At 39.1% G+C, this 125,149-nt stretch overlaps 10 protein-coding genes and 1 non-coding gene across 18 annotated transcripts; 4 read left to right on the top strand and 7 right to left on the bottom strand.

Moving 5' to 3' along the window:
• The first annotated feature begins 5,832 nt into the window (after positions 1-5,832).
• On the top strand, positions 5,833-9,056 carry ckap4 (cytoskeleton associated protein 4). Its single transcript, XM_058417266.1, has 2 exons — positions 5,833-6,255; positions 7,590-9,056. The coding sequence occupies exons 1-2, from the start codon at positions 5,956-5,958 to the stop codon at positions 8,823-8,825; spliced, it is 1,536 nt and encodes a 511-aa protein (XP_058273249.1). The 5' UTR covers positions 5,833-5,955; the 3' UTR covers positions 8,826-9,056.
• Positions 9,057-9,729: 673 nt separating this feature from the next.
• Positions 9,730-16,529, bottom strand: ikbip (IKBKB interacting protein). Of its 2 annotated transcripts, none has more exons than XM_058417268.1 (3): positions 16,106-16,529; positions 14,573-14,690; positions 9,730-11,547 (listed from the first exon to the last, which is right to left on the bottom strand). In XM_058417268.1, exons 1-3 carry the CDS (start codon positions 16,306-16,308, stop codon positions 10,750-10,752), a joined length of 1,119 nt encoding a protein of 372 aa, XP_058273251.1. In that variant the 5' UTR covers positions 16,309-16,529; the 3' UTR covers positions 9,730-10,749. The 2 variants fall into 2 exon arrangements, with proteins under 2 accessions (XP_058273251.1, XP_058273250.1); XM_058417267.1 differs by lacking the exon at positions 9,730-11,547 and adding an exon at positions 11,659-14,183.
• Positions 16,530-18,108: 1,579 nt separating this feature from the next.
• Positions 18,109-29,678, bottom strand: arfgap3 (ADP-ribosylation factor GTPase activating protein 3). Its single transcript, XM_058417561.1, has 16 exons — positions 29,509-29,678; positions 27,627-27,745; positions 27,459-27,531; positions 26,709-26,840; positions 26,463-26,543; positions 25,539-25,611; positions 25,376-25,432; positions 25,250-25,293; positions 25,019-25,158; positions 23,817-23,948; positions 22,075-22,206; positions 21,433-21,573; positions 21,226-21,349; positions 21,033-21,120; positions 20,423-20,547; positions 18,109-19,752 (listed from the first exon to the last, which is right to left on the bottom strand). The coding sequence occupies exons 1-16, from the start codon at positions 29,575-29,577 to the stop codon at positions 19,735-19,737; spliced, it is 1,548 nt and encodes a 515-aa protein (XP_058273544.1). The 5' UTR covers positions 29,578-29,678; the 3' UTR covers positions 18,109-19,734.
• Positions 27,271-27,352, bottom strand: trnas-aga (transfer RNA serine (anticodon AGA)). Its single transcript has one exon. It is a non-coding gene; the product is annotated as a tRNA-Ser (tRNA).
• Positions 29,679-33,034: 3,356 nt separating the features above from the next.
• pacsin2 (protein kinase C and casein kinase substrate in neurons 2) lies at positions 33,035-56,938 on the bottom strand. Of its 3 annotated transcripts, XM_058416779.1 has the most exons (12): positions 56,786-56,883; positions 52,547-52,915; positions 45,084-45,156; positions 44,839-44,995; positions 44,275-44,510; positions 43,148-43,300; positions 42,312-42,487; positions 41,123-41,243; positions 38,946-39,064; positions 37,082-37,216; positions 35,625-35,809; positions 33,035-34,904 (listed from the first exon to the last, which is right to left on the bottom strand). In XM_058416779.1, the coding sequence occupies exons 3-12, from the start codon at positions 45,135-45,137 to the stop codon at positions 34,792-34,794; spliced, it is 1,449 nt and encodes a 482-aa protein (XP_058272762.1). In that variant the 5' UTR covers positions 45,138-45,156; positions 52,547-52,915; positions 56,786-56,883; the 3' UTR covers positions 33,035-34,791. The 3 variants fall into 3 exon arrangements, with proteins under 3 accessions (XP_058272762.1, XP_058272761.1, XP_058272763.1); XM_058416778.1 differs by lacking the exon at positions 52,547-52,915 and having other exon boundaries at positions 56,786-56,938; XM_058416780.1 differs by lacking the exons at positions 37,082-37,216; positions 52,547-52,915 and having other exon boundaries at positions 56,786-56,938.
• Positions 56,939-58,679: 1,741 nt separating this feature from the next.
• Positions 58,680-70,824, bottom strand: ttll1 (tubulin tyrosine ligase-like family, member 1). The gene is made up of 10 exons (XM_058416544.1): positions 70,575-70,824; positions 70,288-70,485; positions 69,051-69,259; positions 68,775-68,955; positions 66,652-66,789; positions 66,442-66,550; positions 64,950-65,093; positions 62,076-62,162; positions 60,136-60,299; positions 58,680-59,445 (listed from the first exon to the last, which is right to left on the bottom strand). Exons 2-10 carry the CDS (start codon positions 70,398-70,400, stop codon positions 59,319-59,321), a joined length of 1,272 nt encoding a protein of 423 aa, XP_058272527.1. The 5' UTR covers positions 70,401-70,485; positions 70,575-70,824; the 3' UTR covers positions 58,680-59,318.
• A 2,243-nt stretch (positions 70,825-73,067) lies between these two features.
• Positions 73,068-85,435, bottom strand: LOC131370150 (zinc finger protein 493-like). 3 transcript variants are annotated; one of them, XM_058417269.1, is made up of 11 exons: positions 85,325-85,435; positions 81,492-81,677; positions 81,202-81,395; positions 80,163-80,267; positions 79,828-79,923; positions 79,553-79,663; positions 78,575-78,695; positions 77,743-78,394; positions 77,257-77,268; positions 76,655-76,710; positions 73,068-75,919 (listed from the first exon to the last, which is right to left on the bottom strand). In XM_058417269.1, the coding sequence occupies exons 2-11, from the start codon at positions 81,508-81,510 to the stop codon at positions 73,908-73,910; spliced, it is 3,378 nt and encodes a 1,125-aa protein (XP_058273252.1). In that variant the 5' UTR covers positions 81,511-81,677; positions 85,325-85,435; the 3' UTR covers positions 73,068-73,907. The 3 variants fall into 3 exon arrangements, with proteins under 3 accessions (XP_058273252.1, XP_058273253.1, XP_058273254.1); XM_058417270.1 differs by lacking the exon at positions 77,257-77,268 and having other exon boundaries at positions 73,069-75,919; XM_058417271.1 differs by lacking the exons at positions 81,202-81,395; positions 81,492-81,677; positions 85,325-85,435 and having other exon boundaries at positions 73,069-75,919; positions 79,828-79,919; positions 80,163-80,245.
• Positions 84,541-92,105, top strand: LOC131370151 (zinc finger protein 23-like). 2 transcript variants are annotated; one of them, XM_058417273.1, is made up of 9 exons: positions 84,541-84,698; positions 86,589-86,791; positions 87,669-87,761; positions 87,890-87,985; positions 88,901-89,011; positions 89,109-89,229; positions 89,329-89,872; positions 89,974-90,002; positions 90,425-92,104. In XM_058417273.1, exons 1-9 carry the CDS (start codon positions 84,692-84,694, stop codon positions 91,657-91,659), a joined length of 2,439 nt encoding a protein of 812 aa, XP_058273256.1. In that variant the 5' UTR covers positions 84,541-84,691; the 3' UTR covers positions 91,660-92,104. The 2 variants fall into 2 exon arrangements, with proteins under 2 accessions (XP_058273256.1, XP_058273255.1); XM_058417272.1 differs by lacking the exon at positions 84,541-84,698 and adding an exon at positions 85,436-85,584 and having other exon boundaries at positions 90,425-92,105.
• A 1,742-nt stretch (positions 92,106-93,847) lies between these two features.
• On the top strand, positions 93,848-101,738 carry LOC131370329 (zinc finger protein 37-like). Its single transcript, XM_058417595.1, has 9 exons — positions 93,848-93,949; positions 95,545-95,744; positions 96,161-96,253; positions 96,560-96,655; positions 97,758-97,868; positions 98,583-98,703; positions 99,038-99,605; positions 99,716-99,765; positions 100,553-101,738. The coding sequence occupies exons 1-9, from the start codon at positions 93,946-93,948 to the stop codon at positions 101,593-101,595; spliced, it is 2,286 nt and encodes a 761-aa protein (XP_058273578.1). The 5' UTR covers positions 93,848-93,945; the 3' UTR covers positions 101,596-101,738.
• Positions 101,739-104,342: 2,604 nt separating this feature from the next.
• slc37a3 (solute carrier family 37 member 3) lies at positions 104,343-117,814 on the top strand. Of its 2 annotated transcripts, none has more exons than XM_058416928.1 (15): positions 104,343-104,429; positions 105,078-105,276; positions 105,659-105,773; positions 106,922-107,014; positions 108,108-108,191; positions 108,333-108,478; positions 109,866-109,962; positions 111,174-111,258; positions 111,821-112,029; positions 112,563-112,704; positions 113,810-113,911; positions 114,022-114,069; positions 114,614-114,765; positions 115,061-115,126; positions 115,213-117,814. In XM_058416928.1, the coding sequence occupies exons 2-15, from the start codon at positions 105,203-105,205 to the stop codon at positions 115,303-115,305; spliced, it is 1,506 nt and encodes a 501-aa protein (XP_058272911.1). In that variant the 5' UTR covers positions 104,343-104,429; positions 105,078-105,202; the 3' UTR covers positions 115,306-117,814. The 2 variants fall into 2 exon arrangements, with proteins under 2 accessions (XP_058272911.1, XP_058272912.1); XM_058416929.1 differs by having other exon boundaries at positions 104,350-104,429; positions 105,094-105,276.
• A 1,190-nt stretch (positions 117,815-119,004) lies between these two features.
• On the bottom strand, positions 119,005-123,850 carry cdkn1d (cyclin-dependent kinase inhibitor 1D). Its single transcript, XM_058416930.1, has 3 exons — positions 123,674-123,850; positions 121,479-121,873; positions 119,005-121,157 (listed from the first exon to the last, which is right to left on the bottom strand). Exons 2-3 carry the CDS (start codon positions 121,867-121,869, stop codon positions 121,072-121,074), a joined length of 477 nt encoding a protein of 158 aa, XP_058272913.1. The 5' UTR covers positions 121,870-121,873; positions 123,674-123,850; the 3' UTR covers positions 119,005-121,071.
• Positions 123,851-125,149: the final 1,299 nt, after the last annotated feature.

Raw genomic sequence — 125,149 nt, 5'->3', positions numbered from 1 at the left:
GATCTGCCAGACCTTCACTTCTGCCCCAACCTCATCTACATTACACAGTCATGACTCCTCTACTCCTTCATTGAAGCATCTCTCAACCATAGCAGCTGAAGAGGTTTTGCAAGTCACACAGTCCTGCCAGTGGTGGGCCGTCAGGGCCAGCAAGGCCTTCTCTGCTGGCCTAAACAGCACTGATCTGAATCACTGACTTGCATTTTAATATATTTAATATATTTTTCCATGAATGTGTATTAAATTATTCCCAATAGTCTATTCTCTACATTTCATAGCTTTCCTCTTGGTTGCGCTGCTTACAGTAGTGTATATTTATGATAAGAGTATTTATCCAATCATATTTCAGCCAGTGGATGACATCATGTGTTGCCAGGGTGAAAGAAATCTTATGCATTAAGGCCTTCAGAATCAATAGTGCAGACGCCCGTAGCTTAAAATAAGTGGCAATGAAATTGTTACATTAACCAATCAGATTTCGAGTTGGCGTCACTGGGGCCATCTAGCAGGCATATGATTACGTCAGCAATTTCCCGTCCTTTGATTGGATAATTAGAGTAGTCGGAGGCAGCGAATCGAACAAACTAAATAAAATATATATATTTTAACTCACAATGGCTGACAGAGGAGAATAAATCGATTTGGTCACGGACATCCTTACAAATGCATTTTCAAGGAGGACTGTAATAAAATTGACTATCCCTTGTGAGGTGTGAAATACTGTAGACTAATTTCTTTTTTACTTTGCTATTTAACGGTTGATTAGTATCTATTGCCGTGGCATCATAATGATGGTATAGAGGTGGATTAATTCAGGAAGGACACCAGTGAAGCCCTAGGTGTGAAATGCACGGCCCGCCACTGAGTCCTGCAATCCTATCACCTGCCCACTGGATCCAATCCCTTTCATTATGCTCCAGACCATCCTGCCTTTCATCACTACAGTCATTAATGGATCCATAACATCTTATTTTCAACCTGCCTACGTTCTCCCACACCACCCCAATGCTGCGTTTCCTCCACTGGCTCCCAGTAGCTGCACGCATCAGATTCAAAACACAGACGCTTGCCTACAAAGCCAAGAATGGACCAGCACCATCTTACCTCAAAGCTCTTAATGCTCCTCACACTGCACCTCGCTCCCTCAGATCTACTAGGACTGCTCGACTGGTCCCACCATCTCTCAGGGTAAGAGGTAGGTTACATCTAGACTCTTCTCTGTTCTGGCACTGAGGTGGTGCAATGAACTTCCTATAGATGTCCGAACAGCCGAGTCACTGACCATCTTCAAAGGACGAATGAAGACCTACCTCTTCCTGAAACACTTAAACTAGCTCTTATCTTTCCCTGTTTTTATGTATTGTTGTATGATGTATGTACATATTAGAGAACAGAAAAACAAAAAAACACTCCAACTCTATATTAGGCTAAGTTTGTAAGCTACTAACCCAGTGTTAATATATTCATTGATAGAGATTTAAGAGCATCTGCCAAATGCCAGAAATGTAAATGTATTATTATTATTATTATTATTATTATTATTATTATTATTATTATACTATTTAATGATTTTATTATTTGTTTCAGTAGCCTGAGTCTTCAACTCTTTAACCCATGTCAGTACTGTAAATATTTTCTTCATTTAATTTTATAGTCTTAAACTCACAGCAGTGCTTCGTAGTCTCTATCAAAAATACATCCTCATGCTAGTTCACTAGGTCAGAGACTCAGAAGCATCAGTCTAAAAAACTTTGTTAGGGGGTTAAAAAGAGGGAGAAGGGGGCTAGTATAGAGTTAAAAAAAACACAAGACAATTGTTAATATAAGTGCTTGGTGAAGATTTAGATCTTTAGTCTCTAGTTGGAAGACAGTCATTGACACCACTGTTCAGACATTAGGGGAAGTTTATTACATCACCTGGGGGCAGGAACTAACAAGAACTTTGATGCATGTCTTCCATGTACCCTGAGGGCTGGTGGGTCTGATCAAGCCACACACTAGACACTCACAGGAGCAGAGTGGGTTGTGATAAGTGCTTTAATTGAGCTGGTATCAGTCTGGTTTTGGGTTTGCAGGAAGGCATTAAAGTTTTACATCTGAAGCAGTCTGCTATGGGAAGTCAAGAGTGAACAAATCGATGAAGTTGTGTGGAGGAATATAAACTTAAACACAAGCAACAAGTCTAATAAATATAGTAACTAGTAATTTTACACTATATGGCAAAAAGTTTGTCTAAAGTTGACAACTTCCCATATGTATTTGTAAAAGATCTCTTTCAAGAATCAGTCCCTCTTCTGGTTCTAATAACTCCCACATCAGTGGAAAAGCTTTTCACTGGAATTTCAAGTGAGGCTGTGTGGATGTGTTCATTCAGCCACAAGAGCATTAGTGAGCTCAGGCGTCAGTGTTCAGTCAGGAGGCCTGGAATGTAGTTGGTGTTCCAGTTCATCTGAAAGGTGTTCAGTGGGGATGAGGTTAGGGCTCAGGGCTGCAGGAAACTTCATTTCTAATACTCCCTTAACAAACTTCCTGCTTTGAGCACAGGGGTATGGAATTGTTATATGGTCATTGTATTGTGTGTACTGTAGGTGTCAGCAAATTGTCTTTACAGTTCTTTACAAAATTACCATAAAAAAATTGAAATAGCCTTTATTTGTCACATATACATTAAACACTCATTGAAAAATTGCAATGTTACAGCAGCATTATAGTGAAATATAACACATGAAGGAGAGATAAATAAGAGCAATTTATTAGGAACACCTGTACACCTACTTATTCATGCAACTTAAACTATATTGCCAAAAGTTTTGGGACACCCCTCCAAATCATTGAATTCAGGTGTTGTTTTTCATGGGTTGGGCTCGGCCCCTTAGTTCCAGTGAAAGGAACTCTTAATTGTCTTTGACAATTTCACACTCCCAACTTTGTGGGAACAGTTTGGTGATGACCCCTTCCTGTTCCAACATGACTGCACACCAGTGTACAAAGCAAGGTCCATAAAGACATGGATGAGTGAGTTTGGTGTGGAGGAACATCACTGGTCCTGACCTCAACCTGATAGAACACCTTTGGGATGAATTAGAGCGGAGACTGCAAGCCAGACCTTTTCGTCCAACATCAGTGCCTGACCTCACAAATGCGCTTCTAGAGGAATGGTCAAAAATTCTCATAAACACACTCCTAAACCTTGTGGAAAGCCTTCCCAGAAGAGTTGAAGCTGTTATAGCTGCAAAGGGTGGGCCAACTCCATATTACATTCATATGCATGTAAAGGCAGATGTCCCAAAACTTTTGGCAATATAGTGTATTTAATCAGCCAAATGTGTGGCAGCATGTTGCAATGCAAAGAAATCATGCAGATACGGAATGTTCAGGTAATGTTCGCATCAACCATCATAATGGGCAGAAAATGTGATCTTGACCATGGCATGATTGTTGGCGCCAGACGGGCTGTTGTGAATATTCCTGTAACTGCAGACCTCCTGGGATTTTCACACACAACATTCTCTAGAGTTTACTCAGAATGGAGCAATAAAGAAAATCCTTCACTGGGCATATCTGTGTGTATTTGTTTCTATTGTCTGAGCTGCTGCACATCTTCATGCTTTCAGAGCTCTTTGTGAGGAGTCGTGCAGCGTTCAATGGAGCCGCAGTGTGAAATGTTGTTAGTGATCTCTCTTTAAGAAGATGATGGTGCAGGATTTCGCCACGTCAGAGGGGTGGCACAACCAGACGAGCCAAACTGGGGCTTGTTCTCAGCCAACATCCTACACAAAAGCTTATTCATTACAGCCATACCACTACCTGATTCTTACAAGAGGTTTCATATGTTATGCTGACAAATATATATATAATATGCTATTCATAATCATTCCATCGATTCTGTCTATCTAACTATCTGTCTAGTTTTGTCTTAATTCCTATATCTCTTATAAATATTATAACACTATAAATAATTGTTTTAATTACTCTAATCCTAACCTCTCCTCTTTCTTTGTCATCTTAGATTCACTGTGATTTACATAATCTATTTTAGACCATCTTAAATACTCTCAGTGAACAACAAAACAATAGGTTCATGGATATATTTTATTTCAGCTCCCTTCTGAAGATTGGATCCACACTTTATGAAAGAGATGTGCTTAAATATTTATTCGGAGATAATTTGATCTCTCACTGCAGTTTTTTCACTTGGTTGAAAAAGTTTGCAGCTGCTTGTGTAAAGAGAACGCCCTGTTTCATCACTGGTGTTGCCAGATTGCGCCGTTTCAAGCATAGCAGGATATAGTTGACTATATAACGGGTGGATGGTACAACTCCCTACATAAACTCTTTTGGGGTGATATATACAAAAGCTTTTGAATTTTTTAGCATTTCTATTGTCATAGTGGTTAAATGTATTTATCTTTCTCATATATTCTGTTTCCACAATGCAGACATCCCTAAGTTTTCTCTAGCAACTGACAAAACAACAGGTGATCATTCATTTTTTTCATTTTCTGTGTGTGCAAAAGAGATATTTGCACAACTGCATGCAATGTAGGTATGACATGGGCACAAGCAACAAATCCAAAAGGAAACACTGGTCTAATCTTTTAACGTGTTCAGTCTGACGTTTCTTCAACTCCTCACTAACAACTTTATTTTTTACCAATTAGTTTTCTACCAGTTTGATTACTGAAACTCAAAGATTTATGAAAAAACTCTAACTGTGATTTCATTTCACACTTTCATGTACTACTCTTTATTAAATGTGTACAAAGAAATTACTGAGAAAAATTAAGCTTGTCAAGGACTAGGAAGATCATTGATGCTTCTGGTGAGTGTATTGTGCATAAAGTGCCAATAAAGTAAGTAAGAAGACTAGAACATAACATGTACTTTAAATGTGAACAAAAATGATGTGAAATGCCGGGCTGTATGTGTTACATTTTGGCTACTGCAGTTTCTCATTGGAACAGTTTTGGCCACTACACAACTGCAAGAGATAAAATACAAGCGGTGAGAGAGGACGGTCACTTGCTAGTGTGAACGTAGGGTTATAGGGAGTAACACTTTTTAAACTGTATTATTATGGAATACATACTAACAGATCAAAACGTCTTGTATAATTATTAAAAGTAAATTACTGGATCTTAATTAATGAATAATACATTCAAAACAAATCCACTATATTACCAAAAGTTTTGGGACATCTGCCTTTACATGCACATGAACGTAATATAGTGTTGGCCCGCCCTTAGCAGGTATAACAGCTTCAACTCTTCTGGGAACGTTTTGCACACGGTGTGTTAATGGGAATTTTTGACCATTCCTCTAGAAGCGCATTTGTGAGGTCAGGCACTGATGTTGGGCGAGAAAGTCTGGGTCACAGTCTCCGCTCAAATTCATCCCAAAGGTGTTCTATCAGGTTGAGGTCAGGACCAGTCAAGTTCCTCTACACCAAACTCACTCATCCATGTCTTTATGGACCTGTTTCCACAGACTTGGGAGCATGAAATTGTCCAAAATGGCTTGGTGTGCTGAAGCATTAAGAGTTCCTAAATTCCACTGGAACTAAGGGGCATAGTCCAACCCTTGGAAAACAACACCTGAATTCAGTGATTTGTAGGGGGGTCCCAAAACCTTAGGCAATATAGTGTAAATACCGATATGTAGATAATTATGTGTAAATTCACACTTCAGTACCTTAGGATGTATCATATTGAATAAAAAAGGTTTTTTTTCTTCAGTAATGTTTTATTTGCTTTATTAAAAAAAAAAAAAGCACTGAACGTGCTTTAAACCTGCACTGCTGTGTGAACTTTGTTGACAATCTGGCAACCCGGATTGTGTGCCACGGCTGCAGTAGCGGCCACGACGCGCTCCGTGATACGCTGCATCCACTCCATATAGACCCCGTGTAACAAAACCCGCACAATCCTCTAGTCTGCAGAGCAAACCGGACAAGACATGCCCTCCAAGAACAAAAACAAGAGCGACAAGCCCGCTGTTAACCCTCAGGATGACACGGCGAAGAAAATCCCCAAAGTCAGTAAAGCAGACAGTTCTGCAAACTCCAGATCTGGCTCAGGAAAGCTGACCAAACTTCTGTCTGCAGTGTCTTACTTGGTTTTAGTATCCGGAGCCGCTTTCGCCTCTTTCTACCTGCAAAGAGTGCTGACTGAAGTCAACCAGATCCGCTCAGAAAGTGAAGAAGCCCTGCAGAAAAACTCCGAGGTGCTGCAGAAAGTAGAAAATGCGCTCCAACAGGTAGAGTAAACCTTTGCTTTTTATTTCTTTTGATAAGAAGTTAAAAAGTAGCTCAGGAAATGGAGAAAGATCAAACACCCCCTCCTCCTCCTCCTCCTCCTCCATTTGGTCCCTGATGAGCTGGCAGCAAAAGTTATATTTAGGGCAAAAGTGAAGACAAAAAGTCATTATTAAAACACCTTTTTTTTAATAGCACACAAAAAAGAAATCCTTTTCAAGATGCTCAAGACTAAGATTGAACCAGAAATGTGGAAATGCCTAAGCTCATTCCCCCGACCAGGCCAGTAAAAACACCTCAGACCAGTTTACACTGGAGTAGACATTAGAAATACTCCCCCCTTCCTTCTCTGAGTGCTGGTCACTGCCACATCAACAATGTGTAATAATCAGTCGTTGGCTGTTTTGTGTCCAGTTTAAACAGTGGTTTAGACACAAAATTACACAGTTTGCACAGTTTCCCCCTCCTTACTTCAAATGCCGGCGTCCAGTTTAACCAGTCTGAACTTCTGCGTCTTCGTTTAAAGACCATGTCATATGTTGAGGTCATATTTTCGGGTCAGTATGATGAACAGAAAATGGTTTTCACTATATACTGGCACACTTTATGGTCAGCTGAAGAGACGAAGCCAAATGATGTAAAAGTGGAGTGTAATTATTTAGGCATGCTGTTTAGGATTTGACTTTTTGTTTGTTAATAACCGTATGTTCGACAATCTATAGTGCGAGAAATGTCAACACAAATCCAAAATTAATAGATATCAGCCTTGTTGATGCTATACACAGATCAGGCATAACATTATGAGCAGTGAGAGGAGAGGTGAATAAGATTGATTATCTCCTCATCATGGAACCTGTTAGTGGGTGGGATATATTATAGGCAGCAAGTGAACATTTTGCCTTCAAAGCTGATGTGTTAGAAGCAGGAAAAATGGGCAAGCGTAAGGATTTGAGCGAGTTTGACAAGGGACAAATTGTGATGGCTCGATTCTTTTGGCTTGTTCCTGGTCTGCAGTGGTCAGTATCTATCAAAAGTTTCTTTTAAGTCTTGTAAGCATCCACAAGACTTTGAGTCCTGTAGGTATTCTTTATGTTTTTTAAGTTGGCCCCACCTAACAACTTACAGGACTTAAAGGATCTGCTGCTAACATCTTGGTGCCAGATACCACAGCACAGCTTCAGGGATCTAGTGGAGTCCATGCCTCGCCAGGTCAGGGCTGTTTTGGCAGCAAAAGTGGGGCCAACACAATATTAGGCAGATGGCCATAATGTTATGCCTGATTGGTGTATGTATGATAAATTTAAATGTGATATGTAACCTGTATCCCTCTTTTCAGGTGAATTCTATGAAGCTTTCTCTGGGGGGTCTGGAGGCTGCAGTGGGACGTACTCAGGCGGAACTAGAAGGCACTAATCGAGCCATAATAAAGGGAGAAACAGAAACACGACGGGTTGAGGAAGTGCTCCAGAAACTCCAGAATGAAATCCTTCGTGACCTCTCTGAGGGCATCCGGGAAGTGAAACAGGCACGGGAGCATGATTTCTCCTCCCTGGAGAAAACCCTGGAGGTGCGCCTGGCTGAACTAAGCCGCTCTATCGCTGACAGTGTAGCCGAGTTCACTGGCGCTCAGGAAGAAGCTCAAGCACAGCTCAGTAAACTAAAAATCAAACTGGAAGAACACAATGAACCTGGTAATCTCAAAGATGAGCTTTTGTCCATTACCACTGCTGTGGCTGGCCTCCACACTGCAAACGAGGTGGCAGAGGGCAACATTGGTGTTCTCAGAGAACAGATTGTGTCAGTCAGTTCAGAGCTGCAGACGAGGAACAAGGAGGTGGCCTCCTTGTCTGAGGAAATTGAGTCACTTAGGTCTCTAGTTCAGACCACTGCTGGGTCATTGAGGAAGGAGGTTTCAGAATCACAGCCCATTGTGCAGGTCATGTCTGACCAGATCCAGAGTGCAGTGGATGAGCAGCTTCGCACCAACCAGGCCCTGCAGAGCCTCCAGACAGACCTGAGAGGAGAACTGTCTAAAACAGAGACAAGGGCAGATGACATGGAGGCCAGGCTGAAGGCCACAGAAGAAAGTTTAGAAGCATTGGCAAACTCCGCCACAGAGCAGGCAAGCCGACTTGCGGCTTTTCTCTCCAAATATGATTCTCATGAGAGCTCATTAGCTGCCCAGAGCCAGGTAGCCGAGAAGACGAGGCAGGCATTCAAAGAAGAGCTGGGGGGATTAAGAAGTAGCCTTGGGGAGCTCCAGGCCAGCATAGAAGCTTTGGCTGACACTAATACCAGGCTAGAAGAAAGGATAGATGAAGTTGTAGAAGAGAAAACAGCAGAAGAGGTAGCCATGGAAGAAACAGTCACAGAGGAGGCAGTGGAGGAGGTAGTTGAGGAAGAGGAAGCAGCTGAGGAGGTAGTTGAGGAAGAGGCAACAGCAGAGGCGGTAGTTGAGGAAGAGGCAACAGCAGAGGAGGTAGTTGAGGAAGACTCACTAACAGAAGAGATATCTCAGGAGAATATTGGAGATGAGGAAGTGCCACTTGAGGAGAAGGAAAACATGCAGTGAGTAATGCAATCTATAGTCGAAACCTGTAGGGGGTAAAATAAGATATAGGAAAAGGACAGTCGATGACTGTAATTCTGTGAATCTGAAAAATATACTTCCTGCACTGTTGTTCTTCTTGTATTTTTTTCCACGAACTTATTTTCATACGGACGTCTTCCAATCCCAGCTGCTCTGAATGTTTTGAATGTGTCATGAGTGTTCAGTTTTCCAGTAAAATATTTAAAACCTAAATACATTGTGAAGATATCTGTTGCCCCTTCGAACCCATGAATGATGCATTTATGTATACAGTTCCTGTATTTTTTTTTACCTTTGTCATCAGTAATATTTTTTAGTGATCTCAGAGGCCATACATTTCACAGTGCATGAACACAGTGTTGGATAATACCCTCTATCTGGGAAAGCAAGTTGTCACAGAACAATGTGCAGTATCTGCAGCACTAAGCCTTTCATCAACAGATGCTTTAGAGATGGAATGCAATGTCACTTGCCATTGGTTTGCAGCTTTTCATGTGTCCTGGTGGCTTGTAATGATTGGCTGGTAGGGGGACGCTGCAAATATAACTCCCTCCATTTCCTTTGTCTCCGGCTACTCAGTACACAGAAAAAATACTAAACGGTTTGACCTCACTGTAAAAAAATCTTTGGAAAAACCCTGGCTTTATCTGGTTCCAGTTATTAAAACACTTACACACCCAAATGTCTTTAAAAGAAGGGGTCAGAATGAGACCGTATCAGTTTTGCTGAATTATTTGAGAGTAGAGCATAGAGAAAAATCAGTATTGGTTATGTCACAGACTAGTGATGCTACATCATAATATATTCTGGTCTATGATATTACATCATGCAAATGTAGCACAGGAACATTAAAATGTATAAAGTCTTGTTATTGCACAGGGGATGAGGTTTGACAGAGAAAGGAATGAGGACAATTTTTATCATAAGCATTTCCCTAGAAGTGTAAGTCATGGATGTATTTAAAATGACCAATTGCATAATAAAAATTTATCATGCAGTTTATTACAGTTTATTAATTATACCTGATCTTGTCCACCACCTGAAGAATATCTGATCAGCAATTAATCTATTTTGACTGGGAACATGAAGACAGATTGTCTACATCTGTTTCTGGGTATGAAGTATACCTTTACTTAGTTTATTGACTTGCAATGTAGACTAAAGAATGACTACATCTGATGTATAAATATAAGTTTTGTAAAGCAAGATTGTAGCTCGAAAGTACAGGATCTTAAGAAAATATTGACCTTCCACAGAGCGAGAGGGAACAGACTGGAAATATGACTATTAAAGCATTCAATCAGACATAAAATCACTTCAAAAAGTTGAAGGAAAACACTTGCAAAAAATTCCACAGCTTGAGTCCACCTTTATATTGCAGTCAAAAATACTATTTTGATCATTTTGCTGATGCAGAAGGTAACTCCAGAAACTTTGATCCTGGTTATATCATGAGTTGAACAAACTTTAGTTGCCCCTAGATGTTAATAAAGGTGTGTGTGTGTATGTGCACATAATGGGCTGGCATGTCCTCCAGTGTTTATTCTTGCCTTAAAGCCAGAAGCTTTAGGATTCGCCGTGATAAAGCAGATCAAGATGAAATAGTAAAGATGAATGATTTTCTTCATCATCACTGACTATCCTAACACACCTTTTGACTATTTTATAGCTTGTGATAATGAAAGAACATTACTGAAATCAAACCTTAGAAATATATTATCTGAAAAGTATATTTGAAAAGTATGTGGGGAAAAAGGCAAATTAATGGAGATAAAATGATGGTAGCAACCCAGTGTATGTACAAAGACATTTTCATACCAAGCCCCTGTTAAAATCCACTTTAATCCCAAACATCAGAGTATTTCAAATAAACAATTTTAAAATGAAGTTCATTCTACAGTGTAGGTTACAGTTCTGTATGATTCATTGTTGGACTGAGGTCATTCTGGTGTGGAACATCAGTAGTTACTTCCACGGTCAAGTCTTCTTCAACCTGTTTAAGTTCCTTCTTGACAGCTGCGAAGTTTGCTAAACTCTCCTTGATCTGCGTAATGTCTTCCTCCCTTTTCATGACTTCTTCAGCCAAGTTTCCAATCCTCAGAGTCAGATCAGCCAGCTGTGGCTCCAGCATAGCAAAGTCCCTCTTGATGGTGGACACTTTGGGCCGGAGGTCACTTGCGAACATCACCGTCCTCGCCAGCTTGGCTCGGCCGCTCTCCAGACCCAGGATGTGCTCTGCAAGCTTCGTGTCAGCGACAGAGAGCTCTGGAATGCGTTTGCGCATTTGTTCTAGACCCTTAGTGTTCTTCTCCATGGAGCTCCTCAGGCCTGCGACACGACTAATGCTGCCTGCTAGCACCTCACCGATGCGTTTGGCCATAAGCTTCTCAGCTTGAACGACCTTCTCCTCAAGCTCATTGGTCTGGGTAAGGAGAGCTTCCACATCACCCTCCAGGCCTCCCATGCGCCTTACATCTGTTCGGACTGAGGCTACTTTGGCGGTCACATCACTGGAGATAGCAGTAGTGCGGTTCTCTATGCGCTCCACAGCCTGTGTAAGGTGGGCCAGGTTTGCGTGCAGCTGCTGTCGTCGTTCAGCGAGGCCTGAAGACCATTCCTTCAGCTGGACCACTTCCTGTTTTAAGCTGCTCAGCTGGGACAGGGGCACTTCCTGGTTGTCCAGTTGCACCTGGACATCTTCACACTATAATTGGAGAGACGGTATAGACAGAGACTGAGACACATTCACTTCTATTAAGATTTAGCAGTCTGTGACCAATACAAATTTCCTTCAGGATAATAAAGTTTATCTTATCTAATCTTGTGTGTTTTCTGTCTGAGATTAATCTGATATGGAGTTTTAATCTAACACTAAAATAAAAAAAGGAGTGAAGAAATGCTGCATTAAAAACAATATGTTCATATCATACACACTTATCACCATCACTTGTATAACTGTTACAGTAATGACAATTCAGTAAACTTCTTTCTTATTCTTTTTTTAATTGAAGTGTGAAATCTTCTGTACATCATTTATATGCATTGTACATTACAACATCAATACAAATATTTGAAACGGTGAACATAGTAAAGTGGAACATTCGCAAACACCAGAGGCTGATGCGTGTTAATTCTCCATCATGCCTCATCACTAGGTAACAAATTTAGTTGACAATTTATTAGCTGCATCTACCTTATCTCTACATCCACTGGTCATTTTATTAGGTACACATGGTAAACAATGTATACACACACACTGACCACATTTTTAGACACACCTATTTCACTGATCTATCACCTAGGTTTGTAGTTTGAGATTAGAACTCTGAGATTTTCCTTTTTCTTATCTGTGTCAATTCCTAACCACTGGACCACCATGGAGAATAAATCCACCACCCAAGCTGATCCCTTTCCATTGTTGAATGAGGTAGAGAGGGTCTGAAAAATTGTGAAGAGTGACTTATGGACGATATTCAGTGATGATATACCTATACAGTGCCCCTGTACTGCAGGTGTACCTAATAAACTGGTATTTCCTCACTGTAAAATTGCTATACAGTTTTATAAAATGTTTTGAATATTAAAATAGAAACATTTAACACATTTTGTATGCATTCTTGGGTATTTATGTCTTTTATCTATGAGCCATTATGAGAACATAATATGAAGAATGATTTGTTATAGTCTGTTCTCCAGCTAGAATGAACACTACAGATAAAACATGGTGTCCAATCTGCACCAGAGTTTACCAGGAGGAGCCTGTAGTAATTAGTGGAGCAAAAATAGCACTGTAAATAAAATGGACCATTAAAAAAAATCACATGCAAAGTGAACACTGCAGTTATATTCAAAGAGCATTATGGCAAGTGACTTACAACAAACATAGTGAGGTTCTGGCTTAACCTGAAATTTATTACTGTGGTGTAATGGCTGCTCAATACTTTACCTCAATACTTTAGCTTATGTGAAAGCTTTTTCAATAGAAGCATTCATTGCCATACAGTTTGGTTAAGCTTGCATCTGGCTACACAATCTAATTATTAAAGACAAAATGAAATGGACATCGTAACTTATTTATGTTCTGTAATGTGACATATTTTCAAGTGACACTGATCAGTGCTGTCACTTGATGATGGGGAAAGGAGAAGTGAAACATGACCTAATAATCATTAACCAAATGCATTAAGTAGTATTATGTTTAGAACTGGGCATTTTGAGGTAAAAATCCAAAAGTAAAAGTATTTTGTCTTTATTTACCTAAAAAAACAATTATTTGGTGTGACCGACATCTTAGTGAAGTACATGAACAAACACACTAAAGAAAAATGTCAGTTTGATTTCAGGCAGTTGTGTCTATTTTTTATTAAAACAAAATCAGTGTAGTTCATTTAACTCAGTCAACGGGATCTCCTCAGCTCTTTCACTCGTACCGTGTCCTTCTGTTGATTCTGGAAAACTTTCCATTTCCAAACTGTTTATATCATCATTTACTTGCTTGATATTCAATGTCTCATCGTTCTTCCCCTCATCATGTTCAGGCTCCTCTCTTCCAAAATTCAGCTCTTCTTCTCTACGCACCCGCTTAAGCTCCTTCATGGCGTCCATGACAACTCCAAGCTCATTCCTCACCTTCATCACGCTGTTGTCCACCTGCAGATCATCAAGGGTCTGCTGGAGCTGAAGAATCTCAGTCAGTACCTTGAGCAAGCTATCCTCAGAGCCCACCACTTGTAGAGTGAGATCCTCAAGCCTCCTCTCAGCCCCACTTAGGTCAGCTCCTAACCTCAGGATGGACCTGACTGCATCCTCAACGGCAGGAAGATGTGCTTCACATTCTTTGGCCTGTGGCTCCATTACCACCAGTTTTTCCTCAAGCTCCTTGTCTCTTTTGGAGAGCAACATAAGCTGCTCCTGAAACCTTGCAACCTGCTTGGTGTTCCAGTCTAGCTGATTTTGGATGCTCTTGGTATCTTCCTCCTCTGTGCGCTCCAGCACGCGCCCGTTCCTCTTTGTGCTGTCTTCTAGCTCTTCCAGACGTTTGGCCAGAGCACGCAGGCGCTCCTCAGCTTCGTTAACGCGCTCTGTTACACGACCGTGAACTGAGCGTGACTCGGACCTCAGCGTCGTCAGGTCCTCGGTCACGGTGGCCAGTCCTCCCTGCCACTTCTCAGTCACATTCAAAAACCGATTGTTCACACTTTGGAGGCGAAGTGATGATGCATGTTGGTCCTCTTGCATAGCTGTAACAATGCCATTGAGGGAGTTGACTTCCTGTTGCAACTCAGTTAGCGTAGTGAGAGAAGAGACTGACCCCTTCAGATGGTCTTCGGAGGCCTCCAACTGCACCCACAACACAAGACAGGGTGTTTTGGCTACGGTTCTGCTGTGTGTCACATTCACACTCACAGCACTATGCATGCCAAACCACCACCTCTGAACCTAACTGCTGTGTCTAGTGATTAATAACAAGATTCATACTAATCTGACACACACACAGGAAAGAAACACTGCAGGGGTGGGGTTACATAAACGAATAAACAGAATTTTTTTGTCATTTTTACAATATTTTTTCTTTGCAGCAAAACTATATGCAATGTCTAGTGAGATGCAAATATTAAAGTATTATGTAGTGTAGATAATTAGGGTTCTAGCGCTACATTATCTATTAGATAAATGTGTAGAAGATTATATCCTGTATAAGTAGACTCTACATAAAATCAGATACCAACCTTTTTCGAAGCTGCACTGAATTTCTGCTCCAGTGCTAGTAGATCATCTGCTTTTTCATACAAATGATTGTATTTTTCCTCAACTTCATTAAACCTTGCATTCTGCTGAAGCATGGCCCTGAGAGAGAAAAAAAAACAGAAATGTCACATATTATAATTAAAACATATTTTCCACTATATGTTGGTATATGCTTTCTTGCTTTTAAATATTAAAACATATTTTTATGATAAGTGGTACAGAAATTGATGGATGATTAGGTATGTGTGCATGCCATTTTATTTAGGGACTGTTCCCAGGATAGACACCAGATCCTCCATGAGCATGATCAGGATAAAGCAGTGTGGATGGATGGATTATGTGAATGCCATGACTCAGGTAGCAAACTGACAAACTGGTGCTTCATCTATTTTGGGTGGCTATGTTGACCTTCAATATACACTATATTGCCAAAGGTTTTGGGACACCCCTCCAAATCATTGAATTCAGGTGTTGGTTTTCAGGGGTTAGGCTTGGCCCCTTAGTTCCAGTGAGAGGAACTCTTAATGCTTCAGCATACCAAGACATTTTGGACAACTTCATGCTCCTAACTTTGTTGGAACAGTTTGGTGATGACCCCTTCCTGTTCCAACATGACTGCACACCAGTGCACAAAGCAAGGTCCAAGGTCATGGATGAGCGAGTTTGGTGTGGAGGAACTTGACTGGAGTCCTGACCTCAACTCTTTTGGGATGAATTAGAGTGGAGACTGTGAGCCAGGCCTTCTCGTCCAGCATCAGTGCCTGACCTCACAAATGCGCTTCTAGAGGAATGGTCAAAAACTCCCATAAACATACTCCTAAGCCTTGTGGAAAGCCTTCCCAGAAGAGTTGAAGCTGTTATAGCTGCAAAGGGTGGGCCAACTCCATATTACATTCATGTGCACGCAGGGGCAGACATCACAGTTTTGGTCTGGCTCGCAGTCTCTGCTCTAATTCATCCCAAAGGTGTTCCATCAGGTTGAGGTCAGGACTCAGGAAGTTCCTCCACACCAAACTCTCTCATCCATGTCTTTATGGACCTTGCTTTGTGCACTGGTGTACAGTCATGTTGGAACAGGAAGGGGTCATCCCCAAACTGTTCCCACAAAGTTAGGAGAATGAAATTGTCCATAATTTCTTGGTATTAACATTAAGAGTTCCTTTCACTGGAACTAAGGGACCAACCCCGACCCCTGAATTCAATTATTTGGAGGGGTGTCCCAAAACGTTTGCAAATATAGTGTATGACATTGTTCCAACATATTGAGCACATTTCAGATCAGCCTGCACAACACCGGCTCAGTGTTTAGAAAGGCACAACAACACTGCCCTACTGAAAAACAACGTCTATTAAAAGTTTCACTAAAACTCTCTGGAGCATTACCGAGTGTTTGGATATAGGGATGTATCTTTATACTTTCATATCTTCCTGCATCTTTACTCTATCTATACTGCAGTAACTATGTGTATACAAACAGTGTACTGTGAGTCACTCACATTTCAGCTTGAACTTACCAGGCGAGAAGAAAGCAGGCACTCAGAGACAGCAAACTCACTACAGTCCTGACATCTACTGCAGAACACCGAGACGTTTTTCCAGATGTATCTCCATTGTTCTTGTCTTCATCTCCTCCACACGGTTGCACGGTGTCTGCAGAGTCTCCGTTAAGAGCAGCGGCTGCTTTCCCTTTCCTCCGCTTCAATCCGTCGCTCGACATTTTGCTGAAGAGTTTATACAAAAAGTTGTGAAAAGTGAAATTCACTTCTCTAAAAGTTTATTTAAAAGAAAAGGGGCAAAGAAGCTGTAATTCTGACTGGGAAGGAGAGTTTAACGTCCTTTTTTTTAGGACGTTTTCATAGTCACTCGCTAAGTTTGGATGTGAGACACAGCCGCCATACAGCCACGTAGCAGCCTTTTCCAGCTGCTCGCGGGGACGCGCACGGCTCCTCGCGTGCACGCGCATCGTTAATAGTGACGTAAACGCCCCCTATTAAAATCCTTTGCACAGGTAAAGTGATGTATTTGTGCCTTCGCCATCAGTTAGAGTTTAATAACAATAGGAGGTGGAGGCATGCGTGGGTCCATGCAATGTTGTACATCAGGAGGGTTTAGATGTTTGGAGGATTCCAGTGTAACCGACAGATGAACTGATTAGATGTGGAAATTGAGCCAAACAGAGTCAATTCCCCAGCAAAGTCAAATAGTTAGCACTCAATAGCTTCCTTACTGTCTGAAGTATATTTCCAGAGGTTTTTTCTGACAAACCCTCCCATTTTGAGTTTTTTTTAATCTATCCCAAACAATGCTTTTAATTATTTATTTATTTATTTTTAAAGCTTGAACATTTTTATCTATTAAGGCTTTTTATCTATGGACCAGCTCCAGATTTTCGGACATTCGAAGAGAAGATATGGATTTTGAGGACAATAACCTCCTAAACAGTTCCTGCGTGGGTTTATTCCGGGTACTCCGGTTTCTTCCTACAGTCCAAAAACATGTACATTAGGTTGATTGGTAATTCTAAATTGCCCATAGGAGTGAGTGTGAGTGTGTGTGGTTGTCTGTCTATATGTGGCCCTGCAATGGACTGGAGACTTGTCCAGGGTGTACCCCTGCCTTTTGCCTTATGTGCACTGGGATAGGCTCCAGCAGACCCCCATGACCCTAATTAGGAATAAGCAGGTATAGACAATGGATGGATGGATGGATATGCTATATCTGCATCACACAACTCCAACTGACCGTAGAAAGGACATTGTTCATAATTACCCTCTCTGCTGTTTATAATCATTTATGGGTTCCCTTTTGAGTCTGGTTCCTCTCAAGGTTTCTTCCTCTTACCATCTTTTTCTATGCCACAGTCACCTCAGGCTTGCTCATTAGGGCTTAGGGATTATACAAATAAATTTAAATCTAATATTAAAGTCTAATATTAATCCTGAACTTTTTGTCTAACATTAATCTTGCACTTTTTGTTTCTCATGTTCTGTAAAGCTGCAATGTCCATTGTTAAAAGCACTATAGAAATAAAATTGAATTGAGTTGAGACAAGACACCAAAAGCAGGATTGGTAAAAAATGTTTGTTTGACAAACTGTGGTCATGTTCCATTACATTTGAATCATAAATAAAATCAGTTTCACCTTACAAGGTGTGTGGCATGCCTTTAAAGCAGGAGTGCTCAAACTTTATTCAGTCAGCGATTGTTCAGATTTATTGGAACTGTAGAGCTTTATATTAAATAAAAAATATCATCCTAGCTATGCTTCATAGACCCCTTTTTAAGAAGCAGTGCTTTGTAGTACACCTTTTCTTTAACACGAACAAGATCAAAACTGCAATGCGGAAAATTGCATATTATTGCATTTGCACAGAGCACAAATCTCAGAGCTCATAAGGCATTATTAAACATGTTATTAAACATTATTAAAATGTTTCTAGCCTGTGTAAAGCCTGCTTATGTGAAGCTGACTCCTCTCCTTCCCCTATAATTCCCACAAACTACACCCCAAGCAGAATTTGCACAAAAATGAAAGTTTTATTGATGAAAGCACAATTCGAATATTCAATTATTATAATTGCAATGGCATGAATAGTCTTTGCACTCTATAAAGTTCTCCCTATGTAGTGCAAATGCTGTTTACCAGCTTACTTTGGCTAAAGCATAAAGCTACAAACTGCTTCTAAATGATACCTTCCACACATCTGCTAGTCTTTCTTCTTAGAAGAAATTGTGTGTATGGCAGCAGTCACTGGATTTAGGAATTCTTCAGCATAATGTGTACACAATTTAGCCTTTTACCTTTTTTTTTTTAAATATTGTAGTGCAAAAAGTAGCTTACAAATGAAGCAAAAAAAAAAAAAATGCCCATGCAAACTAATGACTTACTCTATCGGTATAAACAAATGATGAACATCAACGGAAGCATTCTAAACTTTAAAAAATAATGGCATAAACAATAATAGAGCCAATTTACACTTGGATTTTTTCACACATATGAAGTATCAGAATTATTGTTTCTGATTTATTTAATGTGCCTAAGATGCATTGAGATCTGTTTTCTCAAACTGCTTCTAGAAGTCTGAGATTTTAGAAAAATTATTTTCTGAAAATTTTATCTAATATAACACAAGTGACCAATAACCAGCAATTGTGGGGCTGAAAAAAATTTATGCAAGACTATGATTTTTCAAACAGCAGGTATCGGACACATGAAGCTGGAGGTCCAGTGTAACTGGCCTGAGATACCATTGCATGACATTGCAAACTGTAAATCTGGCAATGAATATTATAATCCAAATACAAAATGCAAGAAAGAACCAGGTGTAAATAGACTCTCATGATAATTTGTGTTATCTTCATCAACATTAATCCATACAAAGATCTCTGGTCCAGCATGTCTGATCTTAGTGGATTTGGTTTTTCAGTTCAGGACCATGGCAGAGTTCAGAAGGTGCATCAGAGTAAGCAAATCACCAAACTGGTGACCACAGACATGCAGCACCACAGATGGACAACTCGGTCTCTCACCCATAAATAGACATTAATTATTGGAACACAAGCTACTTATTAACTCAATTTTCTGTAATTATATGGTATAAACCCCATAGTGCCAACTAACAGAAGGTACATACAGTATATCCAATCATATTTAGCACTGTGTTTTTCCCTATGATCCACAGATAGAAGAACACCTACAAAAATAAAGCTGTTTAATTGCACTAGAAATCCATTCTGATCAGCTTTCTTTTTTATAAATGACGAATCTGGCATAATCCATGTGTAACAGTTTCAAAAACAAATATGTAAACAATACACAGATTATTTACAAAAAGCAAAAATTATTTTGGCTTTTTATCATTTAACAAAAAAGTGCCCGAAAAACCAATCCCAATTTTGTTAAAAAAAAAAAACCCTGAAGCTCTTCGAGTTCCCCTTCATTTTAGTTCCCAATAGAGCTGAACATTTAACTCTATGTATAATTGGCCACCTGCATATCTACTCAATGAAGCTACATACAATATATGCATTATATCTGATTGTAATGCATTTGGGGCCTACACATGGGCATACTCTTGCAATCCTTTATGCTGAGAGGCTGTCTTAAGATGTCCTTCTTCCTCCTTCCCTATACTCTATATGCTCATGTGCTGTAGCGATCCTGCAACAGAGAACATGAACACCATTTTGATCAGTACAAAATAAATGATAGATACATAAATGATCAAAAATGTTAGTGGTTACTAAGTGATTGATGCTGTGTTCGTATGACACCACTCTCGATTGTGTGATAAGTCAACATTGGTACTCAGAACAGGAAATAAAATCACACTAAAAGAGTTCGTAGAATTTACTTAAGATCAATCAACAGATATATTAGTTGGTTAAATCTGTGTTGGGAAAGTCAGTACATAATAAATAGCTGGTCAGCATGTTGCTAACAATACACATGCTTTCATGGAAACATCCATGGTTAATCCCCAGTTTTTAGCTTGAAAATGACAGAATGCTAATTTCAGATTTCCTACATCCGAGTTAAATTGAACACAGCATAATGTTCTGTGCTAGAAGGTTGTGAGAATAAAAAACCCAGCACTAACAGAAAGCCATTTGCAGACCTAACTGCTTAATTCGGAGTTAAGGAAAGCATTTAGCAAAACAGATTATTGCTAAACGGTCGAGTGCAGATTACATTAAACACTCCCTCTATTCATTTAGCAAAGATCTTTGGACAATGATGCTTTGAGGAAACTCTGCATTAAGCAATTTTGACCTGGCAGAGACTCACTGGTAGTCCTGGGATTAATAAGTGTAATTAGAAGGGAACAGACCTGTATAGTTGAAACCACTCCACTGGCCATGACGGACAGTTTGCCAGCCACAGAGCGGACACCCATCTTTAGCTGGGTCATATCCGGAGCACTGGGCAGCACGTTGCTCAGGCTGTATGAGCTACCTGCAAAATGACAAAGAAAGCAAGTCTTCAGGGTTTAAGCTTTTATGGTAACACCACAATTTAAGCTCATGTGTAATACTCTCAAAAGCTGTTTTACAGAAGTATTGAAAGTCTGTTAATTTACAGCAGTGCTAAATTTCTTTAAATGCAGTTTGATATTTTCAATTGCCACCCACTAACTAAGTCTCCTCTATCATACAGGAAAAGCATGAACCAAACTCTATATTTTCTAGAAATTGTTGCTCATGCTGCCTCACAGGACGGTATAACACACACTTGGAGGAAAGTGCAGTGTGTCCTCACCATACATGAGTGGACTAGTGTTGCTCTGAATGTCAGGGTAGAGAGAGTAATGCCAGCCCTTCCATCCTGACAGCATGCCAATTTTGCTCTCTTGACTTTCTGTGGCATAACTGGAATTCTAATAGGCTCAGGAATATCTGCTAATTATAAATATATTCTGTTGTGTCTGTTACTCCACTCACTAGTTTGTTTCTTCTGCTCGTCAAACAAATCTGCTGAACTAATAGCTGAGTTGTTTGAGAGACGCTCCAGTCGAGTCCTTGCTTCATACTGGGCAAAACAGGAAGTTAATTATTAATACATAACATTGCAGCAACTTTCCATTGAGCCACTGTAACAAACGCACAGAGGGACTACTGTGTAATTTGATGTTACCTCAGTGTTGTCCTCTTTACCAAAATACATGTCAGAGGAGATGGCTTTTGCACCACCGAATTTCTTTTGGGCGTCATCAGAGACAGGTAACGGTCCTGGCTCCGCTTTTCTCCTGGCTGTAGTCCTGGGGGGGAAAAAAGGCACACATGATGATTTCACTAAAGTCTGAAAAGCCCTTACAGTGGCCGTACTGAAGAAAGAGCTAACCTGTCTTCGAATGATGATGTCTTGGAGCTCAAATAAATATCAGGCTCTGGTTTCTTGACTTCTTTCTTCTTGATGTCCTCCCACTGGGAGAAGAACTGGTCAGATGACTGGGGCTCAACATTAGTATACTTGGAGGAGGTTCTACAGTGGAGAAAAGATCATCACAGTTACAAATGCTAATGTAATAAGTAATGTATCTGTAGCATCAAACCATCTTGCAAACAACTTGCACATAATGGTGTTTCTCCTTCATTAAATAGGAGAATAATCCAGTTACTTTTATTGGACAGATTATACATGTTGCTTAATTAGATTATTCAGACTGGACTCTTCTTAATTACAAATAAAGGTTTGCTGACTGAGCCATCATTCTGAGTATAGGATTATCACAAGCTAGATATCTAAAAATCTCTTATACAAAGCTTAGATCCTAAACTGTCAATCAAATCACAAAGCTCCAAGTAAAAGCATATAAATAGCCAACATTACTGCACAGTTATTCTCAATGAAATCCTGCCATGAATCATAATTTTGTCACGTTGTGAGTCAACCACAAATATGCTGTAGAAAATATGTTCACGGGACTTTTTTTTCAGTTGAGTAAAATATATATGCAAAATTCATGAGTGACTCAAATCTCACCGAATGAAGAAGTATCCCTCTTCCTCATCATCATCCTCACTGTACTTCCTGGAACGGGTGGAGGATTGGGCCATAGTGGGAGTCTCCTGCTGAATTGTCTGCATGTCCGCAAGAACAGAGTGAGACACTCCACTGGAAAGAGGAAAGAAATTCAGACATCTAAATAACAAGGTATTGCTGTTCAACTTCTAGTTAAGTGATCCTGAAACAACTCGATTTTCATACCTATATACAGTTTAGATAACTACTTGTGTATGAAGTATTTAGTATACTGTATTTGAATAATATGCTTTAGATCAACAACCCTTCTATACACTATATTAATTAATAATCAGTCTAATAACTAATTGTCGACACATCCACAGACGTGTATCTTTCTATGATGTGCTTTGAGTATACACAAGCAGGATTTTGATAACATGAAAGAAAAACTCTGTGATAGTCTACTATCTTTCTATAATATCATAATCACTCTGTGATAGTCTACTATCTTTCTATAATATCAATCACTCTGTGATAGTCTACTATCTTTCTATATCATAATCACTCTGTGATAGTCTACTATCTTTCTATAATATCATAATCACTCTGTGATAGTCTACTATCTTTCTATAATATCAATCACTCTGTGATAGTCTACTATCTTTCTATAATATCATAATCACTCTGTGATAGTCTACTATCTTTCTATAATATCATAATCACTCTGTGATAGTCTACTATCTTTCTATATCATAATCACTCTGTGATAGTCTACTATCTTTCTATAATATCATAATCACTCTGTGATAGTCTACTATCTTTCTATAATATCAATCACTCTGTGATAGTCTACTATCTTTCTATAATATCATAATCACTCTGTGATAGTCTACTATCTTTCTATAATATCAATCACTCTGTGATAGTCTACTATCTTTCTATAATATCATAATCACTCTGTGATAGTCTACTATCTTTCTATAATATCATAATCACTCTGTGATAGTCTACTATCTTTCTATAATATCATAATCACTCTGTGATAGTCTACTATCTTTCTATAATATCAATCACTCTGTGATAGTCTACTATCTTTCTATAATATCAATCACTCTGTGATAGTCTACTATCTTTCTATAATATCATAATCACTCTGTGATAATCTACTATCTTTCTATATCAATCACTCTGTGATAGTCTACTATCTTTCTATAATATCATAATCACTCTGTGATAGTCTACTATCTTTCTATAATATCAATCACTCTGTGATAGTCTACTATCTTTCTATAATATCAATCACTCTGTGATAGTCTACTATCTTTCTATAATATCAATCACTCTGTGATAGTCTACTATCTTTCTATAATATCAATCACTCTGTGATAGTCTACTATCTTTCTATAATATCAATCACTCTGTGATAGTCTACTATCTTTCTATAATATCAATCACTCTGTGATAGTCTACTATCTTTCTATGTCATGGCACTGTTGAATTCTGAAATCTGACCGGTCAGAAAGAAACAAGTAAATCATCTACTGTTAACAGTATTATGGAGAAACAATGCATAGGCTAGAGGGTGACTAATTTCTATGGTTTGATGATTGTAGTCTGCAATAAAAAAAAATTGATGCAAAAAAACCCCAGCAGTACAATATTCAAACAGTAAAACAAAAAATAAACAATAAAAACACACCTCTGTTGCATGAAAATCTACACCAAATTTGAGAATAACTGCTTGAATTAAAATCCCTGACCTCCTGTTGGAGAACCCCATTCCAAGCCTCTCTGCCTGCTCCTTCTTCTTGCCCTCAAGCCCTCGCATCTTCTCCTCATCCTTCTTTCTCTGGAGCTCCAGATCCTGATAGGCCAGCCTCAGAGATGCCACACTAAAAATTTTCACACCAGACAAAGAGACAAGATATTAGAACCCAAAGCACACTTACTACAAAACTATTAATCTTCAGTATATTGGTGGTACCACTGGTGTCCTTTATATCATCATAAAATATATATCATATATTATATCATATAAAGTTTATATCATCATGTAGCTTGTCTTAACTTAGATTTTTTTTGCCAGTTTGACCATGAGCTTTATTGTATTTACAACATGGTTATCAAATACTGGGCTGCTTTTTAAAATAAAACACTGCTTTTTGAGATAATTTAACTACCAACAGATTCCATGCCAACAATTTACTTTTGAGAAAAAGGGAAATGCAAATTAACATGGACAGCAGGTCCCAAAAATCAATAAACATGAGGGAATACAGATACAGTCCTTCTAACCTAAATAGTGGTGCAAGTACATACAGTATTTAAAATTAAACTAGCAAAAACAAATGTAGTCCACCATTTTTATGTTTCTTGTCAGTTGGTTGAAAGGACTATAGACTCAAGGTTCCTGGCTGATAAAGAGTCAGCTCTCCATTCACTTTGCTGTAAATATTTACTGAGTTTTATGGTAGTGTAATACATATAATACTGTCCTTTTAGAGGTTATCTGCTTCTGTTCTAGTGGAAGTGTGCATGGTTAAGCTGTATAGTCCAATCTTGCCCACTCCTATAGGAACTCCCCCAGGTATTTTTAAATATTCTAATGCTATTTTCCTCAGTTAGTGATTAACTGAAGATGCATGAATAAACTTATAAAGCACATGTGTTTGAACAATCCCCTGCATCCAACACAATCCCATATAGTCTTTTTTAGCCCTCTACCGATCTAACTGCCCACATCTGCCTGCATAAGTGTAAAAAACACCTACCTCTACTGTTCTGTTGGACACTAGTCCCTCATCTGCCATACAGATGTGTGAAAGTTGTTTTTTAATCATTTTTTATTTACGGTATTGCAATTTATATAAAGCACTTAAATATTGTGATCACTGCCTGAATCAGATAATGAATGTATTATTTATTTATTTGTGCATGTGAATCTGTGCAGATGGAGACTCACACTGGCTCTTCGGGCTTGGCGATCTTCTCAGTGGTGGACTCTTCACGGAGTTTGTCCACAGCCTGAGCTCTCTTCTCCTGCGCTGAGAAACTCTGGCTGCTCACTTTTTGAGCCCCTAAACCTCCTTTTTTAGCACCCAGCTACTCAAAAACATAAGAGAAATCAATACTGTACCATAAATACGATATTATATATCTCTCTCTCTATATATAATTAAAAGTATATCCTCACCCCTTTTTTAGCCGCTGCAGGCTTCTTTTTGATTATGGAAGGCTCTGACAAAGTCACAAAAAAAATTAATGCCATAAATATCCATATCTATATGAATTAATGCAATTTAATGGCATATTTATTTACCTAGAACAGCTTTTGGAGAAACACTGAGAAGCTCAACGGAAGGGCCTTCTTGATCATCTATGTGATCGAGAACATGCGAGTTAGATACATGTAATACACACTCACATGCAAACACACACACACACACCAAAGTACACATGAAACATGATGTGTTTTGTCGTACCATTATTATTTCTGTCTTGCAAGGTTGTTTCCTGTGGTTGATTAAGATTTTGCAGAAAGGAACTTCCATCATTCTGTATATGCAAATATATACAAGAGAAAATATACAAAGCAAACAGTATTAATAGACAAATATTATTCCTAGTGGTTGAATTATTAAAAAAAATAAAATAATTGGAGACACAAGCTCACTTTGGCAGAAACCGATGATTTATCTACTCTAGAAGATTACAAACAAAAAATATACTGACTTATTAACTCTGTATATCGGTCATGGCCTAATGCTGGTCATGGTCATCATACCCTGTTTTGTCTACAAATCTTGTTTTAGTTACAGAGAGTTTGCTTTGGTTTTTATCAAGGCTGACACTATGTGTTGCACCACACACAGCACTGCATTACCAATGAAATGCATGGATTCGCCTCAGTTATTATGCCATTAAATTATTGCTGAATTCTTGATTTTTATTGGTCAGAAGATGGTGAGATGGATTGTGTAATGGACACATAAATGGATTCATAAACTTGAGGTTCATGACATCTTTTTTGTGTTCTGTGAAGAGATTTATTCAACATTTTAAGCATTTCAAATATAAAGTGTTAGTGCTCTGTCAGTAGTAAAGCTATTACAACATTACAAGCTATACTGATTTGTAGTCTTATTAACTTATGAGCTAAGTTTATTGAGAAATAATCAACTTTGGGTTGGTAAACGTAACTCCCCTCATTCTTGATTAGTTTCTTATAACAGCACAACCCACTGTCTTTTATACTGTACATAACATACATGATGATATAAAGTCATTAATTCAAGTCAGACAGAAAAAGAGGACTGCAGTGTTACAAGGGAGACGTCTTTTGTCCACCAGCAAAAAAAGGAAGAACAGAATCAAATAAATAAAACATAAAAGATGCACACTCATACCTGTGTGTGCTGGCTGAAGAAGTCTTCCTGCTTTTCCACAGGAGATGTAGGGGAGAGAGGAGCCTGACTGTCCAGCCAGAGCTAATGAGAAAGAGGGAGAGTCAATGAACATAGACTTTTATTCCTTTATTCATAACTTTCGTTTCATGTGATAATAAAATTAAACATGCAAATATGTTAAAAAAATTTCACCTGTTCCAAAGTATATCACGCAAAGGTAGAAAGTATCATGAATGTGTGTCTGACCTCAGTGCCGTGCTGTCTGGTGGCCTGAGTAGCCATAGTCTTGATCTTCTCTCTGTAAAGCTTGGCTGCACGGCTGTTATATTTGGCATTGGTTTCACTGGTAGTGCAACCATGCTGGTTAAAAAAGGCAGACTGTAGAGAGAAGAGAAAGATATACATTATTTGATAAACCTCTGGTGGCCTTGTGATTAGAAATTTTAAGAGACAACCATTTCAATAAAGATCTTACTGGGCAGTTGTGTAATTGTGTAATTGCAAATCTGTAGCAATTGTGTCAATAGCAGATCAGTGACGCATTAAATGAAATGAAATGAAACAGCCTTTATTTGTCACATATACATTACAGCACAGTGAAATTCTTTCTTCGCATATCCCATCCTTGGAGGTTGGGGTCAGAGCGCAGGGTCAGCCATGATACGGCGCCCCTGGAGCAGAGAGGGTTAAGGGCCTTGCTCAAGGGCCCAACAGTGGCAACTTGGCGGTGCTGGGGCTTGAACCCCTGATCTTCTGGTCAACGATCCAGAGCCTTAACCACTTGAGCCACCACTGCCCCAAACGATGACGTTGTCGGCAGGATTCGAACCTGCTCGGGGAGACCCCAAAGGATTTCTAGTCCATCGCCTTAACCACTTGGCCACGACAACACGGCCACACCTTAACCACTCAGCCACGACAACATTACATGTTGACTTATGAAGCTGGGATCAGTCTTAATCCTATATTCTAAAACTATATAAAAAAAACACTCACAGCGCTGGCATTTCCTCCGACTTGCATGCAACGCAGCTGAAACCAGGACCAGTTGGAATCCAGTTCAGTAGACCTGCTCAACAAGAAATTTGTTAAATTACTTCTAATTTCTATGTGCACAATGAAAGCACTAAAGAAGAATATTATGGCATGTGTGATGTATGCTACCTGATAAAGGATAGATGCACCCCTAGAGAACGGTGTGTCCCTGAGCAGTCAATACACAGGAAAACACCATAGGTGATGCTTGCCCAGCTTGGGTTCTTCGCAGAGCAGTCAAAACATGCCTGAGCACAATAAGGTACACATTACAAGATTAATCAATGTATACAGTAGAAGTTTAGTATCTTCAGGAACTGCTTATCCTGCTCAGGGTTGTGGTTGATCTAGAAACACTGGGTGTGAGGTAAGAATACACACGCCATTGCAGGATAGCATGCGTGCACAGTCACACACTCATTCACAACTAGGAGTCATTTAGCGTAAACAAACTGTGTTACAAGTATATTTTTGGGAGGTGGAAGAAAACAGGCATCTGAATGAAACCCTGCTGCACTACCTCGTTATCCCAGATATAATAATAGTGTGCACATATGTTTTATGCAATATGCAAGGGCATCAGGTTATTGTAGTGGAAATTAAATATTTTGTAATATTTCCAGTCTGGTAGCACACCATATTCAGTTCACTATAGTGTCTCAAATGGCCCTGGACAAAATCTGTTTAAATAATTCATGATAAAATGATAAAATTGAGTTATCACCATCCAAGCTTTGGAGAAGATACCCAAAGAGATGAGGCAGATTGAGCTATAAATTCAAAGGGGCATAAAATGCACCTGAAGTTATAGCCCCACTCTGCACAGGAATTGAACAATGAAGTCAGTGAATTTTACTTTTGTCATATGTGTGATAGTTGATGGAACCTCTTCAGAAATTGTTACTAACCCTCAGATGTTACTGGGATAATTGTAGTATTTCACTTAAACAGCACATGAACCATACATACACTATGTTCCCAAAAGTTTTGGGACACCCCTACAAATCATTAAATTCAGGTGTTGTTTTTCACAGCTTGGGCTTGGTCCCTTAGTTCCAGTGAAAGGAACTCTTAATGCTTCAGCATACCAAGGCATTTTGGACTATTTCAAGCCCCCAAACTTTGTATAACAGTCTGAGGATGACCCCTTCCTGTTCCAACATGACTGTACACCAGTGCACAAAGCAAGGTCCATAAAGACATGGATGAGAGAGTTTGGTGTGGAGGAATTTCACAGAGTCCTGATCTCAACCTGATAGAACACCTTTGGGATGAATTAGAGCGGAGACTGTGAGCCAGACCAAAACTGGGACATCTGCTTTTACATGCACATGAATGTAATATGGAGTTGGCCCACCCTTTGCAGCTAGAACAGCTTCAACTCTTCTGGGAAGGCTTTCCATGAGGTTTAGGAGGTTATGGAAATTTTTGACCATTCCTCTAGAAGAGCATTTGTGAGGTCAGGCACTGATGTTGGACATCGGGACAACCCCTGGATTCAATGATTTGGAGGGGTGTCCCAAAACTTTTGGCAATATAGTGTATGTGATGGAAACAAAGTTAGGGTATGTAGCTGGCATGTGCACGTTGCTTTAACTTTAACAAAACGCAAACTGTGATTCAGACTTGGATTAATGCACTTAAGAAGTGAAAAATGAACTAATGAGGTCTGGACATTCTGTGTCTAGGTGAAATTTCGGTGAAAATAAAAGCGATACACTGCAGCCCTACTGTGGAAAGAAATAAAATGGAGTTGTGTCTGCACAAACAGTCTATCAAAAACAAATGTATACTCTGTTAAAAGACAGCTAGTTAAATGGTGTTTATGTACACAGAGCACAGCAAGTCGCTTAAAATCACATCAACCAAGAGTAAACAACAACAACAACAACAACACCAGGCTGAGAAAGACCTGCCATATGTTTCACTAACACAGTGACGTGTCACACATCCCGTCTACTTCCTCATGTTAAAATAAACACTACAGCAATTCTCGGCTTTTCCTGCTCACCTTATTCGTAGGAATGGCGCGTAGACGCTTAAAGATGGCAGAAATGTCGTGTTTAGTGGGCTCCGTCATGTTTGTCACCTGTTGATAAAGACACTTTCACCTGACAGAAACGAAGCAGGAAAACACTGAACCAGGATTTCACTTCCGTATTCAACGTCAAAAAGAAGGCTGCATCCTAAACTGCTTAGTACTGTACTGAAGATGGGGCTGTGTTTCAAACCGACCTGCGTTTTGTCCTCTACACTGAACTCACTAGGACACTTTCTAGTGAGGACTCTTGATAGTGTATGAATCCCAGCGCCGGAGTGCGCGTGCCCCCAGCAGTTGTACGGGAGCGCGCTTTTAACGTCAAGTGACTGACTGTGGAATTGTGTCAGCGGTGGGCAGTAACCAAATAAATGTAATTCGTTACTGTACTTTACTAAAGTATATATATATATTTTTAGACTTTTTACTTTCACTCCACTACATTTTAAAGCGTAACATGTCGTACTTTCTACTCCACTACATTATCCCACATCTCTCCTTACTTGTATTTAAAAAAGCAGTTGTCCAATTACAGCACAGCAAACCGAGCCACAGCACGCGCATTATTTCTGAACCAACGTATATTATTGGTTTCATTAAATGCAGCGAACAACTTTAGTGCATTAAAACTGCAGTGTCACAGCCTGAAATACTCTAACCTATGATGGAAGAAAACCCTGACCCCATCCCGCCACCTGCACACCCATGACCCGTGGCCTGACCTGCAGGATACGTTTAACACCGATCAGGCATAACATTATGACCACCTGCCTAATATTATGTTGGTCCCCCATTTGCTGCCACAACACACCAAACTGTGATGCACTGTGTATTCTGACACCTTGCTATCAGAACCAGCATTTACCCTGTTCAGCAATTTGAGCATCAGTAGCTCACCTGTTGGATTGGACCACACGGGTCAGCCTTCACTCTCCATATCCCCCCTGTCACCAGGTCACCACTGTTCCTTCCTTGGAACAGTTTTAATAGATTCTGACCACTGCAGACCGGGAACACCCCACAAGAGCTGCAGTTTTAGAGATGCTCTGATCCAGTGGTATAGCCATCACAATTTGGCCCTTGTCAAACTCGCTCAAATCCTTACACTTGCCCATTTTTCCTGCTTCTTCTAACCATCAACTTTGAGGACAAAATGTTCACTTGCTGTCACTCACTAACAGGTGCCATGATGAGGAGATAACCAGTCTTATTCACTTCACCTGGCGGTGCTCATAATGTTATAGTTGATCGGTTTAAATTGTAGAACAGAAGAAAGACTCTTCCATATTCAGATTCCTGCTCTGCCTCAGTAACATAAGATTTCTTCTTTCAAGAATTGACTATCATATTTGTGAAAACATGTAGAGGAGAGCATGACCTGTGATAATCATAATGGCCATTTTCTTCAATACGAATCTTATTTTAACTCAAAGCAATGAAGGATTTTATTGTGTATGTGAATAACCTATGATTATCTTAAATATGTTGTGTGTGGCTAGTTATGCTTCAGTTACTGTAGCTAAGTAAGCTAACATAATCAGTAACTTTTGAGCAGCAGTGTATATTAACCTTACTGATACAGCAACATAAGAACCCAAGAACTCAACTGTAATTGCTGATATTTGATCAGTGACCAAGTAAAAGTTCTTTTTCATAGTTTTTTATTATGTAAAGCAGAATAAGATGGTGCACAAATACTGTAATTGCCCATCACACACCAAAGCATTAGTTACTAAATACTGAAATACTGACTGTGCTGAATTAGAACTTTTTCCCTCTGAATCTGTAGAGCAGCAAGTTTCTGTTTAAGTCAGTCTGCTTAGATCCTCGCTGGTCATTTGTTTAAAACTGATTCCCAGGACACAGGAGTGTCCAGCACACATTAGTTGTTCTATATGAGTTAACAGGTCAGACTGCCCCGCTGTAGTACTTCACATTTTCTTCTGCCGTGATGCTATTCTTTTCATTTTTAAGCACTTTATGTAGGAAACAATTTACAAGCTACAGACCCTGTCTTTACTTTATCTTTTCTTTTACTTTCTGTAGTGTCCATGCACAAACACTGACCCACACACACACACACAAATGTGTCATTTCAACAGCTACATTGTAAAGTGTTTTACTTTAATAAGTGTTTTTTATATTAAAAAAATATAAAGGCACACAAGTAAATTCCTGAAAAAATAGACTCAGAAATGCGAGTCGGCTCAAAGAGTCGACTCATTCGCAAAAGACTCATAACTTTTGGAATTCTGGAAACAGGAAGTCAGGTCAGGTCACATAATTGTTTACACTGACATCTGTGTAGGCCTCATATGTGCTCTAGCTCTACCACCGTGCTTTTGAATTCTTGGGATTGGTCAGAAAGTGATGATTAATTTTCTGTAGCAGCAGAAAACAAAGTTTATATCAATGCAGTCATTATAAAACAATATCTTTGTTATAGTAACAACTTACACAAGGGCTTGTAAAGCAGGCACTAGACATAAACTTAAAAGATCAATTAAAAGATTTAAATAGGATTACATTTTCTGTGAGGTTTTCTGTTATTTATTCTCCAGTGTCAGAGCTTCATAAGTCAGAGGTAAAAACTAGGGTTTTAGACAGGAAAGTCTTTGTGGGTTCTCAGTCACAAGTCATGCTCTTTGGCTTAGAGAGAGAGAGAAAAAAGAGAGGCTGGTGGTTTATCACTTACCTTATAACAGCTATTAACTTATGATAAAAGATATAAAGTTATAATATAAAACTTATGATATAAAGATGTACACCAACCAGGCATAACATTATGACCACCTGCCTAATATTGTGTTGGTCTCCCTTTGGTTGCCAAAACAGCCCTGACCCATCATGCACTGTGTATTCTGACACCTTTCTATCAGAACCAGCATTAACTTCTTCAGCAATTTAAGCAACAGTCCAGATCAGATCGCACGAGCCAGCCTTCGCTCCCCACGTGTGTCAGTGAGCCTTGGCCGCCCACGATCCTATCACCGGGTCATCACTTCCTTGGACCACTTTTAATAGATACTGACCACTGCAGACCGGGAACACCCCACAAGAGCTGCAGTCTTGGAGATGCTCTGATCCAGTCGTCTAGCCATCACAATTTGGCCCTTGTCAAACTCGCTCAAATCCATACTCTTGCCCATTTCTCCTGCTTCTAACACATCAACTTTGAGGACAAAATGTTCACTTGCTGCCTAATATATCCCACCCACTAACAGGTGCCATGATGAGGCGATTATTCACTTCACCTGTCATAATGTTATGGCTGATCGGTGTACATGTGTTATTCTTTAATTATTAAACACTTGTAATTTATGGCAAACTGCTGTGGTATAAGACAAGTAAACAAGGTAAGTAAAGCTAAACATTTCCTGCTCCCTGTTTTGATACTGTCCATCATCCCTCTGCTGCAGTTTCACCGAACAAAAACAGGTTGAGTTTACTTTAAAATACTTTATAAATACCTTTAAAATGAATCCAAAAAAAATTTGAGTCTGATTTTAAATCATTTATTTGCCAACTGCCAAGGTGACATTTAACAGGATGTACTGTGAAAGCACAGGTGCTGTTTTACATACCAAAACCCCAAAGTTAAAGCTCTTACGCCATTTCTCAATAATTGCAGCAAACCTCTCTCATACATTCAAAATTCATTTGCTTCTGCTCTTACGAGATGGTGTTAAATAGAGCGCAGCCATTAACGGGCATGGGCCTTTGTAATAAGACCAATTACAAACTGTCATATCAGACTCCAAAGAAAATCAATCCATTTATAAAGATGTGTGTCTAAATAACTCAATATGACCATCTGAAGAATGAAATAAAACTCATAATAATACAGGTAAGAAAATAATAATAAAATCATAACATTCAAATTACATACATGCTTAATATACATTCTGATTCTGAATCACAGCATTTATCCAGGAGGAAAGGTTGAAGCACTTATGGCATTTTATAAATTAATCTGAAAAATGTCTACGTACGCTGTCCATCGCAAATCATCCTGTTCATTGTCATTTACATGCACAAATACTATCACGTTTCTGCATCTTTTCCTTACATGACTCAATCTTTATGAAACATTTCATATCAGTGGACATCAAGTGTTTGTAACAAGTTTGTAACAAAAGGATTACAATTTTTTTTTCTTCTGTGGATCTGCTGTGAACTTTCCAGTGCAGGTTAAAATAAAGCTGACAACTTCAAGTGAGAGACCTTCCCCAAGAACAAAAACTATGTGATACTAAACTACTTGAAACGAAATAAGCTATTGCTCAAAAACAATCCGTTTTCATGAGAGAAGTGAAAGGTTCCTGACTTGAACAGCAATGAAACTCACCTGGGACACAACGGTCATACTTCAGCTCTTCCCTGAAAAACTAATCCAGCAGTCAACCTGGCTTTGGTCTAGTTCAGCTCAGGGTCAAGACTGACTAATCTCCACCAAAAAAAAAAGAAAGAAAAGAAAATCCATCATCCATCCATACACACACTTTGTAAAAGTAATAAAATCTGGTTGGAAAATAAAACCTCTAGATTTCCTCTGAAGCATCATTGCAGGAAACAGTGTTGAAAAATAATGAAATACTCTGAAGATATCTAACTTTCAGAACATGGCAATGTTCTCACCATGTGTAGCCTGCATGTCTTTGCAATAAGGTAATTACCAAAATATAGCTTTTATGTAACATGTATGGAAACATACTATTGATCATAGAACATTAAGTAACATGTTTATTATTAACAAAGCAGGTTTCCCTGACCTTGAGGAATATAAGAGCAACAGAGAAAACGGTAACCTGTGAAACATTCCACCTCAAGATGCTCGATGTTGCAGTTAGAACCAGAATCCAGACCAGACTTGGTATGAGTAAACTGACACTGCATTCAGAACTTTAAAAATGGATCAAATGTCAAATGATATGTGCTCTATATAATTAAAACACAGCATGTATTGCTGCCCTTTTGTGCAGATCTGTTGTTTTTCAGCCTTTTTTATTTTATTTTATTTATTTTTTAAAAACTACTTGTAATGAGATCATGGCATCATATCTGCTTCTAAATCTCCAAAAAAGGGCAGTATCTATAAGAAACTTTAAGGTGGAAAGACATTTTGGATTATTGCAGCGGTTGGTCCAGCCTCCACCACAAGGGGGGAATAACGAGCAGCCTCTCATCATCAGAACCTCCCCTCTTTTCTTCTCTCAGTCTCGCTTTCTTCCTCTCCACTCTTTTTATTTCCTCTGGTCACTGAATGTCCTCCACGTAATTAGCTGGGTAGAGTCCAACCTGGCCATCTTTCAGGCGTCCTTTGCACCACCCCTGCTCATCCTCCTCTCCGATTTTAATAAATTCATCACCTTTCAGAACAGGGAGAATGATGGAAATTGAGACAGAGGCACATTATAGACTTGACCACAATACATTCAACAAGAACTGATGCAAAATTAATGAATTTACAGGAGTGACACAAATAACATCATAAGGATTTGTTGCTGTATTTGCACCAGTTGACCATGTCACCACCTACTGGCAAAATGATAACTGATTAACTGCTGATTGGAAGAAGTCACATGGACTTAGCAATTTGTGGACTATAGTCCTCATAGGTGAACTGCTGATTAGACATATAGATATAGAGCCAGACTCATGGCGGAAAATAGTTTGTGTCTATTTCTCAAGGCCTAATCAGCCATGTTTTAAATGCCCTGCATGCTATATCTAAACCCAACTATCCCACTTAGAGAGTATTTCAAAACATAGGAGTCTTTATTCATCTAACATTCATTTGAGACACAAATAGTTATGTGTTTAAGTCTGGCTTCTTCTTTGAAATCAGTTAAAAAGTTGCCTCCTGTATGTCTGTAAATCCATAGACACCATCACCACTGTACTGTATATGATTTTGGTGAGTGGTATGATGTGCAAAATCTGAACTGAGTACTATTAGGCACTGTTGGTGCCAGACTAAATGAAAAAACATACAGTTATAGTTTTATATTGGTAATAATTTATTCCTTTATGTAGTGGAGAAAAACCTCTACAAGATTCGCTGTGTTTTCACCCTGATGCTCATGTACCTGCTTTGAAGCTCAGCTCATCCTGCTCCTGGCCCTCATAGTCATATAGAGCTCGTACAGGAACCGAAACCCTGGGAGAACCTGGCTCGTCCTCAAACGGATTCCCATTTCCATTGGTGTCTGCTGCAAAAGGGTTCCCGGTCTCTTCATCTGACGAATCCCGTGTCTTCTCCACATTGCTGGTACTGTGAGAAAAGTCACCACCATTAAACCATGGAAAACTGGTAGCTATCAGAACAGGATATGCAGACTGGCAGCAGTCAACAATCAAACAACATCAACATAACATGTCAACAATGTAATCAGAACTTGTAAAAGAAGCAGGAAGTCAAAAAAAAAAAAAAAAATCAGAGACAAGGAACAAAGTAAAATAACCCAAGTGAAAGAAATTGAGAAACACAAACAAACCCAAGCAAAAGCCCATGCACATGCCACAGTATCACCACACAGAAGCTCAGGCTCTCGCTTCATGAACAGCAATACCTGTTTATCATCATGACATTTACAAGGCTGAAACAGCAAGACTGATTACACCAGAATACAAGCACTGTTTTTAAATGCTGGTTCAAAACCACAATGCAAGCATTAAGGAGAAGGACACTCCACTTAAAGCCCAGGAACTGTCTGGATTCTTTTAAAATGTCCACAGAGGGAAGAAAACAAACATAAGCAACAAATAAACTGAGAAAAGAAATCAGAGAAACACAGAGCACTGTTACAGTCAGATCGCCTTGCATCAAACACACCCGATTTTGCACATTTGCTACGATTAAATTAAAAACACTTATTAAATCAATGAACTTCTCGTTGTGGAAGTTTGGAGAGAATAGCACACTTGTAGCCACTGGGCAAGAGTGAAATGATTAACAATTTATTTGCACTGCTGTGCAACAGGACCCAGTGCTGTTCGTGAAGCATAAAAGAGGAAGAGCCCCAATCATTCGTTACATTAAGTATTCTTAATAAAATCTAGCTAAAGAGAAGATAATTTTACTGTGCATAAATAATTAAAAAGAACATTTAGACTTATGATACATGAATGGTACTGCATCTGTGTTATTTACTAGTTTACTGCTCAATTGTCTCTATGGGCGGCTAATTATAAATGATTTTAAATATTTGAAACTCATTTTTTGAACAAGCCTAGCCTATAGTCTTTTGTCGCCCATGTGCATTTTTTGGTACTGATCAAAAAAGATCTGACTGAACAGTTGCATAGCTCATGATCAGGTTACACTGTGGAAGAAAAAACACAGAGCACAGTGTGCATGCGTTTATTAACACATGATCTACACTGTGCAACCATGCAGGGAAATAACAGGCACCTGAAAGACAGAACTGAGGAATAAATCAGCCAAAAGGAAACAAATATGATGGGTGTAAGACAACACAGCAAAAGAAAGTAGATATGCAGTGAACAAGAGCAGAACAGGAGCAGGTGCTTTCTGTTCACCAACATTTTGGCAACAACTTCCTCTTTTTTCACACTGGCTGGACTGCTGTTGGGCTGCGCTGGTGGCGTCTCCTCTTCATCATCCTCATCGTCAAATGGGTTTAAGCCCACTGCTTCCGTGCTACTGGGCACAGTCAAGCTAATAACATGAAGAAAAGCAGGGATGTGATACATACATATAAGCACACGAGTTCTTTGTACAGTATAGCACCACAATACAGCTTCTGCATCAAAAAGACATCAAAACAATTAGAACAACCTCAAATCAACAGTGTGATCACTGTAATAAGGATAACTTCACGCAATAAGACTTATGACTAAATTAAGTCAAGTCTTCCCACTCAAACAATGTTGTCAGCTTTCCTGGACTCCCTATAGAGAACCATATACCACAAAACAAACAACAAGGTAATGTTTCAAACACCAGTTTGATATAGCTATTAAACTGAACAGATAAAATCTGGGCATGTGCAATTTTTCGTAACAAATGGAGCAAAGTAGCCTCTATCTGTGAACAAATAAGTGAGAATCTGACAGGCCAGGTTTTTCACAACATTTTTACCAACAAGGCAACCGGCTCTCTTTACAGAGAAACGATCTGCAAACTGATCTGCCTCAAAGACACATACCTGTGAGATCAGACAGTGGCAATTTGTGAGACAACGCTCAAAGAATTATGATGAATTAGTTACTAAAGATAAACTAATGAATCTCCCTTAATGTTATTCTTTCATCAATCGCTGCATCAGGTCATTTTATTGTCTTGTGCACCGAAGCACAATGAAATAAATTACTTGCATGCCTTTCTTCAAGACTAGACATACAATAGCAACAGATAAAACAATACCATTGCAGTGTAACTGGCTGGGCATGTTTATGTGAGCATGTTTATCTATGTGTTTCGCATGGGAAATGTTTACAGAGAGGTAAAAACTATGCTTTCAAAATCACTAATATACATGTGAAAGGAGTCCAGGTCCAGGCTCAGCCTACTAGGTTAAATAAAGGTTAAGCACTCCTGGCATGCTTCACATTCTTATAGGTAACTCCCCCTGTGAGCACAAACACACACACACTTCAGACAAGGCCCTATGGAGGGGAGGAAGCCAGATAAAAGTTTCTTAAACAGGTATTTCACACTAAGTCGCACCTGTTGTATAATTAGCAGTTGGAGGGAAAAAGGTATTTTACAGCAAACCTGCAACCTTTGTCTAATTTGGAATATGACGCTACATTTCCTGCAGATCTTATGAGTCAGTGTTTCTATGGAAACACTAGGCATATCTAAACACATCTTGTTCAGCCATCTATTTAGAAATGCGAATAGATATTAAAGATAAAGGAGAATAATTATAATTACAAGACATACGCATAGCATTTTTCATGCTTTGAGATTATACTTTGTGATTGCTGTGATTTCGATACAATGCACTAAGAAAAAGAAAACGAAAAAAAAAAACCTACACAAATCCTTAATAAATAATTCCGGTAGGAATTTGTAAATTAAGCTTAAAATGTGAAAGAGGATAATGTGGGTTTAGATACCTATAGTTTTTAAGAAAAGTTGTGTTATAGCTGTATAATTTAAATGCGTATAGGTAATGCTCAGCAACTGCTACTGTGGTTCCAATGTACAGCAAATTATGTAAAGCAATGTAAAGCAAACAGTTTAAAAATGCTAGATTTTCCTGATTTTACAGCTGTGTAGCTCTAAACAGGTGACAGTTCTTTGGGCATCCTAAAATCTAAAAACATATACATAAGTTCTGCGTAAACAGCCATTCACTCACGCTCAAAGTGAGTATAGAGGCAGACACTCCATGGCAAAGTGACCCTCTTTCAGTGAGAAAGCAGAACAGACTGCTTACCTGTTATTGGTCTTGGCTGCTCGTTCTCCTGTTTGATTGATGCCTGTAAGCGTTACTTCATCGCCTGGCTTCTTTTTTTCTCTCCGACTCAGCATCCGATTTAAGTCTACAGACCAGTCCTAATACACACAAACACAGTCACTAGTACAGCAGAAAAGAGGGCTGCTCTGCCTACATATCAAATTATATCTCTCAATCAGTACAACTGAATGAGCAAACATACACTGCACACACACACACCACACATATATACACATACACATATCAGGGCCCACACACTGATAAGCAGCTCAGTAAAGAGTAATACAGCCCAGATACAATCAGGACCTCAGCCAAATGCAAAAGCCACATTCCCTAGCTGCTGTGAGTCCAAACACACGGATGTAAATGTTCACCTAACATTTGAGAAGTATATTAACAGTCTAAGCTAGGTACGCATGAAGTGAATTCAAATTGAACATGCTAAATTCAATTTGAACAGAATAGTACATTCAATCATTCTGCACTTCAATACTCACTTGTTTACAATACATTCAGTATATGGTGACTTATATGATTATACAGTATATACCCATTAGTTTCCCCCTGATTAAATTACACAATTCATATGCCAGATAAATTCATCATTCTACTGTAGCTTATTGTATTGTAATATGTGCCAAATTTAATGAATTTAATTTGCTTTTGAGGTTAAAACTCCCATGAAATAAGGGGAATGTACACCACACTTATTGTTACTAGCACATTAGAACTTACATGCCGCTTAAAATGACACCTCATCTGTGTTAAATTAGGACAGATAATATTACAGACAAACACACAAAATCTAAATGTGGTAAATGTAAACAACACAAAGGTAAAGACAAGAACCCAGAAACCGTTGTGACAGCAGCATTAAAGTCAGCTGTGGACAACTCACTATAATGGACCTTCTCTTATGGAAACGTGACTGTGATAAGTCCACCTTCTGGATTAGAGCAGAGAGGGAGTGGGTTAGTCAGAAAAATACCAGACTCCCGGGGAAATTAACACCATTTTCCAGCAGACCACATGCTGATCTGCAATCTTTAATAGAAGCTGTTTCTTGATTAAAGACTGATCCACATGCTGTGTTGTGAAGGTGGAAAAGAAGGGTATTTTTTAAATTAAATAAAAAATCATGAAGTTTTTGACTGAGTATGGATACTTATATATTCTTGATAAGGTGACTATATGTAAAGAACTATTGTTGAATTGGTGAGAAAGCACTATGACAACTTATTTAGCTATTTGAGTCAATTGTAAGTTGGGAATATTATATTCTGTATAAAGTCTTACAAATTTATGTTTCTTTTTACTGCAAGCTGTGCTTTTTGTTTATTGTAAAATTTGATCAGGGATTAATCTTCCTCCATTGTTTCTCCCTTTCTCCTCCTATAGAACTCAGACAACTTGAGGTGTGTGCATAAGAGCACATGGAAAAAGTCTATGGTCTCTGGCCACAGCAAATACAGGTGAATCATACAGGTGCTCACACACACACAGAGCACCACGCCAGCAGAAACCGTGCTGTTTGTGACTCATAGCAATTATTAAAACTCATCTCTTGAAGCCATTGAAGAATTTCTGTAATGATCATCCATTTGTTATTTAACCTCGTATGGAATAACCCAGTTGGCACAAAAAAGACGCAGAGAGTCAATGTGACACAGCCAGTGTTCCCGTAGCACTTATGTAAAGACTGGATTAAAAGAAGCCTAGATCTGGCACCAGACTCATTTCTCTGATATAAAAAGTTTATGTCCTGTGGTTTTTCCTTCAGACTATTAAGGATAAGTGTGTAAAAAAGTTAAAAAGAAACAGAAAAAGAAAAAGAAAGAAACAAGAGAGGGAGAAAAGTTTGATTCATTATGCACTCAAGAAAAGCAGATGCAAATTTTGGCTGATTGTGCACAACTGGGCAAACCCTGACAGACTGGTTCTCTCTCTTCCTGCAGAAACTGAGACAGAAAGATAAAATTACTCTGAACAAAAAGCCGTATTACTCTTTAATAACGGAGGTTTCCTCAGTGTAAAAAGACTTCTTAGAGATTAGATACTTTCTGAGTGTCTCATACTAGTCTGACCACTTTAGTGCTTTTACTACAGTGTCTTATAGTGAGTGGGGGTGTGTTTTTGTGTGTGAAGTGGGAGTGTACCTCAAACTGAGGCCAGTTCATCGGCATGCCTGGGCCATGGTTGGAACGGAACCATTTCAGATCTTCCCCTGTGTCGGCTGCCTGGATTGTGTCCTCCAATGTCTGGTACACGTCCTGGAACCTGAGTGATGAAAACTACACTTTCAGACACCACATAGTGCAACGGATCAGCATGAAAGTGAAAAACTACTTTAATTGAAGTACTGAGTTTTTGTCATTCAGTGTGGTTATAGAAGTAGTTTAAGGGCAGTGCAATAATTTCTTACTATTTACCCATTTATACCACAGTGATGCTGAATTCTTCAATCTGAGTGATTAGAACGAGTGTATTATTTTCATATAACAGCATGGCTCAGACAGTAGTTCTGGCTGATTAATCTTTTACTTTTTCCAATATGTGCTTATTCCAAAACTTATAATCATTGATGTGGTTTTTGTTAGGAGACATTTAACATTTATGAAAGGAGTCTTGGCTAAAAGTGCCATCACACTGTTTTGCACATCACAGGAACATTTTTGGTAAAATGATTAAAAGGTAAAGTTGTTGTATTTTGAGAGCTAAAGAAAGAGTCAGACAGAGAGACAGAGAGAGAAAGAGACAGATTCAGAAAGCAAAAGAAATTGTGTCCATTGTGTATCCTGCAGTCATCTGAACATTTTCTCTTTGGCATGTTCTTAAATAAACACCTCTCTTTGCTCTGCAGCATAAAATTTGTGAAGGTCCAGCTACAAAACCTACAAAAGTCCTGCATAAGCAGCTAACACAAACGACGACAACTATAGTTACCTTTCAAATCTTGACCATAAGTGATTAGTTCAAGCCTACAAATTGCTAAACACCACTCTGAAGTGGTTATGGTGTTTCACAGTGACACTTCGTCTGCTCTCTCTCTCTTCTGTTCACTCTGTCTGACACCTGAAGGCCCCTGCTGTACGCAGTGCTGTTGTCTGACTGCATTACTATCTGTTAGGTGTTGTAACTGTCTGACAGCGTTTCTATTTCTATTATATTTATTCTGCTCAACAGAGACAAATAGTTACAGTTAACATTGTGAACCTGTGGACCAGGTATTTTTCAGTCCTGACCTGCCATTTAGTGCATCATGTGCATAGACCTGGAGTGTATGTGAATGAGAAAACTGTTATGCATACTGTTTGAAGATGGCCAAAAAGAGTGTTTATTACTTACTTGTGATTGGTAGAGAGGTCGAGGTGTTGTTTAACATCCAGCAAAAGTTCTTTGAAGAAGTGCAGTCTCTTGTCCTCAAACTGCTGCCACTGCTCAAACACCTGCTCCATGTTCTCCATGTACTGAGGTGTTACCTTATCCAGCTCCTCCAGGGCCTTCTCATAGCGCTCCTTAGACTGATGCATGCAGCACACACATTCACACCAGGACATTACATAATGCCTTCTATTACTGTTTTAATATACGTAGCAAAGTGTGCAAAGTATACTTTGCAAAGTAAACCTAAACTAATTAGAGCCTAAGAAATGTGACTACTCACAAAACCAACAAAACGCATTTAAGACATTACACTATGATCTCCTCAACCTCTTTGCTTAAGCAAGTGACCAATTTTCACATTACAAACACACAGTGTAGAGCAATCGGTATTATAAAGCTATAAGCATTCAAATATTAAATCTTTAAACCTATTAAGTTGAATGCAAGCCCTAGTTGCTCATTTTTATGCTTGAAATTATTCCATTGTAAATAACAAGTAACGTTCCAAGTAAGCAAAACCTGGCTCAGTTAACCCTCACTGCTTCAGGGGCACTGCATCATAGCTGCCCTTGTGCGTTGAACCAAACTTTGTAAGCTAGGATATGTGAGGAAAAGAATTCCACTGTGTTGTAATGAAATGTGTGGCAGTAATAAAGGCTTTTTCTCCTTCTAATGGCACAATGTGCAAGCAGCATCTAAAACACTAGGATTAAAAAGGAGCCTTTACCAAACTACAATTCACCTGAATGTCTTAAATACTTATTTGCAAGCATGTCTGCACATGCACTTATACACACCTTTTGCACATCCTGCTGGCACTTCTCTACTTTGTCTTGGAGCTTTTTCTGGGACTCAGGATTGTTGCTCTCCAGCTTACTGTTGTTCTCCCTGGTGGTGGCCAACTTTTCTTCCTTACAGGCTGTGTGGTAGGCCTTCTTCATCAAATCCACCTAAGGAAATAGAGACAGGGTTGCTCATTAAAACAAATGACACTCTAAAAGTGTGTCTTCTTCAGTGTTTTTGCATTGGCATACTGGTGTATATCAAGATAAGGTAAGTTTAAATACAAAGGTGTCTGCTGAAAGGCCAAAAGCAATGTAACAGTCTGACAGCACAATGGGACTCAGGAAGTCACCACCTGTAAATCAGTACACAAAAACCCAATAATATTTGTAAATAACATGAGTGTTACACAAACAGCTTCAGGCCATGAAAACACAGTTAAAGTTAATGTAGAATAAAACATTTTGTTCGGTAACTTGAGAGAGGGTCTTAAGAAGTTTATCTCCTCTGAGGATACACACACCCTGCAAAAATCTTGCTCAACATTTAAATAGCTAGCAAACCCGCTCTTTCATACACTGGAGTTGAATAAACCTCCCAGACACTGCTGTAGACACAGCATCCATCATTATTCTATAAGGAGTTTCTTTAATGCACTTCACTCTCCATTAATATTGAGTAAATCTATTTTAGTGGAACTGCCAGCTTGTCCACACAAATGCATTTTAAATATTGTAATATGACACACATATTTATTATTAATCACATTTATTGCACCAATTCATTGTTGAAAGAGTAGGATAAATAGAGCACTGAAGCTGGAAATATGGCCTATTTATGACTGATAAGTGAAGGGTGGTCTGGTGCGCTCTTGGATGAAGCTTAAATATTGTATTTTAATTATTATTCATTTTTCTTTTACATTTTGGCTACAGAAAAGTATAGAAACTATAGAACTAAAGAAAAGACAGCTCAGTTTACTGGTTTTATACAAGACTAGTAGCATGAGTGAATTTGCGTTTCTGTAGTGGAAATGCAGTTTGGGTAACTTCCAGTTGGTCCAAGCACCCTGTTGGTAACTTTTAAAGTGCAAGTCGAACTTTTCCATTTGAGGAAATAACAACAGTATGTATAGTCATACCTCTTTAAGTTTCTTGGCCCAAGGTTTTTGAGCTTTGCGAAAGCCATCTTCAGCCTCTTTGGTTTCCTTCAGCCCGCCGATCATCTGCTTGTGGTAGGCGTCTTTCTGCCAGTTTTTCACTTTTTCAAAGTCCTCCCCCATGAGAACACCCTTTATTTCCATATGGAGATCACTGACCTTCTCCGCTTCTGTCATCAGGGCACACCAGCCCCGCTCCACCGTCCCATACTGAGGCCCTGCAATACAACAGCACATCGTACAAATCAGCCCAACGGCTCTAATCAGCAACACAAGGACTCAGGATAGCCAGAGAGGAAAAAACAGTCTGTTGCCAAAATTCAATTTCCCTACCACAATGAAGTACACAAATCAATTCAGGAACGTAAACAATGCTACCAACACTGAGGTCAGTTACGCCTAATGCAGGAGAATAAAACAACAATAAGTAATTTGGAGAACAGCTTCTCCAAAAAAAACACAAACAACCAAGGGAGTGGCTCTAACAGTAATGGCTTTCTGCCTGGAATGTTCCAAACATTCCTTACAGCTCCATAAGTTCCTCACCTTTGTCTATCAGTTGTCTCCAGCGCTTGGCCCATTCAGTCAGTTGCTGTGCATATGCCTTTTCAATGCGGGCTCGCTCGTGAATACAGTTCATCAAGTCGTTACACAGACGATTCCCATCTTCCACCCGCTTTACAGTCCGTTTGTAATTACCAACCTGGGCCACAGAGGAAAAGACAAAAGTAAGTGTCATGTCAACAGTCTAACTGCAAGTGAACAGTGCAATGTGCATGAGTGTATATTACCTCCCAAAAACTGTCACTGGAGACATCAGTCAAAGAGTCAGTGTAGTCAGACATGATTGTCTTTTTTGATTACCTGAAAAAGAAACAATACATTATATTTTGTTGGTGGATACTTACGTACACAGTTAAGGTTCTGGGTTAGTGATCAGAAGGTCGATGGTTCAAGACTCAGCAATGCAAAGCTGCCTTTCTTGGGCCTTTGAGCAAGGCCCTTGACCCTGGCTGTTCCAGAGGTGCTGTACTATTCTAACCCCTGCTTCCTAAAAATTGCATTAAGGATTCAACTAAGGGTCACTTACACCACACCTCCCTTACGGTTATATCCATGCTGGCCTGTAAAACATTAGTGATTTCACAAACCATTCAGGGCTTTGTCAATGTGAATTTATTTTAAATGTTTTGTTGCTTGTCTGACCTGTGGCTCAAATTCAGTACTATGACTTAGGATTACATTTTATGCAATGAAACCTTAATATTCTTTAATGTAGTGTTATAACATCATATACATTATAACAACATATAATGTAGTGTTAACTGTTTCATTCAGGTTTTGCAGGAAAATCAAATAAAATCTACTTGTGCTTCAAATAAGGTAAGAAAGATCCAAAATAAGGTCCAGAGAGATCCCCCGGTGCTGTGATTTTTTTAATTCTTTTTTTTATTTAGTTGCTGCTGTGGAAAACACAACCAACCAGTATCAAAATAATCATATTTATTATCCGTAGCATTTAATCCAAAGTGACTTACAGAAATGTCCTGACCTCTCTGTTGGAATAAAAGGCTATGGTCTATGAATAAGTCTATATTACTGCTCCAAAATGTGATTAAGCAGAGCAAAAAAACAAAACAAAAAACAGACAGTACAAAGTGTTTATTATTAGGTATGCAGATTCACATATATGATATTTGCTTATATAATTATTAACCGGTTTGCCAGGTCACATGAATTGAATGGGTTTATCCAAGTCTTTAGGTCTGTGAATAATATCCTTAAAATGTTCTGGAAAGTTCAGGAATAGAAAGAACATTAGATAGCATTCATGAAATAAAACTGTACTGCTGAACTCATTTAGAGTTAAATGGGTTTCTGGCAGCAAAAACCATTTAAAACCCCTGGTACAATCAATATACTTAAAAATCATGTATAAAGGTAAGTAACTGTGCAATGAGACCTGGCTATAACTCGGCCTGTGCTGTCCTTGAAATCTCAGACAATGTCATTGAGAGCTACAGACTGATCAGCATTTGTAGGGTTTTATTTCACAGTAGTGGAGAGGCGTGCTGCCAAAACCAGTGTACAAATGACAAGGATAAAATCTGCTCCTTATGTTCCACTTCACAGTGCAATAGTGACAGTCACATAAACATGAAGACGCACTGGCTTGACAAGAAACATTTTTCCTAGAGGAAGTGATGAAAAATCCTGCCATTCTTACAGCACACACTTGCCCCTTCAATGCTGATTTACACAACACCGGCCCTACCTTCACAAACACTTGAAGACATTACTACACACACACACACCCTCAACCACAATTTCCTTCATACCCGCTGATGACCTTATCAGAGTAGCAGCAGGGAAATTCATACTTTCCATGATTTTGTTTCTAAAGCAGTATTACACAAAGCCAGGTATAAGATGAGAATCAAGTGGGAAAAAAAGTGGAAGGAAAGTGTTTGTTTCCAATGTGTTTGCAGGCTTAGCAACCATCACCACAGCATGACTTTAAGGCAGTGTATAGTCTTCACACATACACTGACACAAACACTCCCCACATACACAAACAAAGTTTTATGTAAATATCCTGGAAAATGCGCCCTAGAGACTGGTTGTTTTGCGAGAGACGTCCGAGAGGGTCAACTAATCTAAGGAACTTCTAGCCTATAGGCCCCCAATATAAACATGCTCAGCTACAATTAGATGGTCAGCTACAATTAGAGGAGGGAAATGAGGCAGAAATGCCATGGAAGCCAGTGAGCCTAATACCAGATGCACTAACTCAGCTTTAAGTATACACACACACACACACAGGTTTTTATAAGTCAGAGCACACCCTTTGGGAAGCTTTTCCGTTGCTTGGACGAGCGCTGCAACGGAACACTGCTGACAGAGACTCCTCTGTCACACTCATCCACCTCCATTCAAGCACCATTTCCTCTCTTCCCCAGATGACCTCTGGCATCCAAAGCAGTGTCAGCTCCCCGCAGAGCTTAGTCCCCGACTAAGCGTTTTCACACCCTTTAGTCTTTTACTTCATTTGGTGTAGCACAAAAAAAAAAGGTTTGGGCTGAAAAGAGGTCTCAGGGCTGAAAATATACAAGTAAAAGTATATCTTAAAAAGTATATACACACACAAAACTCTTGGAAGAGGAAAAGGATAAACAAATCACTGAACTCTAGCAATCTCCAAGAACACCTAATACAAAATATAAATATAGTCTGTATATAAAAACTAGCTTAAAATGTTTTTGAACTATGAGTTACATTTATTAGTATATTACCCATGTAGATCTCCTGAATATCTGCAGCACTTTAGCTCTCCCATTTGGCTCAGTTTCTTCCTTGCAGGGCATTTTATCAGCTCATATACATACATATATACATACATATACATACATTACATACATTATATATATATATATATATATATATATATATATATATATATATATATAAAATGCAGTTTCCTGCAACCTAAAATACAGCACATTTTATTCCCTATCTACAGCTAGGGCAATTCTGGTCCGAATCTCTTTCAATCTTCAATCATGCTGGAGTTCATTAGGAACACTTTGCTCAGATGGCTGCTTTGGTGTGCCACAGAGTATAAATGTTGTGTTCCTTCAGGCAATCATATAAAACATTTACTCAGTCGTCCATAAAACATTTACTCTTAGGGTGCTCTCACATCTTTCAGTTTGGTTTAATTTCACACTGAACAAAAAAGAAAGAAAGAAAGTAATAAGGAAAGGAGGGTTGGGGTCTTAAAAAGTACTGGGTGTGCACAGAGATCACTGAAAATAAGTGAGTATAGAGAACGCAGAGCCAGTATTAATTAAACAATGTGTTTAGTTTGTTCATTTCGATTTTGTTGGTACAATTACCTAGAGAACAATACATTTGCCTAGAGCTGCAGCGAAGTGCTTTAGCCCAGTTTGCACTTTGCAGCTCAGTTACTCAGTAGCTGTTTCATTTCATTTTACTTCTTGGGTTTGAAAGAGAGTCAGCTACGCTTGAAAAAAAGCCTGTAGCTTGCTGTTTCGTTATGGTCTGTTCGCTGTATTTTGGTGATTGGTGCATTAATTGTGCTTGCTGGAGGTTGGAGCAATTTTAAAAATACTTACTAAACTGTCCTCTTGACTGAACCAAAACGATTCCTGCAACATTCTTGTCACACTTTTTATTGCTAAATTAAAAAATAGTATAGTAAATGAACTGTTATTACTTTGCCATTTGCTATCTATGTGAATGTGGTTCTAGGATTTGGTTTATACACCAAACAGGCATAACATTATGACCACCTGCCTAATATTGTGTTGGTCACCCTCTTGCTGCCAAAACAGCCCTGACCCGTCATGCACGGTGTATTCTGACACCTTTCTATCAGAACCAGCATTAACTTCTTCAGCAATTTGATCAACAGTAGCTCGTCTGTTGGATCGGATCACACGGGTCAGCCTTTGCTCCCCATGTGCATCAGTGAGCCTTGACCGTCCATGACCCTGTCGCCGGTTCACCATTGTTCCTTCCCTTGACAACTTTTGATAGATACTGACCACTGCAGACCGGGAACACCCCACAAGAGCTGCAGTGTTGGAGATACTATGATCCAGTTGTCTAGCCATCACAATTTGGTCCTTGTCAAACCCATACGCTTGCCCATTTTTCCTGCTTCTAACACATCAACTTTGAGGACAAAATGTTCACTTGCTGCCTAATATATCCCACCCACTAACAGGTACCATGATGAGGAGATAATCAGTGTTATTCACTTCACCTGTCAGTGCTCATAATGTTTTGCCTGATCGGTGTATATGGTATGGTTTTAATATGGTACATTTGGTTTGGACTTGTGGTTTCTCTTTACACAGCTGAGTATAAATGGCTACAGCACCTAAAAAACAAGTCATTTAAGGCATAATAAAAATACAAGCAAATAATCAACTGACAAAATTGCTGATCAAGAGGGTTCTGAACAATTAGTCTAAATGGAAGCTTAGCTAAAGTATTTACTATTTCTCTCTCTCTCTTCTCAGAACAAAATGAGTGCATGATATATGACAAAATAACATGGGTACACCTGGTCAATGTTATTTTAGTGCTGGTCTATCTCAGGTTATTGTCACTTCAGAAATAGTACCAAGAATATAGAACCTCCCCACACACACACACACACACACACACACACACACACACCCTGGTTGTTAAAGGTGATCCTATATTTATCAGTCAGGAGTTCCCCTTCCAGCAAAAAGAGTCAGTCTTCATATAGGGAGAAAGACTGATGATTATGACTGTGTGTGGCTGATTCATCACCTCTCTTAGTAATATTTTCTTGAATCAGCAGCTTCGAAGTTCCCTCCTACTAAACACAAACACACATTTACATCCTTGGCAACAAGCAACAGTGACGCAAAACAGTTACAAAACACTGGCAGACAGACCAGCTACATTGGATACAAGATTGCACTTGACAGAGAGCAATAAAGGAAGTATATAATCCCAACGCTTCCATCTACAGCGGCTTATTCCATTTTAATAAAATTGACATACCATTGAATATTTCACTGCAGATCTTTCTTTAGACCAACAATTAAACTGAGCAGGTCAGTTCCGGAGTTTGCAGGACAAAAATAAATCAGGTGATGTTGCAATGTCAATTTCATACCTGCAGTATGAATGGTGTGGGGAAAAAACGTAAATAAAACTTCGAAATCAACCAAGAGCCAAACGCAGAGCCAGCCCTAAATACCTAACTGAAAACATTTATTTGTCTCTTTAAATATCCAGAACACAATGCTTTTCTGTGGTGCTACAGTTCTGTCCTCTTGGGCAGTTTAGCACCTATATCTAGAACTGGATCAAGACCAACACACTTTCAGCACAGCGCAATTACTGCATCTTCACCTGTACAAAAAAACACACAGAGGAGGAAAATATTCCAGGGTATTCCATTTAGACAGGCTAAAAGCTGCACATGTGAATCAGAACAAAACCAAACGGCAGTAAAATCTTTACTTTTATTTTTAAAGCTGGATATAAAAATAGCTATATAACCCAAACAGATGACAAATGTGATTCAATATCAGTCCTGCAATGTAAGTGAAGCAGGCCATGCCTCCTTTACTGAAACTGTCAGGTTTTGATTCATGGCTTGATTATTTTCTGATTTATGCCCTGTGTGCACTGTTTTAAATCAAATCACGCCTGATGGACTGATATGAATTCTTCAAGCTTTACACTGCTAGACTCTAAAACAAAATCTTCAGTCTTAAACTTCACTTGCATGTACACAAGGGTTGACAATTTATACTCATAAGCCAGTCCACTGGGCAAATACAGGCTCCAGTATGCTGGCCCAATCACCATAATTTGTCTTGCCCATAAAAATAAATAAATAAATAATAATACGGTTTACAACGTCCTCGATTTACGGCGTTCCGTGGTTATGTCGCCATCTCCGACTTACGGCGTTTGCGATGTTAAAACAAATTTCGCGCGGGAACTAGTCGGCGAGCAGAGCGGACGAATACGTCGTCACGTGGCGCTATATGAGGAAGACGGCAGTATGTGAGTTCCGACTTATGGCGAAACTCGAGTTGGAATGGAATTCCGATGTAAGTCGAGGACCCCCCCCCGTATATGGCAAGTAAGATTGTTAAAATGTTAACACAGTAAGAGAAACCAATGCATATAAGATTATTATCCTCTTCTAACAATCTTTCTACACATTCAAGTAGTACATCCTCAACAAAACTGAGTATGGCTAGTAAAATAGTTCTACCACAATCACATCACCTCAAATAACATATATGCTACATTAAAACTTGTGTTTTGCAATAGTCAGTAAATTGTTTTTACCTTTTCCCAGGAATAGGATAGCTCAGACAATTTTTATGGCTGCTGATTTGTCTGCCTCTGTTGCAAACTTACAAACACTGCAGCCCCTGTGCAGTTTGTTCATTACATAAGCATTAAAAAGCACTAAAGTGTATCTTTTCAACCAGGTCAAGCCATTTGGAGGTCAGAACTGAAATTGTAGGAAAGACTGTAACTGCACACATACACTCACAGAGCAATTTATTAGAAACACTATACTAATACTCTGTAGGGTCTCCATGTGCTCTCAAAACAGCCTAAATTCTTCGTTGAATTCTCCGTCAAACCAGCTTGTCCGGCACCGACAATCATGCCATGAGATCACGTTTTTCCCCATCCCAATGGGTGACGTAAACATTACCTGAAGGTATCGTTCTGTATCTGCATGACTTTAGTACTGCCACATGAATAGCTGATTAGATAATTGCATGAATGAGTAGGTGTAGAGGTACTGCTAATAACGTGCTCTGTGTGTGTGACAGATATGACCTTTCTAATTACATCATCCCGCTGTGAGAAAACAACAGAGAACAGAAACACAAATAAATTCTAGTAAGGACGTGAACTGGCATGTCCACAGAAAGATTTCAGGAAAAAAATGACCATGAATGCTACATGAAAACCTGGCAATCACGCCGCAAGCTATTACATCAAACAGACACACAATATTCTTTTAATGAGACAAAGGCACAACACTCAGTAATCCAGAAGTTCTTATTATGAAGCCGGATTCTTAGGAAATTATAACATGGAAAGCAAACACAGGCCCTGACACAGAGCACTCAATCATGTGAGCAGTGTTGGAAAGACCCGAGGGCGAAGGCATGCTGATAAGCACTGAAGTCATAGAGATTCATGCTTAAACCAAACTCTGTGTGTGTGCCACTCATTTAAAGTACAGATTTCACACACACTACAGTTTAATTTATCAGACATACATTCTCCACATTCTGAGATGTGCTTTATGCTTAAGAGCCTCTGTGGGGAAATCATGTCTCAGACCTTATCACAATGTAATGCATATTTCATGGAGTTTCCAAGAAACCGTGATGAGGCTGAGATTTGAGTGCATGGTGATGTTAGTTGATCATAGGCTTGTCCGAGTTACTGTTCTACATATTTCTAGTGGAGGAAAGAGTGATCTGCATATTACTGTCATCAAGAAACCCATCAAGCTTGAAAATACATTTAGCCAGTGTGAGCACATACACTATATTGCCAAAAGTTTTGAGACATCTGCCTTTACATGCACTTGAATGTAATATGGAGTTGGCCTGGCCTTTGCAGCTATAACAGCTTCAACTCTTCTGGGAAGGCTTTCCCCAAGGTTTAGGAGTGTGTTTATGGGAATTTTTGACCATACCTCTAGAAGTGCATTTGTGAGGTGAGGCATTGATGTTGGACGAGAAGGTCTGGCTCGCAGTCTCCGCTCTTATTCATCCCAAAGGTGTTCTATCAGGTTGAAGTCAGGACAATCAAGTTCCTCCACACCAAACTCACTCATCCATGTCTTTATGGACCTTGCTTTGTGCACTGGTGTGCAGTCATGTTGGAACAGGAAGGGGTCATCCCCAAACTGTTCCCACAAAGTTGGGAGCATGAAATTGTCTAAAATGTCTTGGTATGCTGAAGCATTAAGAGTTCCTTTCACTGGAACTAAGGGGCCAAGCCCAACACCTGAATTCAATGATTTGGAGGGGTGTCCCAAAACCTTTGGCAATATAATGTAAGTCTGAAAATGATCAAAAGAAAAAGACAGATAAAGACTTAAGACTTCCACAAAAATAGAGATAATTACTATGTACCGACAAATGTAAATGTCTTTGAAAGATCCTAGATCATTTAGACAACTTGAGTGAGCCAAACCTCACCTCATCCTGTACCCCCATTCCAAACCTACTCCACCTAATTCAGTTTACTAAACAAACTTTTAAACAAGGAAATGCAGTAAAACTAGCCCTTGAAAGAGCTCATTTCTAGACAGAAATATCTAATTTCTGTATTCTGATCATACTTTTACAATCCTTTAAAGGAGAAACAGTGCATGGGGCTACACCTAAAACCTAAAAGAGTTTATGTGAATTTCTCATAGATAAAGCAACAAGAAAAAAATGTAAGACTACTGGCTTATGTCCAGTATAATACTTTCCATGATAAATGGATCACACTGGAATCTCTACTATGTTCCACCACAAATACATTTCTATATGAGTAAAGAGCTTGTAAACTCGGAATATCTGCCGTAACCAGATTACAGTGTGAGTCGACAGGGAGCAGGCGAATTGGGAATAATGTTAATTAGACGAGATAAACAAATCCTATGATAATGAGTCAGAGTCACCCAGATATTCAGCATTGTTTAAGACCAATTCCACTGGTTTCAGGGCTCTATAACACCATCAGCCATCAGATTTCACAATGCAACAGTACCCAGTACCTCCAACACCACTGACTCTCTCTCTCTCTTTTTCTTTTCTCTCTCTCTCTCGGCATGTTATTTTTAACATTTCTATTTATTTTAGACTTTATTTTCACTATTTTATTGATTTTCACTGATATTACTCCTCTTGCGCTGCTGTGCCAACTTGAATTTCCCCTATAGGTGATTAATAAAGGTGATTAATAAAGGTTCATCTCATCTCAATATTTTTGTTCCAGGATTTTACTGTCCAAGATGTTGAATTCAGAGAAACTTTCCCAACACCAACCTGCACTATCATAACACATTGATACACGGAAAGTTTGGTGCATTTATAACAGCACTAGGTCTGAACACTTGTGTAATGCTTGTAACAAAATCAATAACAAAACCCAACAGGACACTCCCACGAAGTGACCTTTCAACTTTTCTTTTCTTTTCTTTTTTTTTTTTTTTACCTTATTGGGAAATTCCTGCACCATTCCTGTGTAGACACAAGTTGGACAAGGTTCGCTGACCCTACATGACCTCTCATTAATTCCCTCATGCAATTCTGAGTGAGCATCATTTTGTGCAGCTGTACTGTCAGTTACATGCCTTTGACATTTGTGGGAACATCATCAGAGATCTACTGAAATACTGTTGCCTGTGCTACAAATATTCCCCTGAGTTTCCGTCAGCGCCCCAGCTGCTGCAGCTGCCACAGTGCAGAATCAAAATAGCAGACTGTATATTTTGCTTGGTTCATTACAACACAGACTGTTGACTCATGGAATCATTATAAAATAATCCGATAATCATCAGTAATTGATCTCTCATTTTCCCCAATTACAAAGATTTGAATATAACACACACAAACACCATCCACTATCATTCCACTGTTTACAGAGGGATGGTAGATGGAGGGATGAAGTAATGGCCAAATAGATGATAACTATATTATTGTTCAACAACTCCAATCCAAAGACTCACTAACGTAAAACATTTCAAACTTACCGATAAGCTGAATAGAAGTTAGGAAAGTCCTACATGAAACGATTATATGATGGAATGACAGCTGCTGTGTGATGATGATAGATTATGGCATGATTGCAGCTGAGACTGATGATGGAATGAGGGTAGATGTGTGACTGATGATGGAATGAGGGTAGATGTGTGACTGATGATGGAATGAGGGTAGATGTGTGACTGATGATGGAATGAGGGTAGATGTGTGACTGATGATGGAATGAGGGTAGATGTGTGACTGATGATGGAATGAGGGTAGATGTGTGACTGATGATGGAATGAGGGTAGATGTGTGACTGATGATGGAATGAGGGTAGATGTGTGACTGATGATGGAATGAGGGTAGATGTGTGACTGATGATGGAATGAGGGTAGATGTGTGACTGATGATGGAATGAGGGTAGATGTGTGACTGATGATGGAATGAGGGTAGATGTGTTATTGATGATGGAATGAGGGTAGATGTGTTATTGATGATGGATGATGGACTGATGGAAGCTGTGTGATTGTTGATGGATGATGGAAGCATTGTGATGGATGAATAAAGGTAACTTCATCTTTCCTATCAATTATCCTAATTGATAATTGCAGCATTGTGATTGATGGAATAATGGTAGCTGTGTGACTGATGGAATGACAGTACATGTGTGTTTGATGATAAATGATGTAAAGACAGTAGCTATAGTATGATAGGGATTGATGAAGAGTTAAGGGGGTAACTGTAGACCTGTGGTCTGTCCTTCTCTCACCTCTTTGGCATTCTAGTACCGATGGAAAGAATAAGACGTCATAATGAAGGGAAATACTATAAATAACAAAGAGGGGAAAAGTCACACATGATGGCTGTGGGCTTTTCCAGTGAACTTCCTGATTCCCCATACTTGGTGCCTGACGCTTTTTATGCTCAACAAAAGCAGGAACCACTGTGGCACAAGGGTGCTTTCACTTCTTCTTACATTTCACTGTTCCTGAGACGTTAAATCCTTTTTTTAATCACAGTTGAACCAAATTTCTAAACTGTTTGTCTTGAATCTTTCTCGTCAAGGTCATGCTTTATCAAAGTCCAGATTAACACACGCTAACAAATATAGGCTTAGACTGGATGTCCATTTTTAGTAATGACAGCTGATTCACATCATTCAAGGTTCCCTCAAGGTTCCTACTGTGTACACAAACATAGGATAAAGGGCTTTTCAAAAATGACTTCCATCATTAACTTCAACCAACAATCTGACTATCTACTCAGTAAAATACAAGTTAAACATTTTAAAATATTAAATAGGAGACAGGAGTAAACTACAATTCCAATGAAAAATACAGTACATCGTCGACGAACTTTCAGACCGAGGTCTCGCCTGAATCGACTCAATACTCCCTTCGTAGTGCACTACATGACGTATAAAATAACGGCTTCTACGCCTAAAAATAGTGCACTAGATGTCCAGCAGGGGGTGATTTGGTAATACACCCATGAAGACGGGTTAAACATTGCCCTGCCCCGCCTTTCTAATGCTGGCTTAGTCAGCTATCGCAACACCACACACGCTGTCTAATATCCGGAGGAAACGACACAAAAATAAGTAAATAAAAAAATAATTAAAAAAAACATCGTTAAAATTTTACACACAACTTGTTTATAAGAAGGTCAGGTGAATGGCAGATGAACACGGTACACAGAGGTGCAGTGACAGGGCTGTTCAGCAAGCATGGTTTAACATATGTTTGGTTAGATAGTGTAGGTAGTATTAGACTTTAGACTTTTATACATATGAAGAGCTTTTTTAAACAACTAAATCTCTAACTAAACATGGACTAGTTAGCTAGGGCACGTCTCCAAACCAGTCCGTGTCGAGGAACACTGACATTTACCAGACATTTGCCATGTTATAACAAGTTTTTATACTGTGTTTGTATCCTGTACTTAGCGGTCATATTGCTGTCACGGCATTTATTATCAACATCATACAGCTAACCTGATTAAACAGGGAAAAAAGTTATAGGGTAATCTCACGCAGAGTGAAACCATTTAATCACGTAGCTTAACGCTGCTAAGCAGGCTAGCGACCAACGTTAGCTGCCTATTCACAGCCTTCCAACAGACTTACACAAAAATCATTTTAATGACCAAAAAACCCTTGCACACACAATAAACACGGTGTTAGAGGTCTACTTTACCTTGGTCCAAGCTGAACGAGAAATTGTGCGGAAACACGGAGCCTTGTTAAATATGTCGTACGCCTCTTCCCCCTCTTTTTCATAGCCGCTCCATGGCCGAATGCCTGTAGAGGCAGCAGTGATGGCTCGCGACTCGTGATGGAATCGATTCCTTTTGAATGACTCTTTTTTTGTAAAGGAAGTTGCGAGAATTGATTCATTAGCATGAACGAATATTTGGATTTTTAAAAAAAAACAAAAAAAACATTAGGATTTGTTATTACATTACATCGCTCAAAAAAGGTCTGATTAGCAGTCTACACATAATTCTTGCATATTGTTCTTGGCGCTTGAGGAAATGAATCAAATACGGGTAGTTCAATACGCAAATGAATGAAATGAATCATCATGCTCCCAACAGGATCGTCCACTGGACGGCTGGGTTGCCAGATTTGATCAACTCGAAATACACCAATCAGGCATAACATTGTGACCACCTGCGTAATATTGTGTTGGTCCCACTTATGCTGCCAAAACAGCCCTGACCTGCCGAGGCATGGACTTCACTAGATCCATGAAGGTGTGCTGTGGTATCTGGCACCAAGATGTTAGCAGCAGATCCCTTAAGTTCTGTAAATTGTGGAGGCCCACCTCATAACTTACAGAACTTAAAGGACACCTACAGGACTCAAAGGATGCTTACAACACTTAATGGAAACTTTTGATAGATACTGACCACTGCAGACTGGGAAACACCTCACAAGAGCTGCAGTTTTGGAGATACTATGATCAAGTTGTCTAGCCATCACAATTTGGCCCTTTGTCAAACTCGCTCAAATCCTTACGCCTGCCCATTTTTCCTGCTTCTAACACATCAACTTTGAGGACAAAATGTTCACTTGCTGCCTAATATATCCCACCCACTAACAGGTACCATGATGAGGACATAAGTCTTATTCACTTCACCTGGCAGTGCTCATAATGTTATGCTTGATCAGTGTACACACTAAAGTAAATTATACGGGGCATGTGGAAGAAAACATAGGTTTTGATTTGAATTAGTTTGCTAACCAGGAAAGCCAGGGGAATCCCTGAAACAAATGATGGAGGTGTGAGGAGGTAACACCATCAACATTATGCTTCCCACCAAGCATCATAATAAATAATAATACAAACCAAAGCCTGTTTCAGTCTGGCAAAACAGCTGGATTTGGGTTGTAATTTCACATTCCCCGAGTGTAAAATCCTTACAAGTTTACATAATTATAAACAGCTGTTTAGCCCAGATATAAGGTTTAAGCTCATTGATGCATACTTGAGTCATACTTAATGTGCATGTTTGCATGCAGATAATCAAAAATCTCACATCAATTTGAATGTATGTTTATTTAACTGTTCAAAACACTGCAAAACTATTCTTTGGTCATAAGGCCTGATACTGGTTTCATATGGGTTCTGAAACTTTGTGTTATACTTTTGAGGAAGTTGTTCACGAAGTCAGGTTAGTGTTAAATAAAAACAGGTGAAGCAGAACACTCAGTAGTGTTGAAAATAGCAGCTGTCGTGTTACATTTGTCCTCATCTCTCTGTCTCTGGATTAAAATCAGGCCTGTGTAATAGTAGATGTTGTAGTTATTTAATTTTAGTTTGATCCCATGCAATGAAACAATATCACTTCACCTACTATAAGCACTTTATTTATCTGTAAGACTTGAGAAGGACAACAACAAGAATGACAACAAGAGTGTGGAAAACAAACTGACCGCTTTGTGGCGGTCAGTTTAGATTAGACATTCACACTTTTTGTTTATTTTATTAACAATTTCAATAGGTCACAATAACCAATGACTGAGTGGCATTGCTGTTAATGTGGCACTGGTCAGTATCATGAAATTAAACAAGGCAGGACACAGAGTAGAGTGATTTAGTACAGTTTATTCAATATCCTCCAGCACCATCTCAAAACCCTTTTCCGTTTAAGTACTTTATTTTTAAAGGATGTTGCATTACTGGCCAGATGTAACAAATGTGGTCAGATTTTACGTCATGTTTTGCAAACTTTCTCTACGGTCTTCGTACTAAGAAGACATCATAGTGAAGTGTTTTCTTAAATATCAGTATATATTTCTGAATTACATTGCATAACCATTAAATAAGTGACATAAAAAAAGTGACTAAGTGACATTTCATACAAAATACCAAAAACAACTGGTTCCATGACAGTTTAACTAGTTTTATGTGAAAGTGTGAGTGCCTTCAAGTAAAGGCAATTTTTTCTGATTCTTCCTGCGTTTTATCACTTAATCCTTGTTCAGTTGATTTTTCCTCCTCACTTTCTTTTTGTTTGTGGAAATTGTCAAAAAATCCTAAAATTTCTCATGCAACAAAAGGGACTGTTCTGTCTCTCTTGGCCTTTACTTAAAGTCTTAACATCATGCAGGAATGTGCAGGTAAATTCTCTCATATTTCTTATTTAAAGCTTCCATGTTCCCACAGTCCATTTCTGCTTCATAGGGATGACCTAAAAGTCACCTGTGTAGTCATGATTGTGATCTCACTTCCAGGTGGCTGTGACTGGACGCACACTGGCAGATTTTGTGCTCTTTGACCCGAGGGACTGACCCGAGCGACTCCGGAGGTCACGTTCTGTATTCTCACTCATGGCCTGTTCCTCGTCATAACTGAGAAAGAGAAGTGTAAACACAGATGTGAACAGCATGTGGCACATACACACGTTTCATATACACCTATTTGTATATATGGATGTGTGAAAAATTCGGGGGAAAATGGTGGTTCTGTTATGGTTGTCATAGTTTTAGTCCTCCTTAGAAAGGAGGGTCACTGGAAATGAAGACTGCTTGATAGAGTTTATTCTATAATGAAAGTGTCATCATGAGGCTCTAAGCACATGCACACTGAATTCAAATTTTTATTTCTCACATACATAATCACATGTGCACACCCTCATTCTCACCTAGGGACAGCTTAGAGTAGCCAGGCCACCAACTGGCATGGTTTTGAGAAATGAGAAAAAACTAGAGAACACAGAAAAAACCCACACAAACACAGGCAGAGCATGCACAACTGCACACACACAGTGACTCGAGCGTAGGATCAAACCATGGGCCATGACTCACTGTGACACAGTGCTACAGGCACACCAAGTATGGACCTTCTGATATTTATTCATATCAGAAGGTCCTTTTTCATACACCTATGTGATTCAATTACAGATCTAAATAATCGTTTGAAAGCATATTAACATGTTATTATTATTTTAGTATAAACATGCTACACTTTATGCTTTCTGTAATCTATAGTTGCTAGTCACTGACTGTGCATCCTTATCAGTAGTAGAAGCAAGCACTCACAGGACTTGGTAATTGCCAAGAACCTCTTTAGGCGGGCTGCGGTTCCATCGGCAGTCTGGGATCTCACCATTCGGGGCAACAATGTTGAGTGTGTCATTGATGAGATTGTATTTTAGAATGCGGTCATTTGCAGTGCTGGACGTGAGTGAAGGAGAGGCATTTACCTGGCACACACACACACACCTGTATGAGTGGTGACAGGCAGGGTTTATAAGCATACTGACTCAGAGGTGTTTTCTTGTGTCCTATTAAGAACCAGGGCGTTATCTACAGGAAGTGTATTACTTATCAATGTACTGCAGTGGTGGGTGTAGTCTACATGCTTGAACACACACACAACCTATTTATTCATACAGTCTAAAGCAAACCATTAAGTTTGAAGGGAAGAACCTTTCTCACTACAACTGATTTGGTTACAGACTGGCACAGATACATGCCACATACCCACATGTGTAACCCTATCATGGGGTTTTCCCACTGAACTGCTTACCAGTGTAAATGCCTTATACATACTTTGCCTTTGAAAATGCTAGAAATATTATATTATATATATATATATATATATATATATTATAATATCTTAATATAATCCCTATGCTCACAAATTTCAAGCACTGCTGAGAAAGAACTGTTTTTTTTTATCCACACTATGAATTAAGTGACTTTCTTGTTTCCAAATTTGGCATCACACATGGATTATATGAGAATGACATAACAGTATGTGAAAATATAGTCAAGTTATTCTAATACTGTATTTCCTATACGATTATTAAACCTATTTTTAGACTTTTTTTTTTTTTTTTTTTAATTAATTTCAAGCTAAAAATAGCTGGTTTCCAGGCAGATAATTTATCAATTTTAAGCCTTTATTTCTAGACAAAAATACAATTTAAAAAAATGTTTAAAAAATAAATAAATAAATAATAATAATATAAATAAATAAATTTAATATTTTTTTTTTAAAGAATCTAATAATTGAATTGTATGTCTATCCCAACCCTAACCACAAACCCTAAACTAATGTAATTTATTAACAGCCATATTTTACAAAATTACTGATGTTTTTCCAAACGGGATTAAAATGAAAAAGCAAATCACTCTTAGATCAAATGAGCTCTAAAAAGTCTGAGACCACAATGAAAACCTGGGTTTTTTGTTCGTTTATAATTAGAAATAAACAGGTTTTAAGGTTTTGAAATATCAAGGATTATACGCTATTTCTATGTCCCTATTTAAACGTAAGCAAATCTGTCCGATTTTCCTCATGATTAATCTCATTGACTAAAGCGTGTGTTCGGACAACACTCTGATTCGAACTAAAATGGATCAGAAGGTTTTGCACAAACTTGTGGAGTCCATGGCAGCTCTAGTGCACACTGTCATTAAAGCAAAAAGGGGAAATGACACATACTAAGAAACTCACTGAAGAAATTCATGTAAATATTTCAAAGAGTCTACTTTTCACTTTCACACAAGTTGTTATCAATTATATAATATGTCATGAAATCTGTTGTATTAAATTAGAGAAGAATGCAGAATAGCATAAACATTTTCACTAATGCTCTCAGACTCTGGACTCCACTGTAGCAAAACTGAGCTCATTCTGATGGATCGCTAATGCAGATGGAAATAATAAATAATAAACTACCAAGAAACAAAAGTAAATAAGACAATCAACCCAACTTCAGATGGAAATCTAATGCCATACAAACAGAACATGTCAATAATTTGGGTGATCATACTAATAAATAAGTGATCAAATTTCAGTGGAACAAACATACATTATATTTTCCCATAAGGCAAGAAAACATTACTTGATGACTTTTCTTCACAAGTCTAAAAAGTTCTCATTTACTCCAAAACAATTCATATAATTCTTTGGGTGAGTATATTTCAGGAAATCATGAGTCTTAGTTACAATAGTCTGGGTAAATACTCACCTCAATAAGCCATGGCTTCAGCTTGTCATCAATAATGATGTCATAGCCGTAGCACTCAAAGCAGTGTTTGTCGTTGATCATAACAGGCTGTGAGAGACAGGAAACAAAGGAAGCATTAGGTAAAATGTGCTTTGTGGTTGGAAATTCTGTTAACATTACAATGCTGTGCTTGTGCAGACAGAGTGCCTTATTCTGCTGTTTCACAAGGATTCAAAGAAAAGAAAATTCAATATAAAAATGATTTAAAAAACCCTTTCATTAACAAACGTTCCAGATAATACAAGAGGAATTTCCTGTAGTTGTTTAGTAATGTAGTGAAATCATGCAAGTCATTGAAACATCACTAATGTAACAGGCTTGTGTTGTGAAAACACTTCTATGTCAAGAAATAAGTACCTAGTTTACTTTTCTGACAGGCCGATTTCACTTCACGTGTGACTGGCAGTTTATATAAGGTGTAGATAGTCTAAATGAGAATTTTGGACCCTGTTATCGAGCGCTCTTTGTGCTTGTATAAACATTACAACACGTGACCCTGACATGGACACATATGTTAATAGTATTATATGCAAACACTTGCTATGCACAGATGTGGACATACACTATATTGCCAAAAGTATTCGCTCACCCATCCAAATAAACAGAATCAGGTGTTCCAATCACTTCCATGGCCACAGGTGTATAAAATCAAGCACCTAGGCATGCAGACTGTTTTTACAAACATTTGTGAAAGAATGGGTCGCTCTCAGGAGCTCAGTGAATTCCAGCGTGGAACTGTGATAGGATGCCACCTGTGCAACAAATCCAGTCGTGAAATTTCCTCGCTCCTAAATATTCCTCAGTCAACTGTCAGCTGTATTATAAGAACGTGGAAGTGTTTGGGAACGACAGCAACTCAGCCACGAAGTGGTAGGCCACGTAAACTGATGGAGCGGGGTCAGCGGATGCTGAGGCACATAGTGCGAAGAGGTCGCCAACTTTCTGCAGAGTCAATCGCTACAGACCTCCAAACTTCATGTGGCCTTCAGATTAGCTCAAGAACAGGGCGCAGAGAGCTTCATGGAATGGGTTTCCATGGCCGAGCAGCTGCATCCACGCCATACATCACAAAGTGCAATGCAAAGCGTTGGATGCAGTGGTGTAAAGCACGCCGCCACTGGACTCTAGAGCAGTGGAGACGCGTTCTCTGGAGTGACGAATCGCGCTTCTCCATCTGGCAATCTGATGGACGAGTCTCAGTTTGCCGGTTGCCAGGGGAACGGTACTTGTCTGACTGCATTGTGCCAAGTGTAAAGTTTGGTGGAGGGGGGATTATGGTGTGGGGTTGTTTTTCAGGAGCTGGGCTTGGCCCCTTAGTTCCAGTGAAAGGAACTCTGAATGCTTCAGCATACCAAGACATTTTGGACAATTTCATGCTCCCAACTTTGTGGGAACAGTTTGGAGCTGGCCCCTTCCTGTTCCAACATGACTGTGCACCAGTGCACAAAGCAAGGTCCATAAAGACATGGATGACAGAGTCTGGTGTGGATGAACTTGACTGGCCTGCACAGAGTCCTGACCTCAACCCGATAGAACACCTTTGGGATGAATTAGAGCGGAGACTGAGAGCCAGGCCTTCTCGTCCAACATCAGTGTGTGACCTCACAAATGCGCTTCTGGAAGAATGGTCAAAAATTCCCATAAACACACTCCTAAACCTTGTGGACAGCCTTCCCAGAAGAGTTGAAGCTGTTATAGCTGCAAAGGGTGGACAGATGTCATATTGAACCCTATGGATTAGGAATGGGATGTCACTTAATTTCATATGCGAGTCAAGGCAGGTGAGCGAATACTTTTGGCAATATAGTGTACATACTATCGTGCCACTGTGCACAATAAAAACTATTTTAAATCGTAACCACAGAGCATACATATACTGAGATTTGAGAAATGCCTTTGTGTGAGAAAAAAATCTCTTCTTTGTTTCAATTACCAATGTGAGTGTCTGTGTAGGCAGAGAGAAACAGGGAAATATGACTAACGTCTTCAGTGTGTATATGAGCATAGGTAGTTTTTGTAGTTTCAGTTCACATTGGACTTTAACTAGGCCTTCTTCTCTGTCAGCCATTGTGAGTTAAAATATATACATTTTATTTAGTTTGTGCGGTTCGCTGCCTCCAAGTACTCCAATTATCCAATCAAAGGACGGGAAATTGCTGAAGTAATCGTATGCCTGCTAGACGGCCCCAGTGACACCAACTCGAAATCTGATTGGTTAATGTAACAATTTCAGTGCCACTCATTTTAAGCTACGGGCGCCTGCACTATTGATTCTGAAGGCAGATTTCTTTCACCCTGGCAACACATGATGTCATCCACTGGCTGAAATATGATTGGATAAATACTCTTATCATAAATATACACTACTGGAAGCAGCACAACCAAGAGGAAAGCTATGAAATGTAGAGAATAGACTACTGGGAATAATTTAATACACATTCAGGAAAAAATATATTAAATATATTAAAATGCAAGTCAGTGATTCAGATCAGTGCTGTTTAGGCCAGCAGAGAAGACCTTGCTGGCCCTGACAGCCCAACACTGGACTTTAAATTAAAAGGCAAGGATTATCAGATATAGAGCATCAGATATAAGGTGAACATTTTCTTTCTTGTGCAAGAAATGAACTCAAGCTTCTGATTATAAGGCTGAAATCCTACTCACATTTTCCAACCTAAAATAGAGTCTTCTGAAATTAGTGATCCAAGGCATTGCCAGAAATCGTGCTGATGAAGCAATGCCTATTCCCCCTTTCAGCATTCTTATAGAAAGTTGTATTCATGAACTGTATTTAATTATTGGTCAAATGTGTGTGTGAGAAAGAGATACACTCACAGCCACAGCTTTGAGGGACTGTACCACAATCCAGTGGATCTGGTCAAAGAGATGGTTAGTGACTTCCTTTCCTCTGGTGCTTTCTAGATACAGGCGCAAGTTATTGACTGTCCATTTACCTCCGTGGACAGGGTTATAGTCATCCTGCACAACACACAGAGGTATTCAAGTTATACAGACATATACTATATTGCCAAACGTTTTGGGACACTCCTCCAAATCATTGAATTCAGGTGAAGCATTAAGAGTTCCTTTCACTGGAACTAAGGGGCTAAGCCCAACCCCTGAAAAACAACACCTGAATGCAATGATTTGGAGGGGTGTCCCAAAACCTTTGGATTTCGGTGAGTTCCAATAAAGACTATAACATCATGCAAACAATTTTTGGTATTGTCAGTGATAAAGCTAATCTTGAAACTGTTATCATCTGCATAGCTTTTACTTTTCTGCTCTGCATGCGAGGTGATTGATTCTCTCAAAATCCCTGAATGTGCTACAGTTTTTAAGTCTGTGTGGTTCTGGTTCTGGGTTCACAGTTGTGGTGGCCTTGCATAAGTTACCTTCAAAATCAGTAATGGGTGAAGTGAGCTAAATCAATGTTGATAACTGATTTGGAAGATAACTTATGCAAGGCCACCACTATATATAGTTACTTTTATCTACTCATTTTGTTATCTTCTTCTTCTTCTTTCGGCTTTTCCCTTAAGGGGTCGCCACAGCGAATTATCTCTCTCCATCTATCCCTATCTTCTGCATCCTGCATTTTGTCCCTAATGAGAAGCTTGCGGTGTAAGTGGCAAGGAAAAACTCCCTGAGATGATATGAGGAAGAAACCTTGAGAGGAACCAGGCTCAGAAGGGAACCCATCATCATTTGGGTGACACTGGGCAGTAAATATCCTCATTTATTACATCCATAAACCTCCTCTTTGACCTTCCTCTTTGCCTCCTGCCTGGCAGCTCCATGTCCAATATTCTCCTACCAATATACTCTCCCTCCTCTGAACATGTCCAAACCAAACCACTTTCATATACACATACATAATTATTATTGTGATGGTTGATGGCTGCATAAATTAAAAAAATATAATGGAGCATGCTGTTATAAGAAAATAATGAATAATGGTGTGGTGTAATGAGACCCAATTCCCAATACATAGGAAAGCTGATTATTTTCCAAAAAGAGTTATGATATTGTGGCATATGCAAAAATACATTGACGCTGTAACATATCTGTAATCTGGGTATAAGCGTATGATTAAACCAAGCTAAATGAATTCTTTTGCATCATCATGCTTGACTGTATTTATTTATTTATTTATTCCCCTTGAAAGACAGCATGGAGATAAAGTAATACAAGTGCTTCATGATGAAAATATTTTAACTTCCTCTACTAGAACCTTTAATATTCTCTGGTCAGACACGCACGCAAATGACCACACAGGAGTAAAAATATCAACACAGACACCCGGTCCTCTTGACATCATACTCACCCCATGTTTCTGGATTGCCACGTTTGTCAGATGCACAAACATGTTGTCCAGTTCACTAGTACTGGGGGTGTACTTAACAGTGCAAAACCGACAAAAACCAAGCTTATACCTGAAAAAGCAAAAACAGCATCATAAATAAATGTGTCCAGCTTCAGGTAATTGCTATAAAATACTGGTTACAGATATCTATGGCTCCTGGTTAATACTCACATGTAGCACTTCAGAGGCCGGTAGGTTGTGACCAAAACATACAGACGCAAATCAAACTTTTTCCCACCAATCAATAAGGGATTATCGATATACAGTGAGATCACATACGCCTCCTTGCCACTGTTAGCTGCCATGAACCTGAAGACAGACAACAGGACATTCTCACATCTGAGTGCTGACAGCCAAGATGATTTCAGGGCACAGAGCAACTACATAGGTGTTTGAAGGCAGTAGTGAACAGTGTAATAAGTAGGAAAAGAGAGTAAATGACCAAATGATTTAATTATATACTTTTAATTATCCATGTTTACATAGAAAAGTAATTCTATAGTCTGCATCCCATCCATTTTCTGTACACTTTATCCTAGGCAGGGTTGAAGGGAGCCTGGACCCTACCCCAGGCGACTCGGGCACATGTGGGGGACACACTAGACAGGGTGCCAGTTCCTTCCTTGGACCACTATTGATAGATAGTGACAACTATAGACCGGGAACACCCCACAAGAGCTGCAGTTTTGGAGATGCTCTGATCCAGTCATCTAGCCATCACAATTTGGCCCTTGTTAAACTCGCTCAAATTCTTACACTTGCCCATTTTTCCTGCTTCTAACACATCAACTTTGAGGACAATGTTCGCCTGCTGCCTAATATATCCCACCCACTAACAGTTACCATGATGAGGAGATAATCAGTGTTATTCACTTCAGCTGTCACTGCTCATAATGTTATGTCTGATCGGTATATATACAAATGTAGATGAATGTATGGATTGAGGGATGGATAGATGGATGGAAGATAGATAGATAGATACATACACTATATTGCCAAAAGTATTCGCTCACCTGCCTTGACTCGCATATGAACGTAAGCGACATCCCATTCCTAATCCATAGGGTTCAATATGACGTCGGTCCACCCTTTGCAGCTATAACAGCTTCAACTCTTCTGGGAAGGCTGTCCACAAGGTTTAGGAGTGTGTTTATGGGAATTTTTGACCATTCTTCCAGAAGCGCATTTGTGAGGTCACACACTGATGTTGGACGAGAAGGCCTGGCTCTCAGTCTCCGCTCTAATTCATCCCAAAGGTGTTCTATCGGGTTGAGGTCAGGACTCTGTGCAGGCCAGTCAAGTTCATCCACACCAGACTCTGTCATCCATGTCTTTATGGACCTTGCTTTGTGCACTGGTGTGCAGTCATGTTGGAAGAGGAAGGGGCCAGCTCCAAACTGTTCCCACAAAGTTGGGAGCATGGAATTGTCCAAAATGTCTTGGTATGCTGAAGCATTCAGAGTTCCTTTCACTGGAACTAAGGGGCCAAGCCCAGCTCCTGAAAAACAACCCCACACCATAATCCCCCCTCCACCAAACTTTACACTTGGCACAATGCAGTCAGACAAGTACCGTTCTCCTGGCAACCGCCAAACCCAGACTCGTCCATCAGATTGCCAGATGGAGAAGCACGATTCGTCACTCCAGAGAACGCGTCTCCACTGCTCTAGAGTCCAGTGGCGGCGTGCTTTACACCACTGCATCCGACGCTTTGCATTGCACTTGGTGATGTATGGCTTGGATGCAGCTGCTCGGCCATGGAAACCCATTCCATGAAGCTCTCTGCGCACTGTTCTTGAGCTAATCTGAAGGCCACATGAAGTTTGGAGGTCTGTAGCGATTGACTCTGCAGAAAGTTGGCGACCTCTTCGCACTATGCGCCTCAGCATCCGCTGACCCCGCTCCGTCAGTTTACGTGGCCTACCACTTCGTGGCTGAGTTGCTGTCATTCCCAAACACTTCCACGTTCTTATAATACAGCTGACAGTTGACTGTGGAATATTTAGGAGCGAGGAAATTTCACGACTGGATTTGTTGCACAGGTGGCATCCTATCACAGTTCCACGCTGGAATTCACTGAGCTCCTGAGAGCGACCCATTCTTTCACAAATGTCTGTAAAAACAGTCTGCATGCCTAGGTGCTTGATTTTATACACCTGTGGCCATGGAAGTGATTGGAACACCTGATTCTGATTATTTGGATGGGTGAGCGAATACTTTTGGCAATATAGTGTAGATAGATCCATACCATGTGACTTTTTTTTTTTTTTTATACCTCCCCTAATGTATCTTACGTGGAGGTGCGGCTATCCCTTGACCACTTCTTGATCTGTGAGAGTTTGTTGATAAGGAAGATGCCTTTCCCCTGAGCTTTCCCACAAGGCTTCATAATCCATGTGCTGGATGGACTCTTACGGAATTCTTCCACAAAAAGATTGTAGTCCGCTGGGAGCATGAACGTCACTGGCACGAAATCTGTCCAGACCGCAGACAAAAAACAGACAGATAAGACAAAGCAGAATACTCACGTGACAAATCTAAGGTGTGGGCAGACAGGCTGTTAAGATTACCCAGATAAAGATATTTCCCATTTTCATCTTTCTCTGCAAGAGGGCTGCTCTCCTTCTCCAACTCCTTCCTGTAGCGCTTAATGTTCTTAATCATTAGATCCTTTCTTGTCAGCTCATAGTGGTTTGGGAAGTGGTTAACCATCTGATCATCAGACAGGCGGTAACCCGTGTCTACACTGAACACGTTGCGAATAGTCTGGATGCTCATCCTGCAGAGGACACATTCAATCATGACCAAGGTAAGCTTAGGAGGAAAAGCTAACAAAAATCATTTTATGATTCAAAACCGCCTAAAGGAAAAAAATCCACTGTGAACAACTTGCATACCAATATTCATAATCAAGTTTCGCAAAAGATTTATTAGTTTAGTTCTAACTAAAGTGTGTGATGCAGCAGCACTTTACTCCTTTAGTCAGTCTGGCTTCCTCATCTGTACTCAAACAGATCAGGTTCCAAAGCTTTCATGTTAATAGCTTGACCAACATACTCATCATCATTTCTCATTAATATGATGTTGCTGGAAAATTGTGAGTATAGAAGCTAACAACAAAATCTGATCATTATCTGATCAGTGTAACATTATGACCACTGAGAGGTGATGTGAATAACACTGATGATCTTCTCATCATGGCACCTGTTAGTGGGTGGGATATATTAGGCAGCAAGTGAATATTTTGTCCTCAAAGTTGATGTGTTAGAAGCAGGAAAAATGGGCAAGCGTAAGGATTTGAGCGAGTTTGATAAGGGCCAAATTGTGATGGCTTGACGACTGGATCAGTGCATCTCCAAAACTGCAGCTCTTGTGGGGTGTTCCCAGTCTGCAGTGGTCAGTATCTATCAAAAGTATCCTTTAAGTCCTGCAAGTATCCTTTTCGCAACTTACAGGACTTAAACGATCTGCTGCATCTTGGTGCCAGATACCACAGCACACCTTCAGGGATCTAGTTGAGTCCATGCCTCAATGGGTCAGGGCTGTTTTGGCAGCAAAAGTGGGACCAATATTAGGCAGGTGGTCATAATGTTATGCCTGATCTCTGTGTATGTGTAATATATATATATATATATATATATATATATATATATATATATATATATATATATATATAACCATCCAATTTCGAATCATCAGCCTACAAATTAACACCAGACCCAACACCCAACAATTCCATATAAATATATGTAATGTCTTTCAGGGTGGACTTTTCCTTTAAGTGCTTATATTAAAGTGCTGTCTTGCCAGTAAAAGTTCCAGTCTTCGTTGTCGGTGACTTGGACCCATCCTCTCTTCTCAAAGTTGTTGACGAGCACAGATTTCTCTATGTCAGTCACCCACTTCACCTTACCAGCCATCACGCCTTCTGTAGGGATGGACAAGACCTTCTCCTCATTGCAGGGGGCAGAGAGTGCGCGTGCCTCCACCCATCAAGTACCAGTCCTGAGGATCATGAAGAATTTAAGTGCAAGACACAGACACACACACACACACTTCCTTAATCCAGGATTCCACTTAATTACGACACTTACCGTCCAAGGCCCTTAAAGCATCCTAGCTAACTCACTAGCCAGCTGCAGTACACGGAATGAGCCTCAAAACATCTGTATTTAAAATGTCGGCCCCTGTTATTGTTTTCTTAAACAGGAAAAATTCTCAATTCTTTTTCACTTTTTCTAAATGCATCTTTCTCTATGTGTGCAGTAAAATAACAACACAACACAGGTGCTTCCTAGGAGGAGGATGTCCATGGCAACGAACCTAGCATATGTGTATTCCGGAAAATCCCGCCTCCCGAATCCTATGATTGGCTTCTTAGAAGACTTCCTATGTTATGATTGGCTAGACAAGCGCATTCTCAACAGGGAGGAACCAGAGCAGGGTGGCAGTTGATGCAGTTGGATTTCCAACAAAAAAATATCAAAATAAAAGTATCATACTCATCTATTCCCACCAATAAAACAAACATAAAGTTTAATCTTCGTTAAAGCCTAATTAGGGTAAAATCCTTCAACATACTGAGATGTGCCCCCCTGTACCCTATTTACAAATCTATTTTTCATTTGAATTCCCAAGTTACATTTTTATAATTACACTGAAATACATCAAAATGCATAAAATGGTATTTCATGGTTTGATTTTGTGCACAACCCTTCAAATTAATTTATAATAATCATATATTAATAATTCTATTTATTTATTTATTTATTTATTTATTTATTTATTTAGCAAAATTTGTATATGATTGTGAGGAGCCAAACTTGAAATGGATTACACCAAAAAATGCTTTTTTAATGGCTGATTATTCTAAAATATTAAACCATGCACACATTTCAAACCACAAAATGCAATGTCAGTGTAATGTAAACCACAACTGTGGGTTGTTGATCGGAAGATTGGGCTTCAACCCCCAGCACCACCAAACTGCAACTGTTGGGCCCTTGAGCAAGGCCCTCAAACTGCCCATGCTCCAGACCCTGCGCTCTGACCCCAACCTTCCAAGGATGGGATATGTGAAGAAAGTGTTTCACTGTGCAGTAATGTACATGTATCACGGTGTTACATGTATAACTCTCTCATCCGTTAGATTCAGGGTCTGCTCAGTTACTCTCACTATTGCATATCTTGCCATTACAAACAGACTCAATTTCATTGTCACTTTCATGCTGCTCTTTGCACAATTACTTAGGTATTTGAACAATTAATTCTATTTGCACTGTCACTTTGTTACATATAAAATTGCACATCAAGGGCGGCACTGCAATTAACCTCATTTCTCCTATTAATCTTATTTTATTTCTATGCTTCTTATATACTGTAGTTGTTCTTAGCATTGCACTATTAAGTGTAACTGGTCAGTTATCATATTACCCTGTGTATACTGAGTATATGTAAGATATGCAGTGTGCAATCTACAACCTGTCTTTGTTTTACTGTCTCTATTGCTGCTGGATATCTGGAATTTTCTTCGGGATCAATAAAGTATCTATGTATCTGTGTATCTATGTATCTATCTATCTAGTGACAAAGGCAACTAAAATGTCACATACAACTGCAAACAAAAGCATAAAAATGCATTCATTAATCATCTCCGGTACCTCCTTTTTTCAGATCAGGGTGAATCCAGAGCTATCCTGGTAGCGCTGGGTGCAAGGCTGACATATTCACCTTGCATAGGACACATGTCCACTTCTGGGCAAAACAAAATTCCACACAATCACCCAAACTCAGGATTGAACCCAGGATTTGTGAAGCAATGACATTCACTGCAGAAATGTGTCAGCAGCATAAATGTTCAGATTTGTACATTTTTTAAATTCTGACTGTAGTGACACATTTCTCATTTCGTAAGTCTTAATCTAGGCAGCAAGCCGAAGCAGTTCCTCACAGCTCCACGGTGTAGGGTTCAGTTCTCAGCTCCGGTTACTGTCTGTAATGTTGTCCATATGGATTTCCTGCAACTACCTCAAGTTCCCAAAAACATACATGTAAGTACTCTAATTTGCCCCTAGAGGATGGATTCCTGCCTTTATGCAGTGTACCTGGTGTAGACTCCACTCCACTGTGTAGGTGTAACAGATTCAAGTTCACCTGATGTACCATAGCAGATACAGAATACCCATAATGCATTATGGTGTTCAAAAGAGAGTATTCTTCCATTTCTGACAAATTCATGTATCATTATCATGTGATCATTATGTTTTGCATTTTAATATTAAACCATAATATTTTATTAAGTTGCTAAGATTATGTACCTGTAGGTACCAGTAAAGCTTCTCTACAACATTTATTATCATTAGACACTTCAGAAAAAATGCATTATACTTATATCTCAGTGGGCCTGTTTTTAAAACTTTTCCAAAACTGGACGTTTGAACAATTACAATACCATTTACATAATTTGTAAACATAATGCATTTTCTGCATGGACCCAATTCTAACCGGGTCAAGCAGTTATTAATATTTATATATAAACATGTTATTTTGAAAGTACAATCAAAGCTACAGATCCAGAATAGAGCACATAAAGGTTTTATTTGTCATTCAGTACAACTTTCATATCAATATTTATTTTCACAGGTAGGGAATACTGTGGTAACGAAACTCAGATAAGCTGTATGATGCAGTCTTTATGTAATTACATTACAGTCCTGGTAGTAGATGTAATATGAAACATCATATTTTGGGGGGAGCAAGTGAACCAATATAAAATGCTATAAAATTAAAGGTTGTAGTTCCTCCCCTCAACACTAAGAAGTAAAAATTGTATTTATGAATTGCATTTCAACTTCTCAAGTCACACTATACTGCCAAAGGTTTTGGGACACCCCTCCAAATCATTGAATTTAGGTGTTGTTTATCAGGGGTTGGGCTTGGCCTATATTGAGTCACTGTCTTCACTCTAATTCATCCCAAAGGTGTTCTATAAGGTTGGGGTCAGGACCAGTCATGTTCCTCCACACCAAACTCACTCATCCATGTCTTTATGGACCTTGCTTTGTGCACTGGTGTACAGTCATGTTGGAACAGGAAGGGGTCATCCCCAAACTGTTCCCACAAAGTTGGGAGCATGAAATTGTCCAAAATGTCTTGGTATTATGAAGCATTAAGAATACCTTCCACTGGAACTAAGGAACCAAGCCCAACCCCTGAATTCAACGATTTGGAGGGGTGTCCCAAAACTTTTGGCAATATAGTGTATCATGAGGACTAATAAATTTTCTCTGCTCCTTGAAGGATCTGCATTAAAACATAATTAAGATATAAAGAAAACCAGGCAACAACCCTAGAGGTATAATGTATGGCTGTAGGTCTTTAAAGGGCTTAGTGTATCTGTGAAGGAAGAATCAGAACCCAATTGAAAACTATTTCTTTGGTGAGAGACACTGGCTTTTCTGATGCACTTTTAAAGTATGTGCCTGATTAAAAGATTTTCCACAGCCACATTTGAACGGCCTTTCCTGCGTATGCACCAGCATGTGTCTTTTCAAGTGTGTATTGCAAACAAAACCTCTTTTACAAATGCTGCAGTTGTAAGGCCGCTCTCCCGTGTGTATTCGCATGTGGACGCTCAAATAGCATGTCTGTGTGAAGGTCTTGGAGCAGAGCGTACAGCGGAAAGGTCGCTCTCCCGTATGATAGCGCATGTGTTTCGCAACCTCGCCCTTGGTCAGGAACGTCTTGGCGCATTTAGGGCAGCTGTATGGCCTCTCTCCCGTGTGGGTCCGGCGATGTCTGTGTAGTGTGGACGCTCGGAAGAACATCTTCCCGCAGAACTCGCAGGGAATGCTCGCTCCTGTCGTATGCTTTAGCGAATGACTCTGGAGAGCGTGACGGGTTTTAAAGCGATTCTTGCACTGAGAGCATGTATATGGTCTTTCTGATTTGTGAGACACTGAGTGCCTCTGCAGACTGATGTTGCTGTTGAAGCGTTTCCCACACTCCTCGCACAGGAAAGCCTTGTCCCCGGTGTGAATTTTTGCATGTACAGTGAGTGCACTGCGCTGTTTAAAGCTCTTCGAGCAATAAGAACACTGGTAAGGCCGCTCCTCGCTATGTGTCTTCATGTGTTTAACTAAAGCCTTGAGGTCCGTGTGACTTTTGGCGCACTTGGAACACTGGTAGGGTCCTTTGAAATTATGGACCTTGAGGTAGTGCTCCCTCAGCGAGTCGAGCCGCTCGAGAGTCTCAGAGCACAAAGTACAGGGATGCTTGCTCTCCTTCTCATGCGCCAAAGTATGCCTTGCTAGTTCACTTTGGCTCAGGCAGTATTTACCACACTGAGAACACTGCAGCAGATCTTCTCCCCAATGAATGTGCACATGCTTCTGAATCTCAAGCAGTGTATTGAACAAAGCATCACATTTCACACACTTGAAGCATCGCTCACAGCTTCCACAAATCTGCTTGTGCTTTATTAGTGTTCCCGCATCTTTACAATTCTTCTCACACCGACTGCAGGTGAGAAACGAATTGCTCTTCATGGATTGAGCCGCATTCCCCTGTTGTTCTTGCTCATCCATACACACAGATTCTTGATGTAAAGCATCTGCAGAAACACCAGTCCCAGGTTCAGCTGCGTCAGACTCTTGCTCTGTGGAAAGACACTGTACTGAACTTGTGCACTGATTTTTCCCTTCACAAACATCCTCATGTTTTTGGAGGTTGTAGGAATACTTGAAGCCTTCACCACAGTGAGAGCATTTATGAGGGTGGATGGATGAAGGGGATCTCAAGAGGCATCTTGAGTGCCAGTTGACCGGGATTGAGCTTGGACCATGTGTGGGCTCTGATACATCACTCATGAACATCACAGAGCTGGGCTGAATTCCAGAGCCAGGACTTATAACTGGATCTGAACTTTCTGTTTTCTCACTAGAGTTGTAGAGATCCTGACATGTTGCTTCATTTACCTCAATGTTTTCACTTCCATCCTCTGTGACTGCGACCTTTCTCCGGTACACCACCACGTAATCTTTAGGTGCACAGACACGCTGCTGATGTCTCCTCAAATCAAAAGTGTACCTGAAGGTCTTACCACAATTCCGGCACAGAAAAGGACGATCGACTGTATGAGACACCTGATGTCTTCTCATATCCGAGCTTCGACTGAACGTCTTGCCGCAAGTGGGGCATGTTTTACAGACCGGTACTCCTCTGTAGGACCGAACCTTACTGACAGGGCTACTCTGGTTTTCTGAGTGATGAGGTGTGCTCACGATGTCCTGAGGTGTCGTTTCTTCTTTAGACACATAAAGCCGCTTGTATTCTTCTGGATGGTGAACGATGAGGTGGTGGTGCAGCTGGATCTCCTCACCATCCTGGAAGGAGCACAGAGAGCAGGCATATTGCCCAGGTGCCTTTTTCACTACTGTATCTAGGAAAAATGCAAAGGTAAGAAACACAAATATTGGACTTAGTAACAGTACAGTGCAGAGATGGACAAATCACCAGGTTTGTATTCATCATAACCCCTTTATTTGTGACTCATAGATCATTGAAAGTCTTTACCTCTTGTCAGCCAAGCACACAAATGTTCATTTGGCATGTCAATTTGTTAGCACAAGAATTAAAAACGAGTGAAAATGCATGTAGCCATAAAACAAATAGGCTAGATTTAGTTTCAGGTCTACAGTTGAGTCTGAATTTAAGATTTTCTGAGCAAGTCATGAGGCAAGAACCTTGAAGCATTTACTTGCTTGGTGGCTTTATGTATTTTACCTAATGAATTGAGTTTAAACTGAAAAGCACAGGAGGATTTAACAGCATCTCTGTATAAGTGAAACCTTCTCCAGTGCTCAGGCTGCTTTCACTCTAGACATTTTTTTCCTAAACTGTCAGCACATGTTGTAATCTCATTCCAGAAATAGAAATCATTCTTATCTTTGTTGTTCATAGCTCTTGACAGACAGGCTAGCTGGTACATTGGGCAAGATTATGTAAGTAGCAAAATTAGTACGGTTACAATGTGCATGTTATTTGAGCCACCCTTTTTAATAACATAAAAGTGCTTTGGTAGTAAGCTCAAATTAGCTTATCAGAACTGCATGGCAAAAAAGTTATGACCTAATGGTTTAGTACATATAAGCATGAAAAGTGACTAAATACTTACATTTCTTCTTTAACTTTGGAACAATGCTGGAGATGCCATTTTTGAGTCCTATTGGCCTAGAAAACAAAACAAATACAATTTTATATTACATACACACTATATACAGTTTTATAATTTACAATTTTATATTACATACACACTATATACAGCTCTGAAAAAAAAAAGAGACCACTGCCCAATCTCCAGATTTGAACCCTATTGAAAACCTCTGGAATGTCATCAAGAGGAAGATGGATGGTCACAAACCATCAAGCAAAGCTGAGCTGTTTGCTTTTTTGCAAAAAGAGTGGTATAAAGTTCCCCAACAGCAATGTGAGAAACTGGTGGAGATCATGGAGCCAAAACATGCAAATCAGGGTTATTCCACCAAATACTGATTTCTTAATGTTATTTAGCCAAAGCATTAACACAATTTGCTTACAAATAATTTGCATTTTGTTTTATTTGAGTTATTAAAGCTCTGCAAATACTGCATGATCTTGGGTTATTTTGATGTGTTGTCATTTCCTTTAAATATACCAATATAACAATAGCTATATTTTGAATTTAGGAGAAATATTGTCAGCAGTTCACAAAAAATGAAATAAAACTGTTCATCTCACCAGTACATGAACCTGTAAGAAAAAAAAAAAAAGATTATTTTGCAGTGGTCTCTTTTTTTTTTCCCCCAGAGTTGTACATACTGATCAGCCATAACATTATGCCCACAGACAGGTGCATAACACTATATCCTCATTACAAGCACCTGCTAGTGGGTGGAGAAAATGGGCAAGCGTAAGGATTTGAGTGAGTTTGACAAGGGCCAAATTGTGGTCAGTATCTATCAAAAGTGGTCCAAAGAAGGAATAGTGGTGAACCGGCGACAGGGTCATGGATGGCCAAGGACCAACACAATATTAGGCCTAATGTTATGCCTGATCAGTGTACACGCAAACACAGACAGACTGTGTTAATCTACTTATATACATATGTATATATGTTATATTCCAAAAAATTAAAGGGACAAACAATTAAAAGAAATAAACTGACATATAAATTACATACTATTACTATTGTTATTATTACTATTATTATTAGTGTAGACATACCTGTTAATTGATGCACCTGGAACCATAACATTTTTCTCTTCCTGCTTTTTACTGCATGATGTTTTATTCTGAGGATCCTTCCTTGGTCGGCCACAGCCTCGTTTTCGTGGTCCAAGGTTAAAAGTCTTAGAAAGTTGTGTATCAGAAAGATCAAGCCTGTGCAGTTTAACAAAAGGCTGTTTGATTTTGTACAATCTGACCGACTCTGCTTCCTCCGTCTGATTCTTCACTATTCCCGTCTCTTCTCGAGGAGTTAGGGATTCCTCTCTGGCATCAGCAGCTTCCATGTCCACAACACTGACTTGGACAAGATCTTCCTTTTCAGATCTTTCATCCAAAGTGTTCATAGTGTCCACAGATTCGACCTCTTCCGTAGAATTGTTAGTGTCTGCTGGATCACATTCTTTCGATTCTTGTGCATCGTACTGTATGCTGTCATCATTTTCCTCAGATAGGTCATTCTGAATGTACTGGGCAATAACAACTGACTCTAGCTGGACCTCTTGGCAATATGAAGGGATGTAATTAAGCCCTGACTCTGACTGAGTGTCTAGAGGTGTCTGTTCTCTGAGAAGAATTTGTTCTAATTGAGGACTGCTGAGACAGGAGAGTATGCAATCATCAGGAGAGGTGGAAAACAACTGTGTCAATTCTGAAAAGAAAAAAAAAAAAGGAATTAAAGATACAAACATTAAATATGTGGGGAAAAAAAACCCTTAGTAACAGCTTTTTGAAAACAAACATTTCTCCTGCTCTCTATATACCGTATATGGAATCTTGACACAACAAAGGAAATGGTCAGTTTCAGGTCAGAAAAATGAAAAATGATAACCTTTTATTTCTGCATTGGCTTCTTTTTGATATTTAAGAATGTTTCTCATTTGCTGAGGTTGTGAGAGAGACTGAACACATTCCTCCATGACTGTAGGGGCAGTGCTGAGCATATGGGCAGCCTGGGAAGAAAAAGACAGAATAAAACAGAGAATATTGTCAAACCCAAACAAGTTTAATCAGCTTCTTAATCAACCGAGTGTGAATTAGGTTATGAATACGTGTGTGCAGTATACTGCTGATGAAAATTTCCAATGATTAGTGATGAAACAATAATATTTGCATATTTATTAAAGCCATAGAGTGTATAATGCCTGAGCTTTTGACCAACAGATACATCCACGTTGGCACTTTTTACAGGCTATGTGCTCTTAAACTATTGAAGCTTGGATTTGATTCAGGAGCTCAGTCAACTAGGTCATTAATAAGAAGAACTCACTAATAACTGTAGTGTATTCACACTATAACAAAACAACAAAAATAACAGACCCCACTTTTAGAACCACTGGTCTAAGCTACACTGTCTTTCTTAAGTATTCAAAAAGCATTATGTTTGGCAGAAATGACCAACCCTGCTCAAACATGGTGGTGGTTGCTGCGTGTTGTACAAATACACTTCATTAGAAGGCACTGGGAAATGGGTCAGGGTTGAGAGTTTGGCCAAAATGGTTGTAAAAGGCTTGAGACTGGGGCTGGGCATTCTAACAGGACAAATGACCCTAAGAATACTGCTAAAGCTCTCTGGAATGGGTCAAAAACTTTTTGAATAAGAACTATTAAGGCCACCTCTTTTTCTAACAAGAAGACAAATGATAAAGCCCTTATCTAAAAAAAATGCCGCTTTCTACAACACAATTCATTCCCTGCTGATGTGATTTAATCTTGGCTAATGGTTTAAATAGTGCTGATTACTCAATTGAATAGAATAAACACATGATTTAAAAAACTTGACGCTACTACTTCTATATCGTCTTCATACCTCCTCTAGAGTAGGCTGTGGAAGAGCATTTACTAGTCTAGACAGAAACAGCCACATCAGCTTCTGTAACGCCATACTGAACTTCACGCCATACTGCAAGGGATATACATCCTATGAAAAGGAAATAAATAATTCGAGATTAAAAAATGCACATTAAAAAAAAGCAGTATCCAAGTCTTTAATAGAACAGACTTTAAATAGTAAATAGAAATAGTACACAGAAGACTCTGTATCTTTCACAAATATTGCTAAGGCTGAAATAATGCAGTTCTCACCTTAAAGAAAACGCTTCTCTCAGCTGGATCCTTCATTAAAATCTGCACCAGAGCCACAAAGTTTGCTCCAGATTCTTCCACACGTGTATCACCTGCCTATAAAAGAGCAACTCAGATTATGGACTCATGGTTCATACATTCAATGTAATAGCTTGTACAATGCTACATTGGTAACAAGAAGCTTGCCCTTGTAGAAAACACTAAAGGGACTTCAGCTGATTAACTACATTTTGTGTAAACTTGTGTAGACTTCTTTAATGTATTCCAAGAGTCATTTCACATGATGTTATAAAAATAAATGGCATGACATGAAGTCTGAATAACAGATGTCTGACCTCCAGTTCCTTGTGAAGTGCAACGAGGGTCTCGATCCGCTGTAAATTGGCCTGAACTGTATCTGGATCAGCCGGAGACTCCATGGCACATAACTCCAGAACAAGCTGAAAAAGGATAGACCAAGAAGATCACAGGACTGACTAACTTACAATTTTGTTTGGTCAGAAGATATTGAATATTGTCTTTGACGGTAGTGCCCGCTGTACAATATATTGTTGATATGGTGAATTTTTTAGGAAAAGATCTAATGTTAGTGCTTTGTAAACAAAAGATGTAAAACTCTAACTTTAGGTTTTTAAGCCAGATTCAAACCTGATACCAATGCATCAAATCCATTATTATTATTATTATTATGGTTGTTGTTGTTATTATTATACTATTTGGAGTTTAAGCAAATATTTGTAGCAATCTTGAGTAAATTATCCTTGTGTTAAGTTTTGCCTATTTCTGTTTTTCTTTAACTACCACACACTTCTTACATCACTGCTTTAACATCTTTGTGCTGTGACAGAATTCTGGCCCGGTGTGCATGCCTACATCTTTGAAATGTTTCATGGCCTTCATCAATCCATTCATTTATCCATTTTCTGAACCCCATATTCTCTGCAGGATTGTGAGAAGTTTGGAGCTTATCCCAGAGGATTCGGGAAAAAGAATTGGATGACCAAACTGGCTTGAGCTAAAAGACTCACAAGGCTAACATCTAAAATAATCACTCTGGACAACCGTGGTGAGCTGAAAAGCATCTCAGGATGCACAACACCAGGGGATGTGGTAGCTTAGTGGTTGAGGTGTTTACTAATCCAAAGGTTCCCAGGTCCACCAAGCTGCCAGTGCTGGGCCCTTGACCCTCAATAAAAATGCGACAAAAATGTACGTCACTCTGGATAAGGGTGTCTGCCAAATGCAACACATCAAACCAACTGACTTCTAGGTTTGTGCAGTTTTGGTGAGCTGGTGCTCACTGACCGAAGATGAAAACAGATGACTTTTCGCCAGGATCCTCTGCTGAATGTCCTGCAGTAAGGTTTATCTCACCTTTGCTCTGAGACCCATGGTGAGCTGAGTCTTCTGTCTGTAACTCAGCAGATCAGGCAGAGTGTCAGTGATGAGAGACACAAACTCCTCCAGCATGCCGTAGTGTGTTACCGCTTCCTGTTGGATCAGGTGCCATCCAGCTGCAGACAGCAGCCTGAGAGGAGACAGCAGACAGCGCAGGAACAGAGCACTACCTAAACACATACACACAGTAGAGACTTTCAACACTTTTTAATCCAGACTAGCTAATCATGATCAATATACACTGGGAGTAAACACAACTCATTTACCTTCTTCCTGAGCCTGCATCTTTACTCCTGTCTGTTTTTACTGCAGCCTTCTTCCCAGATGTCGAAATTTCTCATAACACACTTTCGAAAGTATTCATAGCTAATGCTCTGCTGGGTTTATTGCATGCTTCTCCGTTTCACACTCGAATGCTTTGCTGTGGGTTTCAGTCTGTTACCGAGCGCCCTCTGCAGGTATGGAGCAAAAAATCAGCATCCTGAAACTTGTTTTATTATTGTCACTACTGCGCATGTGCGAAATAGCTGCAACAACACCATATAGCATAATTGAACATATATAACAGAAGAGAAATACAATATTGCATATAAATGCCGTCAGTACAATAAAATTTAGCCAGAGGAATAAAGAAAAATATTATGAAGGTGACATTGTAAATATTACCTGTCTATTTCAAATTTGCAGATAATATAAGAAGTCCTGAGAGCTTTTATATACCATATTGTAGTATTGTTTAAATTCGTTGATAAAATGAAATAAATTTGGTGTATATGAAGCTTCCCAATTACAACCAGTAATTGAATAATATATGCTTTATCCTGGACAGCATGGTGGCTTAGTGGTTAGCACCGTTGCCTCACAGCAAGAGGGTCCTGGGTTTGCGTCCCAGGTTCGAACAGGCAGGGGCCTTTCAGTGTGGGGTTTGCATATTCTCCCCATGTCTATGTGGGTTTACTCTGGTTTCCTCCCACAGTCCAAAAACATGTACATCAGCTTGATTGGTAATTCTAAATTGCCCATAGGTGTGTGGTTGTCTGTCTCTATGTGTGACCCTACGATGGACTGGTGACCTGTCCAGGGTGTACCCCTGCCTTTCGCCCTATGTGCACTGGGATAGGCTCCAGCAGACCCCCGTGACCCTAATTAGGAATAAGCAGGTATAGACAATGGATGCTTTATCCTTTTCTATCCCATAACCATTAACATATATCATTATATCAGACCCACCCAGTTTAACAAGTGTATTACGTTTTCTTGTAATGAAATTCTCGACATCAACCCAAAATATCTTTGTACAAATGCGATGAAAAAATAAATGACAAATTGTTTCTTTATTTCATTACTACACAATTCACAGGAGTAGTCAATATTAAGTTTAAAACCTTCCAATACATGTTTATACGAAACTTCCTTTAATTTATTATTATATCATTATAGTACTGACAGCAGTATTCAGTAGTATACGGACGCATTTCCGCACATGAGCAGTACAAATCGTGACAATTATCCAAAATATATATTTTCAATTCATATTCAGTCAATTCACGCTTCTATATCCACTCACAGAATTTCCCCAAAAGCAATTTTTCTTTTAGTTCTTTTCTTGAACTCAACACCACTCTTTGTGTCATAACCTGTAATTGCATTGACACAAAATGCTTTCATTCTTACAAACATTTCTCATTCAGATTATATCTTACATTCGACTTACAGTTTATCTCCTTTTCTACAACTGAGCAATTGAGGGTTAAGGGCCTTGCTCAGGGGCCCAGCAGTGGCAGCTTGGTGGACCTGACAGCCTTCCCATCAGTAATCTAACTCCTTAACCGCTAAGCTACCACATCCCCTGTTTCTACAGCTCAAATTTTAAATCATTCATGCAACATTGCCTGAGTGAGAGTATTGTTATACTTAATATCAGCATGCCAATAATTTGGATCACAGGTAATCACAGCTGTGCTGAATGCTGATATCCATAGAAAATAAAAATGAGTAATACAGAAAGTAATACTGACTGATATTTAGGTCACAATTTAGCCTAATATTTAATTTTTGCTCCATCACTAAAATAGGTAAATAATTAAATAATAGGTATGAATAGTTAAATACCCTTGGAATGCTCCAATCAAATTATTTCACTGGAAATAACAGCTGTTTAATTTGTTTACATTCATTCATCTTTAGAGGTTGCCTTGCCCGAGTCAGGGTGGCTTTGGAGTCTATGCCAGAAACACTAGGACCCCCACATTTATACACATATTCAAACCTAGGGCCCTTAAGCATAACCAGTCCACCTGGTACATTTACTTTTCTTACATTTGGCAGACACCGTTATCCAGAGCAACTTACATTTTATCTGATTTTTATACAACTTAGCAATTGAAGGTTAAGGGCTTTGCTTAAGGGCCCAGAAGTGGCAGCTTGGTGGACCTGGGATTCAAACTCAATCTTCCGATCAACACCTTAACCACTAAGCTCCCATCCTAACCACACCTTGACAGCTCAAGACAGAACGCTGGTGCTGTGAGGCAGCAACTCTGCACCTCTGTGCCATCCAGAATGCAAGGCATTTAAAAAATATTAGAAATGATTCATGTGAATGTCCTTATTGTTTTCATGCCTATAACAGGGATGCTAGTCAGTGTCATTTGGTCTATTTCTATGCAAAGTATCAAACAAAACAATCTTGTTATTGTGAAATGCATCACATAATCTCATACTCTTATCCAGAGCAAGTTACATTTATCTGATTTATACAACTGAGCTGTTGAGGGTTAAGGGCCTTGCTCAGGGGCCCCACACCGGCTTCCGGTCTTCCAACTCCTTAACCACTGAGCTACCACATCCTTTATTTATTTAAGTAAACAAAATTGAAGGAAAAAAATTAGATTATTAAGCAAATAATAATATATACTGTAGAGATATCTCATCAGAACAACAAATACAATTCTGAAGTATTCTTTTAAACGGCCTCACAACAGATCTGTGTAAAGATCAACATCTTTATTGACAAATCTGTTTCTTTACACTTTACCTGGTTTACAATATCCAAGAAAATGTTAAGCTCTCACACACATGCACAAAAGAACACAGCATATAATTTTACACAGTTATTCATCATCTAGCAAGTATAAAATCACTTTTTTTTCTGCACCAAAATTTGAGGCCTTGTCTCAAAAGTGGTTGCAGCACACTCCGCCTTCGCCCTTGGCTGCATTCGCCATATTGTCTTGTGGCTACGTCCGAAACCACACCCTATTCACTATATAGTGTGCTGCTCTCGGAGTCCGCCATTTTGTAGTCGAATCACAAATTCCGCTCCCTACGTTAGGAAGTGTGCTACTTGGTGCCCCAGGGCGCATGCGCAGTATCATCTCTTGGCCGTACAACAATCTACTGCAACCAACGACAGCTAGTAAAACAGGACATTGAAGCAGAAACTCAGCGGCTGTTCTTCATCATCATGATGGGTATGAGTTATTCTTTTCTTCGAAGAGCTATAGACGTGTCGTATATGGCGGCAGTGTAAGCAGGACGTTTATAAATCCAGTAGTGCGTTGGTAGCACACTTGACGGTCAGTTAGCTAGCAGATAAGCTAGTGGTGTTGATCGAGGCAGTGTTTGGTCATTTATGTTCCTATTCCGTTGCATTGATACTAAACCACTGTTTGCAGCTATTAACTCACGTTCACGATTATCCGAGAAATCGTTACAAGAAAAGCGCTAATGAACTAGCAGACGGATACTTGGATACAAAATCCTTCCTGTTTTCTGCACTAAAGGAGAGAGGAGCAGAGCGCGGGGCAGAGGCGCTTCTCAAATCTTTCGTTGCTAAAATCACTTTATCGCTCGGTTCTTTTGGCGGTGAAACCTAAAAAAGTAGTGTCCCTTGTAGCGAAGGCGAAGTGGCGAGGGAATGGTTTGAGACAGGGCCTACATCTTTGAACGTTGTGCTCTCCGTTTGTTTTGGTATCATATAAAGCTTGCGTTAACTTTTCTATTAGCCTAACATATGAAATAATGTAATAATGATACGTTACATAATTCTGGCGCATTAAAAAATAGTTATTTTTTTACCGACGTTATCGGATCTCACCCGTTTTCTGACAAGTTCCTCCTTCGCGCTCGGGTTCTTTTGCAGTACATCATTATGATTGGCTGATGGAGTGTGAGTGTGAGAGTTATAGCCAATCTTAGCGCAGGAAGACTTGTTTACCAAAATACGGGTAGGAAATATCGTAAGTGTAGCGCGCTTGGTATAGTGTCCGCGCATGCGCATTTGGTGTCTACTAGTACGGCAACGAGCGACCGCTTTCAGGAGAAAAAGTTCACCTAAATTATTGGAGCGCATAATGGGTAAAACTACATTTTTGCTCCATTTAAGCATGTTTTTACTAACGTTTATGAGTATTATACCTCTTTTTAAACTTTGATTAAAACACTACGGCTTTAGTATTAAGTACTCTAACTTTTCTTGTAACGGGCAGTCGCGATCATTAACTTTTCATTATTTCTTTTTATTATGAGGTTGATCACTATCCATTAAATCTATGTTCGTACATTTCAGTAATTCTCCTGTGTTCTTCTACATAATCGGACAATGTGGCCAAATCTGCAGTATGGACAAACGTCCTAAATTTGGCGGCGAGTTTTGATCAGTAGTGTTAACTGTCTGTCAGTGGGAATGCAGTCCGTTTAAAAAATCACATGCTTAACGATACGAGTAACCAAAGTTGTGTTAAAATGTACAGTTCTCGTAATAATTTGTTTTTACTTTTTAACCTGTTACTTCTGCCATCCGGTATCCCGCCGCCCTGTGTCGTCCAATCAGCGAGCTGCTCTTTAATACGAACCTGTAATTTATCCAATCATAAATAAGCAGGCGGGATTCTTCGGTTATAGGCGTGTTAAATAAGGCGTTTTTACGCGCTTTTAATCTCGGACAGTCTGCGCATGCGTATTTCTATGGGAAACAGCTATAGTGAAACGCCTGGGTCAGTATCTTTGGAAGACACAATGGTTACCAAGTACTGCCTATTTAGATGTATTAAACATGTGGAATGTATTTAATCTATGTAACCTCTTATCTTTTATAATAAAACGTTAGTTAGAAGTAGTAGGAAGGTTATCAATGTAACTGCGTGTGTTATCGCGAGATTATGGCGCGTGATAATCTCCCTAGTTTAATCTATACAGATATTTAGTTAATGCTTTTGTTGGGACAGATGAATACACACACAAAAAAAAAAACACGTGGTGGTGTTTGGGGTCCATAGTGTCATATCAGAACACAACCTTGTGGGGGCAATAACATTCCTTTACAAGTATGCCTTATACATTTTGTTTTGTTCTCTCCTAAGGTTCTGTCCCACCAATTTCCTCACTGCGCTTACTGGTTCCACCTCTACGGCTCATGTCTGCCTTTATGTGGAAAATTGCCCAACAGCAACATCTGGAGCATTATGGAAAACTAGAGGAATTTGTCTCTTTAGTTACAAGGCTTGTTCCAGAGGTGTTGACCAGCAGACAGAAGGCCACACTGGTAATGGGTCTCAGAGCAAAGGTGAGCAGAGACGGACACCATAAGAGTATAGATCATTGCACAGAAAAGGGACATACACTATATTGCCAAAAAGTTTTGGGACACTCATCCAAATCATTGAATTCAGATGTTGAATTCACCGGAATTTAATGATTTGGAAGGGGTGTCCCAACACTTGTGGCAATATAGATCATTAATAATAAGAACTCACTAATAGATGTAGTGTAATTACACTGTAGCAAAACAACAAATATAACACTTTTTTTTGTTGACCCCACTTTTAGAACCACTGGTCTAACCTAGGTCCATAAAGACATGGATAAGTGAGTTTGGTGTTGAGGAACTTGAGTGGCCTGCTCAGAGTCCTGACCTCAACCTGATAAAACAACTTTGGTATGAATTAGAGCGGAGACTGCAAGTCAGGCCAAAATTGGGACATCTGCCTTTACATACACATGAATGTAATATGGAGTTGTTTGTGAGGTTGTGTCATTTGTGAGGTCAGGCACTGATGTTGGACGAGAAGGTCTGGCTCACAGTCTCCGCTCTAATTCATCCCAAAGGTGAGGTCAGAACTTTGTGAAGTTCCTCCACACCAAACTCACTCATCCATAACTTTTATGGACCTTGCTTTGTGCACTGGTGTGCAGTCATGTTGGAACAGGAAGGGGTCATCCCCAAACTGTTCCCACAAAGTTGGGAGCATGAAATTGTCCAAAATGTCTTGGTATGCTGAAGCATTAAGAGTTCCTTTCACTGGAACTAAGGGGTCAAAAAACACCTGAATTCAATGATTTGTGGGGGTCTCCCAAAACTTTTGGCAATATTAGTGTAACTGGGGCATGGTGTTCAAGAAGAGACTGATTTTCTATGTACTGCCTTTTTTTTTTCCCCTCAGATGATTCTTGAGATGTGCCGAGGTGAATTGCCAGCAGACCTTGAGACAGTAAAGTCGCATATCCAGAGGATTCAATCCTCTCATTCATCAAAGGTTAGCAGGTTTTGAAAAAATGTATAAGTTGTTTAGCTGTAGCTTAACTTATTGTGATGACTGAGTAATGTTGCTTGGCAATATTGTTTGTTCTACTCCTATTAATAAAATGCTTTTTGCCTTCTCAGGGAATTGATACAGAGGCAGACATCTTGCAGGCAAACCTTTTAACACTTGTCCTGGGTCTGCTGGAAGATCCTGCCAAAAAGGAATACTTCTTTCAGGTCAGTGCATGTCACGCTTGATTATGAACAGAACAGTTACAGCAATTCTGTGTGGCAAGAAAACAAACACATTTACATAACGATTCACGTACCCTGTTAGGGGATCTAGTTGTGATCTAGATATGTTCATAAGATTGTCTTTGGTCATTTATACAAAGTAACACATGATGTTTGAGTATTTTTTTTGTCTAAGAAAGATAAGGAAGCAAAATATAGCACTATTTATTCTCAGTGGGTCTCTTGGATTCTTTTATTTTCTGGCTACAAATTTTTATTACAAAATTTTTTTACAAAGATACTAAGGTGAGTGATGGTACATAACAGATTGCTGGTGCCTTGCTGCTGACATTTGACCCGTATGGTCTTTGTTTTCTTTGCGCTGGAGGAATTAGAGGCCCATAAATGACCTGATCATTTGTTCATTTGTAAATTGCTAAATTAGTATCTAATGTTTGCTTTAAAATTAAAACTAGCTGAAACATGCATACAATTGTAGCTGTATATATTTTAGCTGTATATCTCTTGCCCTGTGAGGGATCTGTTTTAAGACACACAATTATCTATACAGCTCTTCTAATTATTGTTTTTCTCATACGAGAAACACATTATGTAAGGTTGACCTTAGTGTTGTATTTAACCTGTAAATCATATGCCAATGCCGGGTAACCAACTAACACATGGTACATTGCATGGTTCACCAGGATCTGGAAAGTTATCTGTTGCAGTGAGTGGTGTGACTGCACACTCACACTCATACATATTCACTTGCTCACACCCACTTGAATGTAAAAAGATTCCATTTGTGTTGTGTGTCCCGATGCACACCACTGCTCTAGACTAGTTATTCACTATATGTGACGCCAGTGTAGTATAGAAACTCATTCAATGTACTGTATTATATCATGTGTGTTCTAGGAGGTTTTCCCACACGAGTATGGTCCAGAATTTGATCAAGCACTGCAAGTCCTGGTTGGCCATTTTCTCTCGAGACTGGAACAGCTGCTGCCAGTACCCAGCTTCAAACAGGTAGGACCATGTTCACAAGCTTCACTGTAGATTTGTGCAGTACACCACATTGCTGTCATGCTTCAAATGTGCGAAACCTATGGTATTTTTATTCCAGACTTCATCTTGGCTCAGTGCCTGCCCCTGGGAGTGGAACGAGTACCTGGAGTCTGTGTGTAGGACGGAGAGTTTATTACCTTTGATGCAAATTGGCATTTGTGGGACGTTGGAAGATAACGGTAAGGTTTATTCTGTCTGTTACAATTAACACACATTCTTCACTTGTCATTCTTTAATGTCTTATAAATCATTAATGCTCTCTGTATTTACCTTTTTAGCACTCCCATCGATCGTGGAAGACAGAATCCTCTCCTCGTTGTCCCTAACCGACATGGTGATAACCACCCAAACGCAGCCTCCCTCCCAGGAGCCTCAGGACGAGGACAGGGAGAGTGCCCCAGAAGATGTTGTCCAGGATGAAGATGTCAGTTCAGGTCTTGATGGAACTGTAGCTGCAGAATACGTAAGAGCCAACGATGGTGCAATGGAGGAAGATTCTGAGAGACAGACCTTTGAGAGAGAGATCAAGGAGGCTATTAAACATTTGGAAAAGGAGAGCGACTTGTCAGCCGAGGTGGCCGGGGGTCTGCAGAGCACAGGGGTGCCAGGGATTGACTCAGAATTGAAGACTACTAATGAAACAGATGAAACAACAGATGGCATATCTGAAGCAGTCCCTGCAGTAGAAGATATTGCAGCTGAACAGCAAACAGTGATTCCCAGAGTTGCACACACAAAGATCACTCAACCACTGGAGGTTTCACACTCTGCAGCAAACCGAGGGAGTGATGAGGATGGAGCTGACCAATGTGATCCGCAGCAGTAAGTCACCGAAAATCTAAGCCACTTTTATTTTTTTTCTTTTCAATATATATGTATATATTTTATTATCAATATTCAGCGTAATGTCTTTCTTTTTGTAGGACTCTTTTGGAGGAAGCCACTCCAGGAGGTGGGTACTGGTGTATTGTTGTGCAGTAACTGCCATTTTAATATTCATAAAATGCAGACAGGGACCTTTTCAGTCTCTGTAATATTTGCAGCATTGAATTCTTTTATACAACCCAAACGGCAGTGTTAAAATGTAGATGTTTTAAAATTAGCCATTAGCAGCACTTTTATTTAAGGTTATACTAACATTAGCATTAAAGCTAAAGTGCATGAATTGTATAGATGTTTATGGTTAAATAAAGAACAGAAATCTCAGTAAATCTAAGCACAAGCACCAACACTGGCTAGAAGATTGACAACGTTTTATTCTAGTGATCTGGGTCAGGCCGTATCACATCACCCCATGTTGAGAATGTTTGTGCCAGTTTCATTTGTGTTTTTCAAGCTGAAGTTTTGTTCTAAGCCCTCCCTTGTGTTTTGCAGAGGTAACTGATGAAGCACCAGGGTCAGAGCAATCTCCCAGAACTCCACTGGCAGCCGACTCCCCAAAGATACCTATTAAGAGTTCTTACCTTTTTGGCAGGCTTTTACACAAGTGTCTGAAGTGTGGCAAGCGTTTTGCTTACCGCTCTGAGCTCCACAAACACCAGGAGAGTCACCGACTTGCAGCATCTATCAAGTGTTGTGAATGTGGGCAAATTTTCAGAGATTCGAAACTCCTGGCTCTGCACCGGCAGAGAGGCTGTCGTATGAGGACGTACAAATGCATCAAGTGTGGGGCAGCCTTCAGATCTCTGTCAAACTGGTACAAACACCAGCAGGCCCACAAGGTGGTCTGCACACACAAATGCCCAGAGTGTGGGAAGGTGTTCCAGAGTCTCACAGGCTTAGTGGCACACAGACGAGAGCACATGGGTCCTGCAGTAAACGGCATTTACACCTGTGACAAATGTGACATGACTTTTGGCTCATATCGAGGCAGAGTGCTGCACCAGAGGGTCCATACAGATAAATCCAAGCAGCCTTCTCGGAAGGAGCGTGAACCGGGGAAGTGCCGTTTCTGCGACGAGTCGTTCGTCCTGCTCAGCGATTTGAGAGTGCACCTGAAAACTCACCCCGAGTACAGACCGCATCAGTGCGACCAGTGTGGGAAGTGCTTCGCTCTGCACCACAGTCTGCTCGCGCATCTCTCAAATCACACGGGAGACAAGCCATACCTCTGCACGCAGTGCGGCAAGCGCTTCTTCAGCAAGGTCCAGCTGAAATCACACATGAGGTGTCACTCGGGCGAGCGGCCACACATGTGCCCTCACTGCGGGAAATGCTTCTCACTGCTGGGCAACCTGAACATCCATGTACGGATCCATACTGGCGAGAAGCCCTACTTGTGCCGTCATTGCGGAAAAGGCTTCATCTCTGCTGGAGAGCTGCAGGTGCATGAGCGTAGTCACACTGGTGAGAAGCCATACTGCTGCAGCATTTGCGATAAAAGATTCGTGGTGTCGAGCCACCTGACGGCTCACAAGCGCGTCCACACGGGAGAGCGCCCGTACTCCTGCACTCAGTGTAACAAGACCTTCATACGGCGATACGACTGGAATAAACACATGTATACTCACTCAGGAGTGAAGCCCTTCCCCTGTACTATCTGCCAAAAGAGCTACACACGTCGCACACACTTGAACAGACACATGCAGAGCCATGGTGCTGGCCATTAGTAACATCAGTCTGAATGACCGTATGTCATACAGAAGTACATACTTTACATAAGGACATTCCAGTGCAAAGTTTCAAAAGCACATTGCTTATATGTTTTGTTTGACCAAATGCAGATATAATTAACCAATAAATGTTGGCCTTCTAGTTTATCAAAATACTGTGTGTGTGTGAATATCTGTTAACCTGTCTCAGGAATAAGAGATTTGAAAGATGGTGCTATAAATACAGCTAGATGGAAAAGAGATGGAAAAATAGTTAAAATGACCAAAAGTGTATAGAATTTTGATAGAATGATTTCAATCATTTTCATTTATGTTTTGTCAGCTTTTTTTTTTTTTTTTGAATTAATTGAAAATGTATGCATTGTAAATTTTAGATTTAGGTTAACATTAATCTTTTTCTTCTATTATCATAAACCTGGATATAAATTTCAGGTTGATTTTCAATCTGGTGGTTAATAATATGTAAGATTTTTGTCATTTTTTTATTAAAACAAAAAAGGAAGAAAGTGTATTGATAATGATTGTTATTCCTGAGGTCATTCTTATTTAGACTGATATATTTGTTATGGTGGACAATCAAAACAATCCCAGATGAAGGTCGTAGATTTTAAACGCTAAGCCTTGAATTGCAGTGCAATATAAATGAAAACAATATATATCTGTTTTTGGTAAAATTCAGATTCGATTTTTTATTTGTGCAGCAAGTGAAGACATCAAATTATGCAAAACTATGCAAAATGTATTGTATTGTCATATTGTCCATATTTTTCAAATTCCTCGCTGCTTCTACCTGAACAGAAATGTCCATCAATAACAATGATTTGACTATTTCAAGTCCATATTTACAGAAGCACTATAAGTTACTATAAATTGTTGCTATATCAAGGCTCATGTGGACTGGAAGAAGGACCAATCTAGGCCACTAAAGCTGATGAACTTTTGTGTCCCAAAGAAAGAAAGAGAGAGTGAGAGAACCACAGTTCTGCTTTACCTCGGTTAAAGCACCAGTTACAGTTAGAAGGTGAGCTGGTCAGTTTGTTCATGTATTCTGCCACTAGCTGTAAACCTGAGCCGGTACAGGTATTGTAAACTATGCATAAAATAACCAAAAAAAGTTAACATTTTTTGCTTATGAGTACTCAAAATGCTTTCTCCACAAAATGATTTTATTCATTTTATTTTGTTCAGCTTGCTGATCTGTCAAAAGCTGATCATCTGGCAGGATGAGCTGGTCATTACCATCTTTGCCAACTGGGAAGTTATGAAGTGAGTGTTGTTGCTGACCTTCAGCTGCTCTCTGTTCGAGGTCACCACAGTGGATCATCCGATCTGCATTTTGTCACAAGTTTCATGCCTGATGTCCTTCCTGACATAGCCCTCCCATTCTATCCTGCTTGGGACTGGCACTGAGAGAGGGAGAGAGAGTAATTCAGCAAATTTTATTAGTTGAGTATAGAGATTATGAGCCCTGTGTGGTAACTTTTATCTCAGGATGATGCTGTTAATAAGTGATGGTTTATTTCCCATAGTGAACATATATTGTTTAATATTAACAGTGATGTGCATACACTGATCAGGCATAACATTATGGGCACTGAGAAGTGAAGTGAATAACACTGATTATCTCCTCATCATGGCACCTGTTAGTGGGTGGGATATATTAGGCAGCAAGTGAACATTTTGTCCTCAAAGTTGATGTGTTAGAAGCAGGAAAAATGGGCAAGTGTAAGAATTTGAGCGAGTTTGACAAGGACCAAATTGTGATGGCTAGACGACTGGATCAGAGCATCTCCAAAACCGCAGCTCTTGTGGGGTGTTCCCGGTCTGCAGTGGTCAGTATCTATCAAAAGTGGTCCAAGAAAGGAACAGTGGTGAACTGGTGACAGGATCAAGGGCGGCCAAGTCTCATTGATGCACATGGGGAGTGAAGGCTGACCCGTGTGATCCGATCCAACAGATGAGCTACTGTTGCTCAGATTGCTGAAGAAGTTAATGCTGGTTCCGATGGAAAGGTGTCAGAATACACCGTGCATGGTGGGTCATTAGGCAGATGGTCATAATGTTATGCCTGATCGGTGTACACACACACACACACACACACACACACACACACACACAGATTGTGTTCATCTCCGGTCCTGTAGATGGTGCTACGTGATACTTAAACTAGCTTTAGAAACATTCAGTGAGGGAAAAGGGAAACGCAGCAGAAGGCGTAGTTCAGCGGCCAATCTTTGTGTAGTGATTAAAGTTTTCAGACAGCAGCTATACACTGACAACAGCATGGGTATGCACAAAAACACCTTACACTTATTAGTGAACAGTGTACTATAATGTTGTGTTGTTTAGTTCGCTCCGCCTGTATATGAAATAAACTCCGTTTAGCGGTCGTTTAGCTAGCACAACAACAACAACGGAGAAGTTTGTGCGCATTTGGTTAGCATGTAGAAATATTATTATTAATACATGATGTCGTTTTGACTGTCTTGTATTTCCTCAGGAATTTTCGTGTTTCCCACTTGTTTGAGCAAGTAGGCAACTTATTAGAGCTAGATATATTAACAACACACGGGCATTTCATGACAGCTCAGTGTGGCTCGGAAAGTTTAGGGAATTTGAATGTAATTTCCTGTAAAAAGTAATACTGATATGATTAGTTGCAGTTTTGTTAAACCTGTAACAACAACCCTAGGTCAGTTATTGATATGGTGTGGAGTTCGTCTAGATAGTGCTGGGCTGACTTGTCTGGGTTTGGTCTGGTCTAGATAGTGCTGGGCTGGTCTAGTTTGGTTTGGGCTGGTCTAGTTTGGTTTAGGCTGGTCTAGCTGGGTTTAGGCTGGTCTAGATGATGTTGGGATGGTCTGGCTGGGTTTAGGCTGGTCTAGATGGTGTTGGGATGGTCTGGCTGGGTGTAGGCTGGTCTAGATGGTGTTGGGATAGTCTCGCTGGGTGTAGGCTGGTTTAGATGGTGTTGGGCTGGTCTGGCTGGGTGTAGGCTGGTTTAGATGGTGTTGGGCTGGTCTGGCTGGGTGTAGGCTGGTTTAGATGGTGTTGGGCTGGTCTGGCTGGGTGTAGGCTGGTTTAGATGGTGTTGGGATGGTCTGGCTGGGTGTAGGCTGGTTTAGATGGTGTTGGGATGGTTTAGTAGTGCTTAAGCTGGTCTGGCTGGGTCTAGGCTGGTTTAGATGGTGTTGGGATGGTCTAGTAGTGCTTAAGCTGGTCTGGCTGGGTGTAGGCTGGTTTAGATGGTGTTGGGATGGTCTAGTAGTGTTTAAGGTGGTCTAGCTGGGTTTAGGGTGGTCTAGATGGTGTTGGGATGGTTTAGCAGGGTTTGGGGTGGTCTAGATTGTGTTGGGATGGTCTAGCTGGTTTTAGGCTGGTTTAGATGGTGTTAGTATGGTTTAATTAGGTTTAGGTGGTTTAGGTGGTGTTGGGATGGTCTAGCTCAGTTTAGGCTGGTCTAGATGGTGTTTAGGGTGGTCTAGATGGTATTGGGATGGTCTAGATGGTGTTAGGATGGTCTAGCTGGGTTTAGGCTGGTCTAGATGACGTTGGTATGATCTAGATGGTACTGGGCTGGTTTAGTTGGTTTGCCTCCCAAGATGATGGAAAATGGTCAACTTAATTTTCTAGAACCAGTTAGACCAACACGACTGGTAAAGCTGACTACCTAGATCCAGTATGTAAATATCCAAAATCTCCATTTAAACCACTAAACCTGACCAGTTAAAACAAGGCATATGAACTGGACTGGTCCAATCCAAACACTCTTGCAGCAGTTCTAATAGTTTTGCATTCTGACTTACAAACCACTATCTTTACTAGGTTCTTACCATTTTACTATTTAAAACCAGTAGTTTTCAGTGTAACTGTATGTTGTAGGCTCTCTCCCTCTGTGCTCTGTGAGGCTGCTGGTGCCTCCACTGCGTCTCATGTCTGCCTTCATGTGGCGAGTCGTCCAGCAGCAGAACCTGGAGTATTTTGACAAGCTTGAAGAGTACATCCTCCTCATAACAAGGATGGTTCCTGAGATTCTGAGCGAAAGGCAGAGGAGTGTTCTCATTATGGGACTGAGAGCTAAGGTGAGGTACATGGGTTGCTTCCCAAATCTCTAATTGATGCCTTCTTGAGTCCTCGGAAATGGTGCAATATTGTATTAACAGTGTAATTATTGTTCTGTATATACAGATCCAGTATACAGTTAATACCGCGGGTGAAAAGTCATCAATAAGTCAATTCTCTATAGTAGCATTAACGCTTCAGCATTCAAGAATGCTTCATTCTGTACATATGTGTCTTCTCGAATCCTCCTCTTCTCTCCTCATCTTTTCTCGGTTTCCTTGGAGGGTGGAACTACGTAGCGAGGAAGCGAAACATGAGGGCAATATAAAGAACTGAGAAGCAGCAATGATAAAACTTTCAAACGAACCGTTGCTCTGTCATCATTCCTTAAGGTACAAAATATCTTGTCGCCCCCCTCCTCCCTTTCTCCACACAGATGATTCTTGAAATGTGCAAAGATGAAATACCAACTGACCTAAAGAGCGTCAGGGCACGTCTTCACACAGCTGAGTCTTTCAATATGTCTAAGGTGAGTATGATCAGTGCTGCTGTGGATGTTTAGATACGTATTAGTCTCATTCCGAGAGATGATGGACTGTTTGACTAGACTGCCTTTTACTGCCAAGTCTAGTATTTTGGTACTATGGGTGCTTTAGTAAACAAACCACATGTATAAATTTCACTTTGGTTGTAAAACAGCCTTTTTGAGGATTTATGAGATTTTATATCTGACAGAAGCAAAGCGCTGTTCTGCACAATTAGGGTTTGCTCTTATTGCATGCATTCTAAACTATGTAAATTACCATATAGGTCATTTATTTTCACCATTTTTTAGAGCACTGGTTCAGAGGTGGAAGTGTTACAGGGCAGACTGTTAAAGCTCGTCATAAGCCTTCTTGAGGACCCAGTTAAAAAGGAACATTTCTTTCAGGTAAGACTTTCCTGAAAAGTGTTACAGAGGTAAGGTATAGAGGAGGTAAAACATAACACTTTGTTATCCAGTTATACTCTGAAACTATTTTATATTTCAGAGGGAAAAATGTTAGAAACTTCACAGCTAATGGCACAAAAATGGTCATGATTAATAGACATGATACACATTGTCAACAGCAGTGCCGGTGCTTCTAAAATATAGTGGAAAAATACTGGATTCTGTACGGAACAAGGAAGAAATGTTATGCTGGTGTTTGGAGGAAAGTGAAAAACTTTCATTGTAGTTTTCACCAAGCTTTCAGCATTTTTTGCTGAAGTCAAGTTTGGTATGTCTCTAGTGGAAATGAATGAAAATTTCTGTATAAGACTAAACTTTGATATGTATAAATAAGTATAAAATGTTGTTCATTTCTTATGAATATAAGGATCACTGCTTAATAAAACACTGCTTAAGCACTGCACTTGTATATCTATACACAGATATAATGTTTTGAGTTGAGTTTTCCAGAATGCTCTGTGATTTATCATCAGCATATTGGTTTCCCTTACATAGTAATTTATTAAGTAATTTTTACAATTACATTTAGAACTAGACCAAAGTCACAACTGATTATGGATCTATTTAGGAAGCAAATGCCTGTATTGTTCTTTCTAATTTGAAATATAATATAAAACAGTCTTTTTCTCTGGTTTACTTTGTAAACCATGTAATTCCTTTCACATGGATCGTTATCTCTGTGACTCAATACAAAAATGCTCCTTTGTCACCTTAACTGTGATAACATTATACACTTAAGTATGCCTAAACATGTGTTTTTAGATAGCAAATTTAACAAATATCTGATGTGAGCTAATAAGTTATCTTCAGGCTAAGCTATAATATAGAACCCATTGGTAATATATATTATGATATATTAGTTATTTGATTGTAGTTAACTGAAATTTAAACACTAATCATTGTGCATTTCTGTAATCAGACTAGCATTTTATTTGCCAGTAAGTAGACTGATGTCTAAAAATGTAAATGAACCAAAATTAGAAAATGACTGCAAATTCATTTTGACTTTTAGAGACCGATATGTTATGTCACTTTTCTCCAGGAGGTGTTCCCACATGAGTACGGTCCTGAATTTGACAAAGCACTGCAGGTCCTAGTGGGACATTTTCTCTCCAGACTGGAACAGCTGCTCCCAGTACCCAGCTTTAAACAGGTATTCTGGGATAACTCTTAAGTAAAGTGTATATTTTTGTTGCTTGGGGTGAGTACTGTGAGTTTTCTGCTCAGGCTTCTGCATTATTCTGTTTCAGAGGTCTCAATATAGTTGAAATGAACACTTCTTATCCTCCTTCATCTACATGATTGTCACTTCTGAGAAACACAGACCTTCTGAACAAAACGTAGTTGCATTTTCCCCACCAAAAGGGAAACAGAACTTTTATCTTTTCTTTACTTTTTTTTTTGTCTATCTATCTATCTATCTATCCATCTATCCATCTATCCATCTATCTATCTATCTATCTATCTATCTATTTATTTAAAATGACTGATCTTAATCGGGAATCAGCAGATTGATCCTCTCATTCTTAGTTTCATCACTTCCCTTTTTCATTGCCTACAGCTATTTTGTTGCTGTGTGTGTTAAACTGTCTCTTAAGTCATTTTCTTGGAAAGTTTTGGGTCAGTTGTAGTTCTATGGCCTTAAAATTCAGTTGTTATTACAGTATATGCTATAAGCAGCAATTTAGCTAGAAATTTAAAGTAAATTTAATTTTCCAGAATTCAGCCTCAGTGACTGATGGGTTTCCTAAATCAACATGATATTTTTATTCTGATCGATCAGAATAAAATGTAATTGATTGAGTATATTTCTGTTTACTTTTTTAATTTTATTTTATTTATTTATTTATTTTGGTTTGGTTTTCAGGCTGCCCAGTGGCTAGATACTGAACCCACCGGATGGGAGGATTTAGTACAGATGAACTGTGATCCCACCCACCTGCTTCCCCTGCTACAAAGTGACTATCATGGAAACTTGGATAGAAATGGTAAGGCATTCTTGAAAGTGGGGGCAAGGCTACATAGGGGACAGGGGGGGGGGGGGATTAAGTTTAAGGATCCTAATATACTTCCGATCTGACTGAACGAGTAACAAGTCATTTATGTAGTTTGACTTATGAAGGTGTTTAGTGTGTACTATCAGGTTGTTGTTTCTTGGTCTGCACTGTCCAGTTCAGATAAGAAGCAATTGTAAGCAAAAAGCAGAATAATGTTTGATTAATGCGGTTGCACTAGCTTTGTTGGAAGAATTCTTAGTGCAATTAAAGTTTAGTGTTCTGTAATGAACGTAATTATTTTCTGTTTGATGCGTTTTGCTGTCAGGACTCCCATCTGTCGTGGAGGAAAGAATCATCTCATCTTTATCTCTTGATTCTTTGACCGATGAGATCATCCCAAGTGAGAGCAAGTCTGACGATCGATCTGAACCGTCCATCAGCATGGACTGTTCCTCCCAGATAGACCAGGACGTGATGCAGGACAGTAAGACGGATATTTCAGCCCACGTCATCGTCACCTCAGAACAAGCAGCGTGTCATAGTGAGACTGCGTGTGAAGAGCTGGAATCGTTTACAAACAACACACAAGACGAATGGGATTTAAATGAGAATGGTGTAAATGAAAACACAGAAGAGATGAAGCAATCCTCTCAGACAGTAAGTGAGGATGAAGCATCAGCAGATGTTGAAAGCTCCGAGCCAAACGCAGTGATCACTGATCCAGGAAATACGGGTGAAGGAGGTGCTGAGAAATTACACATTGGATCTGAGGGAAACGGTGGACAGATGCTTAAAGTGATTGTTCCAAAGCATCTGTTACCTGCAATTAAACAGATCAGCCTGCCGTCTGTTTTACTCTCACGCTGTCCGAGCAGCGAACCAGTTCCACTTAAGTAAGTGCATCTCAAGCTTTGCTTTTCTCTGCAGAGTATTATTATTATTCTGACATGTCTTTTTGTCACACGTGTATAAATAACCCAGTCTGTGGCATGTTTCTTGACAGAGTTGTTCCTGATTCAGACGCCTCATCATCTTTGAATTCAAGTGTTTCAGGTATGTAACATGTAGTATAGATGCAGTTATTCTAGTTTTAGCAATTTTGTGATCTCTCACAGAACTAGGGCAGGCGGTAAACTTGCTTACTTGTAGATCAGTTATTAGAGATACATTTGTTAATCTCCATTAATATGTTTTAAATATGCCAACATATTGTATATCCTGTTTATCCTGACTTTTAGTAGACTCAGGTGTGGTGTCTGCATGTTTGGAATGAAAACCCATTGCCAATTGCCCCTTAACAATATTTGTCAATTATGTATTAGGATGATCTAGCGGTTCCAGGAGTTTGTGGTATTCATTAGGTGGAAACTGAGGCACTTCAGGGATAAAACTATAATCTCATTAGCTAGCACACCAGACAAGTGTCTGCCGTAGTAATGAGCTAGTTAGCTGGGTTAATGGCATAAATACAGACTATAGTTAGATGGCTTTGTGTTACAGCTATTTTACTCGGTTTCACAAATTCTTTTTCTGGTTTGTCTGTTTCATAACTGTGATTAGAAAACACAAGTCTAAGAGCCAAAACACAAAGGACACATTATTCAGCTTTACAACTATAAAGACTTTTTATTAAAGAATATATGAAAACATTTTACCAAAAAAAAATCTGTTTGATTAAAATGCTCTATTATAAATTCTATTAGCCTTCAGTTTTAAGTGTGTTTAGATTACAGAGCTTCTTGTCTGTGGTAATCTCACATAGGGAGGGCAGGTTGAAAAACACTGGTGTATGTGTCTTTTACCATGATGCTTTTTTTTCCTCCTTTACCTTCTCGTTTAGAAAATACCAGAAAGTTGCAGAGGAGGCAGCCGAGAGCACAGCATGCTACTACAGGCAACTACAAATGTGTGCCCTGTAAAATGAGCTTTAAAACACATTTCCAGGCTTCTGTGCACCAGCGTAAAAGGCACAGGAAGTTAATTTATTCCTGCCCCAATTGTGAAAAAAGTTTCGAGTCGATGAAGGCTTGGACGAGACACCGCACAGAACACAAAGAAGAAAAGCCCCAGCGGTGCACTGACTGTGGGGAAGAATGTGCGAGCCTGCAAGCTCTAGTGGCCCATTCCAAAACCCATAACCACGTGGTGAGCGAGAGCTTGCCGACTTCTGAGAAAGCTGCACCTCCTCCGAAACCAGCGCCAGGAGAGTGTAAATTTTGTGGCGAGACCTTTTCTCCAATAGAGCTGAGAACCCACTTAAAAACCCATCCAGAGTTCCGCCCTCACCAGTGTGACCACTGCGGGAGGTGTTTCGCCAACCTGAGCAACTTGTTAGCTCACATTTCCAACCACACAGGAGAAAAGCCTCATGTCTGCTTAAACTGCGGCAAGAAGTTCTTCAGCAAGTCGCAGCTCAAGTCCCACATGAAGTCTCATTCCAAAGAGCGTCCATACTGCTGCTCGTACTGCGGGAAGTGCTTCCACACTGCTGGGAACCTTAACATCCACACCAGGATACACACCGGAGAGAAGCCCTACACGTGCATCGAGTGCGGGAAAGCCTTCTGCTCGGCTGGCCGTCTGCAGGTTCACCGTCGCTGCCACACCGGAGAGAAACCTTATCAATGCGACGTGTGCGGAAGAGGATTCATCGTGTCCAGTCATCGCACGATACACATGAGGTCACACACAGGGGTGCGACCTTTCACATGTGAAATCTGCGGCAAAACCTTTTCGAGGAGGAACTGCTGGAGTGAACATATGTACAGTCACACAGACTTAAAACCGTTTCCTTGCCCCGTCTGCTCGAAGAGCTTTATAAGGCGTAGCCATTTGAAGAGACACATGCAGAGTCATAATGGTGACCAAAGCAAAGCTGTTTAGAAAAGATTGAGATCTATAAAAGTCTATAAAATGCTGTATAATTGATAGCTGTGGAATATGTTGGCTCTGGATTTATTGTGGAATTTTTAACATGAAAAAAAAAAATGCTTTATAGCAATAAATCCTGCTTCTTCTTTAGAATAGTTTTGTCTCACACCTGTCTTATTTTGGGTAGAATAAGAAAATTAGAAGTGATGCATGTTTCAGTGGTATGTCTCAGGTGAATATATCGTTTTAAAAATATTCTGCCAATCATATCAACAGCAGCAGTTCAGTCAAATTATCCTACAAGTTCAGTTGTCTATACAAGAATCCTACAAGGATCGAAGTCCAGCCATTTTGCAGCCAGTCAATCGTATTGATAAACAAGTCACACACAGATTTGGGTGTAAACTACCTAACCTGGGTTTTATTTTGTTTTTCATTGTCCTGTTAATTAGTTTTTAACATGAAGTGAAAGAAAACCTTCCTTCAACTGTAAATTCTTAATCATCAGCAACTTCTCTATTGTGAGTTCCTTCACCGTTTACAGAGTGACATCAAATCAACATGGCTGCTCACAGCATCAGGAGTAAAGAAAGTAGCACTTCTTACTAACCTTTAAATGTGTTATGTTGTATGTACGTATTTAAGTAAGTATTGTCTTTGGGTCAATCAGCATGTGCACTTTTGTTAAATCTAAATCATCACTCACTATAGCTGAAGATTTTTTCATTTTGTATTGATTTTCCCATGGTCAAAAATGACATTCTGACCTACAAATTACTTTACGAGACAATAATTCAGCTTTAGTCTGCACTTCTCTCTCTAAAGAGTGTTATTTTGTTTTTAGGATCTAACCACAAATCCTTTATTCCTTATGTGTGAGCTCATTAAGTACTTCTCCTAATAAACACCATTGTAACTGGACTAGAAATATCTCCCCGTCTCATCAGCATGGCACACAACTGTTAAATCCTCACTGGCATAACAAAAATACAGCAGCAAATCCAACAAATTATCACCAGAATCACTGTTCAAATATTTTCAATTTTCAGGAAAGACTTTTCCTTTAATGTTTTTTAGGTCCACAACATACTTATACACTGATCAGGCATAACTTTATGACCACCTGTCTAATGTTGTGTTGGTCCTCCTTTTGGTGCCAAAACAGCCCTGACCTGGCCTCCACTGTGTATTCTGACACCTTTCTATCAGAACCAGCATTAACTTCTTCAGCAATTTGAGCAACAGTAGCTCATCTGTTGGATCGGATCACACGGGCCAGCCTTCACTCCCCACGTGCATTGGCCGCCCATGACCCTGTCACCGGTTCACCACTATTCCTTCCTTGGTTCTGATCACTGCAGACCAGGAACACCCCACAAGACACCCGCCATCACAATTTGGCCCTTCGTCAAACTTGCTCAAATCCTTACACTTGCCCATTTTTCCTGCTTCTAACATCAACTTTGAGGACAAAATATTCACTTGCTGCCTAATATATCCCACCCACTAACAGGTGCCATGATGGAGAGGTAGGCACACACTGCGGCTTTGTATCTCAGCATCTTTGCCTACTGAAGAACTTAAGACCTCTCTGTGCTATGAACGAATTTTCAGAATGTGGTAACGTGGCACAGACAAAAAAATAAGAAGTTTTACAGACTAATTATGCTTCATGAAATCAGATAACACTAACTGAAGTTTTTTTTTTTTTTTTTTTTTTTTTACAGCTTTGTTAAAACAAACTCTGTCAGTCTCATTGTGCCTTAAATGACCTTGTTGTCAGGACATTTGGCTATGTCTAGACAATAAATAAAACGACCTTCACTAGAAAGAGATGAGATAAAAGTTGAACCACTGTTAGCAAGCTAGTTTCATGTGGCAGGTTGGAACACAGCATAAAAATTACATTACTGATAGAAATATTGAAGAATTATTCTTTTTTTCTTTTTCTTTTTAAGTGAGTTTGAAAACTGACTGAATATGCACTGAAAACAGAGCAGAATCAAAAGGTGATAAAAAAGAAAAAAAAAAAGCTGATACACTGATCAGGCATAACATTATGACCACCTGCCTAATATTGTGTTGGTCACTCCTTTTAATTCCAAAACAGCCCTGACCCCATCATGCACTGTATATCCTGACTCCTTTCTATCAGAACCAGCATTAACTTCAGCAATTTAAGCAACAGTAGCTCGTCTGTTGGATCGGACCACACGGGTCAGCTTTTTCTCCCCACGTGCATCAATGAGCCTTGGACGCCCATGACCCTGTCACCGGTTCACCACTGTTCCTTTCTTGGACCACTTTTGATAGATACTGACCACTGCAGACCGGGAATACCCCACAAGAGCTGCAGTTTTGGAGATGCTCTGATCCAGTCGTCTAATCATCACAATCTGGCCCTTCGTCAAACTCGCGTAAATCCTTCCTCTTGCCCATTTCTCCTGCTTCTAACACATCAACTTTGAGGACAAAATATTCACTTGCTGTCTAATATATCCCACCCACTAACAGGTGCCATGATGAGGAGATAATCAGTGTTATTCACTTCACGTGGCAGGGGTCATAATGTTATGCCTGATCGGTGTATATTATAGACAATTATAAAGTAAACAACTTAGCTAAATAACGGTTAAAAACTAACCATGTTTTAAGTGGTGTATATATATCAACACAATAATGTCACGAGTAAATAGAAAATAAATACACGTGTGTACTGTATAAATACACAAGTGGCGCGCTGAGGGTCAAACAAAAAGCGCAGTCTGTTGACTAGTGACGTCACTTCCTGACACATTTCGTTCATCAACAGCTGGTAAAGGACAGCATCGCACAGAGAAACACAGGTAACTGCTGCGTCTTTATATCCTAATGTGTTGCTTACTCATTCAACAAAGCCTAGGTAGTGAATAAATGATCGTCCTGGGAGTACAAACTGAATAGAAAAATGCATGAATTAGTGTCTGTGATGACGGCACAGTACAGATCATATGACTTGCGGAGCAGGAAGCTAAATCCGCTAGCCAAGCTATGCTAAGTGTTTCCGTGTTCTTATAAGTCCCGACTTCTTTGCTATGATTGGCTGGCAGTACTCCTGCATCTTAGTTACGATTGGCTAATAGTGAACATACGTGGTGAGTATTAACTACTAGCCAATCGTAATAGAGGAGGCGGGAGTTGTTGTAATTACATGGTTATCTAGTTAAATAATGTTATAATATACTTATTATAGGTTAATACTAATAGTAATAATAGCACTTATTTTATTTGTGACAAACAAATCGCAATCCAAACATTTATTGTTTCATATGAGAATTAATGTCCATTAGTAACGTCTCTTTATTGGCTCGTGCATGTAAGATTTAGTTATTATAAGTATATATATTTAGTCATAAGTGCTTGAGTGTGTTACACACACATACCCACATTCATACATACATAGTGTTTTAGAGCTCTTGTGGTTTGACCAGTAAAGTTGTGTCCTGTATTATTAGTTTTGTGTGTCTGTAGCTCCAGATGATTCATTGTTGGAGAGTCAGAGTGAGCCCTGCTCCCTCCCTCTACTGAACACTTCCCTTTCCTACTGCTTCTCCTTCCTCCTCCTCTCCATCCACCAGCGATGCTTCCCAGCTGTTCCTGCCTGTCACGCTACACTCACCATCACCTGGTTGCCTTTCTCCTCACCTTTTTTAGGTAGGCTCTCCATTGCTTTGTTACTAAATCATGCCGCTCATTCACATCTTTGGTTAAAACTAGCACTTCGGTTAATGAAAATAACTGTTCAGACCAGATGCTGGAAAGACTTGTGTTCGAAAAGTAAGATGTGAGTGGTTTTAAATGTATGTAAAGCTTTAGTGCCAGGTTTCACCCAAACTGTATTTTTGTAGTACAAGCTTTTTTCCTTTTTGAACTGAAGTATACAAAATGTTTGTTTGTTAATGTCCATTTCCCAAATGCATTAACTGAAGATTAAAAGAATAGCTTAGTGAAAAATTAGAATTTACATCATTCACATGAAGAAACATTTCAAACTCGTGGAATCTTTTCCCTTTTTTGTCGTTCATCTCTCACACAGCTACGTGTTGCTGCATGCTTCGCGTAAGACTTTCAGCAATGTGAAAGTGAGCATCTCTGCACAGTGGACCCCTTCAGTGCAGAATGGCAGCTCTCCTGCTTTTTCCCCTGGAGAGGTAGGCACACACTGCGGCTTTGTATCTCAGCATTTGCCTACTGAAGAACTTAAGACCTCTCTGTGCTATGAACGAATTTTCAGAATGTGGTAACGTGGCACAGACAAAAAAATAAGAAGTTTTACAGACTAATTATGCTTCATGAAATCAGATAACACTAACTGGAGGTTTTTTTTTTTTTTTAACGGCTTTGTTAAAACAAACTCTGTCAGTCTCATTGTGCCTTAAATGACCTTGTTGTCAGGACATTTGGCTATGTCTAGACAATAAATAAAACGACCTTCACTAGAAAGAGATGAGATAAAAGTTGAACCACTGTTAGCAAGCTAGTTTCATGTGGCAGGTTGGAACAACACAGCATAAAAATTACATTACTGATAGAAATATTGAAGAATTATTCTTTTTTTCTTTTTCTTTTTAAGTGAGTTTGAAAACTGACTGAATATGCACTGAAAACAGAGCAGAATCAAAAGTTGATAAAAAAGAAAAAAAAAGCTGATACACTGATCAGGCATAACATTATGACCACCTGCCTAATATTGTGTTGGTCACTCCTTTTGCTTCCAAAACAGCCCTGACCCCATCATGCACTGTGTATTCTGACACCTTTCTATCAGAACCAGCATTAACTTCAGCAATTTAAGCAACAGTAGCTCGTCTGTTGGATCGGATCACACGGGTCAGCTTTTGCTCCCCACGTGCATCAATGAGCCTTGGACACCCATGACCCTGTCACCGGTTCACCACTGTTCCTTTCTTGGACCACTTTTGATAGATACTGACCACTGCAGACCGGGAACACCCCACAAGAGCTGCAGTTTTGGAGATGCTCTGATCCAGTCGTCTAATCATCACAATTTGGCCCTTGTCAAACTCACTCAAATCCTTACGCTTGTCCATTTTTCCTGCTTCTAACACATCAACTTTGAGGAGAAAATATTCACTTGCTGCCTAATATATCCCACCCACTAACAGGTGCCATGATGAGGAGATAATCAGTGTTATTCACTTCACCTGTCACTACTCATAATGTTATACCTGATTGGTGTATGTTGTAAATATACAGTACACGCAGCAGTCATTCAGAGTCAAAGAAATGCAATGTGTGATGCAATATATATATTTTTTTCTTGTGTGAATACCAACAGACGTGGGAAGATAATCGGCTGTTTGCAAGTGCTGATCAGGCCACACTGTTTTTGGGTGTCCTGGATACCATATTTCTCTTCTCTTATGCTGTGGTGAGTGACACTGAATGAGTAAATTTTGAAGACTAAAATGTTTAGCTGAACTCACAAAGTCAATTAAAGCATAGAGTTTTAATACAAAGTATACAAAAACAGTTTCACATAAAGTGCAGTATAGAGCTGCACAATTTGTAGCATTTTACTTGCCAGTTTGTTTGGTTAATCAGTGATAGGGTTGAGGGTCCGTCCTGAAGCCTACCTTGTGTCAGTAGACAGATACCACTTTACCTCAGGCACAACACTGACATATATCCTTAAAAATGCTAAATTAACATAAAAAACTTCACTGTATAAACAATTATGCATACTTTTTAATTTGTTAATATGGAGCAGTCATTATAAATGTCATTTTTGTAAGCTGATACTATAGAAATAAGTAAGAAGAAGTAACATGTAAGAAGAATTATATTAATATAAATCTGTTCAATGCTGCTGTGGTCAGTGTCTTCTGATTAATCAGAGATGACAATTCAGCGGTTCTGTGGTATAATTAAACAATCAGGATTCATTTATTGTGACAGATCTACACCTCTGACAGGACTGTACCTGTACTTTGCAATGACAATAAAGTTGTATCTATCTATATTGTATAGTTGACAGGTTTATAACACACAGTGTAACAGAAGGTCCTGTTCATTCAGTTGAAATAAACATTTTCTTAAATTTAATGAATAATAATGTGAATGAGCAAAATACAATATTTAGGACTGTTATGCAGCTCTGTGTATATTTTTTTAGAAGAGTAGTTATCTCATACACACACATGTCCCTTACTTACTACTACTTGGATACAACATTACAACCAACACAATAATGCCACCAGTGTATCCAGATCTCCCAATTCCCTCTGATAAACAAACACACCTTATTCCCCAGTTGTTGCAGTGCATGTATTTCCCTAATGCATGGACACACAATTGTACACATGAACACACTTACTGAAAGACACAGCTGCATGCTGGTTCACTGCTCTTTGGAAATTCACTTTAATCATGTTGTTAATCGAGGCACTGTTGTTGCGCAATTTCAAAATTGTCTGCAGCTGCCAAAAGTGTTTGTTTCTAAAAATGTTATTTTTGTCTAACAGGGTTTGTACATTAGTGGCATCATAGGAGACCGTCTGAACCTTCGTTACGTTCTCTCCTTTGGGCTGTGTGGCTCAGCTGTGGTGGTATGATAATGTGTTCTCGAAACTGTTTACAGAGATTTGTTAATTATTAAGAGAAAGCCATTATGAACTCCAAAGTTAATGTAATGAAAGGTTATAAAATACAGATATGGACCTGTCTCTGTTTTTCTTTTCTCCCTATAGGAGTTTGTTTTTGGCACTCTGACAGAATGGCTGCATTTTTATAACCTGTATTTCTACTGCTGTCTGTGGGTACTGAATGGCCTGTTGCAGTCTGCAGTCTGGCCCTGTGTGGTGGCCGTCATGGGAAACTGGTTCGGTAAATCTGGGTGTGTGTCAGTCTTTATTGCTACTTTATATAGAGAGTTGACATAAGCATGACAAGTTCTGGCAACAAGGACAAGCTTTAAAATGACAGATAGTCACAAATTTTAGTTGTGATACTAAAATTATAGAGTAACGTTCTATATTCAAATATTTAAGCTCCATGACATCTGCAACACTTACTTTTCCATAGATTAAAAGATTATTTATACTGAATGTGGTGCAACTGAACGTAACAAAAAAGTGCAAAATACTTTGATCAGATGACATCACACACTGAATTACATGAATAATTCTCTATACAGATAACGTGTCGTATTCACCCCTCTGAATTTTTCCACATTTGAAAGTGTTGCATAAAAAAAAAAAAAAAGGGGGTGGAATCTTTTTACACTTGCATGCAGATGTAAGTTGATGTATTATTGCATCATCTGTGTTTTTATATATATATATATATATATATATATATATATATATATATATATATATATATATATATATATATATATATATATATATGAAGAATTATACACTGTACACTAATCAAGCTTAACATTATGACCACCTGCCTAATATTGTGTTGGTCCCCCTTTTGCTGCCAAAACAGCCCTGACCCATCATGCACTGTGTATTCTGACACCTTTCTATCAGAACCAGCATTAACGTCTTCAGCAATTTGAGCAACAGTAGCTAATCTGTAAGATCAGATCACATGAGTCAGCCTTCGCTCCCCACATGACCCTGTTGCTGGTTCACCACTATTCCTTCCTTGGACCACTTTTGATAGATACTGACCACTGCAGACCGGGAACACCCCACAAGAGCTGCAGTTTTGGAGATGCTCTGATCCAGTCGTCTAGCCATCACAATTTGGCCCTTCGTCAAACTCACTCAAATCCTTACTCTTGCCCATTTTTCCTGCTTCTAACACATCAACTTTGAGGACAAAATGTTCACTAATATATCCCACCCACTAACAGGTGCCATGATGAGGAGATCATCAGTGTTATTCACGTCACCTGTCACAGCTCATAATGTTATGGCTGATCAGTGTACATACTTTGAGAAATAATTAGTATACCACAGAATGCTTTACAACATGTTTTTTGATGTTGGTGATAGCGGAAAGGTCAGTGTGCCATGTCTTGCCTGGTCTGTCTGGATTCTGATTCTGGATATGCCTTTAATAATCTCAAAATAAATTGACTCTGTCCTGCCTCTAATTGTTAGTGATGAAAAGAATACATGTATAAAATGTAACTCATTCAAAGCAACATATTTTTTGCTGATATTGTGCTGAATTTTATTGAAGAATCTTACTAGGATAAATCTGATGGATCATTCATTTCAGTGTCTAACATGTTTGTGTGTGTGTGTATGTGTGTGTGTTAGGCGAGGCTTTGTATTCGGCTTGTGGAGCGCATGTGCATCAGTGGGAAATATTCTAGGAGCGTTCCTGGCCTCCAGTGTTCTGAAGTATGGTTATGAGGTTAGTAAACTTTGGCACATTCCTTATTCTCACCGGTGAAAACTCGAAAAAGACCAGGTGATTTTTTTTTCCCCCCTAATCTTTTAACTACCCAGAGTTTGAGTGAGTCTGTGCCCAGGATAGCCTCAGATTCATGATCTTGGCTGACTGGAGTGTTCTTCTGCTGTTGTAGCACATCAGCCACAAGGTCCAATGTTTTGTCCATGCTGAGATTCTTTTCTGCTCACCATGGGTGTAAAGATTGAATATGAGAGTTATCTACAATATCTGTCTTGTTAGCCCACATCAATTTGGCCATTTTTCTCTGTCGTCTTTTAGCACAGAACTGTCACGTTTTTACAATTTGTGGGTTTTTTTTTCTTTCACACCACTCTGTGTAAACTCTAGAAACTGTTGAAATCCCAGATCATCAGCAGTTTTTGAAATACTCAAATCAGCTAATCAGGCACCAACACCCATAAAGTTTCAGAGATCACACTGTTTTCCATTCTAATGTATAATGAGGACATTAACTGAAGCCTGTATCTGCATGGTTTTATGCATTATGCTGCTGCCACATGATTTCCTTTTTGGAGAACTGCCCAAATGAGGGGAATGGATGTAGACACCATACACTTTAGGTAGACCTGTACACCTGCACATCCATGCAATTATCCAATCAACCAATTATGTAGCAGCAGTGTAATGCATAAAATCACACAGATATAGGGCAACAACTTCACTTTTCTGTTCACATCAAATATCAGAATGGGGGAAAATCTGGGGGAAAAGTTCCTAGATTTCAGTCTCTAGATTTGAATGGTTAAAAAAAAAATGTAGTGTGTGGAAGATGTGCAGATGGAAAAGCCTTCTTGATGGCAGCCAGACTGGTTTGCATTAACAAGAAGGCAGAAGTCCACTCTGATCAGCCAAGAACAAGAGAAATCCAATGCTACAGTGGGCACAGGCTTACTGAAACTGGACAGACTAGAAAAGACCAGGAATTTTTTTTTTTGTCTTCAGCTGCATGATTTTATAGATTGCTCTGCTGCCACACAGTTGGCTGCCTGGATAATTGCATGAAAGAGCAAGGGTATAGGTGTTAAAGTTAAAGTGGCTGCTGAGTGTGTATATATAAGGCATTCCCTCTAGTATTACTTAAGCCACCAAGTCTACAGCTTTTGTACTTGTGAAACTGAAAGACATAAAAATGTACGTGTCTTTCTTGTCAGTATGCTTTCCTGGTGACATCAGTGGTGCAGTTTGCAGGTGGAGTAGTCGTGTTTTTCGGTCTGCTCACCTCCCCAAAGGAAGTGGGTGAGTTTCAGTAGGAGGCTGAGCCTTTTTCACTTTCTGTCCATGTGCCTTTAAGAAACCACGAAACCACCACCTGTTGTGGTGAGCAAATAACATGCTGTTATTTGCTCATTGCTTATTAAAATCTTCAGTTTGGCTGTAAAGTGTTGAAAGAATCATATATATATATGAATATATAATATATATATATATATATATATATATATATATATATATATATATATATATATATATATATATATACACACACACATACACACAAGCTTACCTGAAAAGTAGATGATCATCCAAGGCAAACAAGCTGTTTTTGATTATTTAGGGTTGCAGATTACACTTGTAACCCTACATATATTTACCTATAAATAAATTTCTATTTAAATTTCAAACATTAAGCATGCTTTGGACAATGAATGCTTTGGACAATTTATTTTTCTAAGCGAAACTATTGATTTCATACTTTTAAGTTTCACAATTTATGCAACATTGTGCCTTTATTAGTGTCTTATATTGTATGTACTATGTTTTTCAAGTGCTTGTGTGTGTGATAACTTTTTCCTGTCAGGTCTCTGTGAAGGCACTGTAACTGGTCTAACAACAGTGGAGACAGACACAGACAGTCATCGGCCACTCATGAGCGACAATGAAGAGGATGAGGATGAAGTGGTGTGTGATGGAGGATACTATTCTATACAAAAGCAGGATGAGGAGCCGGAGCCCCAAACCAAAGCCATTGGCTTCTTCAAGGCCTTCTGTCTACCAGGAGTCATACCTGTGGGTCAAATTCTTAATTCTTTTTGTTAGCCTGAATGAACTTTGATTTACAGCTATTCTTTGTAACAGGTAGTAAACCTGTTACAAAGCCTTTTATTGACATGACAGTTGTCAATGTTTGCTTAGTTATCTGTTAAAAGGCTATTGTGGAGAAGAGGAAGTTTTCTGGCAACTTCTCAGCATTTGAGTGCCAGCATAACAATAAGCAGCTTTAAAGAAATCTGGATGTAGATTTTAATCCTTGAGCAATGAGCAAACCATGGACTAGCATGGCAAAGAAAAACTCCTCGAGATGACACAAGGACCAAGGAAGGCTCAAAAGGAAGTCATCATCCTTTGGGTGACATCAGATTATATTATAGTGAAATTCTTTACAGTGTGTTGAAAGTTTCACGAAAGGGATGACCAAAAGATGTTTCAGAAACAATTTCTGAGGAAAATTGAATTGACACTTGCTTAGTGTTTAGTCAATCACTGTGCTTCAGCCCGTGTTGAAATCAGTTCTGATTATTCTTCTTTCTCTGCTCTGGCAGTACTCACTTGCCTACGCATGCCTGAAACTGGTCAACTACTCTTTCTTCTTTTGGCTGCCATTTTATCTGAGCAACAACTTTGGCTGGAAGGAGGCAGAAGCAGACCGGCTGTCTGTCTGGTATGATGTAGGAGGGATCGTCGGTGAGTGGCAGTTTGGATATGCTTTGAAAAGGTTTTATCCACTGCATATGTGGCATAGGATTGCAAACTACAGACTATAAATTTGACAGTGAATTTCCCTGTTCTGAGAAAAGAAAAGAAATCCTGTTCATGTTAACACTCACTTTAGAGAATGTGTAAGGGCAGCTGAACTTGCAAACCAGTTTAAAGACAAACACCTTCACATCACACATTTAAAACAGTTATCCATAACCTTAGGATAAGATACACATGAAGTAATGTAATACCAAACCTTTATATGTTTCAAACACTTGATCAGTACAGTACAAAGTAATATTGCCTACTTAACCCTTTCCTAAGGTGCTGGGATTAGTTAAATGGAAAGATTTACAAATGCCTGACTAAAGAATTTATGCAAGCATTTAACAAAAATATATATATTTTGCATGGACATTTACTGACTGTGATCAGCAACTTGCCCTTAGATTTACATTACAGTCGAGTATCAAATAAGCAGGGTGTTTTCTCAGAACAGGGAAAAAGGGTGAAGAATTTCAAGATAAAAAAATGAGAAAAAAACCTCTTTAGAAAGGTAATCACACATACATTACAGAAGATAGGTAGATAAAAGTATAGTGGATATAAAGAGTCTGCGCTCCCCTTGCAACGTTCTCTAAACTCACAAAATGTCAGGTTTTTGTGAAATGAACCCAAGATAAATCAAGTTAGAACTTTTCCACCCTGAATATGAAACTGCATATGAAAATTTCACATTGAGGGTGGAAAAAGATCTGAGAAGATGTGTCTTGGTTTCATTTATTTTTATATCATGAAAAAAACAGCCATTTTAGGAGGGGTGTGTAGACTTTCTATATCCATTGTAGGTTGAAAAACACTGGAGTACTCCTTTAAGCTTTATATCTACATTAATATATTCATTATTAAAATGTTCAATAATAATTATTATTATAATAGTATTAAAGTATTATAGTAGTAAAAAATTCACCCTTTACTTTAGCACACTGCACCTTTGAGATTATTCTTCTTATAAAGATTTTTATTGTATTCACCTTTTATGACCTTTGTGTTCTGAAGAATTGTATTATTTGTATGCTCTCTATCTCAGGAGGAACAGTGCAGGGTTTGATCTCTGATTTCCTGGGGAAAAGAGCTCCTGTCCTGTGCATTAGTTTGCTGCTAGCCATGGGAGCTCTAGTGGGATACAGCCGTGAGTTTAGACTGCAGAACACACACACACGAAGATTTAATCATATTTTTAAAAAATTCCTTGTTTGCTGTAAACATATTCCTTACTTCATTTATTTTCTTTTTTTTTAGACTCTCCAAATGACCAGATTGTGAATGGAGTGCTCTTAGCCACTACAGGTAAGAGATAAGTATTGTTTACTAGATTTATAAATGTTTGTGTACGTTGTAAGTGTGAAGGTTGATGGGGCAACTGTCAGTGGCATAACAAACCAGGGTAACCACACGTAATAATACAGTGGCTTGATTGCAGAATTGAGGTACATGCAGAAATGAAACACAGCTCTATACTATAAAACTATATATAATATAAAGGTTTATCCAGACCACCATTTTTACATTTTATGGCATTTGGCAGACGCCCTTATCCAGAGGGACTTACAGTCTATCTCGTTTTATACAACTGAGCAATTTAGGGTTAAGGGTCTTGCTCAGGGACCCGGCAGTGACAGCTTGGTGGACCTGTGTTTCAAACTCACAACCTTCTGATCAGTAGCCCAACACCACTAAGCTACCACATTCACCACATAGATAGTGCATCCACCTCACAAACTCAATTTGTGACTATTATTCTGTTTATCATATTCATGGTAAAGTTTTAAAAGCCAAAGTAGGTAGAGGTAGAATATCTTTTAAGTTTGGGTATGATGTTTCTTCTCTTCAGGTTTCTTCATTGGCGGTCCATCCAACATGATAAGCTCAGCAATCTCAGCAGACCTGGGTCGCCAGGAAGCTCTACAGGGGAGTCAGGAGGCTTTAGCCACTGTCACGGGCATTGTGGATGGAACAGGCAGTATCGGAGCTGCTGGAGGGCAGGTGGGAAACTAAAGTGCCTATTTTCTTATTTACACCGTTTTAGTGGATTTTCTCAGCAAGAGAAAGGACAGTATTTCTAACTAACTCTTTCGGGAAAAATCAGAAAGGCATATTCTTATCAGTCAGTCAACCGTACTTTCTTTACTAAAGTGGACACAGTGACACTTTACTGTACACCACAGATACCTCCGTATTAATCTTTCCTTTCAAAATCCTTATCTCAAGCAACTAGTAGAAGAAGCAAGTTTTAGATAACACAAGTCTGAGATGATCATAATCCTTTTCTCTGTTTTAGTACCTGGTATCACTCATCGAGAGCAAATTAGGATGGATGTGGGTCTTCTACTTCTTCATAGTCATGGTAAGCTTTATTTTAAATGCTCATACTCTGAACTGTCATTTTTGGAGCTGCTTGTTTGATGTCTTGGTTGTGTTCCTTCTCCACAGACAGGATTCAGTATCGTCTTCATCATACCTCTTATTGTTAACGAGATACGCTCCATGTGCAGAGACAGTCAAGCAAGGACACACCAGCTGTGAGAATACCTCTCTGTTCACAACCTCTCGTGGAGAGCATGTCAACTCATTCAGCAAGATGCTCGGTTTTCTTCTTAATTGTTTTTAAAGCTGCTTTTTTAGTTACAATAGGGGATATTGTTTGGTGCTTGAAATGTTTAGTTCTCGATTCCATCTGTGACGCTGACATTAATATTTATATAATGCCAATGACGGCAACTAGTAAAATATCATCTGGACAATCATCATAACTAATCTGTTGACAGACTTAAGCATTTATTAGATAGAAAAAAATATATATGCTTAATGTAGACCAGAGTGCAGAACGGAGTGCACAAGCTATTTGATCATTATCTGTTTTTTGAGCTCACCAAAGTGGTTATATAATGAGTAGTTATATCTGATAAAATGTTTGGTCATCCTGGTGCCGACAGTGGCATATTAGCTTCACAGTAAACCTCTAGATACTGTAGAGATCCAGCTGTAATGAAACTGGAACAAAAACACTACAAAATATTCAGTCACCCATAAATGTATGAGAACAAAACCCAATGATTTTTTTTTTTTTTTTTACAAGTTGTCTCTCTAACACCAGCATTTTAACACCATCAAAGCCAGGGATTGTGTGTTTATTGCTAATATGAGGGACAGGTAGCAAATTGAACTGACATAAATACAACAAGCCAACAAATAGATATGTTTAAAGTGCCTTTATTTCCACGTGTATTTTGATCTTGAAGAAATTTCTGCATTTTTGGTCTTGGAGATTATTTCTCTAAAAGTACAAAAGACTCGGCCTATACAGACATTTATTTAGCTGATACAATATTTTTTCAATCAGTGTAAAATGAGATTACTGGGTATGAAGAAAGACAATTATTTGCTAATGTTGATCTATGCTTTGCTTTGCTTTATTGGCTGCTGTAGAGGGAGGACCTGCCATAGATGTGCTCTTGGTAGAGTGTTTTACTGTCAATCATTCCACATTTTAAATAGTGTCATCTTGAATATTTGTATTTCTGGGGTTTTTGTTTGTTCCTGGAACTTGATACCTGTGACACCATTCTCAAAAGGGATTTTTTTTTGTAACACTACCAGAACCGTAGTGTTAATATCATGTTGTATTTATGTCAAGATTTTGACCACTCATTTGATTCATAAATCACCTAGGGAGTTACTTTCAGCCAGTTTATAAGATTGCCCTACCATGTATCTATAGTAAATGGTCATTTTATCAGGTAAACCTACTATATAAGTCAATCTGAATGTGTAAACTGTAGACAGTATGTCCCTATGGTACAATTTGCCGTCCCCCAGAGGAAACGCACCTCCAGAGGACGTCTGGTGCTCACATATTAGATGGGTGGTGCAACATTCTCAGCACATCAGTGACGCTCATTTTGTTTGGCCGAACCCAACAACAAAGTATTTAAAAACTCCACCATCCAATTATATCAGAGCTAATCCCATGGTGTTTGCTTTTCATGAATGGGGTGACAGACGAGCTCTAGTCACTCGTAATATGCACCTGTATGGTTGATTTACTTGATAAACTGGCAACTGAGTGAATATTTGCATCTGTGAAGCAAATATTCTGAATAATTATTTATGAAACATACTGTATGTTGTACACAGTGATAGGAGTATTTTTAAGGTTTAATTTCTTCCACATATATCTTCTGTGTATATGTGTACCTGTAACATATGTGATGTAATATTCTGTCCGCTATCTTATGACCAAAACTATTCAGACGTTTATATTTGCTTATTGTTTGTTGGTGTGAACATGTGGAACTGTTAAATGCAGGATGATAATGAACACAACATGCTGTGCCTGGCATGTAAACCAATCTTTCAGTAACTATAAATAGTTGATTTATTGCACATTTAATCTTTTTTTTTTTCTTTCTTTCTTTCATAGCACATGCTCTCAGATTTGTTCCTGCTTAATGAAACAAAAATGGAAACACTATCTCAGTGAAGGTTTGATTTTGTAGATCTAATGGAAACTCAACTTGGTGTCATGCATATGATGTTGAAATCAAGCTCAGGTTCATTAGTGAATGTTACGTTAATGATTCAGGAGCAAAGCTATAATTTTAACGTAATGCCATTTTCTTTTCTTATTTTTCTTTAATGTGAAAGGTTTTGTTTTATAAGAATGCTTTACGTTTGCACTTCAGAAAAATGCCTAAACGTTTCTGATTCATTTGCCAGATGTTTACATGCTCTTTACTTTTCTATAATGAATGCCTATCCTGTTTTAGATAAAGAACTGCTTTTAAACTCATGCAAACACTTTGTATATAAAACACTTGGAGACAAATGTATCATGTCATGATACATAATTTTATCACTATAAATGTCCAGATCATTGTTTACATTATAGTAAAAAAAAATAATTATGTTACTGAGATTGTGGTCCAGATTAGTGATTTTTGTAGTTTTCCTTCATTTCCAAAGCTCGTTCAAAATGATGAAAGACAGCTGGCTTCTTGAAAGAGCACAGGGGTAGAGATAAGCTTGAAAGGTCCACTATATATATATATATATATATTCCTATATCCTTAAATATAGAATTGATGGGCATCATGGTAGCTTAGTGGTTAGCACTGTTGCTTCACAGCAAGAAGGTCCTGGGTTTGAATCCCGGGTTCGAACAGGCAGGCGCCTTTCTGTGTAAAGTTCATGTTCTCCCCGTGCCTCTGTGGGTTTACTCCAGGTACTCTGGTTTCCTCCCACAGTCCAAAAACATGTACATTGATTGGTAATTCTAAATTGCCTGTGAGTGTGTGTGGTTGTCTGTCTATATGAGGCCCTGTGATGGACTGGCGACCTGTCCAGGGTGTACCCCTGCCTTTGGCCCAATGTGTGCTGGGATAGACTCCAGCAGATCCCCAAATTAGGAATAAAGCTGGTATAGACAATGGATGGATGGATGATGACAAAATGAAAATTATACATATACTATTTTAAATTTTATACTTGAAAATGATACAATATCTAATATTACACAGTATAAGCTATGTGTGAACTTAGAATATCATTATTTGCTTGTTTTTTTGTTGTTTTTTTAAAAAATATTTTTCAAAAAGATGATAAATAACGCTATTATATAAAACTATAGACCTGGCATATTTTCAGATATTCATAATATCCAAATACATTTTGTTTCACCTTTTCAAAGATGTCACTGAAACAACACGCAGTATTGTAAGTTTACATAAACATGGATATCTTTAATTTCAATCTGTGACTTAAACATGGCAACATATTCACAATGTGAGATACACTATGTATGAAAAGGAAAAAGTTTTGGTGGAACTGACAAGAATGAAACAAAAAATTTCAAACATTTTGGATTTGGAAACAAAATTCAGTTCAATGTCAAACAATATCAATCCATTCCCATCAAATAATAATAGTACTAAAAAATACAATTAAATTAGGTAATATAGGTATGCAATGTATACATGGCTGCCTTTCCGTTATAAATACACGGCACTTTCATAATTATATCAAGTACTTTTTTTTTTTTTTTTGCCATACCTCACAAAAAATAAATCAAATGAATGTTTGTAATTAAGAATAAAAGCTCACACTGCTCACTCAGACCTGGCCCATGTTTCCTATTCCTATAATTCCTATTAATGCACCTGGTCACCATTGGCGATTATAACACACTGCAACAATAATATTTAATAGTGCAAAGCTAATACAAAATTAGTTAGTAATCTTTAAACGGAATTATCTTTCAATAAGTTAAACATTTAAGGTTGCTCTGAAACAAAAATGATGGGCACAATGAACAGCCACGGTACAGAACACACTCGTAGCAAAACTTGTAATGTCAAACCAGTTCAAAGTGAGGTGATGTGAACGAATAAAACTAAAAAAAGAAGGTTTTATGGAAGACGATGATGCCTTTAAGCACCTGGACGTGGATGTTTATAGCCTCATATGTCCTGTGTGTGGTAGATTTAGGCTTTGACCTTTGTTTGACCGATCAGTTAGTGTAAATACTTCGCTGATTATTTCTGGGAAAGCAGAGAAAAATCTGCCCAATTTAAACAGGACTCGATTATCTTAAGGCTAAAAAGAGAGGTTTTGTTTCTATCTATCTCTTTTAACTCAGCATCTATGAGGTGATGGGATCAGGAGGGTTTCTGATAATAAAATAAACTCTTCATTGTTTGTGAGGTAGATGAACCCTCTTCTTCAATAATATTTACAAATATAAAAATAGTTCAGCTGCTGTAGGGCATAGTGACGGTCACCAAATATACGTGTAACACCCAAGAGTGTTTTATTTAGCCACTGCCACAAGACCAAAAGTGTGTTTTATGAGCTGGTTAAGACTAGTGGCTTTGTCCCTTTTCTCTTACAGCAGTTGGTAGTTGCTTATTTTTGATACTGTTTGGAGCAAATCTTTGGCTATTTTCTTAAGCTGCCTTTTCAAAATCAAACAATGTGGAGGAATGAAACAATCACATACAAACTCTCAGAAAAAAACAGACAATTGAAGATACTTCCCTGCTATTTACATGCCAAGCATGGCTTTATAAGTCTCTTATAAACAGTTATAAACAGTTCTATGTCCTTTGACGCAATTCAATTCACTGCAATTACTCAATTTACTGCAATTAAAAATGCTACAGTTGCTTGAAATACTATTCAAAACCAAAACGGGTAACATAACAGAAGTGAAATATAAAAAAAGATAAAATGCTACATGATTAAAAGTCAAAAATGAACTTATACAGTCCAAACAAGGTGTTGTGCGTTATTGCTGTTAATACAACAGATATTATTCTTTGTCTATACAACTATACATTTAGAGCTAATCAACAGCGAAAAGGCACAACTAATGTTTGTACACTGTTAATAGAAGAAGGCCATATTGATAACATTTACAATAAAATAAGCTGAATAAAAAAAATATCTTGCCATTTTACCCCCTGCCTTAACATTTAAAAGCAGTGTAGTTTAGGAAAACTGGTATAAAGGACAATACGTGGCATCTCTACCCATGTAGGCAATATTTGTTTTTTTTTTATGTAGTCAGCAAGGTAAATTGTAACTTGGGTAGTTATATATAGTCTGTTTGAGAGTCTTAAACAAATTTTGCACTGAACAGTGAAGTAGTGAAATGTTTACGAAGTGGAATTCAGGTATGCACCTGGGGTCAGAGGTCAGGTCACATGCCTTCTAAGATCAGTTCAGTGACCATGTTGAGGTAAGAGTGATTTATTCCTTGACAAAACCTTTTCTTTCCCATGAACTATTCTTCAAATCACAAACACAATAAGGCCATGGCTCAGATTTACCAGTCTAGCTCTGGTTCAGCTTTTTCTTTATGTTCCAATGATATGTTTTCTTACATGGAAAAGAATAAATAGGTAGTAAGTATTATCCATTTATAGAATATACACAGTAAGGCTTTTGCTGTTTTTTTTTTTTTTCCAAACAAGTTCAAGATGCATAAAATCAAGTTTCATAAATCATAAATTTAAAAACAGCAAGACTAACCGTTTTATGTCTGGACGTAATATTTAGCCTCGGCTGTTACTCAAGACACAAATGATACTGGCATTTACACAGGGTGGGAAACGGAACTGTTGCAACTTGACTGTTGTCAAGTTATTAATGAAAGGGTCCTTTTTGAAGTGCATTTCTGTACCTTCACAGTATACTTTAAGCTTATTAACAATTTGTTAATAGATAACTGATATCAACAACTGCAGATATTGTATGTACATTTACATACACAGTGAGGAGTTGAGAGGATCTTCAGATGCGTATGTGTCTATTCTCTTCTTGCTGCCTTGAAGAAACTTTGTAATGAAGAAACCTCCTCTTCTTCACGGTAAAGAAGTCTAGAAGAGAGAATGTGTGTTAGAAAAGTGTATTAGAGTTTTTTTTTTTGTAAAACCCTTAAGGACTCCTGGCTAGACCACATTTTTCTGTTTTATTATATTGTCCTGCCACAACTGACCCAGGTATGCAGCATTCTGTAGCTCTTGACTTCCTGGTATAGTTGTATTAGAATAGAAAAGATTAAGTGGACTAGCTTGGTGACCCTGAGGGCTGGAATGAGAACCTGTGCAGTATAGCAAGTCTTATTCAAGCCTAGTGCAGGTTAAGAAATACACATTCCTGGTCTCACTATTAAAAGAGTACACATATTTAGGTCTCACCTGTGATGGCAGCCTGTTTGTATTTGACTGCTCTCTTTTTCAACTCATTTCCTCTGTATGCCAAAGTTCCACCAGCACTGATGGGAACCTCCAGTCTGCGTTTACCCGTTCTCACCACACAGCTGTGGTAGAAGGCTGGCACGTCCTCGCACTGGATCTCGTCCCACTCCATCAAGCCAGGGATAGGACGGTCGGTCTGGAAGTCAAAGTTCCAGCGCTGCTTGGCCACCTCCATACTCATGCACAAGAGCCTGTGGAAGTCCTGCTGAAGCTGCTGGTGGTCGACCGGGCCGAAAAGGTTCCGCCGCACACCCATGCCCCGTGGTTTAACACCTTCTTCCTCCACTCCTTCAAGCTCCACGTGGTCATACTGAGATGAAGTTGTAGCCATTTCGCTATGGACAAAATACATTCAAATTAGTTTTAAGACTGTCTTGACTTGACTTTTCTTGACTGCAGTCTGAGATCTTGGTATTGAGAACATAGATAGAAAAAAAACAGTCACTGCCATGGGATTTAAACCAATGTCCACCTGTCGAAGAAAATGTAAACCAGAAGTCTCACTTAAGTTCTCACTTCAGAAATTTCTCACTTAAGTTCAACATTTCTGCACTAATTAAAGAAAATACTTTTCACGTGAAAACACTCTTGAGGATTAAGAGTGGTTAAAATCTTCCAAGCTAAAGCCAGTGTTTCCTGATACAGTCACCTATTTGGGTACATAATGTAATTTGACATATAATTAATGCATAATAGGACACAGACCAACCCAGCTCATCCAGCTGAAAGTATATTGTAGCTTTAACTTTTATATTCTAAACTGAATTAGAAAGCAACACCTAAAATGGTGTCTACCCAACAGGAATCCTCTAGCCGCAACTCATCCTCAATTTGCTGTCCATTCATTGTGTGAATGAAAAATTCAGCTGCTTTTGTAGACATCTTATCTAAGCTAGATTACTTAACATGGATTCTGATTTGTCTCCCCGAGGTGCGCTTTTGCCCGCCAGTGCAGCCGTTACATCTTATCAGTAAAAGCTAGGTAACTGCTTTAAAAAAATGCTTATACAAAGTTAAAGGGGAGTTAAAAGGATAAAAATCAGTTTGCAGCTGTTGCTTGGAGCATGTGACATTATTATAGCCCAAAAAGAACAGACCTATGTTTGTAGACCTAACTGACCAAATTCAGTGTATTGGTATTTGGATTATTTTGTGGTCAATAAAAACTATAAATTTAGTGATAGTTCTTCATAAAATGTCAAAACTCAGCAGTAATATATTTTTCACTCTTTTCATCCACTGCATCATGTGTGTGACAATATTATTCAAGACAATTTACAATATATGTCTATTTTCTATTCCTAATGTTGAAATATATAAACAATTCTCATTTTTTTCCCCCCAAATATTTTTTTCTTTACTCAGACGTAAAAATCTCTAGTCCCTAGATGACCCCTATTCATGCGCTTTTACACCTTCATCCTCATGAACAGTTTCTATAACAGTTTCTCATATTAATGTTTTCACAGTAAAATGAACATCATGGAAAGACTTGACTTGTGCTAAGATGTTGCAGGTTTATGGATAATTTATGCGTAAACTAGTGTTTTTTTTAAATAAAAGTGGTAAAAAAACAAAAGTGTGTGTGAGTTTTGAAGGCACGCAGCTGGGCGCTGGAGTAAAAGGATGTTTGTGTAGGGGCGAGTGGGCGTGGCCTAGCTATTTACTTCGAGGAAATATGGGCAAAGTATGTATAGTGAATTATTACGAAAATGGGCGTGGTCTATACACAGCGGCTTACTACGAGGAAGCAGGTGGGGTGTGTAATTCTACGAAAATGGGCGTGATGTGCATACCAACTTACTACATGATCCCATCATAAACACTGAACATATGGGATACTTTACTACTACAACAACAACAACTACTACAAAATAATAAATCCATCGCTATGTTAAAGAAAGTACTGTTTCCTAGATCATCTCAGCAACGGCACAAATACGTGATGCTCACTGTACTGCAATCGCTCATTCATAATGTCTTTAATTAAATAAATTAAAAAAAACAATAATAAATGAATAAAAGTGATGTTAATGGAAAAAAATCTGAATTGTTGCTTAGTGAAAGTTAAGGCTGATTGAATACACCGAGCTTAACGCAAAAAAAAAAGAAAAAAAAGAAGAAGATGCACTTACCCGGAGCAGTCAAATCAAATCAGCTGTATTTAGAACAAAAACACCTTTTCATCAGCCTGGGAAAAAACAACAACAACAACGTGCTGTTAAAGGAAATATGTGTCTGTTAACCAGAAAGTTGCAAGAAAGTGAACACGTCGCCTAGGGTTTGTTTGTTATTGAGCTGAATGCCGTAAGAACCGGCCCACTCTGACGTCATCCTCACGAGCAACACGAGACAACAACAGCACGCGCCCCAGCTCGGTGTAATCAGCCACATGCACGATAATGTGGTCATTTTAAGCGCATCAGTATGAATAAGTTTTGCGTCATATATTAAATTTAAGGAAATTATGTATCCTTTGCACGTAATTTGAATCGCTGATAAACAAATATATATATATATATATATATATATATATATATATATATATATATATAGCATTAACATTCTGGTCGATAACTGTTTAATATGAATGTATATTTCAGTCATAGATTTATTTTGTACAATGCTTTCAGCTTTGTTGTATTTTTTTAATTTTTATTCTTTTTGCTCTGGTTTGTCGCACCGCGGTTACAACTGACTGAATGTTGACTCCGACCCACCGCCATCTTAGTTTCTTCTTCTGCGCGTGACCCACATTTTAGTGTTTTGATTTCGTCAAGGGTTTGGCACGTGGCCAAAAAAAAGCTCCAGTCACGTTGATCGGCAACGTGACCTGGAAAGCGCGGGATTTCCCGCCCAATCCCGTTCAAAGTGACTGGAAAGGGAGAAGGTCTTCTGGGGGATCAAATTAAAGCCTGGGCAAGCTAACATACCAATTTACAGTAAATCTGTAGGGGACATATATTTATTCTTATATGTAATGTGTGTTTTTATATTAAAAAAAAAAAGATTGTATAGCTCTATTTTAAAATGTACCTCCTGTTTTGACCGGATATTCGTTTCATTCACTCATTAAATATCATGATATAAAATACATTTCTTAATCTGCTTTATTTTGTTGTAATGTTTTGTAAATGTCTCCAGTTGACTATGTATATTTTATCGTAGTTATATATCTATGTAGATAACAAACAGTAACTATATTTGGGATTTTAGTGTAGAGACATGACATTCATCTTCGCAAAAAGATCCATCCGGATCAGTGTCACAGTGGATCCTGAGCCTGTCCAAGGAACACTGGGTGTGAGGCGAGAATACACCCTGGAGGGACACCGGACAAAGTCACTAATAGGGGCAATTTAGTGTCTGCATATCAGGAACCAAAAGGGAGAACATGTAAAACTCACAAACAGTAACGTTGTCTCAGGATCGAACTGGACACCCTGAAGCTGTGAAGTGACAACCTACATTTGTTTTGTTTTTTGTCTGTATGACTTGATTTAGTTTGCACTAATCCCCAGTTCAATACCAAATAAAACAAAGTAATTAAACAAAGGCGCATTATCAGAGATCAGCATTAATAAAACTGTAATAATGCATGGATTTTTCAC

The sequence above is a fragment of the Hemibagrus wyckioides genome, linkage group LG19 (genome assembly GCF_019097595.1).
Source record: "Hemibagrus wyckioides isolate EC202008001 linkage group LG19, SWU_Hwy_1.0, whole genome shotgun sequence".
Lineage (NCBI taxonomy): Eukaryota > Metazoa > Chordata > Actinopteri > Siluriformes > Bagridae > Hemibagrus > Hemibagrus wyckioides.
The sequence above is the reverse complement of the archived record's forward strand: the minus strand, read 5'-3'. Positions and strand labels throughout refer to the sequence as shown.

Bases quoted from the DNA above. Each gene is read 5' to 3' on its own strand.
- ckap4 (XM_058417266.1), top strand. From the start codon at position 5,956: ATGCCCTCCAAGAACAAAAACAAGAGCGACAAGCCCGCTGTTAACCCT. The intron at 6,256-7,589 runs GTAGAGTAAACC...CCCTCTTTTCAG, and splicing joins TAGAAAATGCGCTCCAACAG to GTGAATTCTATGAAGCTTTC.
- ikbip (XM_058417267.1), bottom strand. From the start codon at position 16,308: ATGTCGAGCGACGGATTGAAGCGGAGGAAAGGGAAAGCAGCCGCTGCT. The intron at 14,691-16,105 runs GTAAGTTCAAGC...TTTCTCTCTCAG, and splicing joins GCCTGCTTTCTTCTCGCCTG to GGCCATGCTTCAGCAGAATG. The intron at 14,184-14,572 runs GTTGGTATCTGA...TTGTGGGTGCAG, and splicing joins TCAGTGCAGCTTCGAAAAAG to TTGGAGGCCTCCGAAGACCA.
- arfgap3 (XM_058417561.1), bottom strand. From the start codon at position 29,577: ATGACGGAGCCCACTAAACACGACATTTCTGCCATCTTTAAGCGTCTA. The intron at 26,841-27,458 runs GTGAGTGTTTTT...TTCTCTCTACAG, and splicing joins TCGGAGGAAATGCCAGCGCT to TCTGCCTTTTTTAACCAGCA. The intron at 25,159-25,249 runs GTGAGGATATAC...GTTTTTGAGTAG, and splicing joins CTGCAGCGGCTAAAAAAGGG to CTGGGTGCTAAAAAAGGAGG.
- pacsin2 (XM_058416778.1), bottom strand. From the start codon at position 45,137: ATGTCTGACTACACTGACTCTTTGACTGATGTCTCCAGTGACAGTTTT. The intron at 44,511-44,838 runs GTGAGGAACTTA...GTTGTATTGCAG, and splicing joins GAGACAACTGATAGACAAAG to GGCCTCAGTATGGGACGGTG. The intron at 37,217-38,945 runs GTAAGCAGTCTG...TCATGTTATTAG, and splicing joins GCAGCCAAGACCAATAACAG to CTTGACTGTGCCCAGTAGCA.
- ttll1 (XM_058416544.1), bottom strand. From the start codon at position 70,400: ATGGCTGGTAAGGTGAAGTGGGTGACTGACATAGAGAAATCTGTGCTC. The intron at 69,260-70,287 runs GCAAGACAGCAC...TGTCCTCTGCAG, and splicing joins GAAGACTGGAACTTTTACTG to GATGAGCATCCAGACTATTC. The intron at 62,163-64,949 runs GTGAGTGTATCT...TGTCTCTCACAG, and splicing joins AGTCCCTCAAAGCTGTGGCT to CCTGTTATGATCAACGACAA.
- LOC131370150 (XM_058417269.1), bottom strand. The intron at 80,268-81,201 runs GTGAGATAAACC...ATCCTTTTTCAG, and splicing joins CCATGGGTCTCAGAGCAAAG to CTTGTTCTGGAGTTATGTGC. The intron at 79,924-80,162 runs GTCAGACATCTG...GCTCTTTTATAG, and splicing joins CACTTCACAAGGAACTGGAG to GCAGGTGATACACGTGTGGA.
- LOC131370151 (XM_058417272.1), top strand. From the start codon at position 85,500: ATGCGCATTTGGTGTCTACTAGTACGGCAACGAGCGACCGCTTTCAGG. The intron at 85,585-86,588 runs GTAAAACTACAT...TTCTCTCCTAAG, and splicing joins ATTATTGGAGCGCATAATGG to GTTCTGTCCCACCAATTTCC. The intron at 90,003-90,424 runs GTGGGTACTGGT...TGTGTTTTGCAG, and splicing joins GGAGGAAGCCACTCCAGGAG to AGGTAACTGATGAAGCACCA.
- LOC131370329 (XM_058417595.1), top strand. The intron at 96,656-97,757 runs GTAAGACTTTCC...ACTTTTCTCCAG, and splicing joins AAAAGGAACATTTCTTTCAG to GAGGTGTTCCCACATGAGTA. The intron at 97,869-98,582 runs GTATTCTGGGAT...TTTGGTTTTCAG, and splicing joins CAGTACCCAGCTTTAAACAG to GCTGCCCAGTGGCTAGATAC.
- slc37a3 (XM_058416928.1), top strand. From the start codon at position 105,203: ATGCTTCCCAGCTGTTCCTGCCTGTCACGCTACACTCACCATCACCTG. The intron at 105,277-105,658 runs GTAGGCTCTCCA...TCTCTCACACAG, and splicing joins TTTCTCCTCACCTTTTTTAG to CTACGTGTTGCTGCATGCTT. The intron at 114,766-115,060 runs GTGGGAAACTAA...TCTCTGTTTTAG, and splicing joins TCGGAGCTGCTGGAGGGCAG to TACCTGGTATCACTCATCGA.
- cdkn1d (XM_058416930.1), bottom strand. From the start codon at position 121,869: ATGGCTACAACTTCATCTCAGTATGACCACGTGGAGCTTGAAGGAGTG. The intron at 121,158-121,478 runs GTGAGACCTAAA...TCTCTCTTCTAG, and splicing joins CAAACAGGCTGCCATCACAG to ACTTCTTTACCGTGAAGAAG.